The sequence below is a fragment of the Oncorhynchus mykiss genome, unplaced genomic scaffold (genome assembly GCF_013265735.2).
Source record: "Oncorhynchus mykiss isolate Arlee unplaced genomic scaffold, USDA_OmykA_1.1 un_scaffold_140, whole genome shotgun sequence".
Lineage (NCBI taxonomy): Eukaryota > Metazoa > Chordata > Actinopteri > Salmoniformes > Salmonidae > Oncorhynchus > Oncorhynchus mykiss.
Window position 1 is genome coordinate 1 of NW_023493664.1, and position 137,500 is coordinate 137,500.

The 137,500-nt window shown below is 45.6% G+C and overlaps 2 protein-coding genes and 1 long non-coding RNA gene across 4 annotated transcripts; 1 reads left to right on the plus strand and 2 right to left on the minus strand.

Moving 5' to 3' along the window:
- Window positions 1-40,791: 40,791 nt before the first annotated feature.
- LOC118947124 (B9 domain-containing protein 1-like) lies at window positions 40,792-46,887 on the plus strand. The gene is made up of 8 exons (XM_036972333.1): window positions 40,792-41,145; window positions 41,745-41,813; window positions 42,424-42,535; window positions 42,618-42,714; window positions 43,742-43,804; window positions 44,495-44,562; window positions 46,018-46,148; window positions 46,200-46,887. Exons 1-8 carry the CDS (start codon window positions 41,083-41,085, stop codon window positions 46,230-46,232), a joined length of 636 nt encoding a protein of 211 aa, XP_036828228.1. The 5' UTR covers window positions 40,792-41,082; the 3' UTR covers window positions 46,233-46,887.
- Window positions 46,888-47,622: 735 nt separating this feature from the next.
- On the minus strand, window positions 47,623-48,300 carry LOC118947117. Of its 2 annotated transcripts, none has more exons than XR_005041773.1 (2): window positions 48,272-48,300; window positions 47,623-48,185 (listed from the first exon to the last, which is right to left on the minus strand). It is a non-coding gene; the product is annotated as an uncharacterized LOC118947117 (long non-coding RNA). The 2 variants fall into 2 exon arrangements; XR_005041772.1 differs by having other exon boundaries at window positions 47,623-48,223; window positions 48,272-48,287.
- A 4,844-nt stretch (window positions 48,301-53,144) lies between these two features.
- Window positions 53,145-118,089, minus strand: LOC110511686 (epsin-2-like). Its single transcript, XM_036972331.1, has 10 exons — window positions 117,744-118,089; window positions 112,058-112,700; window positions 108,377-108,542; window positions 104,186-104,356; window positions 92,466-92,578; window positions 91,903-92,019; window positions 86,512-86,623; window positions 82,732-82,869; window positions 55,191-55,370; window positions 53,145-53,520 (listed from the first exon to the last, which is right to left on the minus strand). The coding sequence occupies exons 2-10, from the start codon at window positions 112,313-112,315 to the stop codon at window positions 53,216-53,218; spliced, it is 1,560 nt and encodes a 519-aa protein (XP_036828226.1). The 5' UTR covers window positions 112,316-112,700; window positions 117,744-118,089; the 3' UTR covers window positions 53,145-53,215.
- Window positions 118,090-137,500: the final 19,411 nt, after the last annotated feature.

The window sequence follows — 137,500 nt, forward strand, 5'->3', positions numbered from 1 at the left end:
ACACATTAGATCTAGCTGGTCTGTCATAATACAATAGAGACAGTAGATCTAGCTGGTCTGTCATAATACTATAGAGACAGTAGATCTAGCTGGTCTGTCATAATATAATAGAGACAGTAGATCTAACTGGTCTGTCATATTATAATAGAGACAGTAGATCTAGCTGGTCTGTCATAACATAATAGAGACAGTAGATCTAGCTGGTCTGTCATAATATAATAGAGACAGCAGATCTAGCTGGTCTGTCATAATACTATAGAGACAGTAGATGTAGCTGGTCTGTCATATTATAATAGAGACAGTATATCTAGCTGGTCTGTCATATTATAATAGAGACAGTATATCTAGCTGCTCTGTCATAATATAATAGAGACAGTAGATCTAGCTGGTCTGTCATAATACAATAGAGACAGTAGATCTAATTGCTCTATCATAATATAAGAGACAGTAGATCTAGCTGGTCAGTCATATTATAATTAAGACAGTAGATCCAGCTGGTCTGTCATAATATGATAGGGACAGTAGATCTAGCTGGTCTGTTATAATATAATAGAGACAGCAGGTCTAGCTGCTAATGTAATAGAGACTGCAGATCTAGCTGGTCTGTCATATTATAATAGAGAAAGTATGTCTGGCTGGTCATAATATAATAGAGACAGTATATCCAGCTGGTCTGTCATAATATAATAGAGAAAGTATGTCTGGCTGGTCATAATATAATAGAGACAGTAGATGTAGTTGGTCTGTCATAATATAGTAGATATAGTAGATCTTGCAGGTCTGTCATAATATAGTAGAGACAGTAGATCTAGCTGGTCTGTCATAATATAATAGATACAGTAGATCTAGCTGGTCTGTCATAATATAATAGACAGTAGATCTAGCTTTTCTATCATAACATAAGAGACAGTAGATCTAGCTGGTCTGTCATATTATAATAGAGACGGTAGATCCAGCTGGTCTCTCATAATATAATAGAGACAGTAGATCTAGCTGGTCTGTAATAATATAATAGAGACAGCAGATCTAGCTGGTCTGTCATATTGTAATAGAGAAAGTATGTCTGGCTGGTCATAATATAATAGAGACAGAAGATCCAGTTGGTCTGTCATAATATAATAGAGACAGTAGATCTAGCTGGTCTGTAATAATATAATAGAGACAGCAGATCTAGCTGGTCTGTCATATTGTAATAGAGAAAGTATGTCTGGCTGGTCATAATATAATAGAGACAGTAGATCTAGCTGGTCTGTCAATTTTTAATAGAGACAGTAGATCTAGCTGGTATGTATTATTATAATAGAGACAGTAGATCCAGCTGGTCTGTCATAATATAGAGACAGTAGATCTAGATGGTCTGTCATAATATAATAGAGACAGTAGATCTAGCTGCTCTGTCATAATATAATAGAGACAGTAGATGTAGTTGGTCTGTCATAATATAGTAGATATAGTAGATCTAGCTGGTCTGTCATAATATAATAGAGACAGATCTAGCTGGTCTGTCATATTTTAATAAAGAGAGTAGATCTAGCTGGTCTGTCATAATATAATAGAGACAGTAGATCTAGCTGGTCTGTCATGTTATAATAGAGACAGTAGATCTAGCTGGTCTGTCATAATATAATAGAGACAGTAGATTTAGCTGGTCTGTCATAATACAATAGAGACAGTAGATCTAGCTGGTCTGTCATAATACTATAGAGACAGTAGATATAGCTGGTCTGTCATAATATAATAGAGACAGTAGATCTAACTGGTCTGTCATATTATAATAGAGACAGTAGATCTAGCTGGTCTGTCATAATATAATAGAGACAGCAGATCTAGCTGGTCTGTCATCATACTATAGAGACAGTAGATCTAGCTGGTCTGTCATAATATAATATACACATTAGATCTAGCTGGTCTGTCATAATACAATAGAGACAGTAGATCTAGCTGGTCTGTCATAATACTATAGAGACAGTAGATCTAGCTGGTCTGTCATAATATAATAGAGACAGTAGATCTAACTGTCTGTCATATTATAATAGAGACAGTAGATCTAGCTGGTCTGTCATAACATAATAGAGACAGTAGATCTAGCTGGTCTGTCATAATATAATAGAGACAGCAGATCTAGCTGGTCTGTCATAATACTATAGAGACAGTAGATCTAGCTGGTCTGTCATATTATAATAGAGACAGTATATCTAGCTGGTCTGTCATATTATAATAGAGACAGTATATCTAGCTGCTCTGTCATAATATAATAGAGACAGTAGATCTAGCTGGTCTGTCATAATACAATAGAGACAGTAGATCTAATTGTTCTATCATAATATAAGAGACAGTAGATCTAGCTGGTCAGTCATATTATAATTAAGACAGTAGATCCAGCTGGTCTGTCATAATATGATAGGGACAGTAGATCTAGCTGGTCTGTTATAATATAATAGAGACAGCAGGTCTAGCTGCTAATGTAATAGAGACTGCAGATCTAGCTGGTCTGTCATAATACAATAGAGACAGTAGATCTAGCTGGTCTGTCATAATACTATAGGGACAGTAGATCTAGCTGGTCTGTCATAATATAATAGAGACAGAAGATCTAACTGGTCTGTCATATTATAATAAAGACAGTAGATCTAGCTGGTCTGTCATAACATAATAGAGACAGTAGATCTAGCTGGTCTGTCATATTATAATAGAGACAGTAGATCTAGCTGGTCTGTCATAATATAATAGAGACAGCAGATCTAGCTGGTCTGTCATAATACTATAGAGACAGTCGATCTAGCTGGTCTGTCATATTATAATAGAGACAGTATATCTAGCTGGTCTGTCATATTATAATAGAGACAGTAGATCTAGCTGCTCTGTCATAATATAATAGAGACAGTAGATCTAGCTGGTCTGTCATAATATAATAGACACATTAGATCTAGCTGGTCTGTCATAATACAATAGAGACAGTAGATCTAGCTGGTCTGTCATAATACTATAGAGACAGTAGATATAGCTGGTCTGTCATAATATAATAGAAACAGTAGATCTAACTGGTCTGTCATATTATAATAGAGACAGTAGATCTAGCTGGTCTGTCATAATATAATAGACACATTAGATCTAGCTGGTCTCTCATAATATAACAGAGACAGTAGATGTAGCTGGTCTGTCATAATATAATAGAGACAGGAGATCATGCAGGTCTGTCATAATATAATAGAGACAGTAGATCTAGCTGGTCTGTCATAATACTATAGAGACAGTAGATCTAGCTGGTATGTCATAATATAATAGAGACAGTAGATCTAGATGCTCTGTCATAATATAATAGAGACAGTAGATCTAGCTGGTCTGTCATATTATAATAGAGACAGTAGATCTAGCTGGTCTGTCATAATATAATAGAGACAGTAGATCTAGCTGGTCAGTCATAATATTATGGAGACAGTAGATCTAGCTGGTCTGCCATAATATAGTAGAGAAAGAGATGTAGCTGGTCTGTCATAATATAACAGAGACAGTAGATGTAGCTGGTCTGTCATAATATAATAGAGACAGCAGATCATGCAGGTCTGTCATAATATAATAGAGACAGCAGATCATGCAGGTCTGTCATAATATAATAGAGACAGCAGATCTAGCTGGTCTGTCATCATACTATAGAGACAGTAGATCTAGCTGGTCTGTCATAATATAATAGACACATTAGATCTAGCTGGTCTGTCATAATACAATAGAGACAGTAGATCTAGCTGGTCTGTCATAATACTATAGGGACAGTAGATCTAGCTGGTCTGTCATAATGTAATAGAGACAGAAGATCTAACTGGTCTGTCATATTATAATAAAGACAGTAGATCTAGCTGGTCTGTCATAACATAATAGAGACAGTAGATCTAGCTGGTCTGTCATATTATAATAGAGACAGTAGATCTAGCTGGTCTGTCATAATATAATAGAGACAGCAGATCTAGCTGGTCTGTCATAATACTATAGAGACAGTAGATCTAGCTGGTCTGTCATATTATAATAGAGACAGTATATCTAGCTGGTCTGTCATATTATAATAGAGACAGTAGATCTAGCTGCTCTGTCATAATATAATAGAGACAGTAGATCTAGCTGGTCTGTCATAATATAATAGACACATTAGATCTAGCTGGTCTGTCATAATACAATAGAGACAGTAGATCTAGCTGGTCTGTCATAATACTATAGAGACAGTAGATATAGCTGGTCTGTCATAATATAATAGAAACAGTAGATCTAACTGGTCTGTCATATTATAATAGAGACAGTAGATCTAGCTGGTCTGTCATAATATAATAGACACATTAGATCTAGCTGGTCTCTCATAATATAACAGAGACAGTAGATGTAGCTGGTCTGTCATAATATAATAGAGACAGCAGATCATGCAGGTCTGTCATAATATAATAGAGACAGTAGATCTAGCTGGTCTGTCATAATATAATAGAGACAGTAGATCTAGCTGGTCAGTCATAATATTATGGAGACAGTAGATCTAGCTGGTCTGCCATAATATAGTAGAGAAAGAGATGTAGCTGGTCTGTCATAATATAACAGAGACAGTAGATGTAGCTGGTCTGTCATAATATAATAGAGACAGCAGATCATGCAGGTCTGTCATAATATAATAGAGACAGCAGATCTAGCTGGTCTGTCATAATACTATAGAGACAGTAGATCTAGCTGGTCTGTCATATTATAATAGAGACAGTATATCTAGCTGGTCTGTCATATTATAATAGAGACAGTAGATCTAGCTGCTCTGTCATAATATAATAGACACATTAGATCTAGCTGGTCTGTCATAATACAATAGAGACAGAAGATCTAGCTGGTCTGTCATAATATAATAGAGACAGCAGATCTAGCTGGTCTGTCATAATACTATAGAGACAGTAGATCTAGCTGGTCTGTCATAATATAATAGAGACAGTAGATCTAACTGGTCTGTCATATTATAATAGAGACAGTAGATCTAGCTGGTCTGTCATAACATAATAGAGACAGTAGATCTAGCTGGTCTGTCATAATATAATAGAGACAGCAGATCTAGCTGGTCTGTCATAATACTATAGAGACAGTAGATCTAGCTGGTCTGTCAAATTATAGTAGAGACAGTATATCTAGCTGGTCTGTCATATTATAATAGAGACAGTAGATCTAGCTGCTCTGTCATAATATAATAGAGACAGTAGATCTAGCTGGTCTGTCATAATATAATAGACACATTAGATCTAGCTGGTCTGTCATAATACAATAGAGACAGTAGATCTAGCTGGTCTGTCATAATACTATAGAGACAGTAGATATAGCTGGTCTGTCATAATATAATAGAGACAGTAGATCTAACTGGTCTGTCATATTATAATAGAGACAGTAGATCTAGCTGGTCTGTCATAATATAATAGAGACAGCAGATCTAGCTGGTCTGTCATCATACTATAGAGACAGTAGATCTAGCTGGTCTGTCATAATATAATATACACATTAGATCTAGCTGGTCTGTCATAATACAATAGAGACAGTAGATCTAGCTGGTCTGTCATAATACTATAGAGACAGTAGATCTAGCTGGTCTGTCATAATATAATAGAGACAGTAGATCTAACTGGTCTGTCATATTATAATAGAGACAGTAGATCTAGCTGGTCTGTCATAACATAATAGAGACAGTAGATCTAGCTGGTCTGTCATAATATAATAGAGACAGCAGATCTAGCTGGTCTGTCATAATACTATAGAGACAGTAGATGTAGCTGGTCTGTCATATTATAATAGAGACAGTATATCTAGCTGGTCTGTCATATTATAATAGAGACAGTATATCTAGCTGCTCTGTCATAATATAATAGAGACAGTAGATCTAGCTGGTCTGTCATAATACAATAGAGACAGTAGATCTAATTGCTCTATCATAATATAAGAGACAGTAGATCTAGCTGGTCAGTCATATTATAATTAAGACAGTAGATCCAGCTGGTCTGTCATAATATGATAGGGACAGTAGATCTAGCTGGTCTGTTATAATATAATAGAGACAGCAGGTCTAGCTGCTAATGTAATAGAGACTGCAGATCTAGCTGGTCTGTCATATTATAATAGAGAAAGTATGTCTGGCTGGTCATAATATAATAGAGACAGTATATCCAGCTGGTCTGTCATAATATAATAGAGAAAGTATGTCTGGCTGGTCATAATATAATAGAGACAGTAGATGTAGTTGGTCTGTCATAATATAGTAGATATAGTAGATCTTGCAGGTCTGTCATAATATAGTAGAGACAGTAGATCTAGCTGGTCTGTCATAATATAATAGATACAGTAGATCTAGCTGGTCTGTCATAATATAATAGACAGTAGATCTAGCTTTTCTATCATAACATAAGAGACAGTAGATCTAGCTGGTCTGTCATATTATAATAGAGACGGTAGATCCAGCTGGTCTCTCATAATATAATAGAGACAGTAGATCTAGCTGGTCTGTAATAATATAATAGAGACAGCAGATCTAGCTGGTCTGTCATATTGTAATAGAGAAAGTATGTCTGGCTGGTCATAATATAATAGAGACAGAAGATCCAGTTGGTCTGTCATAATATAATAGAGACAGTAGATCTAGCTGGTCTGTAATAATATAATAGAGACAGCAGATCTAGCTGGTCTGTCATATTGTAATAGAGAAAGTATGTCTGGCTGGTCATAATATAATAGAGACAGTAGATCTAGCTGGTCTGTCAATTTTTAATAGAGACAGTAGATCTAGCTGGTATGTATTATTATAATAGAGACAGTAGATCCAGCTGGTCTGTCATAATATAGAGACAGTAGATCTAGCTGCTCTGTCATAATATAATAGAGACAGTAGATGTAGTTGGTCTGTCATAATATAGTAGATATAGTAGATCTAGCTGGTCTGTCATAATATAATAGAGACAGATCTAGCTGGTCTGTCATATTTTAATAAAGAGAGTAGATCTAGCTGGTCTGTCATAATATAATAGAGACAGTAGATCTAGCTGGTCTGTCATGTTATAATAGAGACAGTAGATCTAGCTGGTCTGTCATAATATAATAGAGACAGTAGATTTAGCTGGTCTGTCATAATACAATAGAGACAGTAGATCTAGCTGGTCTGTCATAATACTATAGAGACAGTAGATATAGCTGGTCTGTCATAATATAATAGAGACAGTAGATCTAACTGGTCTGTCATATTATAATAGAGACAGTAGATCTAGCTGGTCTGTCATAATATAATAGAGACAGCAGATCTAGCTGGTCTGTCATCATACTATAGAGACAGTAGATCTAGCTGGTCTATCATAATATAATATACACATTAGATCTAGCTGGTCTGTCATAATACAATAGAGACAGTAGATCTAGCTGGTCTGTCATAATACTATAGAGACAGTAGATCTAGCTGGTCTGTCATAATATAATAGAGACAGTAGATCTAACTGGTCTGTCATATTATAATAGAGACAGTAGATCTAGCTGGTCTGTCATAACATAATAGAGACAGTAGATCTAGCTGGTCTGTCATAATATAATAGAGACAGCAGATCTAGCTGGTCTGTCATAATACTATAGAGACAGTAGATCTAGCTGGTCTGTCATATTATAATAGAGACAGTATATCTAGCTGGTCTGTCATATTATAATAGAGACAGTATATCTAGCTGCTCTGTCATAATATAATAGAGACAGTAGATCTAGCTGGTCTGTCATAATACAATAGAGACAGTAGATCTAATTGCTCTATCATAATATAAGAGACAGTAGATCTAGCTGGTCAGTCATATTATAATTAAGACAGTAGATCCAGCTGGTCTGTCATAATATGATAGGGACAGTAGATCTAGCTGGTCTGTTATAATATAATAGAGACAGCAGGTCTAGCTGCTAATGTAATAGAGACTGCAGATCTAGCTGGTCTGTCATATTATAATAGAGAAAGTATGTCTGGCTGGTCATAATATAATAGAGACAGTATATCCAGCTGGTCTGTCATAATATAATAGAGAAAGTATGTCTGGCTGGTCATAATATAATAGAGACAGTAGATGTAGTTGGTCTGTCATAATATAGTAGATATAGTAGATCTTGCAGGTCTGTCATAATATAGTAGAGACAGTAGATCTAGCTGGTCTGTCATAATATAATAGATACAGTAGATCTAGCTGGTCTGTCATAATATAATAGACAGTAGATCTAGCTTTTCTATCATAACATAAGAGACAGTAGATCTAGCTGGTCTGTCATATTATAATAGAGACGGTAGATCCAGCTGGTCTCTCATAATATAATAGAGACAGTAGATCTAGCTGGTCTGTAATAATATAATAGAGACAGCAGATCTAGCTGGTCTGTCATATTGTAATAGAGAAAGTATGTCTGGCTGGTCATAATATAATAGAGACAGAAGATCCAGTTGGTCTGTCATAATATAATAGAGACAGTAGATCTAGCTGGTCTGTAATAATATAATAGAGACAGCAGATCTAGCTGGTCTGTCATATTGTAATAGAGAAAGTATGTCTGGCTGGTCATAATATAATAGAGACAGTAGATCTAGCTGGTCTGTCAATTTTTAATAGAGACAGTAGATCTAGCTGGTATGTATTATTATAATAGAGACAGTAGATCCAGCTGGTCTGTCATAATATAGAGACAGTAGATGTAGTTGGTCTGTCATAATATAGTAGATATAGTAGATCTAGCTGGTCTGTCATAATATAATAGAGACAGATCTAGCTGGTCTGTCATATTTTAATAAAGAGAGTAGATCTAGCTGGTCTGTCATAATATAATAGAGACAGTAGATCTAGCTGGTCTGTCATGTTATAATAGAGACAGTAGATCTAGCTGGTCTGTCATAATATAATAGAGACAGTAGATTTAGCTGGTCTGTCATATTATAATAGAGACAGTAGATCTAGCTGGTCTGTCATAATATAATAGAGACAGTAAATCTAGCTGCTCTGTCATAATATAATAGAGACATTAGATGTAGTTGGTCTGTCATAATATAGTAGATATAGTAGATCTAGCTGGTCTGTCAGAATATAATAGAGACAGTAGATCTAGCTGGTCTGTTATAATATAATAGAGACAGTAGATCTAGCTGGTCTGTCATAATATAATAGATACAATATATCTAGCTGCTCTGTCATAATATAATAGAGACAGTAGATGTAGTTGGTCTGTCATAATATAATAGAGACAGTAGATGTAGCTGGTCTGTCATAATATAATAGAGACAGTAGATGTAGTTGGTCTGTCATAATATAATAGAGACAGTAGATGTAGTTGGTCTGTCATAATATAGTAGATCTTGCAGGTCTGTCATAATATAGTAGTGACAGTAGATCTAGCTGGTCTCTCATAATATAATAGAGACAGTAGATCTAGCTGGTCTGTAATAATATAATAGAGAGCAGATCTAGCTGGTCTGTCATATTGTAATAGAGAAAGTATGTCTGGCTGGTCAGAATATAATAGAGACAGTAGATCTAGCTGGTCTGTCATATTTTAATAGAGACAGTAGATCTAGCTGGTATGTCATATCATAATAGAGACAGTAGATCCAGCTGGTCTGTCATAATATAATAGAGACAGTAGATCTAGCTGGTCTGTCATAATATGATAGAGACAGTAGATCCAGCTTGTCTGTCATAATATAAGAGACAGTAGATCTAGCTGGTCTGTCATATTATAATAGAGACGGTAGATCCAGCTGGTCTCTCATAATATAATAGACACAGTAGATCTAGCTGGTCTGTTATAATATAATAGAGACTGCAGATCTAGCTGGTCTGTCATAATATAATAGAGACAGTATATCTAGCTGCTCTGTCATAATATAATAGAGACAGTAGATCTAGCTGGTCTGTCATAATACAATAGAGACAGTAGATCTAATTGCTCTATCATAATATAAGAGACAGTAGATCTAGCTGGTCAGTCATATTATAATTAAGACAGTAGATCCAGCTGGTCTGTCATAATATGATAGGGACAGTAGATCTAGCTGGTCTGTTATAATATAATAGAGACAGCAGGTCTAGCTGCTAATGTAATAGAGACTGCAGATCTAGCTGGTCTGTCATATTATAATAGAGAAAGTATGTCTGGCTGGTCATAATATAATAGAGACAGTATATCCAGCTGGTCTGTCATAATATAATAGAGAAAGTATGTCTGGCTGGTCATAATATAATAGAGACAGTAGATGTAGTTGGTCTGTCATAATATAGTAGATATAGTAGATCTTGCAGGTCTGTCATAATATAGTAGAGACAGTAGATCTAGCTGGTCTGTCATAATATAATAGATACAGTAGATCTAGCTGGTCTGTCATAATATAATAGACAGTAAATCTAGCTTTTCTATCATAACATAAGAGACAGTAGATCTAGCTGGTCTGTCATATTATAATAGAGACGGTAGATCCAGCTGGTCTCTCATAATATAATAGAGACAGTAGATCTAGCTGGTCTGTAATAATATAATAGAGACAGCAGATCTAGCTGGTCTGTCATATTGTAATAGAGAAAGTATGTCTGGCTGGTCATAATATAATAGAGACAGAAGATCCAGTTGGTCTGTCATAATATAATAGAGACAGTAGATCTAGCTGGTCTGTAATAATATAATAGAGACAGCAGATCTAGCTGGTCTGTCATATTGTAATAGAGAAAGTATGTCTGGCTGGTCATAATATAATAGAGACAGTAGATCTAGCTGGTCTGTCAATTTTTAATAGAGACAGTAGATCTAGCTGGTATGTATTACTATAATAGAGACAGTAGATCCAGCTGGTCTGTCATAATATAGAGACAGTAGATCTAGATGGTCTGTCATAATATAATAGAGACAGTAGATCTAGCTGCTCTGTCATAATATAATAGAGACAGTAGATGTAGTTGGTCTGTCATAATATAGTAGATATAGTAGATCTAGCTGGTCTGTCATAATATAATAGAGACAGATCTAGCTGGTCTGTCATATTTTAATAAAGAGAGTAGATCTAGCTGGTCTGCCATAATATAATAGAGACAGTAGATCTAGCTGGTCTGTCATGTTATAATAGAGACAGTAGATCTAGCTGGTCTGTCATAATATAATAGAGACAGTAGATTTAGCTGGTCTGTCATAATACAATAGAGACAGTAGATCTAGCTGGTCTGTCATAATACTATAGAGACAGTAGATATAGCTGGTCTGTCATAATATAATAGAGACAGTAGATCTAACTGGTCTGTCATATTATAATAGAGACAGTAGATCTAGCTGGTCTGTCATAATATAATAGAGACAGCAGATCTAGCTGGTCTGTCATCATACTATAGAGACAGTAGATCTAGCTGGTCTGTCATAATATAATATACACATTAGATCTAGCTGGTCTGTCATAATACAATAGAGACAGTAGATCTAGCTGGTCTGTCATAATACTATAGAGACAGTAGATCTAGCTGGTCTGTCATAATATAATAGAGACAGTAGATCTAACTGGTCTGTCATATTATAATAGAGACAGTAGATCTAGCTGGTCTGTCATAACATAATAGAGACAGTAGATCTAGCTGGTCTGTCATAATATAATAGAGACAGCAGATCTAGCTGGTCTGTCATAATACTATAGAGACAGTAGATCTAGCTGGTCTGTCATATTATAATAGAGACAGTATATCTAGCTGGTCTGTCATATTATAATAGAGACAGTATATCTAGCTGCTCTGTCATAATATAATAGAGACAGTAGATCTAGCTGGTCTGTCATAATACAATAGAGACAGTAGATCTAATTGCTCTATCATAATATAAGAGACAGTAGATCTAGCTGGTCAGTCATATTATAATTAAGACAGTAGATCCAGCTGGTCTGTCATAATATGATAGGGACAGTAGATCTAGCTGGTCTGTTATAATATAATAGAGACAGCAGGTCTAGCTGCTAATGTAATAGAGACTGCAGATCTAGCTGGTCTGTCATATTATAATAGAGAAAGTATGTCTGGCTGGTCATAATATAATAGAGACAGTATATCCAGCTGGTCTGTCATAATATAATAGAGAAAGTATGTCTGGCTGGTCATAATATAATAGAGACAGTAGATGTAGTTGGTCTGTCATAATATAGTAGATATAGTAGATCTTGCAGGTCTGTCATAATATAGTAGAGACAGTAGATCTAGCTGGTCTGTCATAATATAATAGATACAGTAGATCTAGCTGGTCTGTCATAATATAATAGACAGTAGATCTAGCTTTTCTATCATAACATAAGAGACAGTAGATCTAGCTGGTCTGTCATATTATAATAGAGACGGTAGATCCAGCTGGTCTCTCATAATATAATAGAGACAGTAGATCTAGCTGGTCTGTAATAATATAATAGAGACAGCAGATCTAGCTGGTCTGTCATATTGTAATAGAGAAAGTATGTCTGGCTGGTCATAATATAATAGAGACAGAAGATCCAGTTGGTCTGTCATAATATAATAGAGACAGTAGATCTAGCTGGTCTGTAATAATATAATAGAGACAGCAGATCTAGCTGGTCTGTCATATTGTAATAGAGAAAGTATGTCTGGCTGGTCATAATATAATAGAGACAGTAGATCTAGCTGGTCTGTCAATTTTTAATAGAGACAGTAGATCTAGCTGGTATGTATTATTATAATAGAGACAGTAGATCCAGCTGGTCTGTCATAATATAGAGACAGTAGATCTAGATGGTCTGTCATAATATAATAGAGACAGTAGATCTAGCTGCTCTGTCATAATATAATAGAGACAGTAGATGTAGTTGGTCTGTCATAATATAGTAGATATAGTAGATCTAGCTGGTCTGTCATAATATAATAGAGACAGATCTAGCTGGTCTGTCATATTTTAATAAAGAGAGTAGATCTAGCTGGTCTGTCATAATATAATAGAGACAGTAGATCTAGCTGGTCTGTCATGTTATAATAGAGACAGTAGATCTAGCTGGTCTGTCATAATATAATAGAGACAGTAGATCTAGCTGGTCTGTCATAATATAATAGAGACAGTAAATCTAGCTGCTCTGTCATAATATAATAGAGACATTAGATGTAGTTGGTCTGTCATAATATAGTAGATATAGTAGATCTAGCTGGTCTGTCAGAATATAATAGAGACAGTAGATCTAGCTGGTCTGTTATAATATAATAGAGACAGTAGATCTAGCTGGTCTGTCATAATATAATAGATACAATATATCTAGCTGCTCTGTCATAATATAATAGAGACAGTAGATGTAGTTGGTCTGTCATAATATAATAGAGACAGTAGATGTAGCTGGTCTGTCATAATATAATAGAGACAGTAGATGTAGTTGGTCTGTCATAATATAATAGAGACAGTAGATGTAGTTGGTCTGTCATAATATAGTAGATCTTGCAGGTCTGTCATAATATAGTAGTGACAGTAGATCTAGCTGGTCTCTCATAATATAATAGAGACAGTAGATCTAGCTGGTCTGTAATAATATAATAGAGAGCAGATCTAGCTGGTCTGTCATATTGTAATAGAGAAAGTATGTCTGGCTGGTCAGAATATAATAGAGACAGTAGATCTAGCTGGTCTGTCATATTTTAATAGAGACAGTAGATCTAGCTGGTATGTCATATCATAATAGAGACAGTAGATCCAGCTGGTCTGTCATAATATAATAGAGACAGTAGATCTAGCTGGTCTGTCATAATATGATAGAGACAGTAGATCCAGCTTGTCTGTCATAATATAAGAGACAGTAGATCTAGCTGGTCTGTCATATTATAATAGAGACGGTAGATCCAGCTGGTCTCTCATAATATAATAGACACAGTAGATCTAGCTGGTCTGTTATAATATAATAGAGACTGCAGATCTAGCTGGTCTGTCATATTGTAATAGAGAAAGTATGTCTGGCTGGTCAGAATATAATAGAGACAGTAGATCTAGCTGGTCTGTCATATTTTAATAGAGACAGTAGATCTAGCATGTATGTCATATCATAATAGAGACAGTAGATCCAGCTGGTCTGTCATAATATAATAGAGACAGTAGATCTAGCTGGTCTGTCATAATATGATAGAGACAGTAGATCCAGCTTGTCTGTCATAATATAAGAGACAGTAGATCTAGCTGGTCTGTCATATTATAATAGAGACGGTAGATCCAGCTGGTCTCTCATAATATAATAGAGACAGTAGATCTAGCTGGTCTGTAATAATATAATAGAGACAGCAGATCTAGCTGGTCTGTCATATTGTAATAGAGAAAGTATGTCTGGCTGGTCATAATATAATAGAGACAGTAGATCTAGCTGGTCTGTCAATTTTTAATAGAGACAGTAGATCTAGCTGGTATGTATTATTATAATAGAGACAGTAGATCCAGCTGGTCTGTCATAATATAGAGACAGTAGATCTAGATGGTCTGTCATAATATAATAGAGACAGTAGATCTAGCTGCTCTGTCATAATATAATAGAGACAGTAGATGTAGTTGGTCTGTCATAATATAGTAGATATAGTAGATCTAGCTGGTCTGTCATAATATAATAGAGACAGATCTAGCTGGTCTGTCATATTTTAATAAAGAGAGTAGATCTAGCTGGTCTGTCATAATATAATAGAGACAGTAGATCTAGCTGGTCTGTCATATTATAATAGAGACAGTAGATCTAGCTGGTCTGTCATAATATAATAGAGACAGTAAATCTAGCTGCTCTGTCATAATATAATAGAGACAGTAGATGTAGTTGGTCTGTCATAATATAGTAGATCTTGCAGGTCTGTCATAATATAGTAGTGACAGTAGATCTAGCTGGTCTGTCATAATATAATAGATACAGTAGATCTAGCTTTTCTATCATAACATAAGAGACAGTAGATCTAGCTGGTCTCTCATAATATAATAGAGACAGTAGATCTAGCTGGTCTGTAATAATATAATAGAGAGCAGATCTAGCTGGTCTGTCATATTGTAATAGAGAAAGTATGTCTGGCTGGTCAGAATATAATAGAGACAGTAGATCTAGCTGGTCTGTCATATTTTAATAGAGACAGTAGATCTAGCATGTATGTCATATCATAATAGAGACAGTAGATCCAGCTGGTCTTTCATAATATAATAGAGACAGTAGATCTAGCTGGTCTGTCATAATATGATAGAGACAGTAGATCCAGCTTGTCTGTCATAATATAAGAGACAGTAGATCTAGCTGGTCTGTCATATTATAATAGAGACGGTAGATCCAGCTGGTCTCTCATAATATAATAGAGACAGTAGATCTAGCTGGTCTGTAATAATATAATAGAGACAGCAGATCTAGCTGGTCTGTCATATTGTAATAGAGACAGTAGATCTAGCATGTATGTCATATCATAATAGAGACAGTAGATCCAGCTGGTCTGTCATAATATAATAGAGACAGTAGATCTAGCTGGTCTGTCATAATATGATAGAGACAGTAGATCCAGCTTGTCTGTCATAATATAAGAGACAGTAGATCTAGCTGGTCTGTCATATTATAATAGAGACGGTAGATCCAGCTGGTCTCTCATAATATAATAGAGACAGTAGATCTAGCTGGTCTGTAATAATATAATAGAGACATCAGATCTAGCTGGTCTGTCATATTGTAATAGAGAAAGTATGTCTGGCTGGTCATAATATAATAGAGACAGAAGATCCAGCTGGTCTGTCATAATATAATAGAGACAGTAGATCTAGCTGGTCTGTCATGTTTTAATAGAGACAGTAGATCTAGCTGGTCTGTCATAATATAATAGATACAATATATCTAGCTGCTCTGTCATAATATAATAGAGACAGTAGATGTAGTTGGTCTCTCATAATATAGTAGATATAGTAGATATTGCAGGTCCGTCATAATATAGTAGTGACAGTAGATCTAGCTGGTCTGTCATAATATAATAGATACAGTAGATCTAGCTGGTCTGTCATAATATAATAGAGACTGTAGATCTAGCTGGTCTGTCATAATATAATAGATACAGTAGATCTAGCATGTCTGTCATATATTAATAGAGACAGTAGATCTAGCTGGTCTGTCATATTATAATAGAGACAGTAGATCCAGCTGGTCTGTCATAATATAATAGAAACAGTAGATCTAGCTGCTCTGTCATAATATAATAGAGACAGTAGATGTAGTTGGTCTGTCCTAATATAGTTGATATAGTAGATCTTGCAGGTCTGTCATAATATAGTAGAGACAGTAGATCTAGCTGGTCTGTCATAATATAATATATACAGTAGATCTAGCTGGTCTGTCATATTTTAATAGAGACAGTAGATCTAGCTGGTATGTCATATCATAATAGAGACAGTAGATCCAGCTGGTCTGTCATAATATAATAGAGACAGTAGATCTAGCTGGTCTGTCATAATATGATAGAGACAGTAGATCCAGCTTGTCTGTCATAATATAAGAGACAGTAGATCTAGCTGGTCTGTCATATTATAATAGAGACGGTAGATCCAGCTGGTCTCTCATAATATAATAGACACAGTAGATCTAGCTGGTCTGTTATAATATAATAGAGACTGCAGATCTAGCTGGTCTGTCATATTGTAATAGAGAAAGTATGTCTGGCTGGTCAGAATATAATAGAGACAGTAGATCTAGCTGGTCTGTCATATTTTAATAGAGACAGTAGATCTAGCATGTATGTCATATCATAATAGAGACAGTAGATCCAGCTGGTCTGTCATAATATAATAGAGACAGTAGATCTAGCTGGTCTGTCATAATATGATAGAGACAGTAGATCCAGCTTGTCTGTCATAATATAAGAGACAGTAGATCTAGCTGGTCTGTCATATTATAATAGAGACGGTAGATCCAGCTGGTCTCTCATAATATAATAGAGACAGTAGATCTAGCTGGTCTGTAATAATATAATAGAGACAGCAGATCTAGCTGGTCTGTCATATTGTAATAGAGAAAGTATGTCTGGCTGGTCATAATATAATAGAGACAGTAGATCTAGCTGGTCTGTCAATTTTTAATAGAGACAGTAGATCTAGCTGGTATGTATTATTATAATAGAGACAGTAGATCCAGCTGGTCTGTCATAATATAGAGACAGTAGATCTAGATGGTCTGTCATAATATAATAGAGACAGTAGATCTAGCTGCTCTGTCATAATATAATAGAGACAGTAGATGTAGTTGGTCTGTCATAATATAGTAGATATAGTAGATCTAGCTGGTCTGTCATAATATAATAGAGACAGATCTAGCTGGTCTGTCATATTTTAATAAAGAGAGTAGATCTAGCTGGTCTGTCATAATATAATAGAGACAGTAGATCTAGCTGGTCTGTCATATTATAATAGAGACAGTAGATCTAGCTGGTCTGTCATAATATAATAGAGACAGTAAATCTAGCTGCTCTGTCATAATATAATAGAGACAGTAGATGTAGTTGGTCTGTCATAATATAGTAGATCTTGCAGGTCTGTCATAATATAGTAGTGACAGTAGATCTAGCTGGTCTGTCATAATATAATAGATACAGTAGATCTAGCTTTTCTATCATAACATAAGAGACAGTAGATCTAGCTGGTCTCTCATAATATAATAGAGACAGTAGATCTAGCTGGTCTGTAATAATATAATAGAGAGCAGATCTAGCTGGTCTGTCATATTGTAATAGAGAAAGTATGTCTGGCTGGTCAGAATATAATAGAGACAGTAGATCTAGCTGGTCTGTCATATTTTAATAGAGACAGTAGATCTAGCATGTATGTCATATCATAATAGAGACAGTAGATCCAGCTGGTCTTTCATAATATAATAGAGACAGTAGATCTAGCTGGTCTGTCATAATATGATAGAGACAGTAGATCCAGCTTGTCTGTCATAATATAAGAGACAGTAGATCTAGCTGGTCTGTCATATTATAATAGAGACGGTAGATCCAGCTGGTCTCTCATAATATAATAGAGACAGTAGATCTAGCTGGTCTGTAATAATATAATAGAGACAGCAGATCTAGCTGGTCTGTCATATTGTAATAGAGACAGTAGATCTAGCATGTATGTCATATCATAATAGAGACAGTAGATCCAGCTGGTCTGTCATAATATAATAGAGACAGTAGATCTAGCTGGTCTGTCATAATATGATAGAGACAGTAGATCCAGCTTGTCTGTCATAATATAAGAGACAGTAGATCTAGCTGGTCTGTCATATTATAATAGAGACGGTAGATCCAGCTGGTCTCTCAAAATATAATAGAGACAGTAGATCTAGCTGGTCTGTAATAATATAATAGAGACATCAGATCTAGCTGGTCTGTCATATTGTAATAGAGAAAGTATGTCTGGCTGGTCATAATATAATAGAGACAGAAGATCCAGCTGGTCTGTCATAATATAATAGAGACAGTAGATCTAGCTGGTCTGTCATGTTTTAATAGAGACAGTAGATCTAGCTGGTCTGTCATAATATAATAGATACAATATATCTAGCTGCTCTGTCATAATATAATAGAGACAGTAGATGTAGTTGGTCTCTCATAATATAGTAGATATAGTAGATATTGCAGGTCCGTCATAATATAGTAGTGACAGTAGATCTAGCTGGTCTGTCATAATATAATAGATACAGTAGATCTAGCTGGTCTGTCATAATATAATAGAGACTGTAGATCTAGCTGGTCTGTCATAATATAATAGATACAGTAGATCTAGCATGTCTGTCATATATTAATAGAGACAGTAGATCTAGCTGGTCTGTCATATTATAATAGAGACAGTAGATCCAGCTGGTCTGTCATAATATAATAGAAACAGTAGATCTAGCTGCTCTGTCATAATATAATAGAGACAGTAGATGTAGTTGGTCTGTCCTAATATAGTTGATATAGTAGATCTTGCAGGTCTGTCATAATATAGTAGAGACAGTAGATCTAGCTGGTCTGTCATAATATAATATATACAGTAGATCTAGCTGGTCTGTCATAATATAGTAGTGACAGTAGATCTAGCTGGTCTGTCATAATATAATAGATACAGTAGATCTAGCTGGTCTGTCATAATATAATAGAGACAGTAGATCTAGCTGGTCTGTCATAATATAGTAGTGACAGTAGATCTAGCTGGTCTGTCATAATATAATAGATACAGTAGATCTAGCTGGTCTGTCATAATATAATAGAGACAGTAGATCTAGCTGCTCTGTCATAATATAATAGAGACAGTAGATGTAGTTGGTCTGTCATAATATAGTAGATATAGTAGATCTAGCTGGTCTGTCATAATATAATAGAGACAGTAGATCTAGCTGGTCTGTCATATTTTAATAGAGAGAGTAGATCTAGCTGGTCTGTCATAATATAATAGAGACAGTAGATCTAGCTGGTCTGTTGTAATTTAATAGAGACAGTTTCTCTAGCTGGGCTGTCGTAATTTCATAGAGATTGTAGATCTAGCTGGTCTGTTATAATATAATAGAGACAGCAGATCTAGCTGGTCTGTCATATTTTAATAGAGACAGTATGTCTGGCTGGTAATAATATAATAGAGACAGTAGATCTAGCTGGTCTGTCATATTTTAATAGAGACAGTAAATCTAGCTGGTCTGTCATATTATAATAGAGACAGTAGATCCAGCTGGTCTGTCATAATATAATAGAAACAGTAGATCTAGCTGCTCTGTCATAATATAATAGAGACAGTAGATGTAGTTGGTCTGTCCTAATATAGTTGATATAGTAGATCTTGCAGGTCTGTCATAATATAGTAGAGACAGTAGATCTAGCTGGTCTGTCATAATATAATATATACAGTAGATCTAGCTGGTCTGTCATAATATAGTAGTGACAGTAGATCTAGCTGGTCTGTCATAATATAATAGATACAGTAGATCTAGCTGGTCTGTCATAATATAATAGAGACAGTAGAACTAGCTGGTCTGTTGTAATTTAATAGAGACAGTTTCTCTAGCTGGTCTGTCGTAATATCATAGAGATTGTAGATCTAGCTGGTCTGTCATAATATAATAGAGACAGTAGATCTAGCTGGTCTGTCATAATGTAATAGAGACAGTAGATCCAGCTGGTCTGTCATAATATAATAGAGACAGTAGATCTAGCTGGTCTGTCATAATATAATAGAGACAGTAGATCTAGCTTGTCTGTCATAATATAATAGAGACAGTAGATCCAGCTGGTCTGTCATAATATAATAGAGACAGTAGATCTAGCTGGTCTGTCATAATATAATAGAGACAGTAGATCCAGCTGGTCTGTCATAATATAATAGAGACAGTAGATCTAGCTGGTCTGTCATAATATAATAGAGACAGTAGATCTAGCTGGTCTGTCATATTTTAATAGAGACAGCAGATCTAGCTGGTCTGTCATATTATAATAGAGACAGTAGATCCAGCTGGTCTGTCATAATATAATAGAGACAGTCGATCTAGCTGGTCTGTCATAGTATAATAGATACAATATATCTAGCTGCTCTGTCATAATATAAGAGACAGTAGATGTAGTTGGTCTGTCATAATATAGTAGATATAGTAGATCTTGCAGGTCTGTCATAATATAGTAGTGACAGTAGATCTAGCTGGTCTGTCATAATATAATAGAGACAGTAGATCTAGCTGGTCTGTCATATTTTAATAGAGACAGTAGATCTAGCTGGTCTGTCATATTATAATAGAGACAGTAGATCCAGCTGGTCTGTCATAATATAATAGAGACAGTAGATCTAGCTGGTCTGTCATAATATAATAGATACAATATATCTAGCTTGTCTGTCATAATACAATAGAGACAGTAGATCTAGCTGGTCTGTCATAATATAATAGATACAGTAGATCTAGCTGGTCTGTCATAATATAATAGAGACAGTAGATCTAGCTGGTCTGTTGTAATTTAATAGAGACCGTTTCTCTAGCTGGTATGTCGTAATATCATAGAGATTGTAGATCTAGCTGGTCTTTTATAATATAATAGAGACAGCAGATCTAGCTGGTCTGTCATATTATAATAGAGACAGTATGTCCTGCTGGTCATAATATAATAGACAGTAGATATAGCATGTCTGTCATATATTAATAGAGACAGTAGATCTAGCTGGTCTGTCATATTATAATAGAGACAGTAGATCCAGCTGGTCTGTCATAATATAATAGAGACAGTAGATCTAGCTGGTCTGTCATAATATAATAGAGACAGTAGATCCAGCTGGTCTGTCATAATATAATAGAGACAGTAGATCTAGCTGGTCTGTCATAATATAATAGAGACAGTAGATCTAGCTTGTCTGTCATAATATAATAGAGACAGTAGATCCAGCTGGTCTGTCATAATATAATAGAGACAGTAGATCTAGCTGGTCTGTCATAATATAATAGAGACAGTAGATCCAGCTGGTCTGTCATAATATAATAGAGACAGTAGATCTAGCTGGTCTGTCATAATATAATAGAGACAGTAGATCTAGCTGGTCTGTCATAATATAGTAGATATAGTAGATCTTGCAGGTCTGTCATAATATCATAGATACAATATATCTAGCTGCTCTGTCATAATATAATAGAGACAGTAGATGTAGTTGGTCTGTCATAATATATTAGATATAGTAGATCTAGCTGGTCTGTCATAATATAGTAGAGACAGTATGTCTGGCTGTTCATAATATAATAGAGACAGTAGATCTAGCTGGTCTGTCATAATATAATAGAAACAGTAGATCTAGCTGATCTGTCATAATATAATTGATACAATATATCTAGCTGGTCTGTCATAATATAATAGAGACAGTAGATGTAGTTGGTCTGTCATAATATAATTGATACAATATATCTAGCTGCTCTGTCATAATATAATAGAGACAGTAGATGTAGTTGGTCTGTCATAATATAATAGAGACAGTATATCTAGCTGCTCTGTCATAATATAATAGAAACAGTAGATCTAGCTGATCTGTCATAATATAATTGATACAATATATCTAGCTGGTCTGTCATAATATAATAGAGACAGTAGATCTAGCTGGTCTGTCATAATATAATAGAGACAGTAGATCTAGCTGCTCTGTCATAATATAATAGATACAATATATCTAGCTGGTCTGTCATAATATAATAGAGACAGTAGATCTAGCTGGTCTGTTATAATATAATAGATACAATATATCTAGCTGCTCTGTCATAATATAATAGAGACAGTAGATCTAGCTGGTCTGTCATAATATAGTAGATATAGTAGATCTAGCTGGTCTGCAATAATATAATAGATACAGTAGATCTAGCTGGTCTGTCATAATATAATAGACAGTAGATCTAGCTTTTCTATCATAACATAGGAGACAGTAGATCTAGCTGGTCTGTTATAATATAATAGAGACAGCAGATCTAGCTGGTCTGTCATATTGTAATAGAGAAAGTATGTCTGGCTGGTCATATATTAATAGAGACAGTAGATCTAGCTGGTCTGTCATAATATAATAGAGACAGTAGATCCAGCTGGTCTGTCATATTATAATAGAGACAGTAGATCTAGCTGGTCTGTCATAATATAATAGAGACAGTAGATCCAGCTGGTCTGTCATAATATAATAGAGACAGTAGATCTAGCTGGTCTGTCATAATATAATAGATACAATATATCTAGCTGCTCTGTCATAATATAATAGAGACAGTAGATGTAGTTGGTCTGTCATAATATAGTAGTGACAGTAGATCTAGCTGGTCTGTCATAATATAATAGAGACAGCAGATCTAGCTGGTCTGTCATATTATAATAGAGACAGTATGTCTGGCTGGTCATAATATAAGAGAGACAGTAGATCTAGCTGGTCTGTCATATTAAAATAGAGACTAGATCTAGCTGGTCTGTAATAATATGATAGAGACAGTAGATCCAGCTGGTCTGTCATGATATAATAGAGACAGTAGATCTAGCTGGTCTGTCATAATATAATAGATACAGTAGATCTAGCTGGTCTGTCATAATATAATAGAGACAGTAGATCTAGCTGGTCTGTTGTCATTTAATAGAGACAGTTTCTCTAGCTGGGCTGTCGTAATATCATAGAGATTGTAGATCTAGCTGGTCTGTTATAATATAATAGAGACAGCAGATCTAGCTGGTCTGTCATAATATAATAGAGACAGTAGATCTAGCTGGTCTGTCATATTATAATAGAGACAGTTTCTCTAGCTGGGCTGTCGTAATATCATAGAGACAGTAGATCTAGCTGGTCTGTTGTAATTTAATAGAGACAGTATATCTAGCTGGTCTGTCATATTACAATAGAGACAGTAGATCTAGCTGGTCTGTCATAATATAATAGAGACAGTAGATCTAGCTGGTCTGTTGTAATTTAATAGAGACAGTATATCTAGCTGGTCTGTCATAATATAATAGAGACAGTAGATCTAGCTGGTCTGATGTAATTTAATAGAGACAGTATATCTAGCTGGTCTGTCATAATATAATAGAGACAGTAGATCTAGCTGGTCTGATGTAATTTAATAGAGACAGTATGTCTGGCTGGTCATAATATAATAGAGACAGTAGATCTAGCTGGTCTGTCGTAATATCATAGAGATTGTAGATCTAGCTGGTCTGTCATATTATAATAGAGACAGTATGTCTGGCTGGTCATAATATAATAGAGGCAGTAGATCTAGCTGGTCTGTCATAATATACTAGATACAATATATCTAGCTGCTCTGTCATAATATAATAGAGACAGTAGATGTAGTTGGTCTGTCATAATATAGTAGATATAGTAGATCTAGCTGGTCTGTCATAACATAGTAGTGACAGTAGATGTAGATGTAGTTGGTCTGTCATAATATAGTAGATATAGTAGATCCAGCTGGTCTGTCATAATATAGTAGTGACAGTAGATCTAGCTGGTCTGTCATAATATAGTAGTGACAGTAGATCTAGCTGGTCTGTCATAATATAATAGAGACAGTAGATCTAGCTGGTCTGTCATATTTTAATAGAGACAGTAGATCTAGCTGGTCTGTCATATTTTAATAGAGACAGCAGATCTAGCTGGTCTGTCATAATATAATAGAGACAGTAGATCTAGCTGGTCTGTCATAATATAATAGAGACAGTAGATCTAGCTGGTCTGTCATATTTTAATAGAGACAGTAGATCTAGCTGGTCTGTCATATTTTAATAGAGACAGCAGATCTAGCTGGTCTGTCATAATACAATAGAGACAGTAGATGTAGTTGGTCTGTTATAATATAATAGAGACAGCAGATCTAGCTGGTCTGTCATATTGTAATAGAGAAAGTATGTCTGGCTGGTCATAATATAATAGACAGTAGATCTAGCTGGTCTGTCATATTAGAATAGAGACGGTAGATCCAGCTGGTTTGTCATAATATAATAGATACAGTATATCTTGCTTGTCTGTCATAATATAATAGAGACAGTAGATCTAGCTGGTCTGTTATAGTATAATAGAGACAGCAGATCTAGCTGGTCTGTCATATTGTAATAGAGAAAGTATGTCTGGCTGGTCATAATATAATAGAGACGGTAGATCCAGCTGGTCTGTCATAATATAATAGAGACAGTAGATCTAGCTGGTCTGTCATAATATAATAGAGACAGTAGATCTAGCTGGTCTGTCATAATATAATAGATACAATATATCTAGCTGCTCTGTCATATTTTAATAGAGACAGTAGATGTAGTTGGTCTGTCATAATATAGTAGATATAGTAGATCTTGCAGGTCTGTCATAATATAGTAGTGACAGTAGATCTAGCTGGTCTGTCATAATATAATAGATAATGTAGATCTAGCTGGTCTGTCATATTTTAATAGAGACAGTAGATCTAGCTGGTCTGTCATATTTTAATAGAGACAGTAGATCTAGCTGGTCTGTCATATTATAATAGACACAGTAGATCCAGCTGGTCTGTCATAATATAATAGAGACAGTAGATCTAGCTGGTCTGTCATATTTTAATAGAGACAGTAGATCTAGCTGGTCTGTCATATTATAATAGACACAGTAGATCCAGCTGGTCTGTCATAATATAATAGAGACAGTAGATCTAGCTGGTCTGTCATATTTTAATAGAGACAGTAGATCTAGCTGGTCTGTCATATTATAATAGACACAGTAGATCCAGCTGGTCTGTCATAATATAATAGAGACAGTAGATCTAGCTGGTCTGTTGTAATTTAATAGAGACAGTATATCTAGCTGGTCTGTCATAATATAATAGAGACAGTAGATCTAGCTGGTCTGATGTAATTTAATAGAGACAGTATATCTAGCTGGTCTGTCATAATATAATAGAGACAGTAGATCTAGCTGGTCTGATGTAATTTAATAGAGACAGTATGTCTGGCTGGTCATAATATAATAGAGACAGTAGATCTAGCTGGTCTGTCGTAATATCATAGAGATTGTAGATCTAGCTGGTCTGTCATATTATAATAGAGACAGTATGTCTGGCTGGTCATAATATAATAGAGGCAGTAGATCTAGCTGGTCTGTCATAATATACTAGATACAATATATCTAGCTGCTCTGTCATAATATAATAGAGACAGTAGATGTAGTTGGTCTGTCATAATATAGTAGATATAGTAGATCTAGCTGGTCTGTCATAACATAGTAGTGACAGTAGATGTAGATGTAGTTGGTCTGTCATAATATAGTAGATATAGTAGATCCAGCTGGTCTGTCATAATATAGTAGTGACAGTAGATCTAGCTGGTCTGTCATAATATAGTAGTGACAGTAGATCTAGCTGGTCTGTCATAATATAATAGAGACAGTAGATCTAGCTGGTCTGTCATATTTTAATAGAGACAGTAGATCTAGCTGGTCTGTCATATTTTAATAGAGACAGCAGATCTAGCTGGTCTGTCATAATATAATAGAGACAGTAGATCTAGCTGGTCTGTCATAATATAATAGAGACAGTAGATCTAGCTGGTCTGTCATATTTTAATAGAGACAGTAGATCTAGCTGGTCTGTCATATTTTAATAGAGACAGCAGATCTAGCTGGTCTGTCATAATACAATAGAGACAGTAGATGTAGTTGGTCTGTTATAATATAATAGAGACAGCAGATCTAGCTGGTCTGTCATATTGTAATAGAGAAAGTATGTCTGGCTGGTCATAATATAATAGACAGTAGATCTAGCTGGTCTGTCATATTAGAATAGAGACGGTAGATCCAGCTGGTTTGTCATAATATAATAGATACAGTATATCTTGCTTGTCTGTCATAATATAATAGAGACAGTAGATCTAGCTGGTCTGTTATAGTATAATAGAGACAGCAGATCTAGCTGGTCTGTCATATTGTAATAGAGAAAGTATGTCTGGCTGGTCATAATATAATAGAGACGGTAGATCCAGCTGGTCTGTCATAATATAATAGAGACAGTAGATCTAGCTGGTCTGTCATAATATAATAGAGACAGTAGATCTAGCTGGTCTGTCATAATATAATAGATACAATATATCTAGCTGCTCTGTCATATTTTAATAGAGACAGTAGATGTAGTTGGTCTGTCATAATATAGTAGATATAGTAGATCTTGCAGGTCTGTCATAATATAGTAGTGACAGTAGATCTAGCTGGTCTGTCATAATATAATAGATAATGTAGATCTAGCTGGTCTGTCATATTTTAATAGAGACAGTAGATCTAGCTGGTCTGTCATATTATAATAGACACAGTAGATCCAGCTGGTCTGTCATAATATAATAGAGACAGTAGATCTAGCTGGTCTGTCATATTTTAATAGAGACAGTAGATCTAGCTGGTCTGTCATATTATAATAGACACAGTAGATCCAGCTGGTCTGTCATAATATAATAGAGACAGTAGATCTAGCTGGTCTGTCATAATATAATAGATACAGTAGATCCAGCTGGTCTGTCATAATTTAATAGAGACAGTTTCTCTAGCTGGTCTGTCGTAATATCATAGAGATTTTAGATCTAGCTGGTCTGTTATAATATAATAGAGACAGCAGATCTAGCTGGTCTGTCATAATATAATAGAGACAGTAGATCTAGCTGGTCTGTTGTAATTTAATAGAGACAGTTTCTCTAGCTGGTCTGTCGTAATATCATAGAGATTGTAGATCTAGCTGGTCTGTCATAATATAGTTGATATAGTAGATCTAGCTGGTCTGTCATAATATAGTAGTAACAGTAGATCTAGCTGGTCTGTCATAATATAATAGATACAGTAGATCTAGCTGGTCTGTCATAATATAATAGAGACAGTAGATCTAGCTGGTCTGTTGTAATTTAATAGAGACAGTTTCTCTAGATGGTCTATCGTAATATCATAGAGATTGTAGATCTAGCTGGTCTGTCATAATATAGTTGATATAGTAGATCTAGCTGGTCTGTCATAATATAGTAGTAACAGTAGATCTAGCTGGTCTGTCATAATATAATAGATACAGTAGATCTAGCTGGTCTGTCATAATATAATAGAGACAGTAGATCTAGCTGGTCTGTTGTAATTTAATAGAGACAGTTTCTCTAGATGGTCTATCGTAATATCATAGAGATTGTAAATCTAGCTGGTCTGTCATATTATAATAGAGACAGTATGTCTGGCTGGTCATAATATAACAGAGACAGTAGATCTAGCTGGTCTGTCATATTTTAATAGAGACAGCAGATCTAGCTGGTCTGTCATATTATAATAGAGACAGTATATCTAGCTGCTCTGTCATAATATAATAGAGACAGTAGATCTAGCTGGTCTGTCATAATATAGTAGATATAGTAGATCTTGCAGGTCTGTCATAATATAGTAGTGACAGTATATCTAGCTGGTCTGTCATAATATAATAGAGACAGTAGATCTAGCTGGTCTGTCATATTTTAATAGAGACAGTAGATCTAGCTGGTCTGTCATATTATAATAGAGACAGTAGATCCAGCTGGTCTGTCATAATATAATAGAGACAGTAGATCTAGCTGGTCTGCCATAATATAATAGAGACAGTAGATCTAGGTGGTCTGTCATATTTTAATAGAGACAGTAGATCTAGCTGGTCTGTCATATTAAAATAGAGACAGTAGATCTAGCTGGTCTGTTGTGATTTAATAGAGACAGTTTCTCTAGCTGGTCTGTCGTAATATCATAGAGATTGTAGATCTAGCTGGTCTGTTATAATATAATAGAGACAGCAGATCTAGCTGGTCTGTCATATTATAATCGAGACAGTATGTCTGGCTGGTCATAATATAATAGAGACAGTAGATCTAGCTGGTCTGTCATAATATAATAGAGACAGTAGATCCAGCTGGTCTGTCATAATATAATAGAGACAGTCGATCTAGCTGGTCTGTCATAATATAATAGAGACAGTAGATCCAGCTGGTCTGTCATAATATAATAGAGACAGTCGATCTAGCTGGTCTGTCATAATATAATAGAGACAGTAGATCTAGCTGGTCTGTCATAATATAATAGAGACAGTAGATCTAGCTGGTCTGTCATAATATAATAGAGACAGTTTCTCTAGCTGGTCTGTCGTAATATCATAGAGATTTTAGATCTAGCTGGTCTGTTATAATATAATAGAGACAGCAGATCTAGCTGGTCTGTCATAATATAATAGAGACAGTAGATCTAGCTGGTCTGTTGTAATTTAATAGAGACAGTTTCTCTAGCTGGTCTGTCGTAATATCATAGAGATTTTAGATCTAGCTGGTCTGTTATAATATAATAGAGACAGTCGATCTAGCTGGTCTGTCATAATATAATAGAGACAGTAGATCTAGCTGGTCTGTCATAATATAATAGAGACAGTAGATCTAGCTGGTCTGTCATAATATAATAGATACAATATATCTAGCTGCTCTGTCATATTTTAATAGAGACAGTAGATGTAGTTGGTCTGTAATATAGTAGATATAGTAGATCTTGCAGGTCTGTCATAATATAGTAGTGACAGTAGATCTAGCTGGTCTGTCATAATATAATAGATAATGTAGATCTAGCTGGTCTGTCATATTTTAATAGAGACAGTAGATCTAGCTGGTCTGTCATATTATAATAGACACAGTAGATCCAGCTGGTCTGTCATAATATAATAGAGACAGTAGATCTAGCTGGTCTGTCATATTTTAATAGAGACAGTAGATCTAGCTGGTCTGTCATATTATAATAGACACAGTAGATCCAGCTGGTCTGTCATAATATAATAGAGACAGTAGATCTAGCTGGTCTGTCATAATATAATAGATACAGTAGATCCAGCTGGTCTGTCATAATATAATAGAGACAGTAGATCTAGCTGGTCTGTTGTAATTTAATAGAGACAGTTTCTCTAGCTGGTCTGTCGTAATATCATAGAGATTTTAGATCTAGCTGGTCTGTTATAATATAATAGAGACAGCAGATCTAGCTGGTCTGTCATAATATAATAGAGACAGTAGATCTAGCTGGTCTGTTGTAATTTAATAGAGACAGTTTCTCTAGCTGGTCTGTCGTAATATCATAGAGATTGTAGATCTAGCTGGTCTGTCATAATATAGTTGATATAGTAGATCTAGCTGGTCTGTCATAATATAGTAGTAACAGTAGATCTAGCTGGTCTGTCATAATATAATAGATACAGTAGATCTAGCTGGTCTGTCATAATATAATAGAGACAGTAGATCTAGGTGGTCTGTCATATTTTAATAGAGACAGTAGATCTAGCTGGTCTGTCATATTATAATAGAGACAGTAGATCCAGCTGGTCTGTCATAATATAATAGAGACAGTCGATCTAGCTGGTCTGTCATAATATAATAGAGACAGTAGATCCAGCTGGTCTGTCATAATATAATAGAGACAGTCGATCTAGCTGGCCTGTCATAATATAATAGAGACAGTAGATCTAGCTGGTCTGTCATAATATAATAGAGACAGTAGATCTAGCTGGTCTGTCATAATATAATAGATACAATATATCTAGCTGCTCTGTCATATTTTAATAGAGACAGTAGATCTAGCTGGTCTGTCATAATATAGTAGATATAGTAGATCTTGCAGGTCTGTAGTGACAGTAGATCTAGCTGGTCTGTCATAATATAATAGATAATGTAGATCTAGCTGGTCTGTCATATTTTAATAGAGACAGTAGATCTAGCTGGTCTGTCATATTATAATAGACACAGTAGATCCAGCTGGTCTGTCATAATATAATAGAGACAGTAGATCTAGCTGGTCTGTCATATTTTAATAGAGACAGTAGATCTAGCTGGTCTGTCATATTATAATAGACACAGTAGATCCAGCTGGTCTGTCATAATATAATAGAGACAGTAGATCTAGCTGGTCTGTCATAATATAATAGATACAGTAGATCCAGCTGGTCTGTCATAATATAATAGAGACAGTAGATCTAGCTGGTCTGTTGTAATTTAATAGAGACAGTTTCTCTAGCTGGTCTGTCGTAATATCATAGAGATTTTAGATCTAGCTGGTCTGTTATAATATAATAGAGACAGCAGATCTAGCTGGTCTGTCATAATATAATAGAGACAGTAGATCTAGCTGGTCTGTTGTAATTTAATAGAGACAGTTTCTCTAGCTGGTCTGTCGTAATATCATAGAGATTGTAGATCTAGCTGGTCTGTCATAATATAGTTGATATAGTAGATCTAGCTGGTCTGTCATAATATAGTAGTAACAGTAGATCTAGCTGGTCTGTCATAATATAATAGATACAGTAGATCTAGCTGGTCTGTCATAATATAATAGAGACAGTAGATCTAGCTGGTCTGTTGTAATTTAATAGAGACAGTAGATCCAGCTGGTCTGTCATAATATAATAGAGACAGTAGATCTAGCTGGTCTGCCATAATATAATAGAGACAGTAGATCTAGGTGGTCTGTCATATTTTAATAGAGACAGTAGATCTAGCTGGTCTGTCATATTAAAATAGAGACAGTAGATCTAGCTGGTCTGTTGTGATTTAATAGAGACAGTAGATCTAGCTGGTCTGTCGTAATATCATAGAGATTGTAGATCTAGCTGGTCTGTTATAATATAATAGAGACAGCAGATCTAGCTGGTCTGTCATATTATAATCGAGACAGTATGTCTGGCTGGTCATAATATAATAGAGACAGTAGATCTAGCTGGTCTGTCATAATATAATAGAGACAGTAGATCCAGCTGGTCTGTCATAATATAGTAGATATAGTAGATCTTGCAGGTCTGTCATAATATAGTAGTGACAGTAGATCTAGCTGGTATGTCATAATATAATAGAAACAGTAGATCTAGCTGGTCTGTCATAATATAATAGAGACAGTAGATCTAGCTGGTCTGTCATAATGTAATAGACAGTAGATCTAGCTGGTCTGTCGTAATATCATAGAGACAGTAGATCTAGCTGGTCTGTCATATTTTAATAGAGACAGTAGATCTAGCTGGTCTGTCATATTATAATAGAGACAGTAGATCTAGCTGGTCTGTCGTAATATCATAGATACAATATATCTAGCTGCTCTGTCATAATATAATTGAGACAGTAGATGTAGTTGGTCTGTCATAATACAGTAGATATAGTAGATCTAGCTGGTCTGTTGTAATTTAATAGAGACAGTTTCTCTAGCTGGTCTGTCATAATATCATAGAGACAGTAGATCTAGCTGGTCTGTCATACTATAGTAGAGAAGGTTAATCTAGCTGGTCTGTCATAATGTAATAGAGAGAGTAGATATAGCTGGTCTGTCAAAGGATAATAGAAACAGTGGATCTAGCTGGTCTGTCATAATATAATAGAGACAGTAGATGTAGTTGGTCTGTCATAATATAGTAGATATAGTAGATATTGCAGGTCTGTCATAATATAGTAGTGACAGTAGATCTAGCTGGTCTGTCATAATATAGAGACAGTAGATCCAGCTGGTCTGTCATAATATATTAGAGACAGCAGATCTAGCTGGTCTGTCATATTTTAATAGAGACAGTAGATCTAGCTGGTCTGTCATATTTTAAAAGAGACAGTACATCTAGCTGGTCTGTCATAAAATAATAGATACAGTAGATCTAGCTAGTATGTCATAAAAGAATAGAGACAGTAGATCTAGCTGGTCTGTCATAATATAATAGAGACAGTAGATCCAGCTGGCCTGTCATAATATAATAGAGACAGTAGATCTAGCTGGTCTGTCATATTTTAATAGAGACAGTAGATCCAGCTGGTCTGTTGTAATTTAATAGAGACAGTTTCTCTAGCTGGTCTGTCGTAATATCATAGAGATTTTAGATCTAGCTGGTCTGTTATAATATAATAGAGACAGCAGATCTAGCTGGTCTGTCATAATATAATAGAGACAGTAGATCTAGCTGGTCTGTTGTAATTTAATAGAGACAGTTTCTCTAGCTGGTCTGTCGTAATATCATAGAGATTGTAGATCTAGCTGGTCTGTCATAATATAGTTGATATAGTAGATCTAGCTGGTCTGTCATAATATAGTAGTAACAGTAGATCTAGCTGGTCTGTCATAATATAATAGATACAGTAGATCTAGCTGGTCTGTCATAATATAATAGAGACAGTAGATCTAGCTGGTCTGTTGTAATTTAATAGAGACAGTTTCTCTAGATGGTCTATCGTAATATCATAGAGATTGTAAATCTAGCTGGTCTGTCATATTATAATAGAGACAGTATGTCTGGCTGGTCATAATATAACAGAGACAGTAGATCTAGCTGGTCTGTCATACTTTAATAGAGACAGCAGATCTAGCTGGTCTGTCATATTATAATAGAGACAGTATATCTAGCTGCTCTGTCATAATATAATAGAGACAGTAGATCTAGCTGGTCTGTCATAATATAGTAGATATAGTAGATCTTGCAGGTCTGTCATAATATAGTAGTGACAGTATATCTAGCTGGTCTGTCATAATATAATAGAGACAGTAGATCTAGCTGGTCTGTCATATTTTAATAGAGACAGTAGATCTAGCTGGTCTGTCATATTATAATAGAGACAGTAGATCCAGCTGGTCTGTCATAATATAATAGAGACAGTAGATCTAGCTGGTCTGTCATATTATAATAGAGACAGTAGATCCAGCTGGTCTGTCATAATATAATAGAGACAGTAGATCTAGCTGGTCTGTCATAATATAATAGATACAGTAGATCTAGCTGGTCTGCCATAATATAATAGAGACAGTAGATCTAGGTGGTCTGTCATATTTTAATAGAGACAGTAGATCTAGCTGGTCTGTCATATTAAAATAGAGACAGTAGATCTAGCTGGTCTGTTGTGATTTAATAGAGACAGTTTCTCTAGCTGGTCTGTTATAATATAATAGAGACAGCAGATCTAGCTGGTCTGTCATATTATAATCGAGACAGTATGTCTGGCTGGTCATAATATAATAGAGACAGTAGATCTAGCTGGTCTGTCATAATATAATAGAGACAGTCGATCTAGCTGGTCTGTCATAATATAATAGAGACAGTAGATCCAGCTGGTCTGTCATAATATAATAGAGACAGTAGATCTAGCTGGTCTGTCATAATATAATAGATAATGTAGATCTAGCTGCTCTGTCATATTTTAATAGAGACAGTAGATCTAGCTGGTCTGTCATAATATAATAGATAATGTAGATCTAGCTGGTCTGTCATATTTTAATAGAGACAGTAGATCTAGCTGGTCTGTCATATTATAATAGACACAGTAGATCCAGCTGGTCTGTCATAATATAATAGAGACAGTAGATCTAGCTGGTCTGTCATATTTTAATAGAGACAGTAGATCTAGCTGGTCTGTCATATTATAATAGACACAGTAGATCCAGCTGGTCTGTCATAATGTAATAGAGACAGTAGATCTAGCTGGTCTGTCATAATATAATAGATACAGTAGATCCAGCTGGTCTGTCATAATATAATAGAGACAGTAGATCTAGCTGGTCTGTTGTAATTTAATAGAGACAGTTTCTCTAGCTGGTCTGTCGTAATATCATAGAGATTTTAGATCTAGCTGGTCTGTTATAATATAATAGAGACAGCAGATCTAGCTGGTCTGTCATAATATAATAGAGACAGTAGATCTAGCTGGTCTGTTGTAATTTAATAGAGACAGTTTCTCTAGCTGGTCTGTCGTAATATCATAGAGATTGTAGATCTAGCTGGTCTGTCATAATATAGTTGATATAGTAGATCTAGCTGGTCTGTCATAATATAGTAGTAACAGTAGATCTAGCTGGTCTGTCATAATATAATAGATACAGTAGATCTAGCTGGTCTGTCATAATATAATAGAGCCAGTAGATCTAGCTGGTCTGTTGTAATTTAATAGAGACAGTAGATCCAGCTGGTCTGTCATAATATAATAGAGACAGTAGATCTAGCTGGTCTGCCATAATATAATAGAGACAGTAGATCTAGGTGGTCTGTCATATTTTAATAGAGACAGTAGATCTAGCTGGTCTGTCATATTAAAATAGAGACAGTAGATCTAGCTGGTCTGTTGTGATTTAATAGAGACAGTTTCTCTAGCTGGTCTGTCGTAATATCATAGAGATTGTAGATCTAGCTGGTCTGTTATAATATAATAGAGACAGCAGATCTAGCTGGTCTGTCATATTATAATCGAGACAGTATGTCTGGCTGGTCATAATATAATAGAGACAGTAGATCTAGCTGGTCTGTCATAATATAATAGAGACAGTAGATCCAGCTGGTCTGTCATAATATAGTAGATATAGTAGATCTTGCAGGTCTGTCATAATATAGTAGTGACAGTAGATCTAGCTGGTATGTCATAATATAATAGATACAGTAGATCTAGCTGGTCTGTCATAATATAATAGAGACAGTAGATCTAGCTGGTCTGTCATAATGTAATAGACAGTAGATCTAGCTGGTCTGTCGTAATATCATAGAGACAGTAGATCTAGCTGGTCTGTCATATTTTAATAGAGACAGTAGATCTAGCTGGTCTGTCATATTATAATAGAGACAGTAGATCTAGCTGGTCTGTCGTAATATCATAGATACAATATATCTAGCTGCTCTGTCATAATATAATTGAGACAGTAGATGTAGTTGGTCTGTCATAATACAGTAGATATAGTAGATCTAGCTGGTCTGTTGTAATTTAATAGAGACAGTTTCTCTAGCTGGTCTGTCATAATATCATAGAGACAGTAGATCTAGCTGGTCTGTCATACTATAGTAGAGAAGGTTGATCTAGCTGGTCTGTCATAATGTAATAGAGAGAGTAGATATAGCTGGTCTGTCAAAGGATAATAGAAACAGTGGATCTAGCTGGTCTGTCATAATATAATAGAGACAGTAGATGTAGTTGGTCTGTCATAATATAGTAGATATAGTAGATATTGCAGGTCTGTCATAATATAGTAGTGACAGTAGATCTAGCTGGTCTGTCATAATATAGAGACAGTAGATCCAGCTGGTCTGTCATAATATATTAGAGACAGCAGATCTAGCTGGTCTGTCATATTTTAATAGAGACAGTAGATCAAGCTGGTCTGTCATATTTTAATAGAGACAGTAGATCTAGCTGGTCTGTCATATTTTAAAAGAGACAGTACATCTAGCTGGTCTGTCATAAAATAATAGAGACAGTAGATCTAGCTAGTATGTCATAAAAGAATAGAGACAGTAGATCTAGCTGGTCTGTCATAATATAATAGAGACAGTAGATCCAGCTGGCCTGTCATAATATAATAGAGACAGTAGATCTAGCTGGTCTGTCATATTTTAATAGAGACAGTAGATCCAGCTGGTCTGTCATACTATAATAGAGACAGTAGATCTAGCTGGTCTGTCATAATATAATAGAGACAGTAGATCCAGCTGGCCTGTCATAATATAATAGAGACAGTAGATCTATCTGGTCTGTCATAATATAATAGAGACAGTAGATCCAGCTGGTCTGTCATAATATAATAGAGACAGTCGATCTAGCTGGTCTGTCATAATATAATAGAGACAGTCGAACTAGCTGATCTATCATAATATAGTAGATCTTGCAGGTCTGTCATAATATAGTAGTGACAGTAGATCTAGCTGGTCTGTCATAATATAATTGAGACAGTAGATCTAGCTGGTCTGTCATAATGTAATAGACAGTAGATCTAGCTGGTCTGTTGTAATTTAATAGAGACCGTTTCTCTAGCTGGTCTGTCGTAATATCATAGAGACAGTAGATCTAGCTGGTCTGTCATATTATAGTAGAGAAGGTTGATCTAGCTGGTCTGTCATAATGTAATAGAGAGAGTAGATATAGCTGGTCTGTCAAAGGATAATAGAAACAGTGGATCTAGCTGGTCTGTCATAATATAATAGAGACAGTAGATGTAGTTGGTCTGTCATAATATAGTAGATATTGCAGGTCTGTCATAATATAGTAGTGACAGTAGATCTAGCTGGTCTGTCATAATATAGAGACAGTAGATCCAGCTGGTCTGTCATAATATATTAGAGACAGCAGATCTAGCTGGTCTGTCATATTTTAATAGAGACAGTAGATCAAGCTGGTCTGTCATATTTGAATAGAGACAGTAGATCTAGCTGGTCTGTCATGTTATAATAGAGACAGTAGATCTAGCTGGTCTGTCATAATATAATAGAGACAGTAGATCTAGCTGGTCTGTCATAATATAATAGATACAGTAGATCCAGCTGGTCTGTCATAATATAATAGAGACAGTAGATCTAGCTGGTCTGTTGTAATTTAATAGAGACAGTTTCTCTAGCTGGTCTGTCGTAATATCATAGAGATTTTAGATCTAGCTGGTCTGTTATAATATAATAGAGACAGCAGATCTAGCTGGTCTGTCATAATATAATAGAGACAGTCGATCTAGCTGGTCTGTCATAATATAATAGAGACAGTCGAACTAGCTGATCTATCATAATATAGTAGATCTTGCAGGTCTGTCATAATATAGTAGTGACAGTAGATCTAGCTGGTCTGTCATAATATAATTGAGACAGTAGATCTAGCTGGTCTGTCATAATGTAATAGACAGTAGATCTAGCTGGTCTGTTGTAATTTAATAGAGACAGTTTCTCTAGCTGGTCTGTCGTAATATCATAGAGACAGTAGATCTAGCTGGTCTGTCATATTATAGTAGAGAAGGTTGATCTAGCTGGTCTGTCATAATGTAATAGAGAGAGTAGATATAGCTGGTCTGTCAAAGGATAATAGAAACAGTGGATCTAGCTGGTCTGTCATAAAATAATAGAGACAGTAGATCTAGCTAGTATGTCATAAAAGAATAGAGACAGTAGATCTAGCTGGTCTGTCATAATATAAGAGACAGTAGATCCAGCTGGCCTGTCATAATATAATAGAGACAGTAGATCTAGCTGGTCTGTCATATTTTAATAGAGACAGTAGATCCAGCTGGTCTGTCATACTATAATAGAGACAGTAGATCTAGCTGGTCTGTCATAATATAATAGAGACAGTAGATCCAGCTGGCCTGTCATAATATAATAGAGACAGTAGATCTATCTGGTCTGTCATAATATAATAGAGACAGTAGATCCAGCTGGTCTGTCATAATATAATAGAGACAGTCGATCTAGCTGGTCTGTCATAATATAATAGAGACAGTCGAACTAGCTGATCTATCATAATATAGTAGATCTTGCAGGTCTGTCATAATATAGTAGTGACAGTAGATCTAGCTGGTCTGTCATAATATAATTGAGACAGTAGATCTAGCTGGTCTGTCATAATGTAATAGACAGTAGATCTAGCTGGTCTGTTGTAATTTAATAGAGACAGTTTCTCTAGCTGGTCTGTCGTAATATCATAGAGACAGTAGATCTAGCTGGTCTGTCATATTATAGTAGAGAAGGTTGATCTAGCTGGTCTGTCATAATGTAATAGAGAGAGTAGATATAGCTGGTCTGTCAAAGGATAATAGAAACAGTGGATCTAGCTGGTCTGTCATAATATAATAGAGACAGTAGATGTAGTTGGTCTGTCATAATATAGTAGATATTGCAGGTCTGTCATAATATAGTAGTGACAGTAGATCTAGCTGGTCTGTCATAATATAGAGACAGTAGATCCAGCTGGTCTGTCATAATATATTAGAGACAGCAGATCTAGCTGGTCTGTCTTATTTTAATAGAGACAGTAGATCAAGCTGGTCTGTCATATTTTAATAGAGACAGTAGATCTAGCTGGTCTGTCATATTTTAAAAGAGACAGTACATCTAGCTGGTCTGTCATAAAATAATAGAGACAGTAGATCTAGCTAGTATGTCATAAAAGAATAGAGACAGTAGATCTAGCTGGTCTGTCATAATATAATAGAGACAGTAGATCCAGCTGGCCTGTCATAATATAATAGAGACAGAAGATCTAGCTGGTCTGTCATATTTTAATAGAGACAGTAGATCCAGCTGGTCTGTCATACTATAATAGAGACAGTAGATCTAGCTGGTCTGTCATAATATAATAGAGACAGTAGATCCAGCTGGCCTGTCATAATATAATAGAGACAGTAGATCTATCTGGTCTGTCATAATATAATAGAGACAGTAGATCCAGCTGGTCTGTCATAATATAATAGAGACAGTCGATCTAGCTGGTCTGTCATAATATAATAGAGACAGTCGAACTAGCTGATCTATCATAATATAGTAGATCTTGCAGGTCTGTCATAATATAGTAGTGACAGTAGATCTAGCTGGTCTGTCATAATATAATTGAGACAGTAGATCTAGCTGGTCTGTCATAATGTAATAGACAGTAGATCTAGCTGGTCTGTTGTAATTTAATAGAGACAGTTTCTCTAGCTGGTCTGTCGTAATATCATAGAGACAGTAGATCTAGCTGGTCTGTCATATTATAGTAGAGAAGGTTGATCTAGCTGGTCTGTCATAATGTAATAGAGAGAGTAGATATAGCTGGTCTGTCAAAGGATAATAGAAACAGTGGATCTAGCTGGTCTGTCATAATATAATAGAGACAGTAGATGTAGTTGGTCTGTCATAATATAGTAGATATTGCAGGTCTGTCATAATATAGTAGTGACAGTAGATCTAGCTGGTCTGTCATAATATAGAGACAGTAGATCCAGCTGGTCTGTCATAATATATTAGAGACAGCAGATCTAGCTGGTCTGTCATATTTTAATAGAGACAGTAGATCAAGCTGGTCTGTCATATTTGAATAGAGACAGTAGATCTAGCTGGTCTGTCATGTTATAATAGAGACAGTAGATCTAGCTGGTCTGTCATAATATAATAGAGAGAGTAGATCCAGCTGGTCTGTCATAATATAATAGAGACAGTAGATCCAGCTGGCCTGTCATAATATAATAGAAACAGTAGATCTAGCTGGTCTGTCGTAATATCATAGAGACAGTAGATCTAGCTGGTCTGTTATAATATAATAGAGACAGTATATCTAGCTGGTCTGTTGTAATTTAATAGACAAGCCACCAAGCCATGAGGCTGAAAAATAGATAACAGAATGACTACAGGTCTATCTTCTATCCCCAAGCCACCAAGCCATGAGACTGGTAAATAGATAACAGAATGACTACAGGTCTATCTTCTATCCCCAAGCCACCAAGCCATGAGACTGATAAATAGATAACATAATGACTACAGGTCTATCTCCTCTGACACTCCAACACACACAGACATTTAATTTGCTCACGCACACATAACACGCACACACATTCATACCGACTCTACACACACCCTCTCATACAATCCTGATGCCTAGTCACCTTACCCCTATACATATCTACCTCCATCACTCCAGTATCCCTGTCCCCTTCCCCCTATACATATCTACCTCCATCACTCCAGTATCCCTGTCCCCTTCCCCCTATACATATCGACCTCCATCACTCCAGTATCCCTGTGCCTTCCCCCTATACATATCTACCTCCATCACTCCAGTATCCCTGTGCCTTCCCCCTATACATATCTACCTCCATCACTCCAGTATCCCTGTCCCCTTTCCCCTATACATATCTACCTCCATCACTCCAGTATCCCTGTCCCCTTTCCCCTATACATATCTACCTCCATCACTCCAGTATCCCTGTCCCCTTTCCCCTATACATATCTACCTCCATCACTCCAGTATCCCTGTGCCTTCCCCCTATACATATCTACCTCCATCACTCCAGTATCCCTGTCCCCTTTCCCCTATACATATCTACCTCCATCACTCCAGTATCCCTGTCCCCTTTCCCCTATACATATCTACCTCCATCACTCCAGTATCCCTGTCCCCTTTCCCCTATACATATCTACCTCCATCACTCCAGTATCCCTGTGCCTTCCCCCTATACATATCTACCTCCATCACTCCAGTATCCCTGTCCCCTTTCCCCTACACATATCTACCTCCATCACTCCAGTATCCCTGTGCCTTCCCCCTATACATATCGACCCCCATCACTCCTGTACATTGTTAATATGGTACTGGAACTGACCCTGTATATAGCTTTCTTACTTTCTTGTGTTCTTATTTCCATTTCTCTGGTATTTTTTGTTCTACTTTACTTTATTTTATAGTACTATATATTGTCTTATTATTATTATTATTGTATTATTATTATTATTATTATTATTGTATTATTATTATTATATTGTATATACCATATATTGTATTATTATTATTGTATTATTATTATTATATTGTATATACTATATATTGATTACTTGTTGGGAAATGAGCTCGTAAGAAACCCACTGTACTTGTGCATGTGACAATAACCCATTAAAACTTGTCCAAGACTACCACCTAGTGGACAGTTTACTTACTAAAAACGCTTTATCAACTTGACCGGATCCAGTTTGGCCCTCACTGACTAGCCGTAGTCAAAAGCGTCCTAGCAACGGGGCGGATAGGAACCTTCATTTAACAACAAGCTACTTATCTCCCACAACACAAAACAACAATACGTTACCGCTTATACAGTCTTAAATTATAATATTTGTGTTTGTTTAAAAACAATCTATATTCTCAAGTTATCGTATGAAGCGGGATGGCTATCAACAACCCATCGGTGTTTCTGTTGATGATAAACGGACAGATAGAAGGGGCGAATGTGAGTAGCTAGCTAACGTTAGTAACGAGCTAACTAGCTAAGCGTCTAACGTTAGTAACGAGCTAACTAGCTAAGCATCTAACGTTAGTAACGAGCTAACTAGCTAAGCATCTAACGTTAGTAACGAGCTAACTAGCTAAGCATCTAACGTTAGTAACGAGCTAACTAGCTAAGCGTCTAACGTTAGTAACGAGCTAACTAGCTAAGCATCTAACGTTAGTAACGAGCTAACTAGCTAAGCATCTAACGTTAGTAACGAGCTAACTAGCTAAGCATCTAACGTTAGTAACGAGCTAACTAGCTAAGCATCTAACGTTAGTAACGAGCTAACTAGCTAAGCATCTAACGTTAGTAACGAGCTAACTAGCTAAGCATCTAACGTTAGTAACGAGCTAACTAGCTAAGCATCTAACGTTAGTAACGAGCTAACTAGCTAAGCATCTGACGTTAACAAGGTAAAATGAGGCGGATCATATTGGATAACTTGACCGCTTTTTGAATGATTGGTTTAGTGAGCATAAACATGTTCTATAAAACTGCCTTGTTCATTTGATGTTCCGTTTATTCTCTCTGATCTGACTGATGTGTTGTGTTGTCAGTTTCCAGAGTATGATGACCTGTACTGTAAATACTGCTTCGTCTACGGACACGACTGGGCTCCCACCTCGGTGAGTGACTCCGAGTCATCTTGAACATGCTGAAGTTCCCTTACTGCGGATAGACAACATAACACACTTGTTTTTACTAAGCTAGCAACTACTAAGTACTTAAATAGCTGCATGTCCAGTGATGCAGGGAACTGGTAAAGGTTTGACTTCAGAGTGTTCAAAACGACTGGGAACTCGGACGAAAACGATCTCCGACTGGTAAAAAAAAAAAAGAAAAAATAGATTTGAACATTCATCCAACTCGGGAATTCGGGCCTCTTTCTCCAGCTCCGACCTGAAGATCACAGACGTCATGATTGGACCTATTTTTCCAGAGTTCCCAGTTGTTTAAAGAGACATCAATATCTCACCTCTCCTCCACACTCCCTTTCCCTTTCCCCCTCCTTCCCTCCTCCCCCCCTCCCTCTCTCTCTCTCCCTCTCTCTCCTCCTCTCCCCCTCTCTCTCCTCTCCCTCCCCCTCCCTTATCCCCCCTCTCTCTCCTCTCCCTCCCTCTCTCTCTCCTCTCCCTCCCCCTCCCTCTCTCCCCCTCTCCCCCCCTCTCTCCCCCTCCCCCTCTCCCTCTCCCCCTCCCCCTCTCCCTCTCCCCCTCCCCCTCTCCCTCTCCCCAGGGTCTAGAGGAGGGTATATCTCAGATTACGTCGAAAGGCAGAGACTCTCCTCAGAGAATGATCTGGAATTTTCCTCTGGAGATCACCTTTAAGAGCACCAACCCATTAGGCTGTGAGACACACACACACACAGACCCTTCTTACCATAGCAGACAGTTGATGATACCATAGCTAACACTGTGTTGTGTACCCAGGGCCTCAGATCGTGGTAAGTGTCTACGGTCCTGATACGTTTGGTAACGATGTGGTCAGAGGATACGGAGCAACACACATCCCCTTCACTCCTGGACAGTCAGTATCTCTCCTCCTCCTCTCTCCTGGACAGTCAGTATCTGTCCTCCTCCTCTTCCTCTCTCCTCTTCCTCTCTCCTGGACAGTCAGTATCTGTCCTCCTCCTCTTCCTCTCTCCTCTTCCTCTCTCCTGGACAGTCAGTATCTCTGCTCCTCTTCCTCTCTCCTGGACAGTCCGTATCTCTCCTCTTCCTCTCCCCTGGACAGTCCGTATCTCTCCTCTTCCTCTCCCCTGGACAGTCCGTATCTCTCCTCTTCCTCTCCCCTGGACAGTCAGTATCTCTCCTCCTCTTCCTCTCCCCTGGACAGTCAGTATCTCTCCTCCTCTTCCTCTCCCCTGGACAGTCAGTATCTCTCCTCCTCTTCCTCTCCCCTGGACAGTCAGTATCTCTCCTCCTCTTCCTCTCCCCTGGACAGTCAGTATCTCTCCTCCTCTTCCTCTCCCCTGGACAGTCAGTATCTCTCCTCCTCTTCCTCTCCCCTGGACAGTCAGTATCTCTCCTCCTCTTCCTCTCCCCTGGACAGTCAGTATCTCTCCTCCTCTTCCTCTCCCCTGGACAGTCAGTATCTCTCCTCCTCTTCCTCTCCCCTGGACAGTCAGTATCTCTCCTCCTCTTCCTCTCCCCTGGACAGTCAGTATCTCTCCTCCTCTTCCTCTCCCCTGGACAGTCAGTATCTCTCCTCCTCTTCCTCTCCCCTGGACAGTCAGTATCTCTCCTCCTCTTCCTCTCCCCTGGACAGTCAGTATCTCTCCTCCTCTTCCTCTCCCCTGGACAGTCAGTATCTCTCCTCCTCTTCCTCTCCCCTGGACAGTCAGTATCTCTCTTCCTCTTCCTCTCCCCTGGACAGTCAGTATCTCTCCTCCTCTTCCTCTCTCCTGGACAGTCAGTATCTCTCCTCCTCTTCCTCTCTCCTGGAAGTCCATATCTCTCCTCCTCTTCCTCTCTCCTGGACAGTCCGTATCTCTCCTCCTCTTCCTCTCTCCTGGACAGTCAGTATCTCTCCTAATGTAATCTCTTGTTTTCAGACACACCAGAACCATCCCAATGTTTGTTCCTGAATCCACATCAAGACTACAGAAATTCACAAGGTAACGTACGTGTGTGTGTCTTACTGTGTGCTAAATGCTGGGGGGCTAAGTGTGTGTGTTACTGGGGGCTAAGTGTGTGTGTTACTGGGGGCTAAGTGTGTGTGTTACTGGGGGGCTAAGTGTGTGTGTTACTGGGGGCTAAGTGTGTGTGTTACTGGGGGGCTAAGTGTGTGTGTTACTGGGGGGCTAAGTGTGTGTGTTACTGGGGGGCTAAGTGTGTGTGTTTAATGCTGGGGGCTAAGTGTGTGTGTTTAATGCTGGGGGGCTAAGTGTGTGTGTTTAATGCTGGGGGGCTAAGTGTGTGTGTTACTGGGGGGCTAAGTGTGTGTGTTACTGGGGGCTAAGTGTGTGTGTTACTGGGGGGCTAAGTGTGTGTGTTACTGGGGGGCTAAGTGTGTGTGTTTAATGCTGGGGGCTAAGTTTGTGTGTTTAATGCTGGGGGGCTAAGTGTGTGTGTTACTGGGGGCTAAGTGTGTGTGTTTAATGCTGGGGGGCTAAGTGTGTGTGTTACTGGGGGCTAAGTGTGTGTGTTACTGGGGGCTAAGTGTGTGTGTTTAATGCTGGGGGGCTAAGTGTGTGTGTTACTGGGGGCTAAGTGTGTGTGTTTAATGCTGGGGGGCTAAGTGTGTGTGTTACTGGGGGCTAAGTGTGTGTGTTACTGGGGGACTAAGTGTGTGTGTGTCTCTGCAGTTGGCTGCTGGGGCGGCGTCCAGAGTTCACCGATCCTAAAGTCGTGGCCCAGGGAGAGGGCAGAGAAGGTAGGCTCTGTTTCTGTGTGTGGTGGAGAAGGTAGGCTCTGTTTCTGTGTGTGGTGGAGAAGGTAGGCTCTGTTTCTGTGTGTGGTAGAGAAGGTAGGCTCTGTTTCTGTGTGTGGTAGAGAAGGTAGGCTCTGTTTCTGTGTGTGGTAGAGAAGGTAGGCTCTGTGTCTGTGTGTGGTAGAGAAGGTAGGCTCTGTTTCTGTGTGTGGTAGAGAAGGTAGGCTCTGTTTCTGTGTGTGGTAGAGAAGGTAGGCTCTGTTTCTGTGTGTGGTAGAGAAGGTAGGCTCTGTGTCTGTGTGTGGTAGAGAAGGTAGGCTCTGTTTCTGTGTGGGGTAGAGAAGGTAGGCTCTGTGTCTGTGTGTGGTAGAGAAGGTAGGCTCTGTTTCTGTGTGTGGTAGAGAAGGTAGGCTCTGTGTCTGTGTGTGGTAGAGAAGGTAGGCTGTGTTTCTGTGTGTGGTAGAGAAGGTAGGCTCTGTTTCTGTGTGTGGTAGAGAAGGTAGACTCTGTGTCTGTGTGTGGTAGAGAAGGTAGGCTCTGTTTCTGTGTGTGGTAGAGAAGGTAGGCTCTGTGTCTGTGTGTGGTAGAGAAGGTAGGCTCTGTGTCTGTGTGTGGTAGAGAAGGTAGGCTCTGTGTCTGTGTGTGGTAGAGAAGGTAGGCTCTGTTTCTGTGTGTGGTAGAGAAGGTAGGCTCTGTGTCTGTGTGTGGTAGAGAAGGTAGGCTCTGTTTCTGTGTGTGGTAGAGAAGGTAGGCTCTGTGTCTGTGTGTGGTAGAGTTCTGCCGGGATTCGTTCAAAGACGTGTTGCTTCAGTTTCCCCTAAATATTCGTTGATCTTATTCATGGTGCAGGTCGACTGAAGCGTAAATCCCTTTTTTAAAAAGCACATTGTAATGTTGGTAGGGTCTTTAAATGTATCCTGGTATCTTCTCACTACCATTTCTCCCTCCTATGTGTCTCTCCCTTTCTCCCTCCTGTGTGTCTCTCCCTCCTATGTGTCTCTCCCTTTCTCTCTCCTATGTGTGTGTATCTCTCCTATGTGTCTCTCCCTCATATGTCTCTCTCTCTCCCTCCCTCCTGTGTATCTCTCCATTTCTCCCTCCTGTGTGTCTCTCCCTCCTATGTGTCTCTCCCTTTCTCTCTCCTATGTGTGTATCTCTCCTATGTGTCTCTCCCTCATATGTCTCTCTCTCTCCCTCCCTCCTGTGTATCTCTCCATTTCTCTCTCCTGTGTGTCTCGCCCTCCTGTGTGTCTCCCTCCTGCGTGTCTCTCCCTCCTGCGTGTCTCTCCCTCCTGTGTGTCTCTCCCTCCTGCGTGTCTCTCCCTCCTGCGTGTCTCTCCCTCCTGCGTGTCTCTCCCTCCTGTGTGTCTCTCCCTCCTGCGTGTCTCTCCCTCCTGCGTGTCTCTCCCTCCTGCGTGTCTCTCCCTCCTGCGTGTCTCTCCCTCCTGTGTGTCTCAGTGACCAGGGTCCGTTCTCAGGGTTTCGTCTCCCTCTCCTTCCACATTGTGACTAAAGACATGAAGAGACTGGGTTACGACACCACACCTTCCGAGACCTCACACACTCTGTCACACACTGCTGCAGCAGGCATCGGACCGGGAGACCAGCCCTACAGCACGTGACGGAAACACACACACACAATCGGACCGGGAGACCAGCCCTACAGCACGTGATGGAAACACACACAGGGACCAAAGACAACACCATCTCCCTCCCTGACCCCTGTGTGTGGTCCCATCAGTAGCAGCTGGATACTGTAGGTGTTAGTGATGTCTGGTCTCTCTCCTCGAGGAACAGGAGAGCTTCTACCCGCCCACTTCCATTCAGACTGATCTAGGACCTGCTGATCCACTGATCCCTCTATAATAAGGCTGGTTTAAAGACATCTGACTGATCCAGGACCTGCCGATCCCCTCTATAGTAAGGCTGGTTTAAACAATGCCTTTTAAATGTCTCTTTTTTTTAAAGCCGCATTGTGTACAACCTTCAAATGTATTGAATCCCCAGCCTCCCCGTTTATAACCAGGTGTTCGTAAGTCATCGTGTTCGGTCTGAGGATCTGTCTCTCTCTCTCAGGGAAGTCAAGTTACTGTGTTACTAAAAAAAAAAGGGTCCCGATTCAAATCAGTTCCTCTTTACGTTTTGACAGCGTCGGAGGTGGAAGTGGGTTAACGATAGTAGGACGGGGCGTGGCTTCCTGACAACGATCACCGATTGGACAGCCACCCAACCTCCAAAAAAATAAAATAAACATCGGCTTATGCCGGTTATCGCTTGATCTGCATTGTAATTTTTTGACTGATAATAAAATGTGTTTCATGAACAAGGTGTAGTCCGTGTTGTGTACGTCTCTACGACCTCTGTTTCCGTTACAGTAGATGGTGAGAGGGGACGACCAGTCGCGGGTCACAGACCCAAATGGTTTGGCAGCGGGAAAACCGTTTTAACTCTAGAAACTAAACGGGACCTGAACTTGTCCAATTAGAAACTCGTATTTTTTTCCGTTGCGAAACCTGATCCGGTTTTTGGAGTGAATGATTTCCGTTGCAAAACATTTAGACTAAATGGATACACCCGTGGTTGTACTGTGTGTTTCCAGCCGCACATCAGTAACACACACACACGAGAGAGAGAAACAGGCCACACACACACGAGAGAGAAACAGGCCACACACACACGAGAGAGAGAGAAACAGGCCACACACACACGAGAGAGAGAGAAACAGGCCACACACACACACACGAGAGAAACAGGCCACACACACACACAAGAGAGAAACAGGCCACACACACGAGAGAGAGAGAAACAGGCCACACACACACGAGAGAGAGAAACAGGCCACACACACGAGAGAGAGAGAGAGAGAGAGAGAAACAGGCCAACACACACACGAGAGAAACAGGCCAACACACACGAGAGAAACAGGCCAACACACACGAGAGAAACAGGCCAACACACACGAGAGAAACAGGCCAACACACACGAGAGAGAGAGAGAGAGAGAAACAGGCCACACACACACAAACACACGAGAGAGAGAAACAGGCCACACATGGAGACGTCAGCGCTGAAAGTGATCCATTTTATTGTCCCATAGCAGCTCCAGGTGAAGCTGGTTTAGACTGGTGTTAATATACCCCCCCCCCCCGGATCCTATAAAACCCCCCAGGAAGAAATTACAGAATAAAAAGACCCACAATATTATGTTAGGATAATACAAACGATATAAATTATATTACATTATTATAATGTCAAACAGGTTAGCACACCATCCAGACACAAGCAGCTCCCAGGAAATATTAAATGTGTAAATAAAGACTAGAGTGAGAATAATGCAAATATAATTCTGAACATGGGGACGCTTTCAGACAGGAAGGAGTGTCATAATGTTGCCTAGTAACCAGACTGTTGTCTGTGAAGCCTAGTAACCAGACTGTTGTCTGTGAAGCCTAGTAACCTCACAGCGCCAGACTGTTGTCTGTGAAGCCTAGTAACCTCACAGCACCAGACTGTTGTCTGTGAAGCTTAGTAACCTCACAGCGCCAGACTGTTGTCTGTGAAGCTTAGTAACCAGACTGTTGTCTGTGAAGTCTAGTAACCAGACTGTTGTCTGTGAAGCTTAGTAACCTCACAGCGCCAGACTGTTGTCTGTGAAGCCTAGTAACCTCACAGCACCAGACAGTTGTCTGTGAAGCCTAGTAACCTCACAGCACCAGACTGTTGTCTGTGAAGCCTAGTAACCTCACAGCACCAGACGGTTGTCTGTGAAGCCTAGTAACCAGACTGTTGTCTGTGAAGTCTAGTAACCAGACTGTTGTCTGTGAAGCCTAGTAACCTCACAGCACCAGACTGTTGTCTGTGAAGCTTAGTAACCTCACAGCACCAGACTGTTGTCTGTGAAGCCTAGTAACCTCACAGCACCAGACTGTTGTCTGTGAAGCCTAGTAACCTCACAGCACCAGACTGTTGTCTGTGAAGCCTAGTAACCTCACAGCACCAGACTGTTGTCTGTGAAGCCTAGTAACCAGACTGTTGTCTGTGAAGCCTAGTAACCTCACAGCACCAGACTGTTGTCTGTGAAGCCTAGTAACCAGACTGTTGTCTGTGAAGCCTAGTAACCTCACAGCACCAGACTACACACAGACAGAACGAGGCATCATAGCATCAGAAGAGGAAGACCTGACAAAACCACATTTTCAACCGCTAACACAGAAGGACCATTGTTACACTTTCCTTTTTAAAATCCATTTTAGTTGTTGTTGCAGAGAATCACCCAGGACCACAAACACCCCCCCCCCCCCCCCCCCTCACGTTCTGAGCTGCCCCTCCCTGTGCCTGAGTAGAAAGGGCCCCCTGTCTCAGCTATAATACCAGTCCAGGGGAGGGTACTAGGTAGAAAGGGCCCCCTGTCTGTCTCAGCTGTAATACCAGTCCAGGGAAGGGTACTAGGTAGAAAGGGCCCCCTGTCTGTCTCAGCTGTAATACCAGTCCAGGGAAGGGTACTAGGTAGAAAGGGCCCCCTGTCTGTCTCAGCTGTAATACCAGTCCAGGGAAGGGTACTAGGTAGAAAGGGCCCCCTGTCTCAGCTGTAATACCAGTCCAGGGGAGGGTACTAGGTAGAAAGGGCCCCCTGTCTGTCTCAGCTGTAATACCAGTCCAGGGAAGGGTACTAGGTAGAAAGGGCCCCCTGTCTGTGTCAGCTGTAATACCAGTCCAGGAGAGGGTACTAGGTAGAACCCCCTGTCTGTCTCAGCTGTAATACCAGTCCAGGGGAGGGTACTAGGTAGAAAGGGCCCCCTGTCTGTCTCAGCTGTAATACCAGTCCAGGAGAGGGTACTAGGTAGTATCCCCTGTCTGTCTCAGCTGTAATACCAGTCCAGGGAAGGGTACTAGGTAGAAAGGGCCCCCTGTCTGTGTCAGCTGTAATACCAGTCCAGGGGAGGGTACTAGGTAGAAAGGGCCCCCTGTCTCAGCTGTAATACCAGTCCAGGGGAGGGTACTAGGTAGAAAGGGCCCCCTGTCTGTCTCAGCTGTAATACCAGTCCAGCGGAGGGCACTAGGTAGAAAGGGCCCCCTGTCTGTCTCAGCTGTAATACCAGTCCAGGGGAGGGCACTAGGTAGAAAGGGCCCCCTGTCTGTCTCAGCTGTAATACCAGTCCAGGAGAGGGTACTAGGTAGAAAGGGCCCCCTGTCTGTCTCAGCTGTAATACCAGTCCAGGGGAGGGCACTAGGTAGAAAGGGCCCCCTGTCTGTCTCAGCTGTAATACCAGTCCAGGGGAGGGTACTAGGTAGAAAGGGCCCCCTGTCTGTCTCAGCTGTAATACCAGTCCAGGGGAGGGTACTAGGTAGAAAGGGCCCCCTGTCTGTCTCAGCTGTAATACCAGTCCAGGGGAGGGTACTAGGTAGAAAGGGCCCCCTGTCTGTGTCATCTGTAATACCAGTCCAGGGGAGGGTACTAGGTAGAAAGGGCCCCCTGTCTGTCTCAGCTGTAATACCAGTCCAGGGGAGGGTACTAGGTAGAAAGGGCCCCCTGTCTGTCTCAGCTGTAATATCAGTCCAGGGGAGGGTACTAGGTAGAAAGGGCCCCCTGTCTGTCTCAGCTGTAATACCAGTCCAGGGGAGGGTACTAGGTAGTTACAGACAGACAGGTTGTGTAGTCTAGGACAGGTCAGTTACACTAGGAGATAGATGGTTACAGACAGACAGACAGGTTGTGTAGTCTAGGACAGGTCAGTTCCACTAGGAGATAGATGGTTACAGACAGACAGGTCAGTTCCACTAGGAGATAGATGGTTACAGACAGACAGGTCAGTTCCACTAGGAGATAGGTGGTTACAGACAGACAGGTCAGTTACCCTAGGAGATAGATGGTTACAGACAGAGATCAGTTACACTAGGAGATAGGTGGTTACAGACAGACAGATCAGTTACCCTAGGAGATAGGTGGTTACAGACAGACAGGTCAGTTCCACTAGGAGATAGATGGTTACAGACAGAGATCAGTTACACTAGGAGATAGGTGGTTACAGACAGACAGATCAGTTACCCTAGGAGATAGGTGGTTACAGACAGACAGGTCAGTTCCACTAGGAGATAGGTGGTTACAGACAGACAGGTCAGTTCCACTAGGAGATAGGTGGTTACAGACAGACAGGTCAGTTCCACTAGGAGATAGATGGTTACAGACAGACAGGTCAGTTACCCTAGGAGATAGGTGGTTACAGACAGACAGGTCAGTTCCACTAGGAGATAGGTGGTTACAGACAGACAGGTCAGTTACACTAGGAGATAGATGGTTACAGACAGACAGGTCAGTTCCACTAGGAGATAGATGGTTACAGACAGACAGGTCAGTTCCACTAGGAGATAGGTGGTTACAGACAGACAGGTCAGTTACCCTAGGAGATAGGTGGTTACAGACAGACAGGTCAGTTCCACTAGGAGATAGGTGGTTACAGACAGACAGGTCAGTTCCACTAGGAGATAGGTGGTTACAGACAGACAGGTCAGTTACACTAGGAGATAGATGGTTACAGACAGACAGGTCAGTTACACTAGGAGATAGATGGTTACAGACAGACAGGTCAGTTACCCTAGGAGATAGATGGTTACAGACAGAGATCAGTTACCCTAGGAGATAGATGGTTACAGACAGACAGGTCAGTTACCCTAGGAGATAGATGGTTACAGACAGACAGTGTAGTAGCAATATAAAGATGATTATAAGATGTGAGATTACTAATATTCAGCCAGTTAACCACAGTCCTGGAGTCAGATGTTAACTCCAGTCTCTAAATGGTGGAGGTTAGGGCCACGTTAACCACAGTCCTGGAGTCAGAGGTTAGGGCCCCGTTAACCACAGTCCTGGAGTCAAGAGGTTAACTAAAGGACTCCAGCCGGGGGGGGGGGGGGCCTAAAGGACTCCAGCCGGGGGGGGGGGCCTAAAGGACTACAGCCGGGGGGGGGGGGGCCTAAAGGACTCCAGCCGGGTGGGGGGGCCCTAAAGGACTCCAGCCGGGTGGGGGGCCCTAAAGGACTCTAGGGGGGGGGCCCTAAAGGACTCCAGCCGGGGGGGGGGGGCCCTAAAGGACTCCAGACAGTTGTATAATAACAGACATCTTTAGTCTACAGAAACAAGTCCCTTGAGTCTTTTACTCCCAAATAAACACAGTCTCTTCCTCTTCTGAGAAAGTTCATCCACCCAGTCACCAGTTCATATACGTTGACCTCAGGGGTTAAAGTTCATATATACGTTGACCTCAGGGGTTAAAGTTCATATATACATTTGCGGGGGGGTGAAAATTCACACGTGGACCTCAGGGGGGGTGAAAATTCACACGTTGACCTCAGGGGGGGTGAAAATTCAGACGTTGACCTCGGGGGGGGGGGGGGGGGTGAAAATTCACACGTGGACCTCGGGGGGGTGAAAATTCACACGTTGACCTCGGGGGGGGTGAAAATTCACACGTTGACCTCGGGGGGGTGAAAATTCACACGTTGACCTCGGGGGGGTGAAAATTCACACGTTGACCTCGGGGGGGGGGTAAAAATTCACACGTTGACCTCGGGGGGGGGGGGGTGAAAATTCACACGTTGACCTCGGGGGGGGGGGGGGGGGGGGGGGTGAAAATTCACACGTTGACCTCGGGGGGGGGGGGGGGGGGGTGAAAATTCACACGTTGACCTCGGGGGGGGTGGAAATTCACACGTTGACCTCGGGGGGGGGTGAAAATTCACACGTTGACCTCGGGGGGGGGGGGGGGGGGGTGAAAATTCACACGTTGACCTCGGGGGGGGGGGGGGGGGTGAAAATTCACACGTTGACCTCGGGGGGGAGGGTGAAAATTCACACGTTGACCTCGGGGGGGAGGGGGGAAATTCACATGTGGCTGTGTGTCAGGGTCATAGGTCGCTAAGCAGTGACCTCACAAGTTGTGGCCGGTAACGGGGTGGGGGGGGTAGTAACACAGTGTACCTGGCAGTGGAGTCGTCTCCAGCTAAGGACTAACGGTGAAGCAACAGTCACAGCTAATTAAGCATGTGCAAAATCCCTGCTTAGTACACACACACACACCTGGGGTTGTACAAGTTTAGTTAGATTCACTCTATGATCAGACTAGCATTAAAAACAGTCAGAACAGCCAGGAATACTGTCTACAGGATACAGTATCTGATATAAGACAGAGGGAGAGGAGAGAGGAAGAGAAGAGGAGAGAGAGGAAGAGGAGAGAGAGAGGAAGAGCAGAGGGGAGAGAGGAAGAGGGGAGAGGAGAGAGAGGAAGAGGGGAGAGGAGAGAGAGGAAGAGGAGAGAGAGGAAGAGGAGAGAGAGGAGAGAGAAAGAAAGAGGAGAGAGAGAGAAAGGAAGAGGAGAGAGAGAAAGGAAGAGGAGAGAGAGAAAGGAAGAGGAGAGAGAGAACAGAGAGGGAGAGGGGAGAGAGGAAGAGCAGAGTGGAGAGGGGAAGAGCAGAGTGGAGAGGGGAAGAGCAGAGGGGAGAGAGGAAGAGAGAGAGGAAGAGAGAGAGGAAGAGCAGAGGGGAGAGAGGAAGAGAGAGAGGAAGAGGGAGGAAGAGGAGAGGGGGGGTGGAAAAACAGGAGAGGAGTCCAGGGGTGTTGTCTTGTTGGGGGGGGGGGGGGGGGGGTGTAGTTGAGGCGTTCCTCACAACAAGAAGGGGTTAGTGGTCCCGGGGGGCTGTGTGCCAGCTGTGGGGGGCAGAGCTGAGCCGAAGAGGGGCTGGGTCAGAGGCATAGAGGCCGGGAAACCCCCCATCCCTCCAACCCCGGGCACCATGTGGCCCGTCAGGGGGGGCAGAGGGTCTACCATGGAGGACAAGCTGCTGAACCCTGCTCCCCCTCCCAGACTCAGGCCTGGCATAGGGCTGACTCTCATCTGGTTTAGGGTAGGGGGGTTAGGCTGGCCCATCTGGAAGGGGTTGGCCTGGGGGGCGGCTACAGGGGCGGCTCCTAAGGAGACACAGGAGAGACAAACAGAACACAGAGAAGACATCAGCATTACCAAACACCAGAGAGAGAGATTGAGACTATGTACAGACTCAGTGAGCATAGCCTTGCTATTGAGAAAGGCCGCCGTAGGCAGACATGGCTCTCAAGAGAAGACAGGCTATGTGCAACACTGACCACAAAATGAGGTGGAAACTGAGCTGCACTTCCTAACCTCCTGCCCAATGTATGACCATATTAGAGAGACATATTTCCCTCAGATTACACAGATCCACAAAGAATTCGAAAACAAATCCAATTTTGATAAACTCCCATATCTACTGGGTGAAATTCCACAGTGTGCCATCACAGCAGCAAGATTTGTGACCTGTTGCCACGAGAAAAGGGCAACCAGTGAAGAACAAACACCATTGTAAATACCACCCATATTTATGCTTATTTATTTTATCTTGTGTACTTTAACACTTCTTAGGGAAGTCTAACTGTGCCACCAGAGACTCTGGGTTCGCGCCCAGGCTCTGTCGTAACCGGCCGCGACCGGGAGGTTGCAATTGGCCTAGCGTCGCCCGGGTTAGGGAGGGTTTGGTCGGTAGGGGTGTCCTTGTCTCATCGCGCACCAGTGACTCCTGTGGCGGGCCGGGCGCAGTGCATTCCAACCAAGGTCGCCAGGTGCACGGTGTAGCCTCCGACACATTGGTGCGGCTGGCTTCCCGGGTTGGATGCACGCTGTGTTATGAAGCGGTGCGGCTTGGTTGGGTTGTGTATCGGGGGACGCATGACTTTCAACCGTCGTCTCTCCCGAGCCCGTACGGGAGTTGTAGCGATGAGACAAGATAGTAGCTACTAAAACAATTGGATACCACGAAATTGGGGAGAAAAAGGGGTAAAAAACAAACACAAAAACAAACTGAAACCTCTGAAGTTTCTAAATGTCTGTGAGTATAACATAACTGATTTGGCGAAACCCCGAGCACAATCCATCCAGGGAAAATGTTGTTTTGAGCTCAATGTGTTTTCTATGGCAAGGCCGTTTTAACAGGAATTTACTTGCAGTTCCTATGGCTTCCACTAGATGTCAACAGTCTTTAGAAATGATGTTTTGGTTGATGGTTGATGTTTTTCTTGTGAGAAAGTAGTCCTGTTCTTTCCATGTGTCACTCAGAGGGACTCAAGTGGAACGTGCTTCACTTTGTTTTCGCCCGGTACTGAACGCAGTTCATCCCATCTTAAATTTGATCGATTATTTACGTTTTAAAATACCTAAGTTTGGATCTGGAACGTTGTTTGAAATGTTTGGACCAAGTTTACAGGTCACTTATTATATCCTTTGTAGGCATGTTGGGGGGAGTTGGAACCGGTTCTGAATCAAACGCGCCAAATAAAATGGACATTTTGGGGACATGATTTAAATAAAACTAATCATCAAGCTTTTATATGGGGCCAAAAACCCAAAATGTGTACCCCTTGGGGGGGTCCCAGAGGACCGCTGGTGTACCATCTGCCCAGTACTGGGTGTCTCGGTACAAGGGGGTGTCGGTACGGGGGGGTGTCGGTACGGGGGGGGTGTCGGTACGGGGGGGGGTGTCGGTACGGGGGGGGGTGTCGGTACAGGGGGGTGTCGGTACAGGGGGGTGTCGGTACAGGGGGGTGTCGGTACAGGGGGGTGTCGGTACCTGCGGCAGCGAGGAAGGGGTTGACAATAGGAGCAGGCTGAGGAGGCTTGGTGACCAGTGAGTCCAGGTTGACCAATGCTGCATTAGGACCCAGGAAGGACTCTGGGGTCTTCCTGTTGGGCAGAGGGTCAAACAGGTCCCCGGTACCACTAGTCAGGGAGGAGAGACCCCGACCATCACCTAGAGGATTACAGAGAGAGAGAGACAGGTTACCCCTGGCTGATGAGTCCTTGTTGTCCCCAGTCCACCTGGTCATCCTGCTGCTCCAGTTTCAACTGTGGGTTGAAAACTTACTGACGCAGACATTTGAGCCCGCAATCAAAACCGGCCGGGACCGGGGCCCGCCCTCAATACCGACCGGGACCCGCCCTCAATACCGACCGGGACCCGCCCCCACACAACGGGTCGTCAATACGACTAGGATTGTACCTTTGGCTTCCGGACAACGAAAGAAAGTTGATTTGAAAACTAGTAGAAGAGGACAGAAATGCTGGATTCAACGGCCCACGAGGAAGTCTTGATGAAGTAACTCCCTAAACATCTCAGGTTGGGTTTTGACGATGCTACTTTAAAAGGGTAAACATTACCTCAAAACATGAACGAAAATATCCAGGGATCAAACAGTTGGCCGCTGTGAATTTTATTTAAATTTGAAAATAAGAATAGGCTTTTTCAATTATGATTATTTTGGGCCAAAAGCCAGCTACTACCGGCTAACTAAACCCTGGTGTTGAGGTGTAGGAGCCAGCTACTACCGGCTAACTAAACCCTGGTGTTGAGGTGTAGAAGCCAGCTACTACCGGCTAACTAAACCCTGGTGTTGAGGTGTAGGAGCCAGCTACTACCGGCTAACTAAACCCTGGTGTTGAGGTGTACCAGCTACTACCGGCTAACTAAACCCTGGTGTTGAGGTGTAGGAGCCAGCTACTACCGGCTAACTAAACCCTGGTGTTGAGGTGTACCAGCTACTACCGGCTAACTAAACCCTGGTGTTGAGGTGTAGGAGCCAGCTACTACCGGCTAACTAAACCCTGGCGTTGAGGTGTGGGAGCCAGCTACTACCGGCTAACTAAACCCTAGTGTTGAGGTGTACCAGCTACTACCGGCTAACTAAACCCTGGTGTTGAGGTGTACCAGCTACTACCGGCTAACTAAACCCTGGTGTTGAGGTGTAGGAGCCAGCTACTACCGGCTAACTAAACCCTGGTGTTGAGGTGTAGGAGCCAGCTACTACCGGCTAACTAAACCCTGGTGTTGAGGTGTAGGAGCCAGCTACTACCGGCTAACTAAACCCTGGTGTTGAGGTGTAGGAGCCAGCTACTACCGGCTAACTAAACCCTGGTGTTGAGGTGTAGGAGCCAGCTACTACCGCCTAACTAAACCCTGGTGTTGAGGTGTAGAAGCCAGCTACTACCGGCTAACTAAACCCTGGTGTTGAGGTGTAGAAGCCAGCTACTACCGGCTAACTAAACCCTGGTGTTGAGGTGTAGAAGCCAGCTACTACCGGCTAACTAAACCCTGGTGTTGAGGTGTAGGAGCCAGCTACTACCGGCTAACTAAACCCTGGTGTTGAGGTGTAGGAGCCAGCTACTACCGGCTAACTAAACCCTGGTGTTGAGGTGTAGGAGCCAGCTACTACCGGCTAACTAAACCCTGGTGTTGAGGTGTACCAGCTACTACCGGCTAACTAAACCCTGGTGTTGAGGTGTGGGAGCCAGCTACTACCGGCTAACTAAACCCTAGTGTTGAGGTGTACCAGCTACTACCGGCTAACTAAACCCTGGTGTTGAGGTGTACCAGCTACTACCGGCTAACTAAACCCTGGTGTTGAGGTGTACCAGCTACTACCGGCTAACTAAACCCTGATGTTGAGGTGTACCAGCTACTACCGGATAACTAAACCCTGGTGTTGAGGTGTAGGAGCCAGCTACTACCGGATAGCTAAACCCTGGTGTTGAGGTGTACCAGCTACTACCGGCTAACTAAACCCTGGTGTTGAGGTGTAGGAGCCAGCTACTACCGGCTAACTAAACCCTGGTGTTGAGGTGTAGGAGCCAGCTACTACCGGCTGACTAAACCCTGGTGTTGAGGTGTAGGAGCCAGCTACTACCGGCTAACTAAACCCTGGTGTTGAGGTGTAGGAGCCAGCTACTACCGGCTAACTAAACCCTGGTGTTGAGGTATAGGAAACAGCTACTACCGGCTAACTAAACCATGGTGTTGAGGTGTAGGAGCCAGCTACTACCGTCTAACTAAACCCTGGTGTTGAGGTGTAGGAGCCAGCTACTACCGGCTAACTAAACCCTGGTGTTGAGGTGTAGGAGCCCGCTACTACCGGCTAACTAAACCCTGGTGTTGAGGTGTAGGAGCCAGCTACTACCGGCTAACTAAACCCTGGTGTTGAGGTGTAGGAGCCAGCTACTACCGGCTAACTAAACCCTGGTGTTGAGGTGTAGGAGCCAGCTACTACCGGCTAACTAAACCCTGGTGTTGAGGTGTACGAGCCAGCTACTACCGGCTAACTAAACCCTGGTGTTGAGGTGTACCAGCTACTACCGGCTAACTAAACCCTGGTGTTGAGGTGTAGGAGCCAGCTACTACCGGCTAACTAAACCCTGGCGTTGAGGTGTGGGAGCCAGCTACTACCGGCTAACTAAACCCTAGTGTTGAGGTGTACCAGCTACTACCGGCTAACTAAACCCTGGTGTTGAGGTGTACCAGCTACTACCGGCTAACTAAACCCTGATGTTGAGGTGTACCAGCTACTACCGGATAACTAAACCCTGGTGTTGAGGTGTAGGAGCCAGCTACTACCGGATAGCTAAACCCTGGTGTTGAGGTGTACCAGCTACTACCGGCTAACTAAACCCTGGTGTTGAGGTGTAGGAGCCAGCTACTACCGGCTAACTAAACCCTGGTGTTGAGGTGTAGGAGCCAGCTACTACCGGCTGACTAAACCCTGGTGTTGAGGTGTAGGAGCCAGCTACTACCGGCTAACTAAACCCTGGTGTTGAGGTGTAGGAGCCAGCTACTACCGGCTAACTAAACCCTGGTGTTGAGGTATAGGAGCCAGCTACTACCGGCTAACTAAACCATGGTGTTGAGGTGTAGGAGCCAGCTACTACCGTCTAACTAAACCCTGGTGTTGAGGTGTAGGAGCCAGCTACTACCGGCTAACTAAACCCTGGTGTTGAGGTGTAGGAGCCCGCTACTACCGGCTAACTAAACCCTGGTGTTGAGGTGTAGGAGCCAGCTACTACCGGCTAACTAAACCCTGGTGTTGAGGTGTAGGAGCCAGCTACTACCGGCTAACTAAACCCTGGTGTTGAGGTGTAGGAGCCAGCTACTACCGGCTAACTAAACCCTGGTGTTGAGGTGTACGAGCCAGCTACTACCGGCTAACTAAACCCTGGTGTTGAGGTGTACCAGCTACTACCGGATAACTAAACCCTGGTGTTGAGGTGTAGGAGCCAGCTACTACCGGATAACTAAACCCTGGTGTTGAGGTGTACCAGCTACTACCGGATAACTAAACCCTGGTGTTGAGGTGTAGGAGCCAGCTACTACCGGATAACTAAACCCTGGTGTTGAGGTGTACCAGCTACTACCGGCTAACTAAACCCTGGTGTTGAGGTATAGGAGCCAGCTACTACCGGCTAACTAAACCCTGGTGTTGAGGTGTAGGAGCCAGCTACTACCGGCTAACTAAACCCTGGTGTTGAGGTGTAGGAGCCAGCTACTACCGGCTAACTAAACCCTGGTGTTGAGGTGTAGGAGCCCGCTACTACCGGCTAACTAAACCCTGGTGTTGAGGTGTAGGAGCCAGCTACTACCGGCTAACTAAACCCTGGTGTTGAGGTGTAGGAGCCAGCTACTACCGGCTAACTAAACCCTGGTGTTGAGGTGTAGGAGCCAGCTACTACCGGCTAACTAAACCCTGGTGTTGAGGTGTAGGAGCCAGCTACTACCGGCTAACTAAACCCTGGTGTTGAGGTGTACCAGCTACTACCGGCTAACTAAACCCTGGTGTTGAGGTGTAGGAGCCAGCTACTACCGGCTAACTAAACCCTGGCGTTGAGGTGTGGGAGCCAGCTACTACCGGCTAACTAAACCCTAGTGTTGAGGTGTACCAGCTACTACCGGCTAACTAAACCCTGGTGTTGAGGTGTACCAGCTACTACCGGCTAACTAAACCCTGGTGTTGAGGTGTACCAGCTACTACCGGCTAACTAAACCCTGATGTTGAGGTGTACCAGCTACTACCGGATAACTAAACCCTGGTGTTGAGGTGTAGGAGCCAGCTACTACCGGATAGCTAAACCCTGGTGTTGAGGTGTACCAGCTACTACCGGCTAACTAAACCCTGGTGTTGAGGTGTAGGAGCCAGCTACTACCGGCTAACTAAACCCTGGTGTTGAGGTGTAGGAGCCAGCTACTACCGGCTGACTAAACCCTGGTGTTGAGGTGTAGGAGCCAGCTACTACCGGCTAACTAAACCCTGGTGTTGAGGTGTAGGAGCCAGCTACTACCGGCTAACTAAACCCTGGTGTTGAGGTATAGGAGCCAGCTACTACCGGCTAACTAAACCATGGTGTTGAGGTGTAGGAGCCAGCTACTACCGTCTAACTAAACCCTGGTGTTGAGGTGTAGGAGCCAGCTACTACCGGCTAACTAAACCCTGGTGTTGAGGTGTAGGAGCCCGCTACTACCGGCTAACTAAACCCTGGTGTTGAGGTGTAGGAGCCAGCTACTACCGGCTAACTAAACCCTGGTGTTGAGGTGTAGGAGCCAGCTACTACCGGCTAACTAAACCCTGGTGTTGAGGTGTACGAGCCAGCTACTACCGGCTAACTAAACCCTGGTGTTGAGGTGTACGAGCCAGCTACTACCGGCTAACTAAACCCTGGTGTTGAGGTGTACCAGCTACTACCGGATAACTAAACCCTGGTGTTGAGGTGTAGGAGCCAGCTACTACCGGATAACTAAACCCTGGTGTTGAGGTGTACCAGCTACTACCGGATAACTAAACCCTGGTGTTGAGGTGTAGGAGCCAGCTACTACCGGATAACTAAACCCTGGTGTTGAGGTGTACCAGCTACTACCGGCTAACTAAACCCTGGTGTTGAGGTATAGGAGCCAGCTACTACCGGCTAACTAAACCCTGGTGTTGAGGTGTAGGAGCCAGCTACTACCGGCTAACTAAACCCTGGTGTTGAGGTGTAGGAGCCAGCTACTACCGGCTAACTAAACCCTGGTGTTGAGGTGTAGGAGCCAGCTACTACCGGCTAACTAAACCCTAGTGTTGAGGTGTACCAGCTACTACCGGCTAACTAAACCCTGGTGTTGAGGTGTAGGAGCCAGCTACTACCGGCTAACTAAACCCTGGTGTTGAGGTGTAGGAGCCAGCTACTACCGGCTAACTAAACCCTGGCGTTGAGGTGTAGGAGCCAGCTACTACCGGCTAACTAAACCCTGGTGTTGAGGTGTACCAGCTACTACCGACTAACTAAACCCTGGTGTTGAGGTATACCAGCTAATACCGACTAACTAAACCCTGGTGTTGAGGTGTACCAGCTACTACCGGCTAACTAAACCCTGGTGTTGAGATGTAGGAGCCAGCTACTACCGGCCAACTAAACCCTGGTGTTGAGGTGTACCAGCTACTACCGGCTAACTAAACCCTGGTGTTGAGGTGTAGGAGCCAGCTACTACCGGCTAACTAAACCCTGGCGTTGAGGTGTAGGAGCCAGCTACTACCGGCTAACTAAACCCTGGCGTTGAGGTGTAGGAGCCAGCTACTACCGGCTAACTAAACCCTGGCGTTGAGGTGTAGGAGCCAGCTACTACCGGCTAACTAAACCCTGGCGTTGAGGTGTAGGAGCCAGCTACTACCGGCTAACTAAACCCTGGCGTTGAGGTGTAGGAGCCAGCTACTACCGGCTAACTAAACCCTGGCGTTGAGGTGTAGGAGCCAGCTACTACCGGCTAACTAAACCCTGGCGTTGAGGTGTAGGAGCCAGCTACTACCGGCTAACTAAACCCTGGTGTTGAGGTGTACCAGCTACTACCGACTAACTAAACCCTGGTGTTGAGGTATACCAGCTAATACCGACTAACTAAACCCTGGTGTTGAGGTGTACCAGCTACTACCGGCTAACTAAACCCTGGTGTTGAGATGTAGGAGCCAGCTACTACCGGCCAACTAAACCCTGGTGTTGAGGTGTACCAGCTACTACCGGCTAACTAAACCCTGGCGTTGAGGTGTAGGAGCCAGCTACTACCGGCTAACTAAACCCTGGCGTTGAGGTGTAGGAGCCAGCTACTACCGGCTAACTAAACCCTGGCGTTGAGGTGTAGGAGCCAGCTACTACCGGCTAACTAAACCCTGGCGTTGAGGTGTAGGAGCCAGCTACTACCGGCTAACTAAACCCTGGCGTTGAGGTGTAGGAGCCAGCTACTACCGGCTAACTAAACCCTGGCGTTGAGGTGTAGGAGCCAGCTACTACCGGCTAACTAAACCCTGGCGTTGAGGTGTAGGAGCCAGCTACTACCGGCTAACTAAACCCTGGCGTTGAGGTGTAGGAGCCAGCTACTACCGGCTAACTAAACCCTGGCGTTGAGGTGTAGGAGCCAGCTACTACCGGCTAACTAAACCCTGGCGTTGAGGTGTAGGAGCCAGCTACTACCGGCTAACTAAACCCTGGCGTTGAGGTGTAGGAGCCAGCTACTACCGGCTAACTAAACCCTGGCGTTGAGGTGTAGGAGCCAGCTACTACCGGCTAACTAAACCCTGGCGTTGAGGTGTAGGAGCCAGCTACTACCGGCTAACTAAACCCTGGCGTTGAGGTGTAGGAGCCAGCTACTACCGGCTAACTAAACCCTGGCGTTGAGGTGTAGGAGCCAGCTACTACCGGCTAACTAAACCCTGGTGTTGAGGTGTAGGAGCCAGCTACTACCGGCTAACTAAACCCTGGTGTTGAGGTGTAGGAGCCAGCTACTACCGGCTAACTAAACCCTGGTGTTGAGGTGTAGGAGCCAGCTACTACCGGCTAACTAAACCCTGGTGTTGAGGTGTAGGAGCCAGCTACTACCGGCTAACTAAACCCTGGTGTTGAGGTGTAGGAGCCAGCTACTACCGGCTAACTAAACCCTGGTGTTGAGGTGTAGGAGCCAGCTACTACCGGCTAACTAAACCCTGGTGTTGAGGTGTAGGAGCCAACTACTACCGGCTAACTAAACCCTGGCGTTGAGGTGTAGGAGCCAGCTACTACCGGCTAACTAAACCCTGGTGTTGAGGTGTACCAGCTACTACCGACTAACTAAACCCTGGTGTTGAGGTATACCAGCTACTACCGTCTAACTAAACCCTGGTGTTGAGGTATACCAGCTACTACCGGCTAACTAAACCCTGGTGTTGAGGTGTAGGAGCCAGCTACTACCGGTCAACTAAACCCTGGTGTTGAGGTGTAGCAGCCAGCTACTACCGGCTAACTAAACCCTGGTGTTGAGGTGTAGCAGCCAGCTACTACCGGCTAACTAAACCCTGGTGTTGAGGTGTAGCAGCCAGCTACTACCGGCTAACTAAACCCTGGAGTTGAGGTGTAGGAGCCAGCTACTACCGGCTAACTAAACCCTGGTGTTGAGGTGTAGGAGCCAGCTACTACCGGCTAACTAAACCCTGGTGTTGAGGTGTAGGAGCCAGCTACTACCGGCTAACTAAACCCTGGTGTTGAGGTGTACCAGCTAACTAAACCCTGGTGTTGAGGTGTAGGAGCCAGCTACTACCGGCTAACTAAACCCTGGTGTTGAGGTGTAGGAGCCAGCTACTACCGGCTAACTAAACCCTGGTGTTGAGGTGTAGGAGCCAGCTACTACCGGCTAACTAAACCCTGGTGTTGAGGTGTAGGAGCCAGCTACTACCGGCTAACTAAACCCTGGTGTTGAGGTGTAGGAGCCAGCTACTACCGGCTAACTAAACCCTGGTGTTGAGGTGTAGGAGCCAGCTACTACCGGCTAACTAAACCCTGGTGTTGAGGTGTAGGAGCCAGCTACTACCGGCTAACTAAACCCTGGTGTTGAGGTGTAGGAGCCAGCTACTACCGGCTAACTAAACCCTGGTGTTGAGGTGTAGGAGCCAGCTACTACCGGCTAACTAAACCCTGGTGTTGAGGTGTAGGAGCCAGCTACTACCGGCTAACTAAACCCTGGCGTTGAGGTGTAGGAGCCAGCTACTACCGGCTAACTAAACCCTGGCGTTGAGGTGTAGGAGCCAGCTACTACCGGCTAACTAAACCCTGGCGTTGAGGTGTAGGAGCCAGCTACTACCGGCTAACTAAACCCTGGCGTTGAGGTGTAGGAGCCAGCTACTACCGGCTAACTAAACCCTGGCGTTGAGGTGTAGGAGCCAGCTACTACCGGCTAACTAAACCCTGGCGTTGAGGTGTAGGAGCCAGCTACTACCGGCTAACTAAACCCTGGCGTTGAGGTGTAGGAGCCAGCTACTACCGGCTAACTAAACCCTGGCGTTGAGGTGTAGGAGCCAGCTACTACCGGCTAACTAAACCCTGGCGTTGAGGTGTAGGAGCCAGCTACTACCGGCTAACTAAACCCTGGCGTTGAGGTGTAGGAGCCAGCTACTACCGGCTAACTAAACCCTGGCGTTGAGGTGTAGGAGCCAGCTACTACCGGCTAACTAAACCCTGGCGTTGAGGTGTAGGAGCCAGCTACTACCGGCTAACTAAACCCTGGCGTTGAGGTGTAGGAGCCAGCTACTACCGGCTAACTAAACCCTGGCGTTGAGGTGTAGGAGCCAGCTACTACCGGCTAACTAAACCCTGGTGTTGAGGTGTAGGAGCCAGCTACTACCGGCTAACTAAACCCTGGTGTTGAGGTGTAGGAGCCAGCTACTACCGGCTAACTAAACCCTGGTGTTGAGGTGTAGGAGCCAGCTACTACCGGCTAACTAAACCCTGGTGTTGAGGTGTAGGAGCCAGCTACTACCGGCTAACTAAACCCTGGTGTTGAGGTGTAGGAGCCAGCTACTACCGGCTAACTAAACCCTGGTGTTGAGGTGTAGGAGCCAACTACTACCGGCTAACTAAACCCTGGCGTTGAGGTGTAGGAGCCAGCTACTACCGGCTAACTAAACCCTGGTGTTGAGGTGTACCAGCTACTACCGACTAACTAAACCCTGGTGTTGAGGTATACCAGCTACTACCGTCTAACTAAACCCTGGTGTTGAGGTATACCAGCTACTACCGGCTAACTAAACCCTGGTGTTGAGGTGTAGGAGCCAGCTACTACCGGTCAACTAAACCCTGGTGTTGAGGTGTAGCAGCCAGCTACTACCGGCTAACTAAACCCTGGTGTTGAGGTGTAGCAGCCAGCTACTACCGGCTAACTAAACCCTGGTGTTGAGGTGTAGCAGCCAGCTACTACCGGCTAACTAAACCCTGGAGTTGAGGTGTAGGAGCCAGCTACTACCGGCTAACTAAACCCTGGTGTTGAGGTGTAGGAGCCAGCTACTACCGGCTAACTAAACCCTGGTGTTGAGGTGTAGGAGCCAGCTACTACCGGCTAACTAAACCCTGGTATTGAGGTGTAGGAGCCAGCTACTACCGGCTAACTAAACCCTGGTGTTGAGGTGTACCAGCTAACTAAACCCTGGTGTTGAGGTGTACCAGCTACTACCGGCTAACTAAACCCTGGTGTTGAGGTGTAGGAGCCAGCTACTACCGGCTAACTAAACCCTGGTGTTGAGGTGTAGGAGCCAGCTACTACCGGCTAACTAAACCCTGGTGTTGAGGTGTAGGAGCCAGCTACTACCGGCTAACTAAACCCTGGTGTTGAGGTATACCAGCTACTACCGTCTAACTAAACCCTGGTGTTGAGGTATACCAGCTACTACCGGCTAACTAAACCCTGGTGTTGAGGTGTAGGAGCCAGCTACTACCGGTCAACTAAACCCTGGTGTTGAGGTGTAGCAGCCAGCTACTACCGGCTAACTAAACCCTGGTGTTGAGGTGTAGCAGCCAGCTACTACCGGCTAACTAAACCCTGGTGTTGAGGTGTAGCAGCCAGCTACTACCGGCTGACTAAACCCTGGTGTTGAGGTGTAGGAGCCAGCTACTACCGGCTAACTAAACCCTGGTGTTGAGGTGTAGGAGCCAGCTACTACCGGCTAACTAAACCCTGGTGTTGAGGTATAGGAGCCAGCTACTACCGGCTAACTAAACCATGGTGTTGAGGTGTAGGAGCCAGCTACTACCGTCTAACTAAACCCTGGTGTTGAGGTGTAGGAGCCAGCTACTACCGGCTAACTAAACCCTGGTGTTGAGGTGTAGGAGCCCGCTACTACCGGCTAACTAAACCCTGGTGTTGAGGTGTAGGAGCCAGCTACTACCGGCTAACTAAACCCTGGTGTTGAGGTGTAGGAGCCAGCTACTACCGGCTAACTAAACCCTGGTGTTGAGGTGTAGGAGCCAGCTACTACCGGCTAACTAAACCCTGGTGTTGAGGTGTACGAGCCAGCTACTACCGGCTAACTAAACCCTGGTGTTGAGGTGTACCAGCTACTACCGGATAACTAAACCCTGGTGTTGAGGTGTAGGAGCCAGCTACTACCGGATAACTAAACCCTGGTGTTGAGGTGTACCAGCTACTACCGGATAACTAAACCCTGGTGTTGAGGTGTAGGAGCCAGCTACTACCGGATAACTAAACCCTGGTGTTGAGGTGTACCAGCTACTACCGGCTAACTAAACCCTGGTGTTGAGGTATAGGAGCCAGCTACTACCGGCTAACTAAACCCTGGTGTTGAGGTGTAGGAGCCAGCTACTACCGGCTAACTAAACCCTGGTGTTGAGGTGTAGGAGCCAGCTACTACCGGCTAACTAAACCCTGGTGTTGAGGTGTAGGAGCCCGCTACTACCGGCTAACTAAACCCTGGTGTTGAGGTGTAGGAGCCAGCTACTACCGGCTAACTAAACCCTGGTGTTGAGGTGTAGGAGCCAGCTACTACCGGCTAACTAAACCCTGGTGTTGAGGTGTAGGAGCCAGCTACTACCGGCTAACTAAACCCTGGTGTTGAGGTGTAGGAGCCAGCTACTACCGGCTAACTAAACCCTGGTGTTGAGGTGTACCAGCTACTACCGGCTAACTAAACCCTGGTGTTGAGGTGTAGGAGCCAGCTACTACCGGCTAACTAAACCCTGGCGTTGAGGTGTGGGAGCCAGCTACTACCGGCTAACTAAACCCTAGTGTTGAGGTGTACCAGCTACTACCGGCTAACTAAACCCTGGTGTTGAGGTGTACCAGCTACTACCGGCTAACTAAACCCTGGTGTTGAGGTGTACCAGCTACTACCGGCTAACTAAACCCTGATGTTGAGGTGTACCAGCTACTACCGGATAACTAAACCCTGGTGTTGAGGTGTAGGAGCCAGCTACTACCGGATAGCTAAACCCTGGTGTTGAGGTGTACCAGCTACTACCGGCTAACTAAACCCTGGTGTTGAGGTGTAGGAGCCAGCTACTACCGGCTAACTAAACCCTGGTGTTGAGGTGTAGGAGCCAGCTACTACCGGCTGACTAAACCCTGGTGTTGAGGTGTAGGAGCCAGCTACTACCGGCTAACTAAACCCTGGTGTTGAGGTGTAGGAGCCAGCTACTACCGGCTAACTAAACCCTGGTGTTGAGGTATAGGAGCCAGCTACTACCGGCTAACTAAACCATGGTGTTGAGGTGTAGGAGCCAGCTACTACCGTCTAACTAAACCCTGGTGTTGAGGTGTAGGAGCCAGCTACTACCGGCTAACTAAACCCTGGTGTTGAGGTGTAGGAGCCCGCTACTACCGGCTAACTAAACCCTGGTGTTGAGGTGTAGGAGCCAGCTACTACCGGCTAACTAAACCCTGGTGTTGAGGTGTAGGAGCCAGCTACTACCGGCTAACTAAACCCTGGTGTTGAGGTGTACGAGCCAGCTACTACCGGCTAACTAAACCCTGGTGTTGAGGTGTACGAGCCAGCTACTACCGGCTAACTAAACCCTGGTGTTGAGGTGTACCAGCTACTACCGGATAACTAAACCCTGGTGTTGAGGTGTAGGAGCCAGCTACTACCGGATAACTAAACCCTGGTGTTGAGGTGTACCAGCTACTACCGGATAACTAAACCCTGGTGTTGAGGTGTAGGAGCCAGCTACTACCGGATAACTAAACCCTGGTGTTGAGGTGTACCAGCTACTACCGGCTAACTAAACCCTGGTGTTGAGGTATAGGAGCCAGCTACTACCGGCTAACTAAACCCTGGTGTTGAGGTGTAGGAGCCAGCTACTACCGGCTAACTAAACCCTGGTGTTGAGGTGTAGGAGCCAGCTACTACCGGCTAACTAAACCCTGGTGTTGAGGTGTAGGAGCCAGCTACTACCGGCTAACTAAACCCTAGTGTTGAGGTGTACCAGCTACTACCGGCTAACTAAACCCTGGTGTTGAGGTGTAGGAGCCAGCTACTACCGGCTAACTAAACCCTGGTGTTGAGGTGTAGGAGCCAGCTACTACCGGCTAACTAAACCCTGGCGTTGAGGTGTAGGAGCCAGCTACTACCGGCTAACTAAACCCTGGTGTTGAGGTGTACCAGCTACTACCGACTAACTAAACCCTGGTGTTGAGGTATACCAGCTAATACCGACTAACTAAACCCTGGTGTTGAGGTGTACCAGCTACTACCGGCTAACTAAACCCTGGTGTTGAGATGTAGGAGCCAGCTACTACCGGCCAACTAAACCCTGGTGTTGAGGTGTACCAGCTACTACCGGCTAACTAAACCCTGGTGTTGAGGTGTAGGAGCCAGCTACTACCGGCTAACTAAACCCTGGCGTTGAGGTGTAGGAGCCAGCTACTACCGGCTAACTAAACCCTGGCGTTGAGGTGTAGGAGCCAGCTACTACCGGCTAACTAAACCCTGGCGTTGAGGTGTAGGAGCCAGCTACTACCGGCTAACTAAACCCTGGCGTTGAGGTGTAGGAGCCAGCTACTACCGGCTAACTAAACCCTGGCGTTGAGGTGTAGGAGCCAGCTACTACCGGCTAACTAAACCCTGGCGTTGAGGTGTAGGAGCCAGCTACTACCGGCTAACTAAACCCTGGTGTTGAGGTGTACCAGCTACTACCGACTAACTAAACCCTGGTGTTGAGGTATACCAGCTAATACCGACTAACTAAACCCTGGTGTTGAGGTGTACCAGCTACTACCGGCTAACTAAACCCTGGTGTTGAGATGTAGGAGCCAGCTACTACCGGCCAACTAAACCCTGGTGTTGAGGTGTACCAGCTACTACCGGCTAACTAAACCCTGGCGTTGAGGTGTAGGAGCCAGCTACTACCGGCTAACTAAACCCTGGCGTTGAGGTGTAGGAGCCAGCTACTACCGGCTAACTAAACCCTGGCGTTGAGGTGTAGGAGCCAGCTACTACCGGCTAACTAAACCCTGGCGTTGAGGTGTAGGAGCCAGCTACTACCGGCTAACTAAACCCTGGCGTTGAGGTGTAGGAGCCAGCTACTACCGGCTAACTAAACCCTGGCGTTGAGGTGTAGGAGCCAGCTACTACCGGCTAACTAAACCCTGGCGTTGAGGTGTAGGAGCCAGCTACTACCGGCTAACTAAACCCTGGCGTTGAGGTGTAGGAGCCAGCTACTACCGGCTAACTAAACCCTGGCGTTGAGGTGTAGGAGCCAGCTACTACCGGCTAACTAAACCCTGGTGTTGAGGTGTAGGAGCCAGCTACTACCGGCTAACTAAACCCTGGCGTTGAGGTGTAGGAGCCAGCTACTACCGGCTAACTAAACCCTGGCGTTGAGGTGTAGGAGCCAGCTACTACCGGCTAACTAAACCCTGGCGTTGAGGTGTAGGAGCCAGCTACTACCGGCTAACTAAACCCTGGCGTTGAGGTGTAGGAGCCAGCTACTACCGGCTAACTAAACCCTGGCGTTGAGGTGTAGGAGCCAGCTACTACCGGCTAACTAAACCCTGGTGTTGAGGTGTAGGAGCCAGCTACTACCGGCTAACTAAACCCTGGTGTTGAGGTGTAGGAGCCAGCTACTACCGGCTAACTAAACCCTGGTGTTGAGGTGTAGGAGCCAGCTACTACCGGCTAACTAAACCCTGGTGTTGAGGTGTAGGAGCCAGCTACTACCGGCTAACTAAACCCTGGTGTTGAGGTGTAGGAGCCAGCTACTACCGGCTAACTAAACCCTGGTGTTGAGGTGTAGGAGCCAGCTACTACCGGCTAACTAAACCCTGGTGTTGAGGTGTAGGAGCCAACTACTACCGGCTAACTAAACCCTGGCGTTGAGGTGTAGGAGCCAGCTACTACCGGCTAACTAAACCCTGGTGTTGAGGTGTACCAGCTACTACCGACTAACTAAACCCTGGTGTTGAGGTATACCAGCTACTACCGTCTAACTAAACCCTGGTGTTGAGGTATACCAGCTACTACCGGCTAACTAAACCCTGGTGTTGAGGTGTAGGAGCCAGCTACTACCGGTCAACTAAACCCTGGTGTTGAGGTGTAGCAGCCAGCTACTACCGGCTAACTAAACCCTGGTGTTGAGGTGTAGCAGCCAGCTACTACCGGCTAACTAAACCCTGGTGTTGAGGTGTAGCAGCCAGCTACTACCGGCTAACTAAACCCTGGAGTTGAGGTGTAGGAGCCAGCTACTACCGGCTAACTAAACCCTGGTGTTGAGGTGTAGGAGCCAGCTACTACCGGCTAACTAAACCCTGGTGTTGAGGTGTAGGAGCCAGCTACTACCGGCTAACTAAACCCTGGTGTTGAGGTGTACCAGCTAACTAAACCCTGGTGTTGAGGTGTAGGAGCCAGCTACTACCGGCTAACTAAACCCTGGTGTTGAGGTGTAGGAGCCAGCTACTACCGGCTAACTAAACCCTGGTGTTGAGGTGTAGGAGCCAGCTACTACCGGCTAACTAAACCCTGGTGTTGAGGTGTAGGAGCCAGCTACTACCGGCTAACTAAACCCTGGTGTTGAGGTGTAGGAGCCAGCTACTACCGGCTAACTAAACCCTGGTGTTGAGGTGTAGGAGCCAGCTACTACCGGCTAACTAAACCCTGGTGTTGAGGTGTAGGAGCCAGCTACTACCGGCTAACTAAACCCTGGTGTTGAGGTGTAGGAGCCAGCTACTACCGGCTAACTAAACCCTGGTGTTGAGGTGTAGGAGCCAGCTACTACCGGCTAACTAAACCCTGGTGTTGAGGTGTAGGAGCCAGCTACTACCGGCTAACTAAACCCTGGTGTTGAGGTGTAGGAGCCAGCTACTACCGGCTAACTAAACCCTGGCGTTGAGGTGTAGGAGCCAGCTACTACCGGCTAACTAAACCCTGGCGTTGAGGTGTAGGAGCCAGCTACTACCGGCTAACTAAACCCTGGCGTTGAGGTGTAGGAGCCAGCTACTACCGGCTAACTAAACCCTGGCGTTGAGGTGTAGGAGCCAGCTACTACCGGCTAACTAAACCCTGGCGTTGAGGTGTAGGAGCCAGCTACTACCGGCTAACTAAACCCTGGCGTTGAGGTGTAGGAGCCAGCTACTTCCGGCTAACTAAACCCTGGCGTTGAGGTGTAGGAGCCAGCTACTACCGGCTAACTAAACCCTGGCGTTGAGGTGTAGGAGCCAGCTACTACCGGCTAACTAAACCCTGGCGTTGAGGTGTAGGAGCCAGCTACTACCGGCTAACTAAACCCTGGCGTTGAGGTGTAGGAGCCAGCTACTACCGGCTAACTAAACCCTGGCGTTGAGGTGTAGGAGCCAGCTACTACCGGCTAACTAAACCCTGGCGTTGAGGTGTAGGAGCCAGCTACTACCGGCTAACTAAACCCTGGCGTTGAGGTGTAGGAGCCAGCTACTACCGGCTAACTAAACCCTGGTGTTGAGGTGTAGGAGCCAGCTACTACCGGCTAACTAAACCCTGGTGTTGAGGTGTAGGAGCCAGCTACTACCGGCTAACTAAACCCTGGTGTTGAGGTGTAGGAGCCAGCTACTACCGGCTAACTAAACCCTGGTGTTGAGGTGTAGGAGCCAGCTACTACCGGCTAACTAAACCCTGGTGTTGAGGTGTAGGAGCCAGCTACTACCGGCTAACTAAACCCTGGTGTTGAGGTGTAGGAGCCAACTACTACCGGCTAACTAAACCCTGGCGTTGAGGTGTAGGAGCCAGCTACTACCGGCTAACTAAACCCTGGTGTTGAGGTGTACCAGCTACTACCGACTAACTAAACCCTGGTGTTGAGGTATACCAGCTACTACCGTCTAACTAAACCCTGGTGTTGAGGTATACCAGCTACTACCGGCTAACTAAACCCTGGTGTTGAGGTGTAGGAGCCAGCTACTACCGGTCAACTAAACCCTGGTGTTGAGGTGTAGCAGCCAGCTACTACCGGCTAACTAAACCCTGGTGTTGAGGTGTAGCAGCCAGCTACTACCGGCTAACTAAACCCTGGTGTTGAGGTGTAGCAGCCAGCTACTACCGGCTAACTAAACCCTGGAGTTGAGGTGTAGGAGCCAGCTACTACCGGCTAACTAAACCCTGGTGTTGAGGTGTAGGAGCCAGCTACTACCGGCTAACTAAACCCTGGTGTTGAGGTGTAGGAGCCAGCTACTACCGGCTAACTAAACCCTGGTATTGAGGTGTAGGAGCCAGCTACTACCGGCTAACTAAACCCTGGTGTTGAGGTGTACCAGCTAACTAAACCCTGGTGTTGAGGTGTACCAGCTACTACCGGCTAACTAAACCCTGGTGTTGAGGTGTAGGAGCCAGCTACTACCGGCTAACTAAACCCTGGTGTTGAGGTGTAGGAGCCAGCTACTACCGGCTAACTAAACCCTGGTGTTGAGGTGTAGGAGCCAGCTACTACCGGCTAACTAAACCCTGGTGTTGAGGTATACCAGCTACTACCGTCTAACTAAACCCTGGTGTTGAGGTATACCAGCTACTACCGGCTAACTAAACCCTGGTGTTGAGGTGTAGGAGCCAGCTACTACCGGTCAACTAAACCCTGGTGTTGAGGTGTAGCAGCCAGCTACTACCGGCTAACTAAACCCTGGTGTTGAGGTGTAGCAGCCAGCTACTACCGGCTAACTAAACCCTGGTGTTGAGGTGTAGCAGCCAGCTACTACCGGCTGACTAAACCCTGGTGTTGAGGTGTAGGAGCCAGCTACTACCGGCTAACTAAACCCTGGTGTTGAGGTGTAGGAGCCAGCTACTACCGGCTAACTAAACCCTGGTGTTGAGGTATAGGAGCCAGCTACTACCGGCTAACTAAACCATGGTGTTGAGGTGTAGGAGCCAGCTACTACCGTCTAACTAAACCCTGGTGTTGAGGTGTAGGAGCCAGCTACTACCGGCTAACTAAACCCTGGTGTTGAGGTGTAGGAGCCCGCTACTACCGGCTAACTAAACCCTGGTGTTGAGGTGTAGGAGCCAGCTACTACCGGCTAACTAAACCCTGGTGTTGAGGTGTAGGAGCCAGCTACTACCGGCTAACTAAACCCTGGTGTTGAGGTGTAGGAGCCAGCTACTACCGGCTAACTAAACCCTGGTGTTGAGGTGTACGAGCCAGCTACTACCGGCTAACTAAACCCTGATGTTGAGGTGTACCAGCTACTACCGGATAACTAAACCCTGGTGTTGAGGTGTAGGAGCCAGCTACTACCGGATAACTAAACCCTGGTGTTGAGGTGTAGGAGCCAGCTACTACCGGATAACTAAACCCTGGTGTTGAGGTGTAGGAGCCAGCTACTACCGGATAACTAAACCCTGGTGTTGAGGTGTACCAGCTACTACCGGCTAACTAAACCCTGGTGTTGAGGTATAGGAGCCAGCTACTACCGGCTAACTAAACCCTGGTGTTGAGGTGTAGGAGCCAGCTACTACCGGCTAACTAAACCCTGGTGTTGAGGTGTAGGAGCCAGCTACTACCGGCTAACTAAACCCTGGTGTTGAGGTGTAGGAGCCCGCTACTACCGGCTAACTAAACCCTGGTGTTGAGGTGTAGGAGCCAGCTACTACCGGCTAACTAAACCCTGGTGTTGAGGTGTAGGAGCCAGCTACTACCGGCTAACTAAACCCTGGTGTTGAGGTGTAGGAGCCAGCTACTACCGGCTAACTAAACCCTGGTGTTGAGGTGTAGGAGCCAGCTACTACCGGCTAACTAAACCCTGGTGTTGAGGTGTACCAGCTACTACCGGCTAACTAAACCCTGGTGTTGAGGTGTAGGAGCCAGCTACTACCGGCTAACTAAACCCTGGCGTTGAGGTGTGGGAGCCAGCTACTACCGGCTAACTAAACCCTAGTGTTGAGGTGTACCAGCTACTACCGGCTAACTAAACCCTGGTGTTGAGGTGTACCAGCTACTACCGGCTAACTAAACCCTGGTGTTGAGGTGTACCAGCTACTACCGGCTAACTAAACCCTGATGTTGAGGTGTACCAGCTACTACCGGATAACTAAACCCTGGTGTTGAGGTGTAGGAGCCAGCTACTACCGGATAGCTAAACCCTGGTGTTGAGGTGTACCAGCTACTACCGGCTAACTAAACCCTGGTGTTGAGGTGTAGGAGCCAGCTACTACCGGCTAACTAAACCCTGGTGTTGAGGTGTAGGAGCCAGCTACTACCGGCTGACTAAACCCTGGTGTTGAGGTGTAGGAGCCAGCTACTACCGGCTAACTAAACCCTGGTGTTGAGGTGTAGGAGCCAGCTACTACCGGCTAACTAAACCCTGGTGTTGAGGTATAGGAGCCAGCTACTACCGGCTAACTAAACCATGGTGTTGAGGTGTAGGAGCCAGCTACTACCGTCTAACTAAACCCTGGTGTTGAGGTGTAGGAGCCAGCTACTACCGGCTAACTAAACCCTGGTGTTGAGGTGTAGGAGCCCGCTACTACCGGCTAACTAAACCCTGGTGTTGAGGTGTAGGAGCCAGCTACTACCGGCTAACTAAACCCTGGTGTTGAGGTGTAGGAGCCAGCTACTACCGGCTAACTAAACCCTGGTGTTGAGGTGTACGAGCCAGCTACTACCGGCTAACTAAACCCTGGTGTTGAGGTGTACGAGCCAGCTACTACCGGCTAACTAAACCCTGGTGTTGAGGTGTACCAGCTACTACCGGATAACTAAACCCTGGTGTTGAGGTGTAGGAGCCAGCTACTACCGGATAACTAAACCCTGGTGTTGAGGTGTACCAGCTACTACCGGATAACTAAACCCTGGTGTTGAGGTGTAGGAGCCAGCTACTACCGGATAACTAAACCCTGGTGTTGAGGTGTACCAGCTACTACCGGCTAACTAAACCCTGGTGTTGAGGTATAGGAGCCAGCTACTACCGGCTAACTAAACCCTGGTGTTGAGGTGTAGGAGCCAGCTACTACCGGCTAACTAAACCCTGGTGTTGAGGTGTAGGAGCCAGCTACTACCGGCTAACTAAACCCTGGTGTTGAGGTGTAGGAGCCAGCTACTACCGGCTAACTAAACCCTAGTGTTGAGGTGTACCAGCTACTACCGGCTAACTAAACCCTGGTGTTGAGGTGTAGGAGCCAGCTACTACCGGCTAACTAAACCCTGGTGTTGAGGTGTAGGAGCCAGCTACTACCGGCTAACTAAACCCTGGCGTTGAGGTGTAGGAGCCAGCTACTACCGGCTAACTAAACCCTGGTGTTGAGGTGTACCAGCTACTACCGACTAACTAAACCCTGGTGTTGAGGTATACCAGCTAATACCGACTAACTAAACCCTGGTGTTGAGGTGTACCAGCTACTACCGGCTAACTAAACCCTGGTGTTGAGATGTAGGAGCCAGCTACTACCGGCCAACTAAACCCTGGTGTTGAGGTGTACCAGCTACTACCGGCTAACTAAACCCTGGTGTTGAGGTGTAGGAGCCAGCTACTACCGGCTAACTAAACCCTGGCGTTGAGGTGTAGGAGCCAGCTACTACCGGCTAACTAAACCCTGGCGTTGAGGTGTAGGAGCCAGCTACTACCGGCTAACTAAACCCTGGCGTTGAGGTGTAGGAGCCAGCTACTACCGGCTAACTAAACCCTGGCGTTGAGGTGTAGGAGCCAGCTACTACCGGCTAACTAAACCCTGGCGTTGAGGTGTAGGAGCCAGCTACTACCGGCTAACTAAACCCTGGCGTTGAGGTGTAGGAGCCAGCTACTACCGGCTAACTAAACCCTGGCGTTGAGGTGTAGGAGCCAGCTACTACCGGCTAACTAAACCCTGGCGTTGAGGTGTAGGAGCCAGCTACTACCGGCTAACTAAACCCTGGTGTTGAGGTGTACCAGCTACTACCGACTAACTAAACCCTGGTGTTGAGGTATACCAGCTAATACCGACTAACTAAACCCTGGTGTTGAGGTGTACCAGCTACTACCGGCTAACTAAACCCTGGTGTTGAGATGTAGGAGCCAGCTACTACCGGCCAACTAAACCCTGGTGTTGAGGTGTACCAGCTACTACCGGCTAACTAAACCCTGGCGTTGAGGTGTAGGAGCCAGCTACTACCGGCTAACTAAACCCTGGCGTTGAGGTGTAGGAGCCAGCTACTACCGGCTAACTAAACCCTGGCGTTGAGGTGTAGGAGCCAGCTACTACCGGCTAACTAAACCCTGGCGTTGAGGTGTAGGAGCCAGCTACTACCGGCTAACTAAACCCTGGCGTTGAGGTGTAGGAGCCAGCTACTACCGGCTAACTAAACCCTGGCGTTGAGGTGTAGGAGCCAGCTACTACCGGCTAACTAAACCCTGGCGTTGAGGTGTAGGAGCCAGCTACTACCGGCTAACTAAACCCTGGCGTTGAGGTGTAGGAGCCAGCTACTACCGGCTAACTAAACCCTGGCGTTGAGGTGTAGGAGCCAGCTACTACCGGCTAACTAAACCCTGGTGTTGAGGTGTAGGAGCCAGCTACTACCGGCTAACTAAACCCTGGCGTTGAGGTGTAGGAGCCAGCTACTACCGGCTAACTAAACCCTGGCGTTGAGGTGTAGGAGCCAGCTACTACCGGCTAACTAAACCCTGGCGTTGAGGTGTAGGAGCCAGCTACTACCGGCTAACTAAACCCTGGCGTTGAGGTGTAGGAGCCAGCTACTACCGGCTAACTAAACCCTGGCGTTGAGGTGTAGGAGCCAGCTACTACCGGCTAACTAAACCCTGGTGTTGAGGTGTAGGAGCCAGCTACTACCGGCTAACTAAACCCTGGTGTTGAGGTGTAGGAGCCAGCTACTACCGGCTAACTAAACCCTGGTGTTGAGGTGTAGGAGCCAGCTACTACCGGCTAACTAAACCCTGGTGTTGAGGTGTAGGAGCCAGCTACTACCGGCTAACTAAACCCTGGTGTTGAGGTGTAGGAGCCAGCTACTACCGGCTAACTAAACCCTGGTGTTGAGGTGTAGGAGCCAGCTACTACCGGCTAACTAAACCCTGGTGTTGAGGTGTAGGAGCCAACTACTACCGGCTAACTAAACCCTGGCGTTGAGGTGTAGGAGCCAGCTACTACCGGCTAACTAAACCCTGGTGTTGAGGTGTACCAGCTACTACCGACTAACTAAACCCTGGTGTTGAGGTATACCAGCTACTACCGTCTAACTAAACCCTGGTGTTGAGGTATACCAGCTACTACCGGCTAACTAAACCCTGGTGTTGAGGTGTAGGAGCCAGCTACTACCGGTCAACTAAACCCTGGTGTTGAGGTGTAGCAGCCAGCTACTACCGGCTAACTAAACCCTGGTGTTGAGGTGTAGCAGCCAGCTACTACCGGCTAACTAAACCCTGGTGTTGAGGTGTAGCAGCCAGCTACTACCGGCTAACTAAACCCTGGAGTTGAGGTGTAGGAGCCAGCTACTACCGGCTAACTAAACCCTGGTGTTGAGGTGTAGGAGCCAGCTACTACCGGCTAACTAAACCCTGGTGTTGAGGTGTAGGAGCCAGCTACTACCGGCTAACTAAACCCTGGTGTTGAGGTGTACCAGCTAACTAAACCCTGGTGTTGAGGTGTAGGAGCCAGCTACTACCGGCTAACTAAACCCTGGTGTTGAGGTGTAGGAGCCAGCTACTACCGGCTAACTAAACCCTGGTGTTGAGGTGTAGGAGCCAGCTACTACCGGCTAACTAAACCCTGGTGTTGAGGTGTAGGAGCCAGCTACTACCGGCTAACTAAACCCTGGTGTTGAGGTGTAGGAGCCAGCTACTACCGGCTAACTAAACCCTGGTGTTGAGGTGTAGGAGCCAGCTACTACCGGCTAACTAAACCCTGGTGTTGAGGTGTAGGAGCCAGCTACTACCGGCTAACTAAACCCTGGTGTTGAGGTGTAGGAGCCAGCTACTACCGGCTAACTAAACCCTGGTGTTGAGGTGTAGGAGCCAGCTACTACCGGCTAACTAAACCCTGGTGTTGAGGTGTAGGAGCCAGCTACTACCGGCTAACTAAACCCTGGTGTTGAGGTGTAGGAGCCAGCTACTACCGGCTAACTAAACCCTGGTGTTGAGGTGTAGGAGCCAGCTACTACCGGCTAACTAAACCCTGGCGTTGAGGTGTAGGAGCCAGCTACTACCGGCTAACTAAACCCTGGCGTTGAGGTGTAGGAGCCAGCTACTACCGGCTAACTAAACCCTGGCGTTGAGGTGTAGGAGCCAGCTACTACCGGCTAACTAAACCCTGGCGTTGAGGTGTAGGAGCCAGCTACTACCGGCTAACTAAACCCTGGCGTTGAGGTGTAGGAGCCAGCTACTACCGGCTAACTAAACCCTGGCGTTGAGGTGTAGGAGCCAGCTACTACCGGCTAACTAAACCCTGGCGTTGAGGTGTAGGAGCCAGCTACTACCGGCTAACTAAACCCTGGCGTTGAGGTGTAGGAGCCAGCTACTACCGGCTAACTAAACCCTGGCGTTGAGGTGTAGGAGCCAGCTACTACCGGCTAACTAAACCCTGGCGTTGAGGTGTAGGAGCCAGCTACTACCGGCTAACTAAACCCTGGCGTTGAGGTGTAGGAGCCAGCTACTACCGGCTAACTAAACCCTGGCGTTGAGGTGTAGGAGCCAGCTACTACCGGCTAACTAAACCCTGGTGTTGAGGTGTAGGAGCCAGCTACTACCGGCTAACTAAACCCTGGTGTTGAGGTGTAGGAGCCAGCTACTACCGGCTAACTAAACCCTGGTGTTGAGGTGTAGGAGCCAGCTACTACCGGCTAACTAAACCCTGGTGTTGAGGTGTAGGAGCCAGCTACTACCGGCTAACTAAACCCTGGTGTTGAGGTGTAGGAGCCAGCTACTACCGGCTAACTAAACCCTGGTGTTGAGGTGTAGGAGCCAACTACTACCGGCTAACTAAACCCTGGCGTTGAGGTGTAGGAGCCAGCTACTACCGGCTAACTAAACCCTGGTGTTGAGGTGTACCAGCTACTACCGACTAACTAAACCCTGGTGTTGAGGTATACCAGCTACTACCGTCTAACTAAACCCTGGTGTTGAGGTATACCAGCTACTACCGGCTAACTAAACCCTGGTGTTGAGGTGTAGGAGCCAGCTACTACCGGTCAACTAAACCCTGGTGTTGAGGTGTAGCAGCCAGCTACTACCGGCTAACTAAACCCTGGTGTTGAGGTGTAGCAGCCAGCTACTACCGGCTAACTAAACCCTGGTGTTGAGGTGTAGCAGCCAGCTACTACCGGCTAACTAAACCCTGGAGTTGAGGTGTAGGAGCCAGCTACTACCGGCTAACTAAACCCTGGTGTTGAGGTGTAGGAGCCAGCTACTACCGGCTAACTAAACCCTGGTGTTGAGGTGTAGGAGCCAGCTACTACCGGCTAACTAAACCCTGGTATTGAGGTGTAGGAGCCAGCTACTACCGGCTAACTAAACCCTGGTGTTGAGGTGTACCAGCTAACTAAACCCTGGTGTTGAGGTGTACCAGCTACTACCGGCTAACTAAACCCTGGTGTTGAGGTGTAGGAGCCAGCTACTACCGGCTAACTAAACCCTGGTGTTGAGGTGTAGGAGCCAGCTACTACCGGCTAACTAAACCCTGGTGTTGAGGTGTAGGAGCCAGCTACTACCGGCTAACTAAACCCTGGTGTTGAGGTATACCAGCTACTACCGTCTAACTAAACCCTGGTGTTGAGGTATACCAGCTACTACCGGCTAACTAAACCCTGGTGTTGAGGTGTAGGAGCCAGCTACTACCGGTCAACTAAACCCTGGTGTTGAGGTGTAGCAGCCAGCTACTACCGGCTAACTAAACCCTGGTGTTGAGGTGTAGCAGCCAGCTACTACCGGCTAACTAAACCCTGGTGTTGAGGTGTAGCAGCCAGCTACTACCGGCTAACTAAACCCTGGAGTTGAGGTGTAGGAGCCAGCTACTACCGGCTAACTAAACCCTGGTGTTGAGGTGTAGGAGCCAGCTACTACCGGCTAACTAAACCCTGGTGTTGAGGTGTAGGAGCCAGCTACTACCGGCTAACTAAACCCTGGTGTTGAGGTGTACCAGCTAACTAAACCCTGGTGTTGAGGTGTACCAGCTACTACCGGCTAACTAAACCCTGGTGTTGAGGTGTAGGAGCCAGCTACTACCGGCTAACTAAACCCTGGTGTTGAGGTGTAGGAGCCAGCTACTACCGGCTAACTAAACCCTGGTGTTGAGGTGTAGGAGCCAGCTACTACCGGCTAACTAAACCCTGGTGTTGAGGTGTAGGAGCCAGCTACTACCGGCTAACTAAACCCTGGTGTTGAGGTGTAGGAGCCAGCTACTACCGGCTAACTAAACCCTGGTGTTGAGGTGTAGGAGCCAGCTACTACCGGCTAACTAAACCCTGGTGTTGAGGTGTAGGAGCCAGCTACTACCGGCTAACTAAACCCTGGTGTTGAGGTGTAGGAGCCAGCTACTACCGGCTAACTAAACCCTGGTGTTGAGGTGTAGGAGCCAGCTACTACCGGCTAACTAAACCCTGGTGTTGAGGTGTAGGAGCCAGCTACTACCGGCTAACTAAACCCTGGTGTTGAGGTGTAGGAGCCAGCTACTACCGGCTAACTAAACCCTGGTGTTGAGGTGTAGGAGCCAGCTACTACCGGCTAACTAAACCCTGGTGTTGAGGTGTAGGAGCCAGCTACTACCGGCTAACTAAACCCTGGTGTTGAGGTGTAGGAGCCAGCTACTACCGGCTAACTAAACCCTGGTGTTGAGGTGTAGGAGCCAGCTACTACCGGCTAACTAAACCCTGGTGTTGAGGTGTAGGAGCCAGCTACTACCGGCTAACTAAACCCTGGTGTTGAGGTGTAGGAGCCAGCTACTACCGGCTAACTAAACCCTGGCGTTGAGGTGTAGGAGCCAGCTACTACCGGCTAACTAAACCCTGGCGTTGAGGTGTAGGAGCCAGCTACTACCGGCTAACTAAACCCTGGCGTTGAGGTGTAGGAGCCAGCTACTACCGGCTAACTAAACCCTGGCGTTGAGGTGTAGGAGCCAGCTACTACCGGCTAACTAAACCCTGGCGTTGAGGTGTAGGAGCCAGCTACTACCGGCTAACTAAACCCTGGCGTTGAGGTGTAGGAGCCAGCTACTACCGGCTAACTAAACCCTGGCGTTGAGGTGTAGGAGCCAGCTACTACCGGCTAACTAAACCCTGGCGTTGAGGTGTTGGAGCCAGCTACTACCGGCTAACTAAACCCTGGTGTTGAGGTGTAGGAGCCAGCTACTACCGGCTAACTAAACCCTGGTGTTGAGGTGTAGGAGCCAGCTACTACCGGCTAACTAAACCCTGGTGTTGAGGTGTAGGAGCCAGCTACTACCGGCTAACTAAACCCTGGTGTTGAGGTGTAGGAGCCAGCTACTACCGGCTAACTAAACCCTGGTGTTGAGGTGTAGGAGCCAGCTACTACCGGCTAACTAAACCCTGGTGTTGAGGTGTAGGAGCCAACTACTACCGGCTAACTAAACCCTGGCGTTGAGGTGTAGGAGCCAGCTACTACCGGCTAACTAAACCCTGGTGTTGAGGTGTACCAGCTACTACCGACTAACTAAACCCTGGTGTTGAGGTATACCAGCTACTACCGTCTAACTAAACCCTGGTGTTGAGGTATACCAGCTACTACCGGCTAACTAAACCCTGGTGTTGAGGTGTAGGAGCCAGCTACTACCGGTCAACTAAACCCTGGTGTTGAGGTGTAGCAGCCAGCTACTACCGGCTAACTAAACCCTGGTGTTGAGGTGTAGCAGCCAGCTACTACCGGCTAACTAAACCCTGGTGTTGAGGTGTAGCAGCCAGCTACTACCGGCTAACTAAACCCTGGAGTTGAGGTGTAGGAGCCAGCTACTACCGGCTAACTAAACCCTGGTGTTGAGGTGTAGGAGCCAGCTACTACCGGCTAACTAAACCCTGGTGTTGAGGTGTAGGAGCCAGCTACTACCGGCTAACTAAACCCTGGTATTGAGGTGTAGGAGCCAGCTACTACCGGCTAACTAAACCCTGGTGTTGAGGTGTACCAGCTAACTAAACCCTGGTGTTGAGGTGTACCAGCTACTACCGGCTAACTAAACCCTGGTGTTGAGGTGTAGGAGCCAGCTACTACCGGCTAACTAAACCCTGGTGTTGAGGTGTAGGAGCCAGCTACTACCGGCTAACTAAACCCTGGTGTTGAGGTGTAGGAGCCAGCTACTACCGGCTAACTAAACCCTGGTGTTGAGGTGTAGGAGCCAGCTACTACCGGCTAACTAAACCCTGGTGTTGAGGTGTAGGAGCCAGCTACTACCGGCTAACTAAACCCTGGTGTTGAGGTGTAGGAGCCAGCTACTACCGGCTAACTAAACCCTGGTGTTGAGGTGTAGGAGCCAGCTACTACCGGCTAACTAAACCCTGGTGTTGAGGTGTAGGAGCCAGCTACTACCGGCTAACTAAACCCTGGTGTTGAGGTGTAGGAGCCAGCTACTACCGGCTAACTAAACCCTGGTGTTGAGGTGTAGGAGCCAGCTACTACCGGCTAACTAAACCCTGGTGTTGAGGTGTAGGAGCCAGCTACTACCGGCTAACTAAACCCTGGTGTTGAGGTGTAGGAGCCAGCTACTACCGGCTAACTAAACCCTGGTGTTGAGGTGTAGGAGCCAGCTACTACCGGCTAACTAAACCCTGGTGTTGAGGTGTAGGAGCCAGCTACTACCGGCTAACTAAACCCTGGTGTTGAGGTGTAGGAGCCAGCTACTACCGGCTAACTAAACCCTGGCGTTGAGGTGTAGGAGCCAGCTACTACCGGCTAACTAAACCCTGGTGTTGAGGTGTAGAAGCCAGCTACTACCGGCTAACTAAACCCTGGTGTTGAGGTGTAGAAGCCAGCTACTACCGGCTAACTAAACCCTGGTGTTGAGGTGTACCAGCTACTACCGGCTAACTAAACCCTGGTGTTGAGGTGTACCAGCTACTACCGGCTAACTAAACCCTGGTGTTGAGGTGTACCAGCTACTACCGGCCAACTAAACCCTGGTGTTGAGGTGTACCTGCGTAGGAGGTTCCTCCAGAACCCCAGGGGTCAGGAGCAGGGTTGGTTCCCCAGGGATCACTGCTCTTCATGGGGGGAACAGAGGAGGACGGGGGCCCCCAGGGGTCTACTGGAGCCACTGGCGTTGGGGCTGCACCTGGACACACAGACACAACATGAGTCCCACCCCAGTAGACAGATGACAAATCATTCCTGCTTTCTGTCACAATGCTGTTCCCTCGTTTTCAGATCACTACTGTTCTGGACGACTAACATCTCTCTCCCCCCCCCCCCCCCCTCTCTCTCTCTCTCTGTCCCCCCCCCCCTCAGTCCCCCCCTCTCTCTCTCAGTCCCCCCCTCTCTCTCTCTCTGTCCCCCCCTCTCTGTCCTCCCCCCTCTCCCCCCCTCTCTCTCCATCCCCCCCTTCTCTCTCTCTCCGACCCCCTCTCTCTCCGTCCCCCTCTCCGTCCTCCCCCCCTCTCTCCCTCCCCCCTCAGTCCCCCCCTCTCTCTTTCTCCACCCCTCCTCTCCATTCTCCCCCCTCAGTCCCCCCTTCTCTCTTTCTCAGCCCCCCCTCTCTCTCTCTCTGTCCCCCCCTCTCTGTCCTCCCCCCTCTCCCCCCCTCTCTCTCCATCCCCCCCTTCTCTCTCTCTCCGACCCCCTCTCTCTCCGTCCCCCTCTCCGTCCTCCCCCCCTCTCTCCCTCCCCCCTCAGTCCCCCCCTCTCTCTTTCTCCACCCCTCCTCTCCATTCTCCCCCCTCAGTCCCCCCTTCTCTCTTTCTCAGCCCCCCCCCCCCTCCATCCTCCCCCCTCTCTCTCCGGCATCCCCCCCCCCCTCCCCTCTCTCTCAGTCCCCCCCTCTCTCTCCGCCCTCCCCCTCCTCTCTCTCCACCCTCCCCATCTCTCCACCCCCCGCCTCTCCCCCCCTCCTCTCCCCCCAGTCTCTTTCCAACCCCCGCCTCTCACCAGTCTCCCCACCCCCCGCCTCTCCCCCCAACCCCCGTCTCTCTCCACCCCCGCCTCTCTCTACACCCCCCGCCTCTCCCCGCCTCTCTCCACCCCCCGTCTCTCTCTACACCGTCTCTCTCTACACCCCCCGCCTCTCACCCAGTCTCTCTCTACACCCCCCGCCTCTCCCCCCGCCTCACTCTCTACACCCCCCGCCTCGCTCTCTACACCCCCCGTCTCTCTCCACCCCCCCGCCTCTCCCCCCGCCTCTCTCTACACCCCCCGCCTCGCTCTCTACACCCCCCGACTCTCCCCCCCGTCTCTCCACCCCCCGCCTCACCCCCCGTCTCTCCACCCCCCCCCCCCTCTCTCTCTACACCCCCCCCGTCTCTCCACCCCCCCCCTCTCTCTCTACACCCCCCGCCTCACCCCCCGTCTCTCTCTCTCTCCCCCCTCTCAGTAGATATGTCAGGACCAGTATAGCAGCATTCCTGCTGAACAAAGAGCCACTGTTCTGACAACTGCAGGTGTAGAGGAGACAAAGACAGTCCCTGTCCTTCCACACTGGTCCCTGTCCCCTTCCACACCGACAAACCCACTGGTCCCTGTCCCCTTCCACACTGACAAACCCACTGGTCCCTGTCCCCTTCCACACTGACAAACCCACTGTTCTGACAACTGCAGGTGTAGAGGAGACAAAGACAGTCCCTGTCCTTCCACACTGGTCCCTGTCCCCTTCCACACCGACAAACCCACTGGTCCCTGTCCTTCCACACTGACAAACCCACTGGTCCCTGTCCCCCACTGGTCCCTGTCACCCACTGGTCCCTGTCCTTCCACACTGACAAACCCACTGGTCCCTGTCCTTCCACACTGGTCCCTGTCCCCTTCCACACTGACAAACCCACTGGTCCCTGTCCTTCCACACTGGTCCCTGTCCCCTTCCACACTGACAAACCCACTGGTCCCTGTCCCCTTCCACACTGACAAACCCACTGGTCCCCATCCCCTTCCCCCCACTGGTCCCTGTCCCCTTCCACACTGACAAACCCACTGGTCCCTGTCCCCCACTGGTCCGTCCCCTTCCACACCGACAAACCCACTGGTCCCCGTCCCCTTCCCCCCACTGGTCCCTGTCCCCTTCCACACTGACAAACCCACTGGTCCCTGTCCCCCACTGGTCCCTGTCACCCACTGGTCCCCGGTCCCCTTCCCCCACTGGTCCCCGGTTCCCCTTTCCCCACTGGTCCCTGTCCCCCACTGGTCCCCTTCCCCCCCTTGTCCCCTTTCCCCACTGGTCCCTGTCCCCCACTGGTCCCCTTCCCCCCCTTGTCCCCTTCCCCCACTGGTCCCTGTCCCCCACTGGTCCCTTGCCCCTTCCCCCACTGGTCCCTGTCCCCTTCCACACTGACAAACCCACTGGTCCCTGTCCCCCACTGGTCCCTGTCCCCCACTGGTCCCTGTCCCCTTCCACACTGACAAACCCACAGGTCCCTGTCACCCACTGGTCCCCGGTCCCCTTCCCCCCCTTCCCCCACTGGTCCCTGTCCCCTTCCCCCACTGGTCCCTGTCCCCCACTGGTCCCTGTCCCCTTCCCCCCACTGGTCCCTGTCCCCTTCCACACTGACAAACCCACTGGTCCCTGTCCCCCACTGGTCCCTGTCACCCACTGGTCCTCGGTCCCCTTCCCCCACTGGTCCCTGTCCCCTTCCCCCACTGGTCCCTGTCCCCTTCCCCCACTGGTCCCTGTACCCCACTGGTCCCTGTACCCCACTGGTCCCTGTCCCCTTCCCCACTGATAAACCCACTGGTCCCTGTCCCCTTCCCCACTGATAAACCCACTGGTCCCTGTCCCCTTCCCCCACTGGTCCCTGTCCCCCACTGGTCCCTGTCCCCCACTGGTCCCTGTCCCCCACTGGTCCCTGTCCCCCACTGGTCCCTGTCCCCCACTGGTCCCTGTCCCGGGTTCATTTGGGAACAGCTCGTCCCCCTAATCTGGATTATCATACTGTTGTATTGTGCCAGGGACTCCCAGTGGTTCATTTGGGAACAGCTCATCCCCATAATCTGGATTATCATACTGTTGTATTGTGCCAGGGACTCCCAGTGGTTCATTTGGGAACAGCTTGTCCCCCTAATCTGGATTATCATACTGTTGTATTGTGCCAGGGACTCCCAGTGGTTCATTTGGGAACAGCTCATCCCCCTAATCTGGATTATCATACTGTTGTATTGTGCCAGGGACTCCCAGTGGTTCATTTGGGAACAGCTCGTCCCCCTAATCTGGATTATCATACTGTTGTATTGTGCCAGGGACTCCCAGTGGTTCATTTGGGAACAGCTCGTCCCCCTAATCTGGATTATCATACTGTTGTATTGTGCCAGGGACTCCCAGTGGTTCATTTGGGAACAGCTCGTCCCCCTAATCTGGATTATCATACTGTTGTATTGTGCCAGGGACTCCCAGTGGTTCATTTGGGAACAGCTCATCCCCAGCTCATCCCCCTCATCCCCCTAATCTGTATTGTGCCAGGGACTCCCAGTGGTTCATTTGGGAACAGCGGGTACCCCTAATCTGGATTATCAGCTGTTGTTAAACATGATATCAACATGATATCAAAAAGACGATTCTCTTCCTAATTAGTGATGCAGTGAATTCTACTAGATGAAAACACCCAAAATGAGTTTTACATCATGGCATTTAAAAGCACTCCATTATGTTCATTTAACATACCTTAAAACATTATATTTACTCATTACCAAAATACCTGCCATTTAGAGCACAAGTACGGGTATTCAGACACGGTGTGTGTGTGTGTGTGTGTGTGTGTGTGTGTGTGTGTGTGTGTACCGTAGGCCTGCCAGGGGTCTGGTGCGGCGGCAGCGCCTCCTCTCGCCCCCCAGGGGTCGGCCGTATCCGATTCTGGAACATCCATCAGATCCAACAGAGAGGACTGGGCCTGCTGGGAGGAGAGAGAGAGAGAGAGATGACCACCCATTAGATCCTAACAGAGAGGACTGGGCCTGCTGGGAGGAGAGAGAGAGAGATGACCACCCATTAGATCCTAACAGAGAGGACTGGGCCTGTTGGGAGGAGAGAGAGAGAGAGAGATGACCACCCATTAGATCCTAACAGAGAGGACTGGGCCTGTTGGGAGGAGAGAGAGAGAGAGAGAGAGAGATGACCACCCATTAGATCCTAACAGAGAGGACTGGGCCTGCTGAGAGGAGAGAGAGAGATGACAACACATTAGATCCTAACAGAGAGGACTGGGCCTGCTGGGAGGAGAGAGAGAGAGATGACCACTCATTAGATCCCAACAGAGAGGACTGGGCCTGCTGGGAGGAGAGAGAGAGAGATGACCACCCATTAGATCCTAACAGAGAGGACTGGGCCTGCTGGGAGGAGAGAGAGAGAGAGAGAGATGACCACCCATTAGATCCTAACAGAGAGGACTGGGCCTGTTGGGAGGAGAGAGAGAGAGAGCGATGACCACCCTTTAGATCCTAACAGAGAGGACTGGGCCTGCTGGGAGGAGAGAGAGAGAGAGAGAGAGAGATGACCACCCATTAGACACTAACAGAGAGGACTGGGCCTGCTGGGAGGAGAGAGAGAGAGATGACCACCCATTAGATACTAACAGAGAGGACTGGGCCTGTTGGGAGGAGAGAGAGAGAGAGAGATGACCACCCATTAGATCCTAACAGAGAGGACTGGGCCTGCTGGGAGGAGAGAGAGAGAGAGAGATGACCACCCATTAGATCCTAACAGAGGACTGGGCCTGCTGAGAGGAGAGAGAGAGATGACAACCCATTAGATCCTAACAGAGAGGACTGGGCCTGCTGGGAGGAGAGAGAGAGAGATGACCACCCATTAGATACTAACAGAGAGGACTGGGCCTGTTGGGAGGAGAGAGAGAGAGAGAGATGACCACCGATTAGATCCTAACAGAGAGGACTGGGCCTGCTGGGAGGAGAGAGAGAGAGAGATGACCACCCATTAGATCCTAACAGAGAGGACTGGGCCTGCTGGGAGGAGAGAGAGAGAGAGAGATGACCACCCATTAGATCCTAACAGAGAGGACTGGGCCTGTTGAGAGGAGAGAGAGAGAGAGATGACCACCCATTAGATCCTAACAGAGAGGACTGGGCCTGTTGGGAGGAGAGAGAGAGAGAGAGATGACCACCCATTAGATCCTAACAGAGAGGACTGGGCCTGCTGGGAGGAGAGAGAGAGAGAGAGATGACCACCCATTAGATGCTAACAGAGAGGACTGGGCCTGCTGGGAGGAGAGAGAGAGAGAGAGATGACCACCCATTAGATCCTAACAGAGGACTGGGCCTGCTGGGAGGAGAGAGAGAGAGAGAGATGACCACCCATTAGATCCTAACAGAGAGGACTGGGCCTGTTGAGAGGAGAGAGAGAGAGAGATGACCACCCATTAGATCCTAACAGAGAGGACTGGGCCTGCTGGGAGGAGAGAGAGAGAGAGATGACCACCCATTAGATACTAACAGAGAGGACTGGGCCTGTTGGGAGGAGAGAGAGAGAGAGAGATGACCACCCTTTAGATCCTAACAGAGAGGACTGGGCCTGCTGGGAGGAGAGAGAGAGAGAGAGAGATGACCACCCATTAGATCCTAACAGAGAGGACTGGGCCTGTTGGGAGGAGAGAGAGAGAGATGACCACCCATTAGATCCTAACAGAGAGGACTGGGCCTGCTGGGAGGAGAGAGAGAGAGATGACCACCCATTAGATCCTAACAGAGGACTGGGCCTGCTGGGAGGAGAGAGAGAGAGATGACCATCCATTAGATCCTAACAGAGAGGACTGGGCCTGCTGGGAGGAGAGAGAGAGAGATGACCACCCATTAGATCCTAACAGAGGACTGGGCCTGCTGGGAGGAGAGAGAGAGAGATGACCACCCATTAGATCCTAACAGAGGACTGGGCCTGCTGGGAGGAGAGAGAGAGAGAGAGATGACCACCCATTAGATCCTAACAGAGAGGACTGGGCCTGTTGGGAGGAGAGAGAGAGATGACCACCCTTTAGATCCTAACAGAGAGGACTGGGCCTGCTGGGAGGAGAGAGAGAGAGAGAGAGAGAGATGACCACCCATTAGATCCTAACAGAGAGGACTGGGCCTGCTGGGAGGAGAGAGAGAGAGAGAGATGACCACCCATTAGATCCTAACAGAGAGGACTGGGCCTGTTGGGAGGAGAGAGAGAGATGACCACCCATTAGATCCTAACAGAGAGGACTGGGCCTGCTGGGAGGAGAGAGAGAGAGAGAGATGACCACCCATTAGATCCTAACAGAGAGGACTGGGCCTGCTGGGAGGAGAGAGAGAGAGAGAGATGACCACCCATTAGATCCTAACAGAGAGGACTGGGCCTGCTGGGAGGAGAGAGAGAGAGATGACCACCCATTAGATCCTAACAGAGAGGACTGGGCCTGCTGGGAGGAGAGAGAGAGAGAGAGATGACCACTCATTAGATCCTAACAGAGAGGACTGGGCCTGTTGGGAGGAGAGAGAGAGAGATGACCACCCATTAGATCCTAACAGAGAGGACTGGGCCTGTTGGGAGGAGAGAGAGAGAGATGACCACCCATTAGATCCCAACAGAGAGGACTGAGCCTGTTGAGAGGAGAGAGAGAGAGAGATGACCACCCATTAGATCCTAACAGAGAGGACTGGGCCTGCTGGGAGGAGAGAGAGAGAGATGACCACCCATTAGATCCTAACAGAGAGGACTGGGCCTGCTGGGAGGAGAGAGAGAGAGAGAGATGACCACCCATTAGATCCTAACAGAGGACTGGGCCTGCTGGGAGGAGAGAGAGAGAGAGATGACCACCCATTAGATCCTAACAGAGAGGACTGGGCCTGCTGGGAGGAGAGAGAGAGAGAGAGATGACCACCCATTAGATCCTAACAGAGAGGACTGGGCCTGCTGGGAGGAGAGAGAGAGAGAGAGATGACCACCCATTAGATCCTAACAGAGAGGACTGGGCCTGCTGGGAGGAGAGAGAGAGAGAGAGATGACCACCCATTAGATCCTAACAGAGAGGACTGGGCCTGTTGGGAGGAGAGAGAGAGAGAGAGATGACCACTCATTAGATCCTAACAGAGAGGACTGGGCCTGCTGGGAGGAGAGAGAGATGACCACCCATTAGATCCCAACAGAGAGGACTGGGCCTGTTGGGAGGAGAGAGAGAGAGATGACCACCCATTAGATCCCAACAGAGAGGACTGGGCCTGTTGGGAGGAGAGAGAGAGAGATGACCACCCATTAGATCCCAACAGAGAGGACTGGGCCTGTTGAGAGGAGAGAGAGAGAGATGACCACCCATTAGATCCTAACAGAGAGGACTGGGCCTGCTGGGAGGAGAGAGAGAGAGATGACCACCCATTAGATCCTAACAGAGAGGACTGGGCCTGCTGGGAGGAGAGAGAGAGAGATGACCACCCATTAGATCCTAACAGAGAGGACTGGGCCTGCTGGGAGGAGAGAGAGAGAGAGATGACCACCCATTAGATCCTAACAGAGAGGACTGGGCCTGCTGGGAGGAGAGAGAGAGAGAGAGATGACCACCCATTAGATCCTATGAGGGGTCAATCAGTCAGCCAGGCAGCAGTCTCATGAGGGGTCAATCAGCCAGCAGTCTCATGAGGGGTCAATCAGTCAGCAGTCTCATGAGGGGTCAATCAGTCAGCAGTCTCATGAGGGGTCAATCAGTCAGCCCAGCAGCAGTCTCATGAGGGGTCAATCAGTCAGCAGTCTCATGAGGGGTCAATCAGTCAGCCCAGCAGCAGTCTCATGAGGGGTCAATCAGTCAGCCCAGCAGCAGTCTCATGAGGGGTCAATCAGTCAGCCAAGCAGCAGTCTCATGAGGGGTCAATCAGTCAGCCCGGCAGCAGTCTCATGAGGGGTCAATCAGTCAGCCCAGCAGCAGTCTCATGAGGGGTCAATCAGTCAGCCCGGCAGCAGTCTCATGAGGGGTCAATCAGTCAGCCAAGCAGCAGTCTCATGAGGGGTCAATCAGTCAGCAGTCTCATGAGGGGTCAATCAGTCAGACCGGCAGCAGTCTCATGAGGGGTCAATCAGTCAGCAGTCTCATGAGGGGTCAATCAGTCAGCCAGGCAGCAGTCTCATGAGGGGTCAATCAGTCAGCCCGGCAGCAGTCTCATGAGGGGTCAATCAGTCAGCCAGGCAGCAGTCTCATGAGGGGTCAATCAGTCAGCCCAGCAGCAGTCTCATGAGGGGTCAATCAGTCAGCCAGGCAGCAGTCTCATGAGGGGTCAATCAGTCAGCCAGGCAGCAGTCTCATGAGAGTCAATCAGCCAGCAGTCTCATGAGGGGTCAATCAGTCAGCCAGGCAGCAGTCTCATGAGGGGTTAATCAGTCAGACCGGCAGCAGTCTCATGAGGGGTCAATCATCAGCAGTCTCATGAGGGGTTAATCAGTCAGCCAGGCAGCAGTCTCATGAGAGTCAATCAGCCAGCAGTCTCATGAGGGGTTAATCAGTCAGACCGGCAGCAGTCTCATGAGGGGTCAATCATCAGCAGTCTCATGAGGGGTCAATCAGTCAGCCAGGCAGCAGTCTCATGAGGGGTCAATCAGTCAGCCCAGCAGCAGTCTCATGAGGGGTCAATCAGTCAGCCAGGCAGCAGTCTCATGAGAGTCAATCAGCCAGCAGTCTCATGAGGGGTCAATCAGTCAGCCAGGCAGCAGTCTCATGAGAGTCAATCAGCCAGCAGTCTCATGAGGGGTCAATCAGTCAGCCAGCCAGCAGTCTCATGAGGGGTCAATCAGTCAGACCGGCAGCAGTCTCATGAGGGGTCAATCAGTCAGCCAGGCAGCAGTCTCATGAGGGGTCAATCAGTCAGCCAGGCAGCAGTCTCATGAGGGGTCAATCAGTCAGCCAGGCAGCAGTCTCATGAGAGTCAATCAGCCAGCAGTCTCATGAGGGGTCAATCAGTCAGCCAGGCAGCAGTCTCATGAGGGGTCAATCAGTCAGCAGTCTCATGAGGGGTTAATCAGTCAGCCCAGCAGGAGTCTCATGAGGGGTCAATCATCAGCAGTCTCATGAGGGGTTAATCAGTCAGCCCAGCAGGAGTCTCATGAGGGGTCAATCAGTCAGACCAGCAGGAGTCTCATGAGGGCCAATCAGCTATGAGAAAAACAGACTACCAACCTACAGCCATAACATGGGAAACACTGAGATAGTTCTGTCTGTACCTCTCTCTTCTTCTTGGCTAGTTTTCCAGAGCCGGTATCACCGAGGGCTTTTCCTTTACGACTCTCCTCGAGTGCCATCTGGAGTCTCAGGTCATCTCCCCGACGCATCCTGTCCTCCTACACAGAGAGAGACAGGGACACACAGGGAGCGAGAGAGACAGAGACAGAGACACACAGAGACAGAGAGCTGTAATCGCAGCAGGGGGCAGCACTGAGCCGTCTCCTCAGAGATCCTCACTGAACTTCTGGAGAGAGTTTGCTGCACTGAAAGTAAAGGGGCTGAATAATTTTGCACGCCCAATTTTTCAGTTTTTGATTTGTTAAAAAAGTTTGAAATATCCAATAAATGTCGTTCCACTTCATGATTGTGTCCCGCTTGTTGTTGATTCTTCACAAAAAAATACAGTTTTATATCTTTATGTTTGAAGCCTGAAATGTGGCAAAAGGTCGCAAAGTTCAAGGGGGACGAATACTTTCGCAAGGCACTGTATGTGTCTGTATGTGTGTGTGTGTGTGTGTGTGTGTGTGTGTGTGTGTGTGTGTGTGTGTGTGTGTGTCTCTACCTGTTCAGCAGCCTCTCTGCTCATGGCCAGGGCTAGCTGCAGCTGTAGCTCCTCCTCTCCGCTGGTCTGGGGGCGGGCCTGCTCCAACTCTGAGCCTGGAACCGGAGACGTGGCTACACACACACACACACACCAGACACACAGACGTTAGACATGCCTCAGCAGAACGGACACTGTAGTACTAGACTAGAGAGATCAGACAGACGACATTATGACTGCTAAACTACACACACACACACACACCAGACATACACACACACCAGACACACACCAGACACACACACACCAGACACACACACAGACGTTAGACATGCCTCAGCAGAACGGACACTGTAGTACAAGACTAGAGAGATCAGACAGAAGACATTATGACTGCTAAACTACACACACACACACACCAGACATACACACACACCAGACACACACACAGACGTTAGACATGCCTCAGCAGAACGGACACTGTAGTACAAGACTAGAGAGATCAGACAGAAGACATTATGACTGCTAAACTACACACACACACACACCAGACATACACACACACCAGACACACACACAGACGTTAGACATGCCTCAGCAGAACGGACACTGTAGTACAAGACTAGAGAGATCAGACAGAAGACATTATGACTGCTAAACTACACACACACGCGAGCAGCTTCTATGAGACTGTGGCTGGAAACAGTGAGTGTGTTGTTTCCGTGGGAACAGAGGCGGGGGCGGGAGTAGACGACGACAGCATGGTCGGAGACTGATGACATCATACATTTTCTACTTTCGGTCTGCCTTGCTTTGCTGCCTCTCCCACTCTTCACCCCCCCCCTCCCCCTCTGAATGTCCCGTCTCCCCCTGCAGTACCCCTGACGGCCTTCCATTGGGGTTACTCAATGAACGGGGGCAGCACTGAGCCGTCTCCCCCTGCAGTACCCCGGACGGCCTTCCATTGGAGTTACTCAATGAACGGGGGCAGCACTGAGCCGTCTCCCCCTGCAGTACCCCGGACGGCCTTCCATTGGAGTTACTCAATGAAAGGGGGCAGCACTGAGCCGTCTCCCCCTGCAGTACCCCGGACGGCCTTCCATTGGAGTTACTCAATGAAAGGGGGCAGCACTGAGCCGTCTCCCCCTGCAGTACCCCGGACGGCCTTCCATTGGAGTTACTCAATGAAAGGGGGCAGCACTGAGCCGTCTCCCCCTGCAGTACCCCGGACGGCCTTCCATTGGAGTTACTCAATGAAAGGGGGCAGCACTGACCCGTCTCCCCCTGCAGTACCCCGGACGGCCTTCCATTGGTGTTACTCAATGAAAGGGGGCAGTACTGAGCCGTCTACCCCTGCAGTACCCCGGACGGCCTTCCATTGGAGTTACTCAATGAAAGGGGGCAGAATTGAACCGTCTCCCCCTGCAGTACCCCGGTCGGCCTTCCATTGGAGTTACTCAATGAAAGGGGGCAGCACTGAGCCGTCTCCCCCTGCAGTACCCCGGTCGGCCTTCCATTGGAGTTACTCAATGAAAGGGGGCAGCACTGAGCCGTCTCCCCCTGCAGTACCCCGGTCGGCCTTCCATTGGTGTTACTCAATGAAAGGGGGCAGCACTGAGCCGTCTCCCCCTGCAGTACCCCGGTCGGCCTTCCATTGGAGTTACTCAATGAAAGGGGGCAGCACTGAGCCGTCTCCCCCTGCAGTACCCCGGACGGCCTTCCATTGGAGTTACTCAATGAAAGGGGGCAGCACTGAGCCGTCTCCCCCTGCAGAACCCCGGTCGGCCTTCCATTGGGGTTACTTAATGAAAGGGGGCAGCACTGAGCCGTCTCCCCCTGCAGTACCCCGGACGGCCTTCCATTGGAGTTACTCAATGAAAGGGGGCAGCACTGAGCCGTCTCCCCCTGCAGAACCCCGGTCGGCCTTCCATTGGGGTTACTCAATGAAAGGGGGCAGCACTGAGCCGTCTCCCCCTGCAGAACCCCGGTCGGACTTCCATTGGGGTTACTCAATGAAAGGGGGCAGCACTGAGCCGTCCACATTCAGATGTCAATAAATCAGAATCATTCTGTTAAAAGTCCCCAAAGCGAACACATCCCAGTGTCGCTCGTCTTTTCAGTTCGCTGCAGCTAGCGACTGGAACGAGCTGCAACAAACACTCAAACTGGACAGTTTGATCTCAATCTCTCTTCATTCAAAGATTCAATCATGGACACTCTTACTGACAGTTGTTTCTGCTTTGTGTGATGTATTGTTGTCTCTACCTTCTTGTCCTTTGTGCTGTTGTCTATGACATCCTAACCCACTACATGTTCAGTCTGACTCCATCCTAACCCACTACATATTCAGTCAGACTCCATCCTAATCCACTACATATTCAGTCAGACTCCATCCTAACCCACTACATATTCAGTCAGACTCCATCCTAATCCACTACATGTTCAGTCAGACTCCATCCTAACCCACTACATATTCAGTCTGATTGAGACTCCATCCTAATCCACTACATGTTCAGTCAGACTCCATCCTAACCCACTACATATTCAGTCAGACTCCATCCTAACCCACTACATGTTCAGTCAGACTCCATCCTAACCCACTGCATATTCAGTCAGACTCCATCCTAACCCACTACATATTCAGACAGACTCCATCCTAACCCACTACATATTCAGTCTGATTCAGACTCCATCCTAACCCACTACATATTCAGTCTGATTGAGACTCCATCTAACCCACTACATATTCAGTCTGACTCCATCCTAACCCACTACATATTCAGTCAGACTCCATCCTAACCCACTACATATTCAGTCTGATTGAGACTCCATCCTAACCCACTACATATTCAGTCAGACTCCATCCTAACCCACTACATATTCAGTCAGACTCCATCCTAACCCACTACATATTCAGTCAGACTCCATCCTAACCCACTATATATTCAGTCTGATTGAGACTCCATCCTAACCCACTACATATTCAGTCAGACTCCATCCTAACCCACTACATATTCAGTCAGACTCCATCCTAACCCACTACATATTCAGTCAGACTCCATCCTAACCCACTACATATTCAGTCAGACTCCATCCTAACCCACTACATATTCAGTCAGACTCCATCCTAACCCACTACATATTCAGACAGACTCCATCCTAACCCACTACATATTCAGTCAGACTCCATCCTAACCCACTACATATTCAGACAGACTCCATCCTAACCCACTACATATTCAGACAGACTCCATCCTAACCCACTACATATTCAGTCAGACTCCATCCTAAACCACTACATATTCAGTCAGACTCCATCCTAACCCACTACATGTTCAGTCTGACTCCATCTAACCCACTACATATTCAGTCAGACTCCATCCTAACCCACTACATATTCAGACAGACTCCATCCTAACCCACTACATATTCAGTCAGACTCCATCCTAACCCACTACATATTCAGACAGACTCCATCCTAACCCACTACATATTCAGTCAGACTCCATCCTAACCCACTACATATTCAGTCTGATTGAGACTCCATCCTAACCCACTACATATTCAGTCAGACTCCATCCTAACCCACTACATATTCAGACAGACTCCATCCTAACCCACTACATATTCAGTCAGACTCCATCCTAACCCACTACATATTCAGACAGACTCCATTCTAACCCACTACATATTCAGTCAGACTCCATCCTAACCCACTACATATTCAGACAGACTCCATCCTAACCCACTACATATTCAGTCAGACTCCATCCTAACCCACTACATATTCAGTCAGACTCCATCCTAACCCACTAACCCACTACATATTCAGTCAGACTCCATCCTAACCCACTACATATTCAGTCAGACTCCATCCTAACCCACTACATGTTCAGTCTGACTCCATCTAACCCACTACATATTCAGACAGACTCCATCCTAACCCACTACATATTCAGTCAGACTCCATCCTAACCCACTACATATTCAGTCAGACTCCATCCTAACCCACTACATATTCAGACAGACTCCATCCTAACCCACTACATATTCAGTCTGATTCAGACTCTATCTTAACCCACTACATATTCAGTCAGACTCCATCCTAACCCACTACATATTCAGACAGACTCCATCCTAACCCACTACATATTCAGTCAGACTCCATCCTAACCCACTACATATTCAGACAGACTCCATCCTAACCCACTACATATTCAGTCTGATTGAGACTCCATCCTAACCCACTACATATTCAGTCAGACTCCATCCTAACCCACTACATATTCAGTCAGACTCCATCCTAACCCACTACATATTCAGTCAGACTCCATCCTAACCCACTACATATTCAGTCAGACTCCATCCTAACCCACTACATATTCAGTCTGATTGAGACTCCATCCTAACCCACTACATATTCAGTCAGACTCCATCTAACCCACTACATGTTCAGTCAGACTCCATCCTAACCCACTACATATTCAGTCTGATTCAGACTCCATCTTAACCCACTACATATTCAGTCTGACTCCATCTAACCCACTACATATTCAGTCAGACTCCATCCTAACACACTACATATTCAGTCAGACTCCATCCTAACCCACTACATATTCAGTCAGACTCCATCCTAACCCACTACATATTCAGTCAGACTCCATCTTAACCCACTACATATTCAGTCTGACTCCATCTAACCCACTACATATTCAGTCAGACTCCATCCTAACCCACTACATATTCAGTCAGACTCCATCCTAACCCACTACATATTCAGTCAGACTCCATCCTAACCCACTACATATTCAGTCAGACTCCATCCTAACCCACTACATATTCAGTCAGACTCCATCCTAACCCACTACATATTCAGTCAGACTCCATCCTAACCCACTACATATTCAGTCAGACTCCATCCTAACCCACTACATATTCAGTCAGACTCCATCCTAACCCACTACATATTCAGTCAGACTCCATCCTAACCCACTACATATTCAGACAGACTCCATCCTAACCCACTACATATTCAGTCTGATTGAGACTCTATCCTAACCCACTACATATTCAGTCAGACTCCATCCTAACCCACTACATATTCAGACAGACTCCATCCTAACCCACTACATATTCAGTCTGATTGAGACTCCATCCTAACCCACTACATATTCAGTCAGACTCCATCCTAACCCACTACATATTCAGTCAGACTCCATCCTAACCCACTACAAATTCAGTCAGACTCCATCCTAACCCACTACATATTCAGTCTGATTGAGACTCCATCCTAACCCACTACATATTCAGTCAGACTCCATCCTAACCCACTACATATTCAGTCAGACTCCATCCTAACCCACTACATATTCAGTCAGACTCCATCCTAACCCACTACATATTCAGTCTGATTGAGACTCCATCCTAACCCACTACATATTCAGACAGACTCCATCCTAACCCACTACATATTCAGTCTGATTGAGACTCCATCCTAACCCACTACATATTCAGTCAGACTCCATCCTAACCCACTACATATTCAGTCTGATTGAGACTCCATCCTAACCCACTACATATTCAGTCAGACTCCATCCTAACCCACTACATATTCAGTCAGACTCCATCCTAACCCACTACATATTCAGTCAGACTCCATCCTAACCCACTACATATTCAGACAGACTCATCCTAACCCACTACATATTCAGTCAGACTCCATCCTAACCCACTACATATTCAGTCTGATTGAGACTCCATCCTAACCCACTACATATTCAGTCTGACTCCATCCTAACCCACTACATATTCAGACAGACTCCATCCTAACCCACTAGATATTCAGTCAGACTCCATCCTAACCCACTACATATTCAGTCTGATTGAGACTCCATCCTAACCCACTACATATTCAGTCAGACTCCATCCTAACCCACTACATATTCAGTCTGATTGAGACTCCATCCTAACCCACTACATATTCAGTCAGACTCCATCCTAACCCACTACATATTCAGTCAGACTCCATCCTAACCCACTACATATTCAGTCAGACTCCATCCTAACCCACTACATATTCAGTCTGACTCCATCCTAACCCACAACATATTCAGTCAGACTCCATCCTAACCCACTACATATTCAGTCAGACTCCATCCTAACCCACTACATATTCAGTCAGACTCCATCCTAACCCACTACATATTCAGTCAGACTCCATCTAACCCACTACATATTCAGTCTGACTCCATCCTAACCCACTACATATTCAGTCAGACTCCATCCTAACCCACTACAAATTCAGTCAGACTCCATCCTAACCCACTACATATTCAGTCTGATTGAGACTCCATCCTAACCCACTACATATTCAGTCAGACTCCATCCTAACCCACTACATATTCAGTCAGACTCCATCCTAACCCACTACATATTCAGTCAGACTCCATCCTAACCCACTACATATTCAGTCTGATTGAGACTCCATCCTAACCCACTACATATTCAGACAGACTCCATCCTAACCCACTACATATTCAGTCTGATTGAGACTCCATCCTAACCCACTACATATTCAGTCAGACTCCATCCTAACCCACTACATATTCAGTCTGATTGAGACTCCATCCTAACCCACTACATATTCAGTCAGACTCCATCCTAACCCACTACATATTCAGTCAGACTCCATCCTAACCCACTACATATTCAGTCAGACTCCATCCTAACCCACTACATATTCAGACAGACTCATCCTAACCCACTACATATTCAGTCAGACTCCATCCTAACCCACTACATATTCAGTCTGATTGAGACTCCATCCTAACCCACTACATATTCAGTCTGACTCCATCCTAACCCACTACATATTCAGACAGACTCCATCCTAACCCACTAGATATTCAGTCAGACTCCATCCTAACCCACTACATATTCAGTCTGATTGAGACTCCATCCTAACCCACTACATATTCAGTCAGACTCCATCCTAACCCACTACATATTCAGTCTGATTGAGACTCCATCCTAACCCACTACATATTCAGTCAGACTCCATCCTAACCCACTACATATTCAGTCAGACTCCATCCTAACCCACTACATATTCAGTCAGACTCCATCCTAACCCACTACATATTCAGTCTGACTCCATCCTAACCCACAACATATTCAGTCAGACTCCATCCTAACCCACTACATATTCAGTCAGACTCCATCCTAACCCACTACATATTCAGTCAGACTCCATCCTAACCCACTACATATTCAGTCAGACTCCATCCTAACCCACTACATATTCAGTCTGATTGAGACTCCATCCTAACCCACTACATATTCAGTCAGACTCCATCCTAACCCACTACATATTCAGACAGACTCCATCCTAACCCACTACATATTCAGTCAGACTCCATCCTAACCCACTACATATTCAGTCTGATTCAGACTCCATCTTAACCCACTACATATTCAGTCTGATTCAGACTCCATCCTAACCCACTACATATTCAGTCAGACTCCATCCTAACCCACTACATATTCAGTCTGATTGAGACTCCATCCTAACCCACTACATATTCAGTCAGACTCCATCCTAACCCACTACATATTCAGACAGACTCCATCCTAACCCACTACATATTCAGTCAGACTCCATCCTAACCCACTACATATTCAGTCTGATTCAGACTCCATCTTAACCCACTACATATTCAGTCTGATTCAGACTCCATCCTAACCCACTATATATTCAGACAGACTCCATCCTAATCCCTACTGAGTCTACACATTGGTAGTCTAAGTGTCTGTTCAGTCTAAGGTTGAACACAACAGAGATCCTAGTGATGTGTTAATATCAGCCAGCCAGCCAGTCAGAGTCAGACAGTCAGACAGCCAATCAGTGAGTCAGACAGCCAGTCAGTGAGCCAGCCAGCGTGCCAGTCAGCCAGTGAGCCAGCCAGCCAGCCAGTCAGCCAGCCAGTCAGCCAGTCAGACAGCCAGTCAGACAGCCAGTCAGACAGCGAGCCAGTCAGCCAGTCAGCCAGACAGAGATCCTAGTGATGTGTTAATATCAGCCAGCCAGCCAGCCTACAGACAGAGAGATCCTAGTGATGTATAAATATAGCTCCAGTATCTCTCGGTACAACAAACCATGAAAAGGGAAAAACCAAAAATAAACTGCATTTAATCCTGGAAATAATAAATATGCTAATGAAGTGCTGAAACAAGGTTCCTCCTCATACTGACCCTGTCTCATAAAGACACATTATAACCTCAGACCATCTACTGATACATTATACTGACCCTGTCTCATAAAGACACATTATAACCTCAGACCATCTACTGATACATTATACTGACCCTGTCTCATAAAGACACATTATAACCTCAGACCTGAACACAGACCATCTACTGGTACATTATACTGACCCTGTCTCATAAAGACACATTATAACCTCAGACCATCTACTGATACATTATACTGACCCTGTCTCATTAAGACACATTATAACCTCAGACCATCTACTGATACATTATACTGACCCTGTCTCATTAAGACACATTATAACCTCAGACCTGAACACAGACCATCTACTGGTACATTATACTGACCCTGTCTCATAAAGACACATTATAACCTCAGACCATCTACTGATACATTATACTGACCCTGTCTCATAAAGACACATTATAACCTCAGACCATCTACTGATACATTATACTGACCCTGTCTCATAAAGACACATTATAACCTCAGACCATCTACTGATACATTATACTGACCCTGTCTCATAAAGACACATTATAACCTCAGACCATCTACTGATACATTATACTGACCCTGTCTCATAAAGACACATTATAACCTCAGACCTGAACACAGACCATCTACTGATTCATTATACTGACCCTGTCTCATAAAGACACATTATAACCTCAGACCATCTACTGATACATTATACTGACCCTGTCTCATAAAGACACATTATAACCTCAGACCATCTACTGATACATTATACTGACCCTGTCTCATAAAGACACATTATAACCTCAGACCTGAACACAGACCATCTACTGATACATTATACTAACCCTGTCTCATAAAGACACATTATAACCTCAGACCATCTACTGATACATTATACTGACCCTGTCTCATAAAGACACATTATAACCTCAGACCATCTACTGATACATTATACTGACCCTGTCTCATAAAGACACATTATAACCTCAGACCATCTACTGATACATTATACTGACCCTGTCTCATAAAGACACATTATAACCTCAGACCATCTACTGGTACATTATACTGACCCTGTCTCATAAAGACACATTATAACCTCAGACCATCTACTGATACATTATACTGACCCTGTCTCATAAAGACACATTATAACCTCAGACCATCTACTGATACATTATACTGACCCTGTCTCATAAAGACACATTATAACCTCAGACCATCTGCTGATACATTATACTGACCCTGTCTCATAGAGACACATTATAACCTCAGACCTGAACACAGACCATCTACTGATACATTATACTAACCCTGTCTCATATAGACACATTATAACCTCAGACCATCTACTGGTACATTATACTGACCCTGTCTCATAAAGACACATTATAACCTCAGACCATCTACTGACACATTATACTGACCCTGTCTCATAAAGACACATTATAACCTCAGACCTGAACACAGACCATCTACTGATTCATTATACTGACCCTGTCTCATAAAGACACATTATAACCTCAGACCATCTACTGATACATTATACTGACCCTGTCTCATAAAGACACATTATAACCTCAGACCTGAACACAGACCATCTACTGATACCTTATACTGACCCTGTCTCATAAAGACACATTATAACCTCAGACCATCTACTGACACATTATACTAACCCTGTCTCATAAAGACACATTATAACCTCAGACCATCTACTGATACATTATACTGACCCTGTCTCATAAAGACACATTATAACCTCAGACCATCTACTGGTACATTATACTGACCCTGTCTCATAAAGACACATTATAACCTCAGACCATCTACTGGTACATTATACTGACCCTGTCTCATAAATACACATTATAACCTCAGACCATCTACTGATACATTATACTGACCCTGTCTCATAAAGACACATTATAACCTCAGACCTGAACACAGACCATCTACTGGTACATTATACTGACCCTGTCTCATATAGACACATTATAACCTCAGACCATCTACTGATACCTTATACTGACCCTGTCTCATAAAGACACATTATAACCTCAGACCATCTACTGATACATTATACTGACCCTGTCTCATAAAGACACATTATAACCTCAGACCTGAACACAGACCATCTACTGATACATTATACTGACCCTGTCTCATAAAGACACTACACACCTTTCATTATAACCTCATTATATATTATATTAACCCTAAGGAGAGGGAGAGACCAATGAGATGCCAGAGGAGAGAGAGGGAGTCACTCCACAGCCTTGGTGAACAATACCCAGAACCTTCCACTGTCTGGAATCTCAAAAATGTTCCCTGGCAACACCCTCCAGCCCCACTCTCATTGGCCAGTGCCTGTCCAGCCTCGTCTCTATTGGCTGATCTCTGCTTCCTTCAGAGGAGGAGGAGGATGATTCAGCTGCTACAGTTTCCACCACATGTATCAAAACCACACACACACCAGGTACAAAGACACACACACACCACACACACACACACGGAGGTGAGACATTGGAGTACCACTGCTGTGACCTAAAGGTTAGAGGTCAGAGGTGACTGGGACCAGAGAGAGAGGAACTGTTGTTTCTTCTCTCTCCACGTGAAGGGGAGATAAACACAAAGCTCTCCAGAGAAGAAGAACAGATTGCAGTCACGTGAAGGAGGGAACAGACTCCAGTCACGTGAAGGAGGGAAGGGGAACAGACTCCAGTCACGTGAAGGAGGGAAGGGGAACAGACTCCAGTCACGTGAAGGAGGGAAGGGGAACAGACTCCAGTCAAATGAAGGAGGGAAGGGGAACAGACTCCAGTCACGTGAAGGAGGGAAGGGGAACAGACTCCAGTCACGTGGAGGGAAGGGGAACAGACTCCAGTCACGTGAAGGAGGGAAGGGGAACAGACTCCAGTCACGCGAAGGAGGGAAGGGGAACAGAGTCCAGAACGGGAACATGGGTGTCTCCCCTCTGCCCAGAGCGGGGCAAAACGTGTTTTGGTGACTAAATGTCTCTTCCTTATGTTATAAAGTACATTTTAACAAGACAAGTATAATTCTTTGTGTTCTGAATGGTTCAGTAGGGTCTATCTCCAACATGTCATTAACATGCTACCCCCCAAAAAAAGGTGGGATTGTGTAACCTAAAACATCCCATAATAAGCACCGAGCTCTGTTGACAGAGAGGTGGCGTTAAGTCCCAGCGGCCTTTTTTTTGGGGGGGGGGGGTTACGTGTTGTGGTGTTCGTCTGAAAAGTTGTTTCCGAAGGTCCCTAAAAGCTGAACCGAGCTGAAAGGTCAAAAAGAGGAGTTTTGATTGGACGCTGGTTTTAGGAAGAAGAAAGATCAAACCTCCAACACAATCTAAAACCCTTAGTGTCTAAGCCTGTGTGTGTGTGTGTGTGTGTGTGTGTGTGTGTGTGTGTGTGTGTGTGTGTGTGTGTGTGTGTGTGTGTGTGTGTGTAATATAGTTAGATCTACTCACAGCCGTGGTAAGATGCAGGTGACCCCTCCGACTTGCCGTACTCCTCGCTGTAGGAGGTCGACAGGTTGGGTTGAGACGAACCTCGGCCAAAACCCTGACCCGGTGTCACCGCCCCTGTAGTGGTGACCTGAGCCATCCTCTCCTTCGTCTTCAGAGCCTGGGAACGCTCACCTGGACAGGAACATCATCCTCATCATTAACCTCACCTGGACAGACCTAGTGGTCTATGACAGACAGTACATTACTCCAGACAGACAGTACATTACTCCAGACAGACAGTACATTACTCCAGACAGACAGTACAGTACATTACTCCAGACAGACCTAGTGGTCTATGACAGACAGTACATTACTCCAGACAGACAGTACATGACTCCAGACAGACAGTACATGACTCCAGACAGACAGTACATTACTCCAGACAGACAGTACATTACTCCAGACAGACAGTACATGACTCCAGACAGACAGTACATTACTCCAGACAGACCTAGTGGTCTATGACAGACAGTACATTACTCCAGACAGACAGTACATTACTCCAGACAGACAGTACTCCAGACAGACAGTACATTACTCCAGACAGACCTAGTGGTCTTAGACAGACAGTACATTACTCCAGACAGACAGTACATTACTCCAGACAGACAGTACATTACTCCAGACATACCTAGTGGTCTTAGACAGACAGTACATTACTCCAGACAGACCTAGTGGTCTATGACAGACAGTACATTACTCCAGACAGACAGTACATTACTCCAGACAGACAGAACATTACTCCAGACAGACAGTACATTACTCCAGACAGACCTAGTGGTCTATGACAGACAGTACATTACTCCAGACAGACAGTACATTACTCCAGACAGACAGTACTCCAGACAGACAGTACATTACTCCAGACAGACCTAGTGGTCTTAGACAGACAGTACATTACTCCAGACAGACAGTACATTACTCCAGACAGACAGTACATTACTCCAGACATACCTAGTGGTCTTAGACAGACAGTACATTACTCCAGACAGACCTAGTGGTCTATGACAGACAGTACATTACTCCAGACAGACAGTACATTACTCCAGACAGACAGTACATTACTCCAGACAGACAGTACATTACTCCAGACAGACAGTACATTAATCCAGACAGACAGTACAGTACATTACTCCAGACAGACAGTACATTACTCCAGACAGACAGTACATTACTCCAGACAGACAGTACATTACTCCAGACAGACAGTACATTACTCCAGACAGACAGTACAGTACATTACTCCAGACAGACAGTACAGTACATTAATCCAGACAGACAGTACAGTACATTACTCCAGACAGACAGTACATTACTCCAGACAGACAGTACATTACTCCAGACAGACAGTACATTACTCCAGACAGACAGTACATTACTCCAGACAGACAGTACATTACTCCAGACAGACAGTACATTACTCCAGACAGACAGTACATTACTCCAGACAGACAGTACATTACTCCAGACAGACAGTACATTACTCCAGACAGACAGTACATTACTCCAGACAGACAGTACTCCAGACAGACAGTACTCCAGACAGACAGTACATTACTCCAGACAGACCTAGTGGTCTATGACAGACAGTACATTACTCCAGACAGACAGTACATTACTCCAGACAGACAGTACATGACTCCAGACAGACAGTACATTACTCCAGACAGACAGTACATGACTCCAGACAGACAGTACATTACTCCAGACAGACAGTACTCCAGACAGACAGTACATTACTCCAGACAGACCTAGTGGTCTTAGACAGACAGTACATTACTCCAGACAGACCTAGTGGTCTTAGACAGACAGTACATTACTCCAGACAGACCTAGTGGTCTATGACAGACAGTACATTACTCCAGACAGACCTAGTGGTCTATGACAGACAGTACATTACTCCAGACAGACCTAGTGGTCTATGACAGACAGTACATTACTCCAGACAGACCTAGTGGTCTATGACAGACAGTACATTACTCCAGACAGACCTAGTGGTCTATGACAGACAGTACATTACTCCAGACAGACCTAGTGGTCTATGACAGACAGTACATTACTCCAGACAGACCTAGTGGTCTATGACAGACAGTACATTACTCCAGACAGACCTAGTGGTCTATGACAGACAGTACATTACTCCAGACAGACAGTACATTACTCCAGACAGACCTAGTGGTCTATGACAGACAGTACATGACTCCAGACAGACAGTACATTACTCCAGACAGACAGTACATGACTCCAGACAGACAGTACATTAATCCAGACAGACCTAGTGGTCTATGACAGACAGTACATTACTCCAGACAGACAGTACATTACTCCAGACAGACCTAGTGGTCTATGACAGACAGTACATGACTCCAGACAGACCTAGTGGTCTATGACAGACAGTACATTACTCCAGACAGACAGTACATTAATCCAGACAGACAGTACAGTACTCCAGACAGACAGTACATTACTCCAGACAGACCTAGTGGTCTATGACAGACAGTACATTACTCCAGACAGACCTAGTGGTCTATGACAGACAGTACATTACTCCAGACAGACCTAGTGGTCTTAGACAGACAGTACATTACTCCAGACAGACAGTACATTACTCCAGACAGACCTAGTGGTCTATGACAGACAGTACATTACTCCAGACAGACAGTACATTACTCCAGACAGACAGTACATGACTCCAGACAGACAGTACATTAATCCAGACAGACCTAGTGGTCTATGACAGACAGTACATTACTCCAGACAGACAGTACATTACTCCAGACAGACCTAGTGGTCTATGACAGACAGTACATTACTCCAGACAGACCTAGTGGTCTATGACAGACAGTACATGACTCCAGACAGACAGTACATGACTCCAGACAGACAGTACATGACTCCAGACAGACAGTACATGACTCCAGACAGACCTAGTGGTCTTAGACAGACAGTACATTACTCCAGACAGACCTAGTGGTCTATGACAGACAGTACATTACTCCAGACAGACCTAGTGGTCTATGACAGACAGTACATTACTCCAGACAGACCTAGTGGTCTATGACAGACAGTACATTACTCCAGACAGACCTAGTGGTCTATGACAGACAGTACATTACTCCAGACAGACCTAGTGGTCTATGACAGACAGTACATGACTCCAGACAGACCTAGTGGTCTATGACAGACAGTACATTACTCCAGACAGACCTAGTGGTCTTAGACAGACAGTACATGACTCCAGACAGACAGTACATTACTCCAGACAGACCTAGTGGTCTATGACAGACAGTACATTACTCCAGACAGACAGTACATTACTCCAGACAGACCTAGTGGTCTATGACAGACAGTACGTGACTCCAGACAGACAGTACATTAATCCAGACAGACCTAGTGGTCTATGACAGACAGTACATGACTCCAGACAGACAGTACATTACTCCAGACAGACCTAGTGGTCTATGACAGACAGTACATGACTCCAGACAGACAGTACATGACTCCAGATAGACCTAGTGGTCTATGACAGACAGTACATGACTCCAGACAGACAGTACATGACTCCAGACAGTACATTACTCCAGACAGCCCTAGTGCCAGACAGTACCACCACCTCCCTCATCCTCCTCCTCACCTTTCAATCTCTCCTCATCTTTCAGCAGTACCACCTCCCTCCCTCCTCCTCCTCCTCACCGTTCAGTCTCTCCTCATCTTTCAGCAGGACCACCACCTCCCTCTTCCTCACCTTTCAGTCTCTCCTCATCTTTCAGCAGGACCACCACCTCCCTCCTCCTCCTCCTCCTCCTCACCTTTCAGTCTCTCCTCATCTTTCAGCAGGACCACCACCTCCCTCTTCCTCACCTTTCAGTCTCTCCTCATCTTTCAGCAGGACCACCACCTCCCTCCTCCTCCTCCTCCTCACCTTTCAGTCTCTCCTCATCTTTCAGCAGGACCACCACCTCCCTCCTCCTCCTCCTCACCTTTCAGTCTCTCCTCATCTTTCAGCAGGACCACCACCTCCCTCAACACCTTTCAGTCTCTCCTCATCTTTCAGCAGGACCACCACCTCCCTCTTCCTCCTCCTCACCTTTCAGTCTCTCCTCATCTTTCAGCAGGACCACCACCTACCTCCCTCTTCCTCCTCCTCCTCACCTTTCAGTCTCTCCTCATCTTTCAACAGGACCACCAGCTGTTTGCTCTTCTCTCTGACGTTGATTCCCTGGTCTTTTCCGTCTCTGTCTATGTACTGAAAGTCCTTCAGAGTCTGGATGGCGAAGATGTTCTCTTTACACTGCAGAGCCACGCGCTCTGACCCCGTCTGGAAAACAAACACACACACACACACACACACACACACACACACACACACACACACACACACAACATATTAACACATTAACACTGCAGGAACCTCCTGGGTGGCGCAGTGGTCTAAGGCACTGCATCTGTGCCACCAGACTCTGGGTTCGCAGCGGGCCGCGATCGGGAGGCCGGAAGGCTTGGCCCGGCAGGGATATCCTTGTCTCATAGCGACTCCTGGTGCAGTGCGCGCTAACCAGGTCGCCAGGTGCACGGTGTTTCCTCCGACACATTGGTGCGGAGTTAAGAAGCAGTGCAGCTTGGTTGGGTCGTGTTTCGGAGGACGCATAGCTCTCGACCTTCGCCTCTCCCGAGTCCGTACGGAAGTTGCAGCGATGAGACAAGACTTTTACTACAAATTGGATGAAATAGGGGAGAAAAAAAAGGGCACAAAAACTAAAATAAACACTGAAAAAAAATCTCAAAATCCAAACCTGAGAACTACATGTTCAGCTCAGACGTCACGGATACCAGTTAGGATGCTGACTAAAGCGTTTAAAGACAACGAAGCCAGAAAACGCTGGGAGGACTTCCTTTGTTTGGGTTAGGATGCGTATCCCCCCGTCGGGAGACTGATAAGATGTTGTCACGGGTTCCTCAGATCCTCAAAAAGGTTCTACAGCTGCACCATCGAGAGCATCCTGACCGGTTGCATCACCGCCTGGTATGGCAACTGCTCGGCATCTGAACGTAAGGCGCTACAGAGGCGAACGGCCCATCCAGTCAGCGTTTCACAGTTCAAGTGAACTGTGTTTTATAACCTGTTTTATTAATATTAATAGTATTATGTATTGTTTGTTGTTTTATTATTATTAATATTAATATTATTTATTGTTTTAATATTATTAATATTAATATTATTTATTGTTTTAATATTATTAATAGTATTATGTATTGTTTATTGTTTTATTATTATTAATATTAATATTATTTATTGTTTTAATATTATTAATATTATTATGTATTGTTTATTGTTTTATTATTATTAATATTATTATTTTATTCATATCATGTATTATTGTTTTATTATTATTATTATTAATACTATAATATGCATTATTTATTATTATTTATTGATTTATTGTTATTACTATTATATTATTAATTGTTTTATTGTTATTATTATTATTATTAATATTATTTATTTATTATTGTTAATGTTATTTATTATTGTTTTATTATTATTATTAAGGTTATTAATGTTATTATTTATTACTGGTATCAGGGGTGGGGGCGTTACCTTAATCAGGTAGTTATTACTGGTATCAGGGGTGGGGCGTTACCTTAATCAGGTAGTTATTATTATTGGTATCAGGGGTGGGGCGTTACCTTAATCAGGTAGTTATTATTACTGGTATCAGGGGTGGGGCGTTACCTTAATCAGGTAGTTATTATTACTGGTATCAGGGGTGGGGGCGTTACCTTAATCAGGTAGTTATTATTACTGGTATCAGGGGTGGGGCGTTACCTTAATCAGGTAGTTATTATTACTGGTATCAGGGGTGGGGCGTTACCTTAATCAGGTAGTTATTATTACTGGTATCAGGGGTGGGGCGTTACCTTAATCAGGTAGTTATTATTACTGGTATCAGGGGTGCAGCGTTACCTTAATCAGGTAGTTATTATTACTGGTATCAGGGGTGGGGGCGTTACCTTAATCAGGTAGTTATTATTACTGGTATCAGGGGTGGGGCGTTACCTTAATCAGGTAGTTATTATTATTGGTATCAGGGGTGGGGGCGTTACCTTAATCAGGTAGTTATTATTACTGGTATCAGGGGTGGGGCGTTACCTTAATCAGGTAGTTATTATTACTGGTATCAGGGGTGGGGGCGTTACCTTAATCAGGTAGTTATTATTACTGGTATCAGGGGTGGGGCGTTACCTTAATCAGGTAGTTCTTATTATTGTTTTATTACTGGTATCAGGGGTGCGGCGTTACCTTAATCAGGTAGTTATTATTACTGGTATCAGGGGTGGGGCGTTACCTTAATCAGGTAGTTCTTATTATTGTTTTATTATTGGTATCAGGGGTGGGGCGTTACCTTAATCAGGTAGTTCTTATTATTGTTTTATTATTGGTATCAGGGGTGGGGCGTTACCTTAATCAGGTAGTTATTATTACTGGTACCAGGGGTGGGGGCGTTACCTTAATCAGGTAGTTCTTATTACTGGTATCAGGGGTGGGGCGTTACCTTAATCAGGTAGTTGTTATTACTGGTATCAGGGGTGGGGGCGTTACCTTAATCAGGTAGTTCTTATTACTGGTATCAGGGGTGGGGGCGTTACCTTAATCAGGTAGTTCTTATTATTGTTTTATTATTGGTATCAGGGGTGGGGCGTTACCTTAATCAGGTAGTTCTTATTATTGTTTTATTATTGGTATCAGGGGTGGGGCGTTACCTTAATCAGGTAGTTATTATTACTGGTATCAGGGGTGGGGGCGTTACCTTATCAGGTAGTTCTTATTATTGTTTTATTACTGGTATCAGGGGTGGGGCGTTACCTTAATCAGGTAGTTATTATTATTGTTTTATTACTGGTATCAGGGGTGGGGCGTTACCTTAATCAGGTAGTTCTTATTATTGTTTTATTATTGGTATCAGGGGTGCAGTGTTACCTTAATCAGGTAGTTATTATTGGTATCAGGGGTGGGGCGTTACCTTAATCAGGTAGTTATTATTGGTATCAGGGGTGGGGCGTTACCTTAATCAGGTAGTTCTTATTATTGTTTTATTATTGGTATCAGGGGTGGGGCGTTACCTTAATCAGGTAGTTATTATTACTGGTATCAGGGGTGGGGCGTTACCTTAATCAGGTAGTTCTTATTATTGTTTTATTATTGGTATCAGGAGTGGGGCGTTACCTTAATCAGGTAGTTCTTATTATTGTTTTATTACTGGTATCAGGGGTGGGGCGTTACCTTAATCAGGTAGTTCTTATTATTGTTTTATTATTGGTATCAGGGGTGCAGTGTTACCTTAATCAGGTAGTTATTATTGGTATCAGGGGTGGGGCGTTACCTTAATCAGGTAGTTATTATTACTGGTATCAGGGGTGGGGCGTTACCTTAATCAGGTAGTTCTTATTATTGTTTTATTATTGGTATCAGGGGTGGGGCGTTACCTTAATCAGGTAGTTATTATTACTGGTATCAGGGGTGGGGGCGTTACCTTAATCAGGTAGTTCTTATTATTGTTTTATTACTGGTATCAGGGGTGGGGCGTTACCTTAATCAGGAAGTTCTTATTACTGGTATCAGGGGTGGGGGCGTTACCTTAATCAGGTAGTTATTATTACTGGTATCAGGGGTGGGGCGTTACCTTAATCAGGTAGTTATTATTACTGGTATCAGGGGTGGGGCGTTACCTTAATCAGGAAGTTCTTATTACTGGTATCAGGGGTGGGGGCGTTACCTTAATCAGGTAGTTCTTATTATTGTTTTATTACTGGTATCACGGGGTGGGGCGTTACCTTAATCAGGTAGTCGAGCAGCGTCAGCGCCTTGTAAACGTGTCTCCAGTTCTTCCCGTGGTCGTTGAGGCGTCTCCAGATCATACTCATGATCTCACTGAACGCCACGACGTTGTAGGTCAGGTCGGCCACCTCTGACATCAGAGAGGACGAGGGGCCCCAGGGGTCGTTGGAGGTGGACTCCCGCACCTTCTTCTCCGCGTCGGAGTAGTTGTTCACCATGTTCTTCACAGAACGTCTGATAGTGGAGCTCGGCATAGTGGTGGTGTCACACACACACACACACACACACGCTACCACGACTGGGACACACAGTCAAGAGTGTGTGTGTGTGTGTTAGGGGGGAAGGGGGAGGGGGGGAGAGTTTGTGTGTCCGAATCCGTTCTCGCTGCGTTGTGTCTGTGTGTGTCACCGTGTCACCGTGTCACTGAGTGTGTGTGTGTCACCGTGTCACCGTGTCACTGAGTGTGTGTGTGTGTGTGTCACCGTGTCTCTGAGTGTGTGTGTTGTCACCGAGTGTGTGTGTGTGTGTTCAGGGTGCCTCCGCAGGCCAGCAGTGTGTTCCACAGTCCTCACAGACAACAGCCTGTTAGAACCATCTCCACACACACAGAGCTGGACACACACACAGCCACGCCATCACCTGAGAGAGAGAGGGGGGGGGGGGGGGTATGGCAAGAGAAGGGGGACAGAAACAGACAGAGAGAGAAACAAGAAAGAGAGACAGTTTAAGGGCCCAGAAATGTGACTCCTGTGGAGACCCCAAACCTTCCTCCTCACCCTCCCTCCTCCCTCCCTCCCTCCCTCCCTCCCTCCACCACTATGAATACAGCACTGACCTAATGACATCTGCTGCTTTAAAATCACTTATTCACACGACTAGAGGAAGAGCCCCCGTCCGAATCCCCCCGGAACAACCCCCCCAGCCCAGGAGGACTGCACAGACAGGGTCTGTCAGAGCACAGAGACAGAGAGAGAAAGAGAGCAAGACAGAGAGATGGTCTAGGCCTAAATCACACTAGACACTATGGAACACAAAGCTTTTACCATCTCATCCTGGAATATACAAGGTCAGAGGTCATCTGCCTTTAGCCTAAAGAACAGGAACACAGACTTCATCAAAGAAATCAGAAATATAGACATTATCATCCTACAAGAAACCTGGTATAGAGGAGATGGACCCACTGGTTGTCCTCTAGGTTACAGAGAGCTGGTAGTCCCATCCACCACACTACCAGGTGGGTGGTATAGAGGAGATGGACCCACTGGTTGTCCTCTAGGTTACAGAGAGCTGGTAGTCCCATCCACCACACTACCAGGTGGGTGGTATAGAGGAGATGGACCCACTGGTTGTCCTCTAGGTTACAGAGAGCTGGTAGTCCCATCCACCACACTACCAGGTGGGTGGTATAGAGGAGATGGACACACTGGTTGTCCTCTAGGTTACAGACCAGCTACCAGGTGTAAATTCACAGCCGGTGCCCAAGAAAGACCTGGTGACCTGGCCAAATGACTATTGCTCCATGGAGCTCACCACATCCTCATGAAGTGCTTGGAGAGGCTGGTCATGGGCCACATCAAGGCCACGTCAAGGCCAGGAGGGCCACGTCAAGGCCAGGAGAGGCTGGTTATGGGCCACCTCAAGGCCAGGAGAGGCTGGTCATGGGCCACGTCAAGGCCAGGAGAGGCTGGTCATGGGCCACGTCAAGGCCAGGAGAGACAGGTCATGGGCCACCTCAAGGCCAGGAGAGGCTGGTCATGGGCCACGTCAAGGCCAGGAGAGGCTGGTCATGGGCCACGTCAAGGCCAGGAGAGACAGGTCATGGGCCACGTCAAGGCCAGGAGAGACAGGTCATGGGCCACCTCAAGGCCAGGAGAGACAGGTCATGGGCCACATCAAGGCCAGGAGAGACAGGTCATGGGCCACCTCAAGGCCAGGAGAGACAGGTCATGGGCCACCTCAAGGCCAGGAGAGACAGGTCATGGGCCACCTCAAGGCCAGGAGAGACAGGTCATGGGCCACCTCAAGGCCAGGAGAGACAGGTCATGGGCCACCTCAAGGCCAGGAGAGACAGGTCATGGGCCACCTCAAGGCCAGGAGAGACAGGTCATGGGCCACCTCAAGGCCAGGAGAGACAGGTCATGGGCCACCTCAAGGCCAGGAGAGACAGGTCATGGGCCACCTCAAGGCCAGGAGAGACAGGTCATGGGCCACCTCAAGGCCAGGAGAGACAGGTCATGGGCCACCTCAAGGCCAGGAGAGACAGGTCATGGGCCACCTCAAGGCCAGGAGAGACAGGTCATGGGCCACGTCAAGTCCAGGAGAGGCTGGTCATGGGCCACATCAAGGCCAGGAGAGGCTGGTCATGGGCCACATCAAGGCCAGGAGAGGCTGGTCATGGGCCACATCAAGGCCAGTATACCCAGCCCACTGGACCCAGTCCAATTTCCCCTACCGCTCTAACAGATGCACAAAAGATGCCACTTCCACCACCTCACCTCCTGACAACAGGAACACCTTTGCTGTTCATGGACTACAGTTCCAAGCTTTCAACACTACTGTTCTCTCCAAGGTCGACACCGAGCTCAGAGTTCTGGGTCTGGACAGCACCCCTTCTGCAACTGGATCCAGGACTTCCTCTGGGCTGTAAAAACACTTTGTAGCAGCTAGCCTGGCTAGCCGAGCGTGATGCTAACCACTCTGGGCTGTAAAACACTATGCAGCAGCTAGCCTGGCTAGCCTAGCGTGATGCTAACCACTCTGGGCTGTAAAAACACTACGTAGCAGCTAGCCTGGCTAGCCGAGCGTGATGCTAACCACTCTGGGCTGTAAAACACTATAAAAAAAATGGTATCCACGAGTTCATCTGACTGGGGAAGTAGACAACGGCCTCATTGCCAAAAAACCCTGGAATATCCCTTTATTGATACACCGGGCTGACAACACAATAGGTATTTCTGTGTGTGTGTGTATAGACAAGCAAATCCAACCGGTTCTTTCACCATTCTCAAGAACCGGACTGTTGGAATCTAGAATGTTTTCAGAAGCAGTAAACTGGGACATGTTCCACAGACAGAGAGTTCCTCATCACTCATCTACCATTCACATAAGCACGCAAGAAATCTTCAAGCGCTGATTTATCATCTGTGCTCAGTGAGCTCCTGCCCAAGTCAAGAACTGCTTATCAATTCAATTCAGAGATCAATCCATACTAACATAATGTAATGTCCAAGCACCCTTCTCTCTCTCACACTCACCCCTCCCTTCCCATGCCCCGAGACATCAGTCGCCCTTTTGTCCTCCCCAGCCCAAGACAAAGCCAGAGATACCGCCCCGAGAGTCGGCTACAGGTGCATCGGTCACCCCCCCTCCCTCCCTCCCGAACCTGCCTTTACTCAAACTGAACACACATACACACACAAACACAGACAATAGACAAAGCCTGCCCGCTTACCCCACCACGGGGTCTAGCGGCTCCCCTAAGCCTGGGCAGAGGGGCAGCATCCCAAGCCTGGGCAGAGGGGCAGCATCCCAAGCCTGGGCAGAGAGGCAGCATCCCGGCTACACCCAGGGGGCATTACAGCTCAGTGTCCTGCACCATGTTTCCGAGCTAAGAGATAAATGATTCAGCGATTGATACATGGTGACAGAGGTAAAAACAGCGCCCCCACCTGGACAAACATTATGACCACTACAATGAAGTGAACAAACACCAACCACTCTTATAGTGAATTATGTTCCGCTTCACTGTTAGCTAGTTACCAAAACTGGACAGATAGTTTACTGGAAATGTCAATGGTATTTCTTGCTACAGTGATTCATCAACCACATCAAATCAGCTGATATTATGAGTTAGTTATGAGAAACAACGATTCCCCAGTTTTCTAGTTAGCATCGTTTTGCCATGAAAACAAACAGAGCCGGTAGCTAACAAGCTAACAACCCAGCCCCCCAAAAAAGGTTAGCTAAAATGGTAAAGACAACTTTCTCTCACACACTAGTAGCTTTGTATACGAACTAAAGCTAAAGTGTGTGTCCTAAAACACTAAACGTTTGAGTTGAGCAGTTTTTAGTTTTTAAACCAGTTATGTTGGATCGATGGACTAACAAAATTGTCATCAACGCCTTTCTGAAATACATATCTAGCTAACCGGCTAGTTAGCTAAAAAATAAATTCAAAATATTTTGGAAACAAACTACGTAGCTAAACGTAAGCAAAAAAAAATGTACATTTTCTGTCACATTTAAAATGGTTGAAAATCTGTGTGACTTCACTACAACTCTAACTAACTTCATTTAAAACCTGTTTTTAAGTTATGGTTATCTACAAACTTAGCTAACAAATTAGCATGTTCGTTACAAGAACTTATTGAATGAAAAATTCCCCCCCCCCCCAAAAAAAAAAAAGTTGTTGGAACAACAACAAAAAATATCCTCACCAATACAACCACCCCTCTCCTCTACTCCAACCACCCCTCTCCTCTACTCCAACCACCCCTCTCCTCTACTCCAACCACCCCTCTCCTCTACTCCAACCACCCCTCTCCTCTACTCCAACCACCCCTCTCCTCTACTCCAACCACCCCTCTCCTCTACTCCAACCACCCCTCTCCTCCACTCCAACCACCCCTCTCCTCTACTCCAACCACCCCTCTCCTCTACTCCAACCACCCCTCTCCTCTACTCCAACCACCCTCTCCTCTACTCCAACCACCCCTCTCCTCTACTCCAACCACCCCTCTCCTCTACTCCAACCACCCCTCTCCTCTACTCCAACCACCCCTCTCCTCTACTCCAACCACCCCTCTCCTCTACTCCAACCACCCCTCTCCTCTACTCCAACCACCCCTCTACTCTACTCCAACCACCCCTCTCCTCTACTCCAACCACCCCTCTCCTCTACTCCAACCACCCCTCTCCTCTACTCCAACCCTTGTTAGCTAACTCACTGGCTAACCCTTGTTAGCTAACTAACTGGCTAACCCTTGTTAGCTAACTAACTGGCTAACAAACTGGCTAACCCTTGTTAGCTAACTAACTGGCTAACAAACTGGCTAAACCTTGTTAGGTAACTAACTGGCTAACCTTGTTAACTAACTGGCTAACCTTGTTAACTAACTGGCTAACCTTGTTAACTAACTGGCTAACCTTGTTAACTAACTCTTGTTGGCTAACTTGTTGGCTAACTTGTTGGCTAACTCACTGGCTAACTCACTGGCTAACCCACTGGCTAACTCACTGGCTAACCCTTGTTAGCTAACTAACTGGCTAACCCTTGTTAGCTAACTAACCCTTGTTAGCTAACTAACCCTTGTTAGCTAACTAACTGGCTAACCCTTGTTAGCTAACTAACTGGCTAACCCTTGTTAGCTAACTAACTGGCTAACCCTTGTTAGCTAACTAACTGGCTAACCCTTGTTAGCTAACTAACTGGCTAACCCTTGTTAGCTAACTAACTGGCTAACCCTTGTTAGCTAACTAACAGGCTAACCCTTGTTAGCTAACTAACTGGCTAACCCTTGTTAGCTAACTAACTGGCTAACCCTTGTTAGCTAACTAACTGGCTAACTAACTGGCTAACGTTAGCTAGCTAGGTTTAAGTGCTAGGTGGAGACATTCACCCAAAAGCATCCCAAGGAGATTTGAAACAACCTGGAAAGCAAAAAAAAACAATGAATAACTTACCATTTCCTTTTTTTCCGAGTTATTCTACAGAGTAAATGAATATCCAGGAATTTTACAACCCATACGATCAAAGAAGTCACCATCCAAGACAAAAATACCAGGAAAGTTGACTTATTTGTTGTGGTTGTTGGATAAATGTTCTTTCTAACCCTTCCCGTAATGTGTAGTTTAGTTCGCTAAGCAGGCTTTTACACGTCTCTGACTCCTGCTCTATCAACATGGCGGGCGGTAAAGCTCCTCTCTCGTCCCGGGAGGGGGGACATGTAGGCGGGGGAAGGGTGTGACCAAAGCTGCTTGACTCGCTGATGCAGAAATACATCCTTTCCTTCCCCCCACCACCACCACCACCTCCTCCTCCTCCCTTCTGAGGAAATCCATTCATAACGAGACCGTTTAGAGCGACAGTGTGCAAGGCTAGAGGACATGGGGAAGAATATAAAATATTAAAATCCTAGCTCCTCGTCTCCTTCTCAAAGCCCATTGGAGAAGAAGGTTAGAAGGGACGAGACCTCTGGTTTTCTCATCCAATAGATTTGGAGATGGAGACAAAAAACGAGATGGGTTTTAAATTTGAGATTTCACATGTTGGTTTCAAGACAACTCAATATGGTGTAATTGCATTACCGCAATTCGGGGTGTCTCATAATATGGGCGTTCCGTGTAATCAGGAACGCCCTTTAGATGACACGAAAAGCGCATTGGTGGCTGTCATTCGTCAGTCCGTTGGTTCAGTTCCAGCACTGTCCCACGCTTTTTGGATTGCCTATGTTGAAAAAGCACTAGTTTTAAATCAATGCTTTTACATGTGACGCGAATTGAACTTTTTATTTTTCTTTGCACGACTCGGTGGATGGAGCATGATGCAAAACTATTTATCAGAATGAGGATGTATCGTTATGTACCGCAATGAAACAGTCCTAGTAAACTAATGACTAACACCTAAAAATAGTACTGCATATAGACTACAACAAAACAAACTATATTAGACTGTAAAAAAAAAGTAAATTACAGAGTTAACAGTAATACCGTTTTTTTTTTTTAACGACCAAAGTTCAAAGTTGAAAACGTAACAGTTTAAAGCTGACAAAAACTAAGATAAAATTAGACTGTGTGTTTATGTTTGAATTTCTGGCAAAGTGAGAAGGCTATAACTCTGGTGCCTTCAGTTATCGTCAGCTAGAAATCTCACAATCTTGAAACATGATCTCTATTCTCCTGTATACAAATAGACAGTGCATTTGGAAAGTATTCAGTTACGTTACAGCCTTATTGTAAAATGGATTAAATATTTTTTCCCCCTCATCAATCTACACACAATAACCCATAATGACACCACAATACCCCATAATGACATCACAATACCCCATAATGACACCACAATACCCCATAATGACATCACAATACCCCATAATGACACCACAATACCCCATAATGACACCACAATACCCCATAATGACATCACAATACCCCATAATGACATCACAATACCCCATAATGACATCACAATACCCCATAACCCTTAATGACAAAGGAAAAACAGGTTTTTAGAAATGCTTGCTAACTTATAAAAAAATTTTTTTATGTAAATGGCAGTGATTACAGCCTCAAGTCTTCTTGGGTTTGACGCTACAAGCTTGGCACACCTGTATTTGGGGAGTTTCTCACATTCCTCTCTGCAGATTCTCCAATGCTCTGTCAGGTTGGATGGGAAGAGTCACTGCACAGCTATTTTCAAGTCTCTCCAGAGATGTTCTGGCTGGGCCACTCAATGACATTCTGAGACTTGTCCCTAAGCCACTCCTGTATTGTCTTGGCTGTGTGCTCATTGTCCTGTTAGAAGGTGAACCTTCAACCAGTCTGAGGTCTTGAGCGCTCTGGAGTAAGTTTTCATCAAGGATCTCTCTGTACTTTGCTCCGAATATTGTTCCCTCGATCCTGACTAGTCTCCCAGTCCCTGCTGCTGAAAAACATCCCCACAGAATGATGCTGCCACCACCATGCTTCACCGTGGGGATGGTGGCAGGTTTCCTCCAGATGTGATGCTTAGCATTCAGGCCAAAGAGTTCAATCTTGGTTTCATCAAACCAGAGAATCTTGTTTGTCATGGTCTGAGAGTCCTTTACTTGCCTTTTGGCAAACTCCAAGTGGGCTGTCATGTGCCATTCAGTGAGGAGTGACTTCATTCTACCATAAAGGTCTGAGTGTTGGAGTGCTGTAGTGATGGTTGTCCTTCTGGAAGGTGCCCATCTCCACAGAAGAACAATGGAGCTCTGTCCGAGTGACCGTCGGGTTCTAGATCACCTCCCTGACCAAGGCCCTTCTCCGCGGATTGCTTAGTTTGGCCGGGCGGCCAGCACTAGGAGGAGTCTTGGTTGTTCCAAACTTCTTCCATTTAAGAATGATGGAGGCGACTGTGTTCTTGGGGACCTTCAATGCTGCAGAAATGTTTTGGTATCCTTCCCCAGATCTGTGCATTGACACAATCCTGTCTCTGAGCTCTACGGACAATTCCTTCGACCTCATGGCTTGGATTTTTTAGTTTTATATATAGATACATACATACATACATACATACATACATACATACATACATACATGCAGTACCCGTCAAAAGTTTGGACACACATTCAAGGGTTTTTCTTTATTTGTACCATTTTCTACATTGTAGAATAATAGTGAAGACGTCAAAACTATGAAATAACATATGGAATCATGTAGTAACCATTTTTTTAAAAAACAAAATCTAAATATATTTTATGTTGGCTGCTTTTCAATGACTCTGCGGTCATCCCAAACCATCTCAACTGGGTTGAGGTCGGGTGATTGTGGAGGCCAGGTCATCTGATGCAGCACTCCATCACTCTCCTTCTTAGTCAAATAGCCCTGACACAGCCTGGAGGTGTGTCGGGTTATTGTCCTGTTGAAAAAACAAATGATAGTCCCAACAAACCAGATGGGATGGGGTATCACTGCAGAATGCTGTGGTAGCCATGCTGGTTAAGTGTGCCTTGAATTCCAAATAAATCACTGACAGTGTCACCAGCAAAGCACCCCCACACCATCACACCTCCTCCTCCATGCTTCACAGTGGGAAATACACATGCAGAGATCATCCGTTCACCTACTCTACGTCTCACAAAAGACATGGCACTTGGAACCAAAAAAATCTCTAATTGGGACTCATCAGACCAAAGGACAGATTTCCACCGGTCTAATGTCCATTGCTCGTGTTTCTTGGCCCAAGCAAGTCTCTTCTTCTTATTGGTGTCCTTTAGTAGTGGTTTACTTGCAGCAATTTGACCATGAAGGCCTGATTCACGCAGTCGTGAATGTCTCAGCTGATGTTGAGATGTGTCTGTTACTTGAACTCTGTGAAGCATTTATTTGGGCTTCAAAAGGTAAACTAATAATAATTATTAAATCAAAATGTAACTCTAATTAATTTATTTTAATTTATTCTCTGCACCTGAAGAAACATTAAAAGTTCTTGAAATTTTACGAATTGACTGACCTTCATGTCTTAAAGTAATGATGGACTGTCATTTCTCATTGCTTATTTGAGCTGTTCTTGCCATAATGTGGACTTGGTCTTTTACCAAATAGGGCTATCTTCTGTATACCATCCCTACCTTGCCACAACACAACTGATTGGCTCAAAAATGCATTAAGAAGGAAAGAAATTCCACAAATTAACTTTTAAGAAGGCACACCTGTTAATTGAAATGCATTCCAGGTGACTACCTCATGAAGCTGGTTGAGAGAATGCTAAGAGTGTGCAAAGATGTTTATCTGTGAAAAGGGTGGTAATTTGAAGAATCTCAAATATAAAATATATTTTGATTTGTTTAACACTTTTTTTGGTTACTACATGATTTCATTGTCACGGTCGTTGTATGGAGGAGACCAAGGCACAGCGTGGCATGCGTGCAATCTCTTTTATTAGACGAATGAACACTGAACAAACTAACAAAAACTAACCGTGACGCTATAAAACGAGTGCTGACAGGCAACTACACATAGACAAGAACCCACAAAACCAAAAGGGAAAATAGCAACCTAAATAGGATTCCCCAGAGAAATAGGATTCAATCAGAGACAACGATAAACAGCGGCCTCTGGGAACCAATTCAGGCCACCATAGACCTACATTTACCTAGACTTACAAATAAAAACCTAGATATACAAAACCCTAGACAAGACAAAAACAAGCATACACACCCACAACACACCCTGACCTAACCAATTCAGGCCACCATAGACCTACATTTACCTAGACAAATAAAAACCTAGATATACAAAACCCTAGACAAGACAAAAACAAGCATACACACCCACAACACACCCTGACCTAACCAATTCAGGCCACCATAGACCTACATTTACCTAGACAAATTAAAAACCTAGATATACAAAACCCTAGACAAGCCAAAACAAGCATACCCACCCACCCACAACACACCCTGACCTAACCAAACAGAGAAATAAAACGTCTCTCTAAGGTCAGGGCGTGACTTCCATATGTGTTAATTTCATAGATTTGATGTCTTTAAAATAAATCAAAACGAATAAATAATAACCCTTGAATGATTAGGTGTGTCGCAACGTTTGACTGGTGTTGTGTATGTAACACTAGTTATGACAAGTTAAAAGCCTTTACATTCTAAGCCGGGGGGTATTTAGTATGTCATTAGGATCCCCATTAGCTGTTGCGAAAGCAGAAACTACTCTTCCTGGCAAAACATGAAACATAACACAGAACATTAGTAGACAAGAACAGCTCGAGGACAGAACTACATCACAAACTATCTAGGTCCAACAGGGGAGAGGCGCTGTGCCGTGAAGGTGTTGCTTTATCTGTTTTCTGAAACCAGGTTTGCTGTTTATTTGAGCAATATGAGATGGAAGGAAGTTCCATGCAATAAGGTCTCTATATAATACTGTACGTTTATCTTGAATATGTTCTGGATTTGGGGACGGTGAAAAGACCCCTGAGGGGCGTGTCTGGTGGGGTATGTGTTTAGGTGTCAGAGCTGTGTGGAAGTTGACTATTGGCTGTTGGCAAAACAATTTGGGATTTTCAACACTTGAATGTTTCTTATAAAAAGAAGAAGTGATGCAGTCAGTCTGAGATATGCCCTTTTCTATTGGCCAGTCTGAGATACGCCCTTTTTCTATTGGCCAGTCTGAGATACGCCCTTTTTCTATTGGCCAGTCTGAGATACGCCCTTTTCTATTGGCCAGTCTGAGATACGCCTTTTTCTATTGGCCAGTTTGAGATACGCCCTTTTCTATTGGTCAGTCTGAGATACGCCCTTTTTCTATTGGCCAGTCTGAGATACGCCCTTTTCTATTGGCCAGTCTGAGATACGCCCTTTTCTATTGGCCAGTCTGAGATACGCCCTTTTCTATTGGCCAGTCTGAGATACGCCCTTTTCTATTGGCCAGTCTGAGATACGCCCTTTTCTATTGGCCAGTCTGAGATACGCCCTTTTCTATTGGCCAGTCTGAGATACGCCCTTTTCTATTGGCCAGTCTGAGATACGCCCTTTTCTATTGGCCAGTCTGAGATACGCCCTTTTCTATTGGCCAGTCTGAGATACGCCCTTTTCTATTGGCCAGTCTGAGATACGCCCTTTTCTATTGGCCAGTCTGAGATACGCCCTTTTCTATTGGCCAGTCTGAGATACGCCCTTTTCTATTGGCCAGTCTGAGATACGCCCTTTTCTATTGGCCAGTCTGAGATACGCCCTTTTCTATTGGCCAGTCTGAGATACGCCCTTTTCTATTGGCCAGTCTGAGATACGCCTTTTTCTATTGGCCAGTCTGAGATACGCCTTTTTCTATTGGCCAGTCTGAGATACGCCCTTTTCTATTGGCCAGTCTGAGATACGCCCTTTTTCTATTGGCCAGTCTGAGATACGCCCTTTTCTATTGGCCAGTCTGAGATACGCCCTTTTCTATTGGCCAGTCTGAGATACGCCCTTTTCTATTGGCCAGTCTGAGATACGCCCTTTTTCTATTGGCCAGTCTGAGATACGCCCTTTTCTATTGGCCAGTCTGAGATACGCCCTTTTCTATTGGCCAGTCTGAGATACGCCCTTTTCTATTGGCCAGTCTGAGATACGCCCTTTTCTATTGGCCAGTCTGAGATACGCCCTTTTCTATTGGCCAGTCTGAGATACGCCCTTTTCTATTGGCCAGTCTGAGATACGCCCTTTTCTATTGGCCAGTCTGAGATACGCCCTTTTCTATTGGCCAGTCTGAGATACGCCCTTTTCTATTGGCCAGTCTGAGATACGCCCTTTTCTATTGGCCAGTCTGAGATACGCCCTTTTCTATTGGCCAGTCTGAGATACGCCCTTTTTCTATTGGCCAGTCTGAGATACGCCCTTTTCTATTGGCCAGTCTGAGATACGCCCTTTTCTATTGGCCAGTCTGAGATACGCCCTTTTCTATTGGCCAGTCTGAGATACGCCCTTTTTCTATTGGCCAGTCTGAGATACGCCCTTTTCTATTGGCCAGTCTGAGATACGCCCTTTTCTATTGGCCAGTCTGAGATACGCCCTTTTCTATTGGCCAGTCTGAGATACGCCCTTTTCTATTGGCCAGTCTGAGATACGCCCTTTTCTATTGGCCAGTCTGAGATACGCCCTTTTCTATTGGCCAGTCTGAGATACGCCCTTTTCTATTGGCCAGTCTGAGATACGCCCTTTTCTATTGGCCAGTCTGAGATACGCCTTTTTCTATTGGCCAGTCTGAGATACGCCCTTTTCTATTGGCCAGTCTGAGATACGCCCTTTTCTATTGGCCAGTCTGAGATACGCCCTTTTCTATTGGCCAGTCTGAGATACGCCCTTTTCTATTGGCCAGTCTGAGATACGCCCTTTTCTATTGGCCAGTCTGAGATACGCCCTTTTCTATTGGCCAGTCTGAGATACGCCCTTTTCTATTGGCCAGTCTGAGATACGCCCTTTTCTATTGGCCAGTCTGAGATACGCCCTTTTCTATTGGCCAGTCTGAGATACGCCCTTTTCTATTGGCCAGTCTGAGATACACCCTTTTCTATTGGCCATTCTGAGATACGCCCTTTTCTATTGGCCAGTCTGAGATACGCCCTTTTTTATTGGCCAGTCTGAGATACGCCCTTTTCTATTGGCCAGTCTGAGATACGCCCTTTCAGACCTGAGACAGCATTGGAGTCTCTCTGTCTAGAAGGCACACAGCAGAGATTCAGACCTGAAACAGCATTGGAGTCTCTCTGTCTAGAAGGCCCACAGCAGAGATTCAGACCTGAAACAGCATTGGAGTCTCTCTGTCTAGAAGGCCCACAGCAGAGATTCAGACCTGAAACAGCATTGGAGTCTCTCTGTCTAGAAGGCCCACAGCAGAGATTCAGACCTGAAACAGCATTGGAGTCTCTCTGTCTAGAAGGCCCACAGCAGAGATTCAGACCTGAGACAGCATTGGAGTCTCTCTGTCTAGAAGGCCCACAGCAGAGATTCAGACCTGAGACAGCATTGGAGTCTCTCTGTCTAGAAGGCCCACAGCAGAGATTCAGACCTGAAACAGCATTGGAGTCTCTCTGTCTAGAAGGCACACAGCAGAGATTCAGACCTGAAACAGCATTGGAGTCTCTCTGTCTAGAAGGCCCACAGCAGAGATTCAGACCTGAAACAGCATTGGAGTCTCTCTGTCTAGAAGGCCCACAGCAGAGATTCAGACCTGAGACAGCATTGGAGTCTCTCTGTCTAGAAGGCCCACAGCAGAGATTCAGACCTGAAACAGCATTGGAGTCTCTCTGTCTAGAAGGCACACAGCAGAGATTCAGACCTGAAACAGCATTGGAGTCTCTCTGTCTAGAAGGCCCACAGCAGAGATTCAGACCTGAAACAGCATTGGAGTCTCTCTGTCTAGAAGGCACACAGCAGAGATTCAGACCTGAAACAGCATTGGAGTCTCTCTGTCTAGAAGGCCCACAGCAGAGATTCAGACCTGAAACAGCATTGGAGTCTCTCTGTCTAGAAGGCCCACAGCAGAGATTCAGACCTGAAACAGCATTGGAGTCTCTCTGTCTAGAAGGCCCACAGCAGAGATTCAGACCTGAAACAGCATTGGAGTCTCTCTGTCTAGAAGGCCCACAGCAGAGATTCAGACCTGAAACAGCATTGGAGTCTCTCTGTCTAGAAGGCCCACAGCAGAGATTCAGACCTGAAACAGCATTGGAGTCTCTCTGTCTAGAAGGCCCACAGCAGAGATTCAGACCTGAAACAGCATTGGAGTCTCTCTGTCTAGAAGGCCCACAGCAGAGATTCAGACCTGAAACAGCATTGGAGTCTCTCTGTCTAGAAGGCCCACAGCAGAGATTCAGACCTGAAACAGCATTGGAGTCTCTATGTCTAGAAGGCCCACAGCAGAGATTCAGACCTGAAACAGCATTGGAGTCTCTCTGTCTAGAAGGCCCACAGCAGAGATTCAGACCTGAAACAGCATTGGAGTCTCTCTGTCTAGAAGGCCCACAGCAGAGATTCAGACCTGAAACAGCATTGGAGTCTCTCTGTCTAGAAGGCCCACAGCAGAGATTCAGACCTGAAACAGCATTGGAGTCTCTCTGTCTAGAAGGCCCACAGCAGAGATTCAGACCTGAAACAGCATTGGAGTCTCTCTGTCTAGAAGGCCCACAGCAGAGATTCAGACCTGAAACAGCATTGGAGGCTCTCTGTCTAGAAGGCCCACAGCAGAGATTCAGACCTGAAACAGCATTGGAGTCTCTCTGTCTAGAAGGCCCACAGCAGAGATTCAGACCTGAAACAGCATTGGAGTCTCTCTGTCTAGAAGGCCCACAGCAGAGATTCAGACCTGAAACAGCATTGGAGTCTCTCTGTCTAGAAGGCCCACAGCAGAGATTCAGACCTGAAACAGCATTGGAGTCTCTCTGTCTAGAAGGCACACAGCAGAGATTCAGACCAGAAACAGCATTGGAGGCTCTCTGTCTAGAAGGCCCACAGCAGAGATTCAGACCTGAAACAGCATTGGAGTCTCTCTGTCTAGAAGGCACACAGCAGAGATTCAGACCTGAAACAGCATTGGAGTCTCTCTGTCTAGAAGGCACACAGCAGAGATTCAGACCTGAAACAGCATTGGAGGCTCTCTGTCTAGAAGGCCCACAGCAGAGATTCAGACCTGAAACAGCATTGGAGTCTCTCTGTCTAGAAGGCCCACAGCAGAGATTCAGACCTGAAACAGCATTGGAGTCTCTCTGTCTAGAAGGCCCACAGCAGAGATTCAGACCTGAAACAGCATTGGAGTCTCTCTGTCTAGAAGGCACACAGCAGAGATTCAGACCTGAAACAGCATTGGAGGCTCTCTGTCTAGAAAGCCCACAGCAGAGATTCAGACCTGAAACAGCATTGGAGTCTCTCTGTCTAGAAGGCCCACAGCAGAGATTCAGACCTGAAACAGCATTGGAGTCTCTCTGTCTAGAAGGCCCACAGCAGAGATTCAGACCTGAGACAGCATTGGAGTCTCTCTGTCTAGAAGGCACACAGCAGAGATTCAGACCTGAAACAGCATTGGAGTCTCTCTGTCTAGAAGGCCCACAGCAGAGATTCAGACCTGAGACAGCATTGGAGTCTCTCTGTCTAGAAGGCACACAGCAGAGATTCAGACCTGAAACAGCATTGGAGTCTCTCTGTCTAGAAGGCCCACAGCAGAGATTCAGTCCTGAAACAGCATTGGAGTCTCTCTGTCTAGAAGGCCCACAGCAGAGATTCAGTCCTGAAACAGCATTGGAGTCTCTCTGTCTAGAAGGCCCACAGCAGAGATTCAGACCTGAGACAGCATTGGAGTCTCTCTGTCTAGAAGGCCCACAGCAGAGATTCAGTCCTGAAACAGCATTGGAGTCTCTCTGTCTAGAAGGCCCACAGCAGAGATTCAGACCTGAAACAGCATTGGAGTCTCTCTGTCTAGAAGGCCCACAGCAGAGATTCAGACCTGAAACAGCATTGGAGTCTCTCTGTCTAGAAGGCCCACAGCAGAGATTCAGACCTGAAACAGCATTGGAGTCTCTCTGTCTAGAAGGCCCACAGCAGAGATTCAGACCTGAGACAGCATTGGAGTCTCTCTGTCTAGAAGGCCCACAGCAGAGATTCAGACCTGAGACAGCATTGGAGTCTCTCTGTCTAGAAGGCCCACAGCAGAGATTCAGACCTGAGACAGCATTGGAGTCTCTCTGTCTAGAAGGCCCACAGCAGAGATTCAGACCTGAAACAGCATTGGAGTCTCTCTGTCTAGAAGGCCCACAGCAGAGATTCAGACCTGAAACAGCATTGGAGTCTCTCTGTCTAGAAGGCACACAGCAGAGATTCAGACCTGAAACAGCATTGGAGTCTCTCTGTCTAGAAGGCCCACAGCAGAGATTCAGACCTGAAACAGCATTGGAGTCTCTCTGTCTAGAAGGCCCACAGCAGAGATTCAGACCTGAAACAGCATTGGAGGCTCTCTGTCTAGAAGGCAGAGATTCAGACCTGAAACAGCATTGGAGTCTCTCTGTCTAGAAGGCCCACAGCAGAGATTCAGACCTGAAACAGCATTGGAGTCTCTCTGTCTAGAATGCCCACAGCAGAGATTCAGACCTGAAACAGCATTGGAGTCTCTCTGTCTAGAAGGCCCACAGCAGAGATTCAGACCTGAAACAGCATTGGAGTCTCTCTGTCTAGAAGGCCCACAGCAGAGATTCAGACCTGAAACAGCATTGGAGTCTCTCTGTCTAGAAGGCCCACAGCAGAGATTCAGACCTGAAACAGCATTGGAGTCTCTCTGTCTAGAAGGCCCACAGCAGAGATTCAGACCTGAAACAGCATTGGAGTCTCTCTGTCTAGAAGGCCCACAGCAGAGATTCAGACCTGAAACAGCATTGGAGGCTCTCTGTCTAGAAGGCCCACAGCAGAGATTCAGACCTGAAACAGCATTGGAGTCTCTCTGTCTAGAAGGCCCACAGCAGAGATTCAGACCTGAAACAGCATTGGAGTCTCTCTGTCTAGAAGGCCCACAGCAGAGATTCAGACCTGAAACAGCATTGGAGTCTCTCTGTCTAGAAGGCCCACAGCAGAGATTCAGACCTGAAACAGCATTGGAGTCTCTCTGTCTAGAAGGCCCACAGCAGAGATTCAGACCTGAGACAGCATTGGAGTCTCTCTGTCTAGAAGGCCCACAGCAGAGATTCAGTCCTGAAACAGCATTGGAGTCTCTCTGTCTAGAAGGCCCACAGCAGAGATTCAGACCTGAAACAGCATTGGAGTCTCTCTGTCTAGAAGGCCCACAGCAGAGATTCAGACCTGAGACAGCATTGGAGTCTCTCTGTCTAGAAGGCCCACAGCAGAGATTCAGTCCTGAAACAGCATTGGAGTCTCTCTGTCTAGAAGGCCCACAGCAGAGATTCAGACCTGAGACAGCATTGGAGTCTCTCTGTCTAGAAGGCCCACAGCAGAGATTCAGACCTGAAACAGCATTGGAGTCTCTCTGTCTAGAAGGCCCACAGCAGAGATTCAGACCTGAGACAGCATTGGAGTCTCTCTGTCTAGAAGGCCCACAGCAGAGATTCAGACCTGAGACAGCATTGGAGTCTCTCTGTCTAGAAGGCCCACAGCAGAGATTCAGACCTGAAACAGCATTGGAGTCTCTCTGTCTAGAAGGCCCACAGCAGAGATTCAGACCTGAGACAGCATTGGAGTCTCTCTGTCTAGAAGGCCCACAGCAGAGATTCAGACCTGAAACAGCATTGGAGTCTCTCTGTCTAGAAGGCCCACAGCAGAGATTCAGACCTGAGACAGCATTGGAGTCTCTCTGTCTAGAAGGCCCACAGCAGAGATTCAGACCTGAGACAGCATTGGAGTCTCTCTGTCTAGAAGGCCCACAGCAGAGATTCAGACCTGAAACAGCATTGGAGTCTCTCTGTCTAGAAGGCCCACAGCAGAGATTCAGACCTGAAACAGCATTGGAGTCTCTCTGTCTAGAAGGCCCACAGCAGAGATTCAGACCTGAAACAGCATTGGAGTCTCTCTGTCTAGAAGGCCCACAGCAGAGATTCAGACCTGAAACAGCATTGGAGTCTCTCTGTCTAGAAGGCCCACAGCAGAGATTCAGACCTGAAACAGCATTGGAGTCTCTCTGTCTAGAAGGCCCACAGCAGAGATTCAGACCTGAAACAGCATTGGAGTCTCTCTGTCTAGAAGGCCCACAGCAGAGATTCAGACCTGAAACAGCATTGGAGTCTCTCTGTCTAGAAGGCCCACAGCAGAGATTCAGACCTGAAACAGCATTGGAGTCTCTCTGTCTAGAAGGCCCACAGCAGAGATTCAGACCTGAAACAGCATTGGAGTCTCTCTGTCTAGAAGGCCCACAGCAGAGATTCAGACCTGAAACAGCATTGGAGTCTCTCTGTCTAGAAGGCCCACAGCAGAGATTCAGACCTGAAACAGCATTGGAGTCTCTCTGTCTAGAAGGCCCACAGCAGAGATTCAGACCTGAAACAGCATTGGAGTCTCTCTGTCTAGAAGGCCCACAGCAGAGATTCAGACCTGAAACAGCATTGGAGTCTCTCTGTCTAGAAGGCACACAGCAGAGATTCAGACCTGAAACAGCATTGGAGTCTCTCTGTCTAGAAGGCCCACAGCAGAGATTCAGACCTGAAACAGCATTGGAGTCTCTCTGTCTAGAAGGCCCACAGCAGAGATTCAGACCTGAAACAGCATTGGAGTCTCTCTGTCTAGAAGGCCCACAGCAGAGATTCAGACCTGAAACAGCATTGGAGTCTCTCTGTCTAGAAGGCCCACAGCAGAGATTCAGACCTGAAACAGCATTGGAGTCTCTCTGTCTAGAAGGCCCACAGCAGAGATTCAGACCTGAGACAGCATTGGAGTCTCTCTGTCTAGAAGGCCCACAGCAGAGATTCAGACCTGAAACAGCATTGGAGTCTCTCTGTCTAGAAGGCCCACAGCAGAGATTCAGACCTGAGACAGCATTGGAGTCTCTCTGTCTAGAAGGCCCACAGCAGAGATTCAGACCTGAAACAGCATTGGAGTCTCTCTGTCTAGAAGGCCCACAGCAGAGATTCAGACCTGAAACAGCATTGGAGTCTCTCTGTCTAGAAGGCCCACAGCAGAGATTCAAACCTGAGACAGCATTGGAGTCTCTCTGTCTAGAAGGCCCACAGCAGAGATTCAGACCTGAAACAGCATTGGAGTCTCTCTGTCTAGAAGGCACACAGCAGAGATTCAGACCTGAAACAGCATTGGAGTCTCTCTGTCTAGAAGGCCCACAGCAGAGATTCAGACCTGAAACAGCATTGGAGTCTCTCTGTCTAGAAGGCCCACAGCAGAGATTCAGACCTGAAACAGCATTGGAGGCTCTCTGTCTAGAAGGCCCACAGCAGAGATTCAGACCTGAAACAGCATTGGAGTCTCTCTGTCTAGAAGGCACAGAGCAGAGATTCAGACCTGAGACAGCATTGGAGTCTCTCTGTCTAGAAGGCCCACAGCAGAGATTCAGACCTGAGACAGCATTGGAGTCTCTCTGTCTAGAAGGCAGAGATTCAGACCTGAAACAGCATTGGAGTCTCTCTGTCTAGAAGGCCCACAGCAGAGATTCAGACCTGAAACAGCATTGGAGGCTCTCTGTCTAGAAGGCCCACAGCAGAGATTCAGACCTGAAACAGCATTGGAGGCTCTCTGTCTAGAAGGCCCACAGCAGAGATTCAGACCTGAAACAGCATTGGAGGCTCTCTGTCTAGAAGGCCCACAGCAGAGATTCAGACCTGAAACAGCATTGGAGTCTCTCTGTCTAGAAGGCCCACAGCAGAGATTCAGACCTGAAACAGCATTGGAGTCTCTCTGTCTAGAAGGCCCACAGCAGAGATTCAGACCTGAAACAGCATTGGAGTCTCTCTGTCTAGAAGGCCCACAGCAGAGATTCAGACCTGAAACAGCATTGGAGTCTCTCTGTCTAGAAGGCCCACAGCAGAGATTCAGACCTGAAACAGCATTGGAGTCTCTCTGTCTAGAAGGCACACAGCAGAGATTCAGACCTGAAACAGCATTGGAGTCTCTCTGTCTAGAAGGCCCACAGCAGAGATTCAGACCTGAAACAGCATTGGAGTCTCTCTGTCTAGAAGGCCCACAGCAGAGATTCAGACCTGAAACAGCATTGGAGTCTCTCTGTCTAGAAGGCCCACAGCAGAGATTCAGACCTGAAACAGCATTGGAGTCTCTCTGTCTAGAAGGCACACAGCAGAGATTCAGACCTGAAACAGCATTGGAGTCTCTCTGTCTAGAAGGCCCACAGCAGAGATTCAGACCTGAAACAGCATTGGAGTCTCTCTGTCTAGAAGGCACACAGCAGAGATTCAGACCTGAAACAGCATTGGAGTCTCTCTGTCTAGAAGGCCCACAGCAGAGATTCAGACCTGAAACAGCATTGGAGTCTCTCTGTCTAGAAGGCCCACAGCAGAGATTCAGACCTGAAACAGCATTGGAGTCTCTCTGTCTAGAAGGCCCACAGCAGAGATTCAGACCTGAAACAGCATTGGAGGCTCTCTGTCTAGAAGGCCCACAGCAGAGATTCAGACCTGAAACAGCATTGGAGGCTCTCTGTCTAGAAGGCACACAGCAGAGATTCAGACCTGAAACAGCATTGGAGGCTCTCTGTCTAGAAGGCACACAGCAGAGATTCAGACCTGAAACAGCATTGGAGTCTCTCTGTCTAGAAGGCCCACAGCAGAGATTCAGACCTGAAACAGCATTGGAGGCTCTCTGTCTAGAAGGCACACAGCAGAGATTCAGACCTGAGACAGCATTGGAGTCTCTCTGTCTAGAAGGCCCACAGCAGAGATTCAGACCTGAAACAGCATTGGAGTCTCTCTGTCTAGAAGGCACACAGCAGAGATTCAGACCTGAAACAGCATTGGAGTCTCTCTGTCTAGAAGGCACACAGCAGAGATTCAGACCTGAGACAGCATTGGAGGCTCTCTGTCTAGAAGGCCCACAGCAGAGATTCAGACCTGAGACAGCATTGGAGTTTCTCTGCCTAGAAGTCCAGCATCCCGGAGTCTCACCTCGTCACTGTTGACGTTGAGACTGGTGTTTTGAAGGGTACTATTTAATAAGCTGCCAGTTGAGGACTTGTGAGGCGTCTGTTTCTCAAACTAGACACTCTAATGTACTTGTCCTCTTGCTCAGTTGTGCACCGGGGCCTCCCACTCCTCTTTCTATTCTGGTTAGGGCCAGTTTGATCTGTTCTGTGAAGAGAGTAGTACACAGCGTTGTACGAGATCTTCAGTATCTTGGCAATTTCTCCCATGGAAACAGCCTTCATTTCTCAGAACATGAAGAGACTGACGGGTTTCATAAGGTCTTTGTTTCTGGCCATGTTGAGTCTGTGATCGAACCCACAAAATGCTGATGCTCCAGATACTCAACTAGTATAAAAAAAGGCCAGTTTTATTGCTTCTTTAATCAGAACAACAGTTTTGAGCTGTGCTAACAAAATGATAAACTTGGATTAGCTCACACAACGTGCCGTTCTTTATATCATTGATCTTGGCTTCATGATACAGGTTCTAACAGTTAGTCAGCCAATCAGATGTGCAGCCAGACTGATTAGCCACTTCCTTTTGCCCCCATCTCTGTCACGTCCCGACCTTAGTTCCTTTTTTATGTCTCTATTATAGTTTGGTCAGGGCGTGAGTTGGGGTGGGCATTCTATGTGTTTGTTATGTTTTGAGGATCTGAGGACCAATGCCAAATCTTTTCAGTCTCCTGAGGGGGAATAGGTTTTGTCGTGCCCTCTTTACAACTATCTTATTCAGTACATTTAGTTATTACTTGCTTTTTTCTAAATGTGAACAACCTTGCCAGCAGACATGCCAGCTAAGATAGTTAGACAAGCTAGCTACTCTATCTTGATTGAGGATGGGAGACGGGAAACCTATCTGGGCTAAAGCTTCATAACACTTCTAAGCAGAGAAAAGTAAAATAAAGAAAAAAAAGTTACAATGTACAGAGATAGAGAGAGAGAGAGAGACAGAGAGAGAGAGAGAGAGAGAGAGAGAGACAGAGAGACAGACAGAGAGAGAGAGAGGTGAGGAGGGAGAGAGAAGAGAGAGAAAGATGGAGAGAGAGAGAGGTGAGGAGAGAGAGAGAGAGAGAGAGAGAGAGAGAGAGAGAGAGAGAGAGGTGAGGAGGGAGAGAGAGAGAGACAGAGAGAGAGAGAGAGAGAGAGAGAGAGAGAGAGAGAGAGAGAGACAGAGAGAGAGAGAGAGAGAGAGAGAGAGAGAGAGAGACAGAGACAGAGACAGAGACAGAGAGAGAGAGAGAGAGAGAGACAGAGACAGAGACAGAGAGAGAGAGAGAGAGAGAGAGAGAGAGAGAAAGATAGAGAGAGAGGTGAGGAGGGAGAGAGAAGAGAGAGAAAGATGGAGAGAGAGAGAGGTGAGGAGAGAGAGAGAGAGAGAGAGAGAGAGAGAGAGAGGTGAGGAGGGAGAGAGAGAGAGACAGAGAGAGAGAGAGGTGAGGAGGGAGAGAGAGAGAGAAAGAGAGAGAGAGAGAGAGAGAGAGAGAGAGAGACCGAAAGAGAGAGAGAGAAAGGTGAGGGGGGAGAGAGATCAGAGACACCTGCTCTAACATGGCGAACGGCAGAGCTCTCTCCTAGAGAGGGTTATGCAGGCAGAGCTCTCTCGGTTCCTAGAGAGGGTTATGCAGGCAGAGCTCTCTCGGTTCCTAGAGAGGGTTATGCAGACAGAGCTCTCTCGGTTCCTAGAGAGGGTTATGCAGACAGAGCTCTCTCGGCTCCTAGAGAGGGTTATGCAGGCAGAGCTCTCTCGGTTCCTAGAGAGGGTTATGCAGACAGAGCTCTCTCCTAGAGAGGGTTATGCAGGCAGAGCTCTCTCCTATAGAGGGTTATGCAGGCAGGGCTCTCTCGGTTTCTAGAGAGGGTTATGCAGGCAGAGCTCTCTCGGTTCCTAGAGAGGGTTATATAGGCAGAGCTCTCTCGGTTCCTAGAGAGGGTTATATAGGCAGAGCTCTCTCGGTTCCTAGAGAGGGTTATAGAGGCAGAGCTCTCTCGGTTCCTAGAGAGGGTTATATAGGCAGAGCTCTCTCGGTTCCTAGAGAGGGTTATGCAGGCAGAGCTCTCTCGGCTCCTAGAGAGGGTTAGGCGCTGACAGGTGTGGAAGGGTGTAACCAAAGCTGCTTGACTCACTGAAACAGAAATCACTCCTTCCCCCTTCCCGTGGAATCCGTTCATGATGAGGCCGGTTAAAAGCAACAGCTAGCAGACATGGAGAGAATCTCAACTCCTCGCTTCCTCTCTCCTCGCCTCCTTCTCAAAACCCATTGGAGGGAGACATATCCAGTGAAGTAGATCAAAACTGAATTTATTTTCAATGCTAAAACATCCTGAGTGAATTGGAGGAGAAGGTCAGAGGGGAAGGACTCTCACAGTGACCAGTTCAAGATAACTCAGAACTCTGCTTTGGTGTCTAATGGGAGACACATCCAGTGAAATTTATTTTCAATGCTAAAACGATCCTGAGTGAATTTATCTTAATTTATCCCAACATTTGTTTTGCTCCACAGTTTTTCCCCGACTTGGAATTCCGAGTTGGATGACCATTCAAAGCTATTTCCCCCAGTCTGGAGCGCTCGTTGTGTTTCCCAAGTTCCCAGTTGTTTTGTAAACACACTGAAGTCGTAGGTCGTAGGGTCACAGTTCCGGTGGTCAGGTCTGTACAACGCTGGTCAGACCAATCAGAATCCCTCAAAGCTCAAATGACGTATTTTTTCATATTTTTTTATTAAATCACGTGGACTGGATGTTCCAGGTGGCCTCTAGGGATAACATCAGTAATTACTCCGACTCAGTCGCCGGATTCATCAACAACAATCACGTGGACTGGATGTTCCAGGTGGCCTCTAGGGATAACATCAGTAAATACTCCGACTCAGTCGCCGGATTCATCAACAACAATCACGTGGACTGGATGTTCCAGGTGGCCTCTAGGGATAACATCAGTAAATACTCCGACTCAGTCGCCGGATTCATCAACAACAATCACGAGGACTGGATGTTCCAGGTGGCCTCTAGGGATAACATCAGTAAATACTCCGACTCAGTCGCCGGATTCATCAACAACAATCACGTGGACTGGATGTTCCAGGTAGCCTCTAGGGATAACATCAGTAAATACTCCGACTCAGTCGCCGGATTCATCAACAACAATCACGTGGACTGGATGTTCCAGGTGGCCTCTAGGGATAACATCAGTAAATACTCAGACTCAGTCGCCGGATTCATCAACAACAATCACGTGGACTGGATGTCCAGGTGGCCTCTAGGGATAACATCAGTAAATACTCCGACTCAGTCGCCGGATTCATCAACAACAATCACGTGGACTGGATGTTCCAGGTGGCCTCTAGGGATAACATCAGTAAATACTCCGACTCAGTCGCCGGATTCATCAACAACAATCACGTGGACTGGATGTTCCAGGTGGCCTCTAGGGATAACATCAGTAAATACTCCGACTCAGTCGCCGGATTCATCAACAACAATCACGTGGACTGGATGTTCCAGGTGGCCTCTAGGGATAACATCAGTAAATACTCCGACTCAGTCGCCGGATTCATCAACAACAATCACGTGGACTGGATGTTCCAGGTGGCCTCTAGGGATAACATCAGTAAATACTCCGACTCAGTCGCCGGATTCATCAACAACAATCACGTGGACTGGATGTTCCAGGTGGCCTCTAGGGATAACATCAGTAAATACTCAGACTCAGTCGCCGGATTCATCAACAACAATCACGTGGACTGGATGTTCCAGGTGGCCTCTAGGGATAACATCAGTAAATACTCCGACTCAGTCGCCGGATTCATCAACAACAATAAAGATGATGTGATACCGATGGTGTCTTTCAAAACATACCCGATTTATAAAAATAAAACGTGGAGTCAGCCTTCTCAGGAAACTGAAGGAGAGAGATGCTGCTTGTGAACACTGCAAGATGACAGGGGACAATGGTGTGGTTAAACAGTACAAATACGACCCACGCAGATCGATCAAGATGGAACACGAATACGACCCACGCAGATCGATCAAGATGGAACACTAATACGACCCACGCAGATCGATCAAGATGGAACACTAAAACGACCCACGCAGATCAATCAAGATGGAACACTAATACGACCCACGCAGATCAATCAAGATGGAACACTAATACGACCCACGCAGATCGATCCAGATGGAACACTAAAACGACCCACGCAGATCAATCAAGATGGAACACTAAAACGACCCACGCAGATCAATCAAGATGGAACACTAATACGACCCTAATAAACACTAATAAACACTAATACGACCCACGCAGTTCGATCAAGATGGGACTACACACGTATAGAGGCAATTAAAGGAATTAAATAATGAAATAAAGCAGACACCAGGTGTGATGTGACAGGTCAGACACCAGGTGTGATGTGACAGGTCGGACACCAGGTGAGATGTGACAGGTGCAATTCAGGAGGTCAGAAACCAGGTGTGATGTGACAGGTCGGACACCAGGTGTGATGTGACCAGGTGTGATGTGACCAGGTGTGATGTGACAGGTCAGACACCAGGTGTGATGTGGCAGGTCAGACACCAGGTGTGATGTGACAGGTCAGACACCAGGTGTGATGTGACAGGTCAGACACCAGGTG

Coding starts and splice junctions, on each gene's coding strand:
- LOC110511686 (XM_036972331.1), bottom strand. CDS start 112,315: ATGCCGAGCTCCACTATCAGACGTTCTGTGAAGAACATGGTGAACAAC. Junction 104,357..108,376: donor AGATGAGGAGAGACTGAAAG/GTGAGGAGGAGG, acceptor GTTCCTGTCCAG/GTGAGCGTTCCCAGGCTCTG. Junction 92,020..92,465: donor GCAGAGAGGCTGCTGAACAG/GTAGAGACACAC, acceptor CTCTCTGTGTAG/GAGGACAGGATGCGTCGGGG.
- LOC118947124 (XM_036972333.1), top strand. CDS start 41,083: ATGGCTATCAACAACCCATCGGTGTTTCTGTTGATGATAAACGGACAG. Junction 41,146..41,744: donor GACAGATAGAAGGGGCGAAT/GTGAGTAGCTAG, acceptor TTGTGTTGTCAG/TTTCCAGAGTATGATGACCT. Junction 44,563..46,017: donor CCAGGGAGAGGGCAGAGAAG/GTAGGCTCTGTT, acceptor TGTGTGTCTCAG/TGACCAGGGTCCGTTCTCAG.